At 25.3% G+C, this 105,402-nt stretch overlaps 6 protein-coding genes across 6 annotated transcripts; 2 read left to right on the top strand and 4 right to left on the bottom strand.

Moving 5' to 3' along the window:
• The first annotated feature begins 4,247 nt into the window (after positions 1–4,247).
• LOC145833756 (activin receptor type-2B-like) lies at positions 4,248–16,589 on the top strand. The gene is made up of 13 exons (XM_082940928.1): positions 4,248–4,300; positions 4,421–4,539; positions 4,658–4,815; positions 5,606–5,751; positions 5,973–6,133; positions 6,760–6,945; positions 7,642–7,788; positions 7,888–8,003; positions 10,235–10,394; positions 12,924–13,062; positions 13,635–13,768; positions 14,953–15,168; positions 15,896–16,589. Exons 1-13 carry the CDS (start codon positions 4,276–4,278, stop codon positions 15,962–15,964), a joined length of 1,776 nt encoding a protein of 591 aa, XP_082797054.1. The 5' UTR covers positions 4,248–4,275; the 3' UTR covers positions 15,965–16,589.
• A 9,821-nt stretch (positions 16,590–26,410) lies between these two features.
• LOC145835246 (large ribosomal subunit protein uL14) lies at positions 26,411–30,502 on the bottom strand. The gene is made up of 5 exons (XM_082942810.1): positions 30,460–30,502; positions 28,008–28,091; positions 27,216–27,344; positions 26,923–27,036; positions 26,411–26,552 (listed from the first exon to the last, which is right to left on the bottom strand). Exons 1-5 carry the CDS (start codon positions 30,470–30,472, stop codon positions 26,470–26,472), a joined length of 423 nt encoding a protein of 140 aa, XP_082798936.1. The 5' UTR covers positions 30,473–30,502; the 3' UTR covers positions 26,411–26,469.
• A 10,333-nt stretch (positions 30,503–40,835) lies between these two features.
• LOC145834196 (endoplasmic reticulum-Golgi intermediate compartment protein 1-like) lies at positions 40,836–51,950 on the bottom strand. The gene is made up of 10 exons (XM_082941572.1): positions 51,902–51,950; positions 51,372–51,433; positions 51,069–51,141; positions 50,234–50,325; positions 49,675–49,799; positions 47,646–47,750; positions 45,823–45,886; positions 45,353–45,453; positions 45,071–45,193; positions 40,836–41,485 (listed from the first exon to the last, which is right to left on the bottom strand). Exons 1-10 carry the CDS (start codon positions 51,919–51,921, stop codon positions 41,378–41,380), a joined length of 873 nt encoding a protein of 290 aa, XP_082797698.1. The 5' UTR covers positions 51,922–51,950; the 3' UTR covers positions 40,836–41,377.
• A 1,540-nt stretch (positions 51,951–53,490) lies between these two features.
• Positions 53,491–62,645, top strand: LOC145834274 (metaxin-2-like). The gene is made up of 7 exons (XM_082941662.1): positions 53,491–53,556; positions 57,504–57,551; positions 57,870–57,949; positions 60,474–60,590; positions 60,810–60,938; positions 61,509–61,717; positions 62,066–62,645. The coding sequence occupies exons 1-7, from the start codon at positions 53,517–53,519 to the stop codon at positions 62,223–62,225; spliced, it is 783 nt and encodes a 260-aa protein (XP_082797788.1). The 5' UTR covers positions 53,491–53,516; the 3' UTR covers positions 62,226–62,645.
• Positions 62,646–69,927: 7,282 nt separating this feature from the next.
• Positions 69,928–88,666, bottom strand: LOC145834283 (peroxisomal ATPase PEX6-like). Its single transcript, XM_082941674.1, has 21 exons — positions 88,528–88,666; positions 87,978–88,114; positions 85,813–85,974; positions 81,687–81,886; positions 81,442–81,566; positions 80,971–81,070; positions 80,655–80,792; positions 80,172–80,340; positions 79,978–80,020; positions 79,824–79,920; positions 79,592–79,707; positions 77,595–77,773; positions 76,075–76,313; positions 75,328–75,441; positions 75,162–75,238; positions 73,980–74,115; positions 73,539–73,752; positions 72,640–72,802; positions 70,803–70,931; positions 70,603–70,699; positions 69,928–70,231 (listed from the first exon to the last, which is right to left on the bottom strand). Exons 1-21 carry the CDS (start codon positions 88,629–88,631, stop codon positions 69,971–69,973), a joined length of 3,000 nt encoding a protein of 999 aa, XP_082797800.1. The 5' UTR covers positions 88,632–88,666; the 3' UTR covers positions 69,928–69,970.
• A 213-nt stretch (positions 88,667–88,879) lies between these two features.
• On the bottom strand, positions 88,880–90,323 carry LOC145834065 (ubiquitin-like domain-containing CTD phosphatase 1). Its single transcript, XM_082941397.1, has one exon. It carries the CDS (start codon positions 90,310–90,312, stop codon positions 89,254–89,256), a length of 1,059 nt encoding a protein of 352 aa, XP_082797523.1. The 5' UTR covers positions 90,313–90,323; the 3' UTR covers positions 88,880–89,253.
• Positions 90,324–105,402: the final 15,079 nt, after the last annotated feature.

Raw genomic sequence — 105,402 nt, 5'->3', positions numbered from 1 at the left:
GGCCAAACATTAAAAAAATTTTTCAAGTTTGGCAGTTAGGTCCGAAGAGTAAATGTCCTGACAGCAGATGTTACCGAGTCGTAAGGGATGCAGTGGCTGATTATCTTGTCTTAGTAAAGATGCGTTTCTTTAGTTATGTGGCATCTCACATGCAACCTTTTTTAACTCTATACCAGAGTACCCAGCCTGTTGTTGCTTTTATGCATGAGGACATTTTGTGCTTGGTAATTAAACTGCTATGTATCTTTATGAAAGACGGGGTAGTTTCGAACCTCAGCCTTCCCAAGTTATTCAAGATTGAATTAAATGATCAAGCTTTCCTGAAACCTGCCCTTGATCTTGGTTGTGCAGCAACCAATTTGCTTTCAAATTTAAGGAAAAAAGACCTAGTCGAGGAACGAAAGATCTTAAATTTTAATAAAGAATGTAGAGTATTTATTATAAAAGCCGTTGAAAGTCTCCGAAGCAGAATGGCTATTGGAACTACATTTATTAAAGATATATCATGCCTAAATCCTCATAATCTAGACAAATTAGGAGTTACAGTTCTGGTTAAACGTTTTGTCAGTATTGTCCACACCTTAACGAAACAAAAAATGTGCTCCAACACTGAAGGTGATGAAAGCATCGATCATTTTAGAACTTTGATAAATTGCCCAATTAATGTATTAAAGTTTAAAAGTTTCAAGCGAAGTCAAGATCGTTTGGATCAGTTTTACTTTGAAACATTGGTAGTTTGTACCAAATCTTCTCTCGGAAAACTGCTGCAATCATTGTTTGTTTTGCACAATGGACAGGCGGAGGTGGAACGAGGGTTTAGCATTAATAAAGCTCTGCTTGAAGATAACAAGAAAGAAGAAAGTATTATATCAAGAAGAAGAATTAAATACTACATGTATGCTTACAAACTAGAACCATATCAAGTAAACGTCTCAAAAGATATGCAGATGTCGGTAGCCACCGCAAGATCAAGGTATGTTGTATATTTTAGAGTGTTGTGTTTTGGTGTTAGAGTAATATTTTATAATTAAAATTCGTTTAAGTATACTTTTAATATAGATTTTTTTTATCAGATATCAAGCATTTTTAAAAGAACAAAGGCGTGAAGAAATGGAAGATGAGGAGGAATCAGAGGCAGCAAAATTGGAGATAAAAATAAATGAGTGCCAAAAGAAAAGAAATGAAGCCCACAAGTTGTGGCTTGATTTAGAGAAAAGATTCTCTTCAACAAGTGTAGCGGCAGCAGATGAGAGTGATTTAAATAAAATTAGGGAAATGATTTTAACTGCCAAGAAAATGAAGCGGAATGCAGACCAGATGAAGGAAACCATGACTTCATTAGATGAAGAGGTTGAAGTGCTAATAAAAAAACGGAGAAAATAAATTTTAGTACATAAATTTAAAAAAACAGTATTTGATTAATTCTTGTTTTTATGTTTTAATTGTAAAAGTTCGTTATTGTTTTAAGGTTTGAGTTGTGAAAGTTCCTTATTAATTTAAGGTTTTAATTGTAAAAGTTCCTTATATGTCGTTTCGTTCATTTAGATACATTTATACTAGGAAATTCTAAAAAATTGTGTTCTTTATTGTTTTAAGGTTTCAACTGTAAAAACTTGTTATTGTTTTAAGATTTTAGTTGTGAAAGTTCGTTATTAATTTACGGTTTTAATTTAAAAGTTCCTTATATGTCGTTTGTTTATCTAGATACATTTATGCTAGGATTTGCTAAAAAATTGTTTCTTTTTTCAGACAAGCTGTGTTTATAAGGTAATAATACAAGAATTTTGCTGATAGAGCTGTTTATTACAAACATCAATCATACACAGATGGTTTAAGTAATGTTTTGGAAGTTTGATGATAGAATTCAGCAAAAAACTATTGTTTTTAACGTGTATTAAAGTTGGATTGGAAGTTTTATATAGTTTTAAGTGTTAGATTATGTATTTTAGAATAAGTTTAATTTAAGAGTTTGATTTAGAAAAGTCAGAAAAATTTTGGTAAAAAGTCAGGAAATTCTTCTCAGCTTTTTGAGTGGCAACCATGATCATAGTTTTTTTGATTTTTTTTGTATAAATTTTGTTTCATGTTTACAAAAAAGCTATTCATTTCAAACTGTACTAGCTGAAGATTAAAAACAATTTTATTGTTTTTACAAAACTTATGTTTTGTTTTTTTTTAATCTAATTTTCCTTATAAATTATTTAATATCTTCAAGTGGGCTCTGTGGTAAGTGATTAAGTTTATATAATCACAAAATTCTCTATATATGTATATATAAAAAACACCATTCTTGTGTTAAATAGACTATTATAAAGAAAGATGCTTTACTATTGTTTATGTCTATAAGTATATCATATTGAATAAGTTCAATTATTAAATTGCAATTGGAGATTTGTTCAAATATTGATGTAAAAGAGTAATGGTAACTGGACTAGCAGATAAGGATGTTTGCAAAGAAATTATTATATTAAAAAGTCTTGATAATAAATATATGATGAGACAATTGGTTTTATATAGACATAGGAGGTAGCACATGATGAAACCTACTCAAGACTTCAAATCCTCATACAAATAACTGAAAGAATCTATCAAATTTCAAGTGGTAGAATAATGTGTGGTAAGAGTGGCAAATCAGCTAGAAAGTTTGTTTGGATCAGGAAAACTAAAACTCCTGAAAGGGCAATATTGCCTACTTTTGGAAATTCTGCTGTAAATCAAATTGTAGAATCTACCTGTCACTCATCTTCAAAACATGATCCAGCCAGTTAATCTAATGCTTGCTTAGACTACATAATTTTGAGGCATATTAGCCAAATCTCAGATGAAGCTTATCACCTACAGTTGATAATTGAGTTGGTAAAATAACACATCCTTACTTTACTCTACTTTTAATCATAAATGAATCAAAAAAATTACCATCATATTGTACAGTAGCCTAGGTATTGTGTGGAAAGTCTTCACAACTTTAAAGTAGATTAAAGAGCAGCCAATTGTTAACAATATAGTAAACAGACCTTCTATCAAAACCTTTTTAAATGTTAATAAAACCATTATACGAATGATTTTTTTGTTGTTTGAACTTCTCTTGCAGCTATTCCACAAAGAATTTCATGTCATTAGTGGAGTGTTGAGGTCTAAATCTAAAAAACAACTCAGGCAAAAAAATCCAGCAATTAAAAGTAGCTAAATTTCTCTGTAGGTATAAAAATTGAACTGGTACAATGTTTTATAAAAAGGTTTTTATAACAATTATATGCAATTCTTGTGGTGTTTTACTCTCTTTCCAATTTTTATCTAACATGTCCCTTCATTTTGTTAGGAGGTAGCAACACATTAAAATTTTTTTAATTCAGTTTTTGTTGTTATGTGGCTATTTTCCAAAGGACTCCAGGGTATTGTGTTATTCAATACTTGGTCTCTAAATCAAGAATTAGAGATATAATTTTCTGGAAATGCTTAGAAAGATTGCATTAAGGACAAGAATTTCTTAACTAAATTTGTATCATGCATATTTAACGGGGATCTTTAGATTTCTTCATGAACATCTCACAAATGTACATTTCAGACAGACAATAAGTGATAGCTATTGAAATCTTCACTCAGATTATATATAGAAATGAAAACATATACACTAGTAAGGGTAGCTGTACATTTCTTTCTTTTTTTGTTGTAAACAAAGGGTAGTTATATGTTTGTTGCCATAAAATCCAATTTCCACAGATTTTAGTAATGTATTCATGGCAGCAAAGCCAACACAATGTTTCTTAGTAGATTTACAGTGTTCCGGCTAGTTTAATATTTTAGAAAAACTCAGGATAGTTTAAATCTTTTAGTTTTTTGAAAAACTAAAGTTAGTTTTTTTTTAGAAATATTAATAAGATTTTGTTTCTTTAAAAGTTATGTTTTTTATTCTCATTTAAAATCATCTGTTTGTTAATTTTTTAAATTATTCAAAACTGATTACAAATAACTTTTTTCTAAACTTTTATATAACATATTTAATTAATAAATCAAAAGTTATATATATGATTTCATTTAATTATGGGCTACAAGAACCTAATATTAACTAATAAAAAAATTACCTAGTTTGCTTATTAGAACCTAATAATAGCTTAAAACAAACTAAGAAAGTTATATTACGAGTGTAAGCATTAACTATTTTAAAAGTTTAAATTAGTGATCTATGGGATTCAGCAAAGTTTTAATTAGAAATAAAATTATCAATACAATGTTTTAATTTTAGTATTTTTTATAAAGTCTAACTTGAGTTTTAAAATGAAAAACAAAGTTCTGTTATTGGGTTAGTTCATATTACTTTTTAAATTTTATATTACATATAATTCTTTATTAATATAAAGAGTTTTACTATTACTGTTTTTTTTTTTTTTAAATATTTGAATAAAAATTTTAGTATTTTTAGGAACAGTTCTTTTGTTGTGCTTGGTGCTTGTGCAAGGTGAATTAAAACTGTTAAAGTGCAAAGCTTATAAACAATTTGAAGGACATGGAGTTGAAAAAATTTCTCAGAAAAAATGTCAGGTAAATTAGAACTGTTTGATTTGTTAAATTGACTAAAGATTATTTTAATAATTATAGTCATCTTTTAAGAGATCATATTAGGTAATGTAAAATAAATAAATATTTATAATTTTTAAAGTCTCCCAATCATGACGATGAATGCTCAATTAATTATTGCGAAAATGCTTGTTTCACTTTATTTCAAAAAAATGACACATCAATAAATGAGACTAACCCTGAGATTTATCCAGTAGCCAAAAATTGTTGGCATGGTGAAGATCCTTCATGTGGAAATAAGTTAGTGATTTATCAGTTATGATATTATAAATTTAAAATTTTAGACAAGTAAATATACTTTTTTTTTTAAATGTAATCAAAAAAAAGTGCTTTACTTAATTATATCATTGTAATAGATTTATTGATATAATTTTTTATTGACAGCATAGAAAACACGTTGAAATAAAAACGTTTTTGAATGATTATCAAGATTAAAGATTAAAAAATATATTTTTTAAAGGAATGATTAAAAAACACTTTAGCAAATAGTTTATTTTTATTAGGGTAAATATTATTCAAAAGACATATTTAAGTGACTTAGGATGAACAATATTCTTTAGAGATTTGTAGATTTTTTTAAGTTGTTTAAAAATTAGAAAGTGTACCCTTATATGTCTGACAGTTTAATAACCTAATTCACCTTAATAGCCATTAATTAATATATGTAAATTATTTAAAAAATAGTTTTGTTTCAAATATCAAGTAATTTTTTTAGTTAACAAAAAGGACTTTTTTTACAATAAATCTGTCATTATAGTTAAAAGCTTACGTTGTTAGTTAAATATTTTGTTCTTTTTAGCTTTTGACAGTAATTATTTATTACTTAATATTTGATAATGCTAATTTATTTATTTTTTTTATTCAAAAAACCTAAAGTATCTAATATAACTAAAGAATTTTTTTTGAAAATTAAAAGCTTATATAAGTTAAATGTTTTGTTTAAGCATTTATTAACAACAATTAACTTATTTGTATAAAAAAAAAATATAGAATAAAATCAAGTCTTAAGTAGAAATAAAAATCTTTACAGGACTTATTCTTGCAAGTTGAGTAATCCTCAATCGAAAACATTGTATCATTGTATATGTTGTTCTGATTATTGCAATAATTATTCTCTTACTCATGAAGAAATTCAATTTTATCTTGAACCTAGAAAAATAGTTAATGATAATAAAGGTGAGTTTGTCTTTATTTAACTATTTAAACTTATATGCTTGATTAATCAAATAATTAATTTTTAAATTTATTTTGTTTTAAAAGTTTTTTTGAATAATTCTTTTTTTTTTTGCTTGTGGTTTCTTTCAATTTTTTTTTTCAACTTCTTATATATTTAACAAGATTATGAAAGATTTAAAAACAATAAGTTAACAAAATGTTCACTTAATTTTTAATATCAGATGAAGATCGTCAGCCGTGGTCTAGTAAACAAATAATTTTGTTAACTGTATGTGTTGGAGCCTTTCTTTTCCTTTTAACTTCCCTTGCTATTATCATTACTCAATGCATGCGAAGAAAAAGTTTGAATTCTATACTAAACAGAATGGAAAATTCCAGCATTGTGAGTTAAATCTTTTTTAAATCATCCAAATTCATTTTTATAGTTTGTGAAACTAATGAAGTGTAGAAAAGTTGAGTTGAAAAAGAAATATATTTTAGAATCATTGTAATTAAGTATTGCCATGAGTAAATCCTTATTTCATATTTAAGACAGAACAACTTTTATAATTGTATGTTTTATTCCTAAAGTTATAAATTAGGTTGCAGTTCACATACTTACATTTTAATAATTTTACCTTCTTTTAGATCATTGTTTGACAGTACAATTTTTCTTAATAAAATTATTTATAACTATTCAAAATATAAATTTAAGCGTTTGCTTATAAAGATTGTAGCAAAACAAGTTTACTGAAATATATTAGTAACAAATTTAAACAGTACTATCTTTTTTATTACACTAATACAGTATACTGTATTTCTTGAATTTCATAGCTCCGTTGAAGTGTGTTACCTTGTTTTGTTAGTATAATAAAAGAGAGTACTGTTTGAATTTGTTATTATTAAAATTGCTTATAAAAATTTAATGTTGATATTTTTTTCCAATACTTGATTAACTTGTTTGTATATATGAAATGGCAATTTTTTTACTTCAACAATTTCTGAATGTTTTTTTAATTATATGTTTAGGAGACACCAAAATCTAATGAAACTTCATCTACACCAATGCTTGACATGGACCGTTTGTCCGTGAACAAACTGCAGTTTGATTTTCCACAACTTGCTGAGCTAAAGGCTCGTGGAAGGTTTGGTTGTGTTTGGAGAGCCCATAGACCCGGAAAAGATGATGTTGCTGTCAAAATATTCCTAATGCAGGTAATTTTTTTGTGCCTGTTTAGATATTGTGTTGTACTAAGGTTTTTTATTAAATCTTATAACTAATTATTTGTGTTTATATACTTTGTTATATTTCTGTATTATTATTTTGTTATTTTAACATTAATAAAATATGTAAGTATAACTAAAAATTTTGATCTTAGCTCCTTAACATTAATAACATATATTTTAAATACCAATTAAAGTTGGATATATGAACAGTTTTACTTGTACAAAAAGTATTTTTTAAATTGACTAAACAAGTATATTAAACTTTGTTTAATACTTAATAATGTTTTTTTTTTATAATTTGCCAATAAACTTGAATTGCTCTGAAGATACGCATTTAAGCGTTGAAACAGCTGTAACCAAATTAAAAAGTAGTAGTTTTTATGTATATAATATATTTATATCTGCAATTCGCATAGAGAACTTTGACAAGTGTCAAAAAAAAATATTATATAATTTCTATACGTATGTATTTTTAATTAAAAAACAAATATCTATACATAGCTTGTTTATATTTTCTGTTACTTAAATGTTTATACTTTTTTTAAACTCAGTAGAACCGTGTTATTTATTTAATGAGGATGACTTAACTTCAGCAAGTGTGCTTTTAAAGTTGTTAATATGAAGTATATTTATGCATAAAAAGTTTTGAAATACATCATGAATAGTTGGTTACAATAATTTTAGGACAAAGACTCATGGATGAATGAGCAAGGAATACTAGGAACAAACTTGGTTGATAATCACCCCCACATACTTAAGATGATTGCAGCTGCTACAAGAAATGAAGGTGTTGAAAAGGAATTGTGGCTTATTACTGAGTTTCATGAAAAAGTGAATAGCTTGAATATTATTTTACTACTAATTTATCAAATGAGAATCAAATAAATAAAAGCTCATAAAAGTGTATTTAAAGCTAATGTTTTTCAACAGGGTTCGCTGACCGACTACCTTCGATGCAACACAATGGATCTGCCAACATCACTAAACTTTCTCAAGAGTATGGCTAATGGTTTGGCTTTTTTGCACGAAGATGTCGGCCCTAATAGGTGACTATTGTTTTTTTACTGTTATTGAGTCATATTTATTGCAGAAATTAATAAAAAGTTTGATAGTTTTAAAAGTTTTCTAGCAAGTTGTAATAGTTTTTACAAATAAGTTTTAATTGTAGAATTTAAATAAAATTCAAGTTCTACAAAGTAAATGCATTAAAAGCTATATCATTAATAATGTTTCACGGTTGCCAAAAAACCTGGAAGTGGTGAAATTTTGAAAAATCTTAATTCTGAACAAATATTACTAAAAAACCTGGAATTATGAACAAAAACCACTAAAAAAACCTGGAAAAAATTGAAATTTTAAACAAATTTTACAAGTTAAGTAGTAAAATTTCGATTTGACACAAGAATCTATCGCATGAATTGAATTTTTTTGTAATTATCAAAAAAAAAAATATTAAAAATCACATTTAAAGAAGCTTTAACATATCTTTTCAATGTTATTATACTATTTAACATGATTTTTTACCTTAAACTTACTTTTAAACTAATAATGGACTCTTAAACATGTAACTTTAAAAACCTGGATAAAATTTGCCAAAAAACATGGAAAAACCTGGAATTTGACAACTTAGGCTAAAAAAACCTAGAGTTTAAGAAATTTTGAAAAAAAAAAGCCGTAATTTTGAACAAAATCAATGATAACCTTAAATTTTAAAGAACTTTTTTATTTTAAGTAGTAAAATTTTCATTTATAACAATTTTATTGTCTAAATTTTATTGCGCTGTTTCCCTGCAGAGCAGTTCATCAGACGCTAAAAAAGCTGAAAAACAAAAGTATACAGAGCAATGAATTAGAAAATAAAAGTACATATAAAATTAAATTTAAATTCTGAGTTACCATTAATATTTTGTTTACAGAAGTTGTATTAATTTAAAATAAAATATAGGTAAGTTTAATTTTAGTAATCTATTAACTATAGATTTTATATATTAAGCTTTGAAAAAATGTAAATATTAAGATTTATAGGGGATTTTAAGAAAACAGAAATAATCTTTTTACGAAAAGGTTGTAACTCAAAAACAAAAATATATACACAATACAAACATAAATATAACGGAACAATTAAATTAAATAGAATAAAATAAACTAAGTTATTGCGATTAAAAATAAACTAAAAACATTCCCTAGGGTAATGAGGGCATTGCGTGACCAGTTTATTTCTCTTATAAAGGATTTTTCTTTGGTTGGCGTTTGCTATATACAGTCTTTCTAGGTTACATAGTGAGCACATAAAGTTTGGTTTGAATCTGCTGTTGGTCTGTCTGAGTATTTTCCATTCAATTGTGTATTTTTATTCTTTTTCATACAATTTACATATGTAGTTGGCGAGTTGTATACAGTTGGTGGGCTTCTTCTTGTTGGGATTCGGAAATGATGCTCTATGTTCGTATAATCTGTTTTTGAAAGGTCTTTGGATGGATCCAAATATTTGACATTTTTTCATTTTTCTCAGATGAGACAATTGCTTCGTAGATTACTTTTTCGGATTTATATTTGTTCATGACTGGACATTGCTTTCTGTTTTTGCAGTTGCACAGCTTCGGCTCTGTTGGTGGTTCGAGCAATCTCCTCACCAACGATTGATAACTCTGTCTAGTTCTTGTCTAGTAGTATCTCTGTCTACCAAAAAAGATCTTCATTTGACACAAAAAGTCCATTCGTATAAAATCTATAGATTAAAAAAGTTTGTCAATTTTTTTATTAGAAAATACTTTTATAGAAGCTTTAAGATATCTTTTCAATGTCGTTATACTATTTAACACAGTTTTTTACCTTAAACTTAATTTTAAACTAAAGATAGACCCTAAAACGTATATTTTTTTAAATCTGGTAGAAATTTTTAAAACCTGGTAAAAGTTTGTCAAAATTATTTGGCAACCCTGTCTGTTGTTTAATTATATTTTTACCTAAGTTTATTGAAAAATTGTTTAAAATATTTTTTACAAACTCCTATATTGCTCAAACATTTTAAAATTTATTACACAACAATAATTTCAAGTTTATAGCTTTTTTACATTGACTGTTTATATTGATTACGAGGTATGAATTGCTTTTTTAGAAGCATTTCTATATGAACATTTTCAAAAATAATTCTACGTAGAAAATCAGTTTATGATTTCAATTATTAGTTATTTTATCAAATAAATCATACTTCGTTATTTTATTTATTTTTAGTAAATATATGACATTTTCTCCATTAAACAATTTAATTTGTCAGCGAGATGCATGGATTACACGGAGCAAAGCCATCTATAGCACACAGAGACTTCAAAAGTAAAAATGTTTTAGTTAAATCGGATATGACCGCTTGTATTGCAGATTTTGGGCTTGCCATGAAGTTTGTTTCAGGAGAATCAACTGGAGAAAGTCATGGCCAGGTTTTTAATATATAACGGACTTAAGTATAATATTTAGTTTTAAGATGAACGATTTTTGGCTATAATTTTTCAAAATCTTTTTGTTAGAGGAATCTTATGAACTTTGTTTTTTTTTCATTAATTAGTAGTTTTAAAGTAAAATAATGACAGTTTATTGTAATTCATCTTTTTAAACGTTTATACTTACTAAAAAAAATAAGTATAATCTAAATTATAGAAATGTAAAAAATTAGTTATTTAATATAACCTAGTTTTTTAATACTTAACTTCTTTTAAGATTAGTTTTAATGCACCTGGATATGTTTATGTTTTTAATAAGTTTGATTAGATATAATATTAAAGTGAGTTTTTTCAAGTATTTTTATCAATTTTTCATGACTATGTTATTTTGGAAACAAATACAAAAATAAACCTACGAACTAAAATCAATTACGTTATGAAGCTTAATTTGTGTTAGTAAACTTAATTTAATTAGGCCAATATGACTTCTGTATTGCCTAATTGAAACAAAGTATAGCCTTCATTTTCTATCTTAAATAACTGTAAAAACTACTCTTCTTAGTACACTAATTTGCAATTCAACTTCACTTTCTGTATAATTTTAAATTATACGGAAAGTTATGCTACTGAACACAGTTTTAAACCTTATAGTTAACTTGAAACTAAAAATAAACCCAAAAACGTGTACTTTTATTAAGAACCTGGAAAAATTTCTCAAAACCCAGTGGCAACCCTGTAAACAACTGATCTGAAATAAAAACACATAATTTACAACAGCTGTATTAACAAAAACTCAAATTATAGAAATTAAGCTTTGCTCTTTAAAAAAAATTAGGGTTCAATAAATAGGCCTATAGTACATTATTTTAAAGCCTAATTTAAAAATTTTAAATTTAAATTAAAGTTTTTAAATTTTATTTAAAACCTCCAACGGTTCATTAAATTTTTGACCTTGAGTTCTGGTACAAACTTACACGGCAGACTACTATACTAAAGCTGTAGGTTTATTTTTCGTTCAAAAATTTAAATTAGGAAGTATTATTTTTGTATTTTAAAAATTGTTAATTACTTTTCCCTTTAAACTTAATGGAGTTTATTTAAGAGTTTTTTTTAGTTTAATAAGTCCTACCTAAAAATATTTGTTTTAACTTTTTCTTTTATTTTCATAGTTTATTGATAAAATATTATATTAAACTCCCACTAGAAATAGTTAAAAAGTTTAAAATTGTAAGTTATTTTTTTATGTTAAACTTAGAAGTATGTTTTGATGATATTTCAAAAGTATGCATACTACTACCAAATAATGTTTACATATTAACCAAAACTCTAGTTTATTTATAGATTTCAAAAAAGAACTTAAAAATTAAAAGTTTAACAATATCTTGCTGCACTTGACTTTTTTACATGTATTTATGATGCAGTTCTTAGAGTAGTTGTGTTTTTTATAGACGGTATTAAGTCTTATTCGAAATAATGTAATTGAAGCACAGATTAACGATGACTTGTTTATTTTGTGCAATTTTTACAACTTTTCTGCTACTTTTCCTAATAATCATATTCATAGCGAGTATTTTTTTAAATCTAATGTTTTTTATGATTTTCTTTAATTAATAATAATAATAATAATTTTGTTAGTTTTAAGTTGGATGTTTTTGAATAAGGTTAAGATGCCTTAAAACATTAAATTAAACGAAGTTTGCTAATACTTAATAAACAATATTAAAAAAAAACACAACATACTTTATAAACAAAATAACTACTTAACAATTTAACTTTATTTATTTTATGTTTTACATACTAGAACATTTATTGTGTTGTCAAACTTTTTTTTTAACTCAGAGTTTTTTAATTGAATTTTTTGCTGAGTATATGTTGAATATAAATTGATTTTTTTTAATTCAGGTTTAAATTCTTATGTAATTCTGTTGTGCAGGTTTATAAAAGTTCTTACAAAACGAAGTTAAATGTTTAGTAATCCTTTCGTAGGTATTGTAGGTATATAAAAAAGTATTGAGTTGAATTTTTTTTTAAAAGCAGAATAAGCTTATTTAAAAACTTGAAATTATAAAAATTGAGTAGAAAACTCAATTACTATAACATCTGCACGTATTATTACTCAAAAACTGATGTAACGTGATTTTTTATAAAACATAGAAAAAATATCGTGCTGTAAAGCTTTTTTTTTATAAAATTATGAACTTATCTTGTCAATTTGTTACCGTTATAGTGTATTTAAAATCTTTTTTTTTATTAAGTATTTATTTCATAAAAACACTTATGCTTAATTGTAAAATATTTATTTCATGTGTAAACTTGTGCTTTTCGTTTTTAAGTATAAATGTGAAAAACCTAACAATGATGTATATAAGTATTTAATCCAGTGCGAACACTGACGTTATGTTTAATAATTCGAGTGTTTTTAATAACTGTATGAAGCAACTTAAAATTTTACTATACTCTTATTTCAGCTTAATCTCAATAATTTGTTCTGTCTTACATTTCTAAGCTAAAACATTTGATATGCAATAGGTAGGAACACGGAGGTACATGTCACCTGAAGTTTTAGAAGGAGCCATAAATTTTCAGAGAGATGCATTTCTTCGAATCGACATATACGCGTATGCACTTGTTGCATGGGAAGTACTCACTAGATGCCACGATGTTCCAGGTACTACTTTAGTTATAAAATGAAAAATTTTTATCATACTGTTTGTATTTGTACAATTATTTATAAAAATAATGTATTTTTATAACTGACAATTATTACTGCTTTAACCTTTTATTTTTTCTTGACTTGTTACAAAAAATAAAAGTTTGTAGTATTTAAGTTTTTTTTTTAATAATTAATATAATATTGTATTTATAACTCTTAATAGTTTTTGTTATCCTGCCTTAAAGTAAGCTATTTTTAGTACAATTATATTTACTTAAGTTTTCTATAATTTGTTTAAACATTTTTATAAAATTAAGCATTTACTTTTCTTTAAAATAAAACTGCTTTAAATTTATTCTTAGCATTAGTTTCATAGTCACTTGCTATAAAATTTAATTTCCATAAGTTGTAAATTTTCTAGCCTAGCCTAACATCAAAATTTTAATTTACTTATTATTTATTGTTGCAAGTAACAGAGTTTAGATTTTATGTTATTATTTTATATTTACTATTTTTTGTATATATAACAGAATAAAAATTGTAAACAGTTAGTATATAAGTAAAGTAACAGTAGTATTTTAAACTAGGTGGAGCAACACAAAAATACTTGATGCCTTATGAATTAGAATTCGGAGCTCAACCTAATAATTCATCTTTAACCGAATTTGTCTGTGATCAGAAACAACGTCCTCAAATAAAAAACATATGGCTCACTAACAATGTAAGTTATTTGTTTGATAATATTGCTTTTGTACTTCTCTTTATTGTATCACCGTGGACCACTAACTAAATTTTTTTTAAGTCAATATTTCATTCAAAATATGTTTTCGAATAGCCTAATTTTCATCAAGAAAATTGTTTAAACAGTTTTGTTAATACTAAAAGAGCCAAAAGTTTCATAGTTTTTTAAGTAACTGCTTTTTAAAAGTATACTGCACATTATTTTTCATTAAAAAATGTTTTAAAACTAAGTTTTAATGAAATTATAAAATGAATTAATTTTTAAAATATGTTTGAACTGTTTTTGTGTTTTAATATCTTGTAAATACATAGTAGAATAGTATTATTTATAAAAAAATTAGATATTTATGTTTTTTTACGAACAAAAGTTTGTATGCTTTATAACCTAAACTTAACACCATTTAGATTCCAAAATTAAATTTAACAGCATTAAAGTTTGATTTTTTTATTTTTCAGTCCAACTCAAGCTAGTTTGGAAAACTCAGGCTAGCATAAATTATTTTCCTCAATCAAGCTAATTTTTACAATTTTAATACGAACTTCATTCCTAACATGGTGTACTTTTTTCTTGATATAATGTCCTTTGTTATTACTTTTTTTTAAGTGTACAAGCTTATATAAATATTTTAACTTTCTGTGATTTTGCTACTTTTTTTAAATTTTTCCATAAACTCAGGCTAATTTTTGGTCACTCAAACTGTTTTTTTTGTTTTCAAAAAGTATCATTTAAATAATATTTTAACTATAATACTTTAGTTAAAAGGATTAAAGTTCTATTTAAATTTCAGGTTACAACTATAAAAAGTGAAGTTTTCTGTTTTTAAACTTGTCAAATATACCCTATAGGTTTTTTTTTTGAACATATTTTTTCAATCGATTAATAGCATGTGGAAAAATATATCGAAAAGTTGCAACTTAAAGTCTGAAAACTTTGGTTCTTAAGGCATTTTTTTTTAGTTTAAAGCTTTTTCTTGATTAAAATTAAGGCTATCTAAAATCAGTTTAAAATATATTATAAACGTTTTTTTTTCCCTGTTGTTAGCTGAATCTGGTAAACTGTATGTTACAATTTTGATTAACAACTAAATAATATCACAAGTACCGTTTTTTTTTATCAGCGTAAAATTGAGTTTTATATTCATTCATTTATACTTGTTAAAACAGATAATAGCTGATTGGGTAGAAACCATAAATGAGTGTTGGGATAATGATGCGGAAGCAAGGTTAGCAAGTGGCTGTGTTGAGGAGAGGTTCAGGCAGTTGCTGGTGAGGTGTCAGGTGAATGGTTGTCAGGACAACAACAGTAGTGAAAACGATGATCTCATAATTCAATCATCAGTCAATACGTCATCCCAACACGTCATTGATGTTGCATTTCAAGTAGTTTTTGTTTTTAATAATGAATTTAATCACACATTGATACTTTCTTAGTATCAGCTCAACTGTTATAATCTACTTTTGATAAATTGTTTAAATGATGGTTAGTTTTAGTTTTAACTAGTTAGTAGCTTGATTGTTCATCGAAAATAAGCTTAAAAAATAATTATACCTTACATAATCTTTTCTACATTAGCTGTGTTTAACGTAACCATTAATTGGTGCTTTATTATTTTTGAATTTGTTTTTAAGTACATGTATTTGTTAGTAACCATGATAGTTTAATGTTTTAAACCTTATAAATAAAATAAAGTGCTGAAATAGTTATTTTTGTAAAAACTTTACAAAATGCTTTACTGTAAGTTATGTTTTTTAAACAAACTTACTTTTTTTTGATAAAACAGATAAGCTTTGCTATCATATTTATAAACAACGAATAGAAAAGTTATGTAAATAGTTTTAAAGTTATAGAAGTTTTTTGTTTTCATAAATAATACAGCATTTTATATATAAAATACCTAGTATTTGTTTTTATTTGTTTCTGTGCTTAAATACTAAGTTGATAAAAGTGGTTTCCGCTTTAAGTTTAAATTAGAGGCAAAGAGCTGAAAATTTCGACAATAAATATTTTACAGAAACTATTAAATCCTTAATTTTAAATATTTTACAATTTTTTAAACCAATTAAAATCGATATACCATAGAACAAGCTTAAAGATTTTTTTTTGCAGAATTTGGTCAATTTCAAAAAGAGCGGACGGCAGCAAGGGTGTTGTGAGGAGCAGCAGAAACTCATTTGAACAAATCAATTTGAATGTGGCGTCTCAATGGCTGGCTTCACGCTCCAGTGAGTTCAAATGCTGCCTTATAACAATTGTGTTGGGAAGAAATTTGTTATAAAGAAAGTTGTTCGCAGAGTATAAGAAGCAGCTCTAAACGTCGTACTAGTTTTCTTGCTTTTTAGTTTTAAATCAAGTTGATGCATCAAATAATCAAAACTTGAAATCACAGTTTTAAACCTTTATACCTACATCTTTTTTCTTATTTTTTTTTGAATTAAGTATCAATTTTAATATTTTGCATTAATACAATTAAAAACCATAACTATTTGTTCTTCACAACCGTAATTTTTACCATGAGCTATATTTGTCTATTATCTTTTTATAGATTTTTTATTTTAACAATAGCTATATTTATCTACTCAATGTTTTCAAATAATACAAAAAAAATCATTTTATTTGCATGTTTTTATACAGTTTTGATGTACCTTACATCATTAATGCATGGTAAAAAACACTTTTTTTTGAAAAGTTGATTGGACGATAATTTTTGATTTTAAAAAAAAAAAACATTTTATTTAAAATAAAAAGATATACAATTTAATTTTTACTAAAATCTAATTAGTTAATATTTTGGAATAAAAAATTGCACAGCGTAATAATTTTTTTAGTTGTTTTTATATACACATACAGCTGTAAAACTAATTATGTTTTTTTTTGTCATTTAAATTATGTTTTCTGTACATTTTAAATGAACAAAATTTACCGACTTAAACTCTTCTAAATTACTGCTTTTTTTCATTTAGTTTTTTAATAAATTTAACTTTTACACAATAAAACTTATATTTTATTAGTAAATGTTTACATTTTAAAAGTTTAATAAATGACATGATTTATAAAAAGAAAGTGTTGACAATTCTTTCAAAAGATGTAATCCAACTCACCATGTATATGTTTAAAATTTGAAGTAAATTAACTCAACTAAGCTTATTTTTGCTTAAATTTTTAAAAGGGCTATTTTTTTACTTAACAGAATGTTTATGTGTGATTCAAATTAAGATAACTTTTAGCCTTCTTTGATAAGAAAACATGTTAAAACTATTATTACTCATTTTCTAAAATCTAAATAATCACAAGTAAAAAATTTAAACGTTTTAATTTGTTAAATGCTTAATAACTACCTAAATTTAAAAAAAAAACGTACTTACTAATAAATAGAAAACAAAGTAATTCTTGACTTATTATTAAACCGAGTATTTATACTATTTTGTAAATATTTTTTAATTAAGATTATATAAATTATATTTAATATTAAGATTTTTTCAAGTTGTGAGCAATATTTTTGTACTTGTTGCTTTTAAATTCAAGTTTTACAATGAAACATTTGAAAATAATTTCTTAAGGGTACAATACATCGGTCAAAACTGATAAAAACAGTAAATATATATGTTGTTGATTTACGCAGAATTCTTTTAAAACTTAATAAAAAGCTTTTTAACCTAGTTTTTAAAATACATTATGTGCTTGTTCGCAAGGTACCTGAAACTTTTTTTAAAGTTTTTTTTTTTAGTTTGGTGTGAAGCTCTAAATGCGCTAAATTCATGACTTTCTAGTCACTGATTGTCTAAAAACAAATCTTGTTGCGTGTCCACTGTGGGTTTTAGGTTTTACATTGTTAGGAAAATTGCAAAACATTTTTTTTATGATATAAGTGTTATTGGACAATTAAGTATTTATTATTTTGATAACTGATTTTAAACTCAGCAACATTAATAAAACTAGCTGTTTTTTATCTAGCACACGACTAAATGACACGTGTCAAATTTTAAATTAACAAATTAGATTTAAATTAAAACTTTCTTTGTTGGAAAATATTTTGGTTATACTACTACAGATTGACTTTGTTTTTCTGAGTTATTTTTACTTAAAATTGTAATAGTTTGTTTTAATCAATGAGTTTGTTAAATTATAGAATCATATCTAAAATTAATTTTCGTTACTTCTTTTAACCAACGCATTTTTATTTGATTAAAAAAGTGTGTAATTTGTTTTTAGAAAGATAAACTTTTTAAATAAAAGTCAAAGAGGTATTTTTAAACCAAAAAAAAAAGTAAATTTTAAATAAATAGGACCAAACATTTTGAGCGCTTTTATTTGTCGTTCAATAAACTAGCAATAAAATACAGTATAAAAAACATCTTAAAAGTAAAATTCTCACCCTAATCAATTCCCAATTGATCAAATCCCACCCTATCATTTCCACTAAAATTAATCTTCACTTTTGCACGGGCTTCATTTATTTATCGAAACGTAACTTTTGAACGAGTATCCTATTTTACATGACGGTATTTTTGTAAAAGTCGTCAATTTACCACTAGTCGCCACTTTTGCACAAGTGAAAATTTTGCACAGGTTAATTTAGTGAAACTAAAACAAAACTATATTTAAAGAATTTAAGTCTAACTTAAAATTCATCAACTTAAATAAAAATCAAACAAATCTAAAACTATATTTCAGTTTACATAAACAAACTTTAATTTTTCAGTATAAATTGTTAAAATTGAAACAAGCTGAACCTGGAAAAAATTTATTTTTTTTAATTTAACACTTATTAAAAAATTATAAGTAAAAAAATATTTCAAAAAGTCCTAAAAGATTTCCTTTTAAACTTTATTTCAATTTTTTAAAGATGACTTTTACTTATTTCAAAAAAACAAAATCAAGTAAATAAACGCACAAAAGTACAATTTAGGATTTTTTACAATATATTGTTTATTGAACGACAAATAAAAGCGCTCAAAATATTTAGTCCTGGGACCTGGTTCACGAAAAAACCTTTCGGTTATCTAGTCTCACACTACTTGGATACATTTTAACAGTCTTGTTCAGGACATTGATGTTGTTTTATATTCTTTTAAGTTTAGTTGTACAATATTAAGGGTCTTTAAAAAAAATCATTTTAAAAACTTTCATTTTTGGTAAACTAAAACAACAGTTCGATTTTTTTGTTTTAGGTAGTTTAAGAAAATAATAGTTTTAATACATTTTATTTTAAGAAAAGTGTAAATTATCCTTACAGATTGAAAAATTTGCTTCAGTTTGTATGTTGTTGTACTTTTTACAACTTCATTTAAAACTGTTAGTAGATATTGGTTTTTTAACATAGAAGTACCCTTTAGATTAAAATTACTTCAAAATTATAACTGTTTTCCCTTTGTTGTTTTAAGAAATAATTCTAATAATTACTATTTTGTTACATAATTTCAACCACGATTCCTGTGTAAATACTGTTACACATTCTTATTATAATAACTTTATGTTTTACGAGCTGAACATGTATTGCGAGACAATATTCTTATATGTCCAAATGAAAAAAGAATGCATTGCTTATATGTCAACAGTTAAACTGTCTTGAAAGTTTATAAAGTTATCTTTCTCTCTTTCAAAAAATATGTTGCTTTAACAGCGTATAAGTAATTGTGGATATTTAAATCGGTAGTAAATAGATAATGATAATCGAAAATTGTTTTTACAGTATGTTCTCTGAATCGTGCGTATTTTTTTTTAGTATTTTTTAATTTCTTCCACTTAAAATCATTTTCAATTACCTTTTAGTTATGTTTAGTTCTGTCTAAGTTTTTACATTAATACTTAATTGATTTTTAAACAGGTATTGTTTATTTTTTATACAGTTTTAGTTTAAATATTAATTTTTTATAAATGCATTAACATAAATTTCGTAAACCTAGTTTTATCTTAATTTTTTAAATATCAACTGTGGAAAGCTGGCACTTCTGCAAAAGTGACGACTGGCGCAAAAAAATGGACCTGTGGAAGACTGACGATTCGTGGAAAAGTGACAATTATGCAAATCTGACACTGTGCAAAAATGACTCTCCGTGTAAAAAAGATGCTTTGTAAAAGTGACGTGCATAGTTGATTGGGTCAGAATTGATCGAGTGGAATTTGTACTTAGAGTACTTGTGTGCGAGCTGGGACTGAGTGTGTACCCTTTTTCTTAATTTAAAAAAAAATTCTATTCTAAACAAATCAAAAAAATTAGAAACTAAAGCTTCCATTCAAGATTAGAAGTACAAACGTGAGTAAGATGCGTGAATGGCGTTTACAAAGGTATGCAGCCTCTACATTTAATACATGTTAAGTCAATCAAATGAGGGAGATCCTCTTGAGATCCATTTGGAAGATAATGCTAAACCTCGTGATTTCATACTTCAGCACACGTACTAGTTCAATGAGAAAAGTATGTTGAAATATATCTCATCAGTGAAGAGAAGTTAAGTTCCTTTTGATGAACTTGTAACACAAGGAGAACTTGAACACCAGGAGACAAAAGGGGTCACCTAAAAAATCAATATTAACCTAATTATACTGTTTTTTTAGGCACAAAATTTTTACTGCTAACACCTCTAAAAATAAGAAGCTACCCTGTTAATTTTAATTATTATGAAAAACTTAAATAAGTTAAAAAAAGGAACTATATAAAACTTATAAAGACCACGAACTCGCAGTACAATTCTGTGTTTAAGCTGGACTACAAGTAATTAAATCTATCCAACTAAATTCTTGTCAAAGCGTATTTTAATCAGTTAGTGTTTAAAACTTATTATATGGTGGTTATAATAACATAAAACTACACTGTAATCTATTTACAAATTATTTGTTAATGATTTCAAGTTAAGCTACTATCATTGCCAAATATTGCAGTTAATTGCAGAATATCCTCATACCTATGCCTTAATGAGACTTTTTTAATTTAATCAAATTCTAAGTAATGCAGCAACTCACTTGCATAGATATCAGATTTTGGCTATCATGAGGCAAAGAATTAGATAAAAAATAACTAGTAAAGATGTGATATCTAATAAAGGAGGTGATTATTAATTTTTGAGTTTGGGAAATGCTCATATCTTATTCAAATAGAATGATTCTATTTGAATAAGTTCTACGATTTGAAAATCCGCTCAGCGGTGAAACTTAGTAATTGTTTTTCTCGAAAGTAATAAATTATTAGTTATCAATCTCCCTTGTGGGTAGATTACTGTGCCTTCTTTATTTGTTTTGAACTCAATAGTTAAATGCTCATATCTACTAATTTCGGACAACTTTTGAATACTAGCTAGTCAAATTTACTATTAAAGGCCGCGTGATTTCATAAAAATATCAGAGCGGTTAAAGATTATCTACTTATTTTTGTATTTATACTGGTGTTAGTTTTGTATTAAATGATTATTCCAAATTACATCAATATGTTACATCTTAGCTTGATCATTGAAAATGATCTCATTACTTTTTTTAAACGATGAAAATGTTAACGATGAAACTATAATTAATTAACAAACCATTTTTGTATCCTATAAAAAAAATTATTTGCTGAGAGGTAATAACAAAAAGTTTACATGCTGATATGTTTTCAGTAATGATGGCATATTTTTTTTATTTCAAATCATTTGTGATGTGGAACAACCTTCTAAACAAATTAGTTTCTTGAGAAAATGTTGAACAATTTTGGTCGAAATTAAAAATTAATACGTTTACATAAAGTATGTATAACTAAAACTTAAAAGTAAGTTATTTTGTTCCTGTTTTTTATCAACCATTGATTTAATTTGTAGGATAAAGTGTTAGCAGTTGCCTCTTTGAATGATAAGTCCTTTTGAATATGTGGAATAAATATTTTTTGACCTGTCTATAGTTAATGTGCTTAGGGTTTTAAATTTTATGGTAACTCAAGGCATCTCAACTTTCGAAGTTATTTTACAACTGTCTTCTACTTTTTTAACTTTTACAAGTTATTTCTGGCTAAACAGTTTGAAGAAATGATGAAAAACAACAAAAATATTGAATTTAAAATTGTGCAAAGTAAATGGATAAAATTTCAGAAGTTTGTTATCAAAGAGCACAAATTTACTGGCAAATGTTTGCCTATCAAGGCGGTTTAAAATGGAAAATTTTCTTACCGTGTTAAACTGAGTGATTTTTTTTTATCAATATTGAAGACGATAAATAGGATGAACTTGACAGGATTTTGTCAGGTTACACAAGTGTGCAATAACTAAATTCTGAAAGTCTAGATTTGTGCATCGGGTTGATGTCGGTTCAAGAAAAAAATTCAAATTTCTAAATCAAAATCAAATGAATTTTTATTGTTGCTTGAATTGTGGCATTCTGGTGTGCCAAATGACTCAAAACCTTATTTTTTAGTTTTATGTATAAGTGCCTGATTCAGATTATCTAACGGATTTTTGCATCAAACTCACTAACTAAATTATTGACTTAAGCGGTTCAGAATGTTGGAATCTGATTTAAAACGGAATATGGTGGAACTAAGTTTGCTTTTGTTTGGATTAACAGATCACTGTAAAATGTTATGACGAATTTGCTAATAAGGAGGTGAAAAGACAAGTTTGGCCAGATGTTTGGTATACCCTCTACTCCAAAGCGTAAATAAGTAAAGTTTAAGTGTTAACTTTGTTGTTTATTTTAATTTATAAATGTTTAATTAAATTATGTTTTCATACTCTAAGAAGTGAATTTTTGTATTAGTATTTTTCTTTTTTGTCTCATTAGTGTGTCTTTTAGATTAAGTGGCCCAAAGTTTTGATTCCTCGGTCCAGCGTAGGACAAGAAACTTACAACAACAATACAGGAAGACTTTTTGAAATGTTAATAATTTCGTTGTTCTTACGTAAATTTTGCAATTTGAAACTCACAACTTATTTTTTTATTTTGGTCGCCGCTAAGTTGGACTGGTAACCAAATTAATTATCTAACCTATTACTTATTATTATAATTGCAAGTTTATTGTCCATATGATGGACCTATGCATCAAAACCTAGGTCACTCAAATAGAAAACCACATAACAAAAAACATATAAAATTAAAATTACAATTTTTTTTTTTTTTAATTAAGATAAAATAATATTTTAATATTGTATATATTAAGTTTGTATATTAATATCAAAAACAAAACTTTCAACCACAAACTTATACTTATTTACGCTTTGATGTTAAAGGATCAACATTAAGTAATTAAATGCATTGACTAACAACAACAATGAAAACCTAAAGCCCCAAGCACATTAACAATAGACTGGCCAGATAAATAACCGTTGAAAACATTGAAAAAAGAATCATCATTAATAAAGGAAAATCGCCTTAAAATTGAACTACGGGACTAAGCTAAACCTCAAAATTAAATCAAAGGTTGATAAAAATTACTTATAAATGTTGCTAACAAAATTTTTTTTTTTTTTTTTTCTAGCTTTGATCAAATTTATTCAACTTTTTTGCAATAAACTAATTCATTTGTAAGTTTGTTCCATATTTCAACTAACCGATTAAAAAAATAGAATTATTCCAAGCCTCATTATTGAAATGATGTTTGCATGTAAATGTTTTGCTATTTTCTCTCAGTAAGTAATTAGTTCTATAAGGTTCAAATTGATTGTATATTAAATGTAGTTTCACCGTTAACTAGTTTAAAAAAGTAATGAGGTCAAATTCAAGTTTCCTGTATTCTAAAGATTTAATATTAAGTTTTGTTAGTCTATCAAGGTATGACGTATAAGAATTATTGCAGAGGTTGAAGTTTAATCTGGTATATTTTGTTTGAACATATTCTTAATTTGGTATGTTGTATTCTAAGTCTAACTTGGGACGAATGTATATGAGAAACTAATTTTTAAGAATGTTTATATCCGTAGACCTAAAGCTTTTTAAAACTTGAAAGTATGTAGTTGACGCAACTCGGTAAAGGTAATTAATACGGATATTCCATTTTAAGTTTTCAGCAACAAATGTTTCAAGATCTTTAAATACTTTAGTTAAAGATAAATTTGTGTCGTTTTTTTTTAAGTCAAAAGCAGATGTAGTAGTGTTTTTTTGAGTATTTAGAACTTGACATTTACTAGGGTTTAAGTTTTATTTTTTTTCCTTTTGCCAATTGAAAATTTTATCTAAGGAATTCTGTAAATTTCTGTAAAATCTGTAAATGTGTTTTCGATTGGCTAAATTTTTTTGTGTCATCTGCGAAGAGTTAAATGTTGCTGCTAACATCAACTTCTGAAGCTAAATCATTTATGTAGATAATAAATAGTAGTGGTATAACACTTCTTTGACGGACTGTACTAAAAGTAGGTAAATATTCTGAAATGTATTATTAATTACTACTTTTTAAGTTCTGTTGTTTAGAAACTCGTTGAACAAACTAACTAGACTGCTATAAATTTTGTATTGTGATAATATTTTAATTAATTTAATATGAGAGACAGAGTCAAAAGCTTTTTTGAGATCTGTATAGATTACTTTAGTAGACTTATGGCCTAAAAAAGACACCAACCAAGAGTGTAAGCATTCTAATAATTGAAAACAGGATGTTCAGTAAGGGAGAAATTCAAATTGTTTAGGTGAAATAAATTTATTAAAATAATATATATCAAGTATTTTTATAGAAACTACATATTCAAAGATTCTGCAAAAGCCTTTTGTCAAAGAAATTTGTCTATAATTTAAAAGGTTGTATTTGCTACCTTTTTTGTGTATTAATATGACATATGAAATTTTCAATTTTTTGGCACAGAAGATGTAGCCAGAGAACAGTTAAAGATTAGTGATATTGGAAAAATTATAGAACAATTTGTACATTTAATAAAAAACGAAGGAATATTCTCTGGTGTTCTTGTTATTTTATCTTTTAAATAATTGACAGATTTATTAATTTCATCATAAAAAAATTTGCATTTCTATACAGTCTTTATCAAAATTTTTGTTTTCATCTTCTTTAACAAATACTTTTTGAAAAGCCTTAGGAAAAAAGAGACTTTATCAAAATCAGATACTATATGTAAATTGTTTTCGTCTTGCAATTCAGAAAAGATTTTACATAGCAGTAAAAATTGTTTGCATTCATGTTGTGGAAAAAACTTTTTTATGATCTATTTTAACTGTTTTTTTCATATTCATTTGATTTTTTTTTTGTTTTTCTATATTATCTGATTTACATTGTTTATAATGTTTTAGTTTTTCTCTCGATAGTTTTTTTTATAGTAAAATGATATATTGTTATATTCGATAAGGGCATAAATTGTTTGATTGAAAAGTTTATTGTGTTTATAAATTCGTCATAAGATGCTTTGAAGTTTTTTTGAATTGTTATATATAACTTTCCAACTTATTGCTCACAAAAAAATTATTAGTGTTAAAACAGTTTTCTCTATAATAACCTGTGTAGAGCGATCACAAGATGGCTTTGTACCCTTATCAACACTAATGCTAAACGAAGTAATGCCATGGTCATTAGAATAGGTTAAAGGTATATTTACCGAATGAAATTTAACTATATCCAAACCTATATAATTACATAGCAATAAATCAAGAATGTTATAGTCTTTGTGTAGGTGAACTAAAAAGCTGTGTAAAAATATTATCTGAAAAAAAATATTAAAGCTGATGTGACAGTCATTGTAGGTTGTGCTTGGAATATTCCGGTTTATATTTGGTAAGTTGAAGTCACCAAAAATGGAAAAGGAAAGTTTTTTGGAACAAAGTGTCGGATCAGGTTGATCATATTTGAATCAATTACGATCATGTTTTTTAGTTTAAGTAAATTAACTATTAGTGCGGCGCTATATAGAAATTAAGTCTTGCAAATCAAGAAACGCTACACTTCGTTGTTACACGCTTAGTTGGTCTTATAACCAGATTAAACAACATATCATTTTAGAATAGTAGTGTAACTTACTAAATTTTCGAGTATTTATCTTAATTTCATATTATCTAAATAGATATGGTCTGATAAATACTTTAGTTTGAGCTTTTGGAACTTAATCTTTGTAATAACTGCTATCTTATATATTCTACTACAGACATAATAAAATTTATTCTCATATTTGTTTTTAATCCATTAAGCATTTATACTAACACTTTGCCTTCGAAAGCCAAATTCCTGTTTATAATAAAATCATAATTTTAAATTACCTAAATTTTAAGATACCAAATTTGATTTATAAGTTTTCTTTATATAAACCAACATTAGGGTTGGAAACGGCTCTGATAAATATTAGGACAATTGTTAAACATTTACCTTAATTTATAAATAGTATAAAAATTACAAAGCATTTTTTCTCTTATGCAAGTATCTGATTACTTTATACCCTAAATTTGGTATTTTTATTTCAAAATTATTTGGTGAATATATGTGGTTTAATATATATTTATAATTTGATCAAAATTTAAGTTGTTGCCTGAATTGATCTATAGTAGACTTTTTACACAAGTATAAGAGATATATTTTAATTAATAAATAATAGGCTATTATGGTAGACTGAAATCTTTAAGTATTTTCTTTTAATTGAAAAAAATTGTAGTGTTAAAGAATTTTAAACATACAACATTTTAAATAACAATATTTTAATAGAATTATCAAACATAAAAAAATAAACACTTGAATTATTTCCTAGGATGCGTTTATTAAGCCGATTTAATAAAAATGCAAACAAAAAACATTTTTAAGCAATGCAGCTGGCATTGGAGGAAATCCTTGGCCAACAATCAGCACATTCTTTTGCAACTGGTCCAGTGATTGCAGATCCTGTTAAGATAGATATTAATTAAATTTCAGTATCAAATTCATATGATATCATTAAAGTTGATTATTAATTGTCTCAGTATTTCATTTTTCAGCAATATAATTTATGCCCCGAAAGATGTAAAAATCATCATAGACTTCTTCAATTGAATATATATACTATATACAATTTATTGAGAAAAGTAGAGTTGAAAAATAACAGAACATATGTTATTGAAAAACAATATAATTGTTGTTTGTATCAGCCATAAGTTTGAATTCAATGTAAATTTTCTCAAAAAATAATTTATAAGCCCATTTTGTGGGCTCTGTGGAAGGTTATTTCGTTTATATGATCACGATATTTTCTATATATCTAATACATATTAGTTACCTTTCATTTCTCCTTTGTTGTTCACAATGACCCCAGCATTGTCTTCAAAATAGATAAAGGTGCCCCATTTCCTTCTAAATGACTTGGATTGCCTGATGATGACAGCAGGGTGGACTGAAAGTAAATAATATGAAGTCTCACAAACTACAAATATAATAAACACTAATATACTACTGAAACATTGCTCATATTAAAGTTTGGAATCATGGTATTCATACCCGAAAGATGAAAAGAAGTGTAATCATTGCATTAGTTGTTAACAAAAAAAAAATGTAAATAATAACAATATGTACCTTTTTTACGGAGTTCAGGTTTACCCTTTTTCACTGTTGCAAGTACAAGATCACCAGATGCAGCAGAAGGCAACCTGTTCAGACGCCCTTTAATTCCTTTTACAGAGATGATGTACAAATTTTTGGCACCTGAAATTTTCTATATTTTATATCAAGAATTTGCATACTGCTATGAAAAACTATACCAGTATAACATACATATAAGAACCAACACTTGTTTTTCGTCATTGAGCATCATTTATATAAATTTCATAGGTAAGTATAAAATATAAACTAGTCTGAATATTATTTGAATTATATTTTTTTAACTTCAAGTGACCTGTTTCTATGTTTATAAAAACAGAACAGTAACAAAATATTAACTATAATATATAACTCAGCAATAACATATTTTCAAAAAGCTTACAAATAAACCTAGCAAATTCACCAGATATATAATGATAACATTAACTACAACTTCAGTTCTCAACTGTAAAGAGTTAATGATAAAAATATAGCTTTTATTTCTTTTTAATAAAAAAGATCTTATTTTAAAATTATAGGCTGTAGCAGTCCTTCATACTCTTAGCTAATTAAATGGAAAAAATATTTTGGTGATTAAAACTTTGCTTAATTTAATGGAATAAATGATTAATAGTTGAAAAAAGTTGTTTTAAAAAATATAAATATAATCAGGAAATTAAAAAAGCATTTAAGGCTTATTTCAGTAAATTGAAAAATTTAGCATAAATAACAGATGAAATACATTGTTTGCCAATTTTATGCATCTATAACAACTAACCATTTACTAACCAGTATTGTCTGCACAGTTGACTACAGCTCCTACAGGGAGACCAAGGGTGATGCGGAATTTTCCTCCAACTGCTCCTCCACGTCCTTAATCATGAATATTAATTATTAATTATAGAATTACATTAGCATTTACAAGCTCTGTCTAGAATTTAATTAGCGTGATTACCATTAAGTATTAATATTTTTCAGTATTTACAGCACAATTATTTGTTTAATTATATTTATCTTATTGTTTTATTGTATAAAAATACTTTGTTGAAAATTATTTTAAAAAGTTAATTAAGTGTATTAACACTAAATTATTACTGTTTCAATTTATGTTTTATTCACTAATGTAACATTTGAAAAATTAAAATACTGAGCTGGCTTGTTTATGTTTAAAATTTACAAGTGTAAACAAAAGGTTTATTAATGATCAGGTTTTAGTGAAGTAAAGTACTTAATTTTATTTATACATAATTTAGCTTATACATTTCAGTTTCTATTAAACTAACTGACTAGTTCCCAATTATATTAGTTATGTTCTACAAAGTTTCTTATTAATTAATCTTCAAATGTAATTATATCAATTACAGGAGAAATTGTCAACTGAGTAAAACTAGAGTTTATATATTATTGTTACCACAACCTAAGTGTACTTCAAGCACATATTTTGATATAATATAAAGAATTTTTGAGAGCTTCTACCCTTAAAGAAAAATGGTTATAAAATAAAAAAACTTAGCAAGTAGATCAAAAGTGGTTTAATTAGTCTAATTCTAAGGGTTTAAGAAAAACATCTCGGGTCAGCCTGAGTTTGATTAAAAAATTTAATTCATCTGAGTTATGAGCTTTCTTGAGTCATCTAGGGTGTGTGGCAAGCTGCTTTGTATAATTAACCATACTATTTTAGTAATTAAACCTTACAAGTCACTTTCACATTATAAACTGTCATTACTTAAATTTTAATTTAACTTAGTGCTCAAGAGGAAAGCTTAAGAATTGTTTTTAAGTGGGGATAAATAAAAAATTATTTTAATGTTGTCGTTAATTTGTAAATGGTTAATGTTTTAATTCAAGTACAAGTTTTGGATTGTTTGAATTTATTTTTAAACCCGGTGTCTCTAAGGGCTAAATTTCCCTAGGCCAGAAGTTGATAGGCTAGTACCAACATAAATAGGATAGAGTTCATACTGATGTTAAAGCCATTAAAACATTTTATCACAAATAATTCTGGCTAGAATTTTTTAAATGTGTGGGCTTGTTATAGTTGTATTTTATGCTAATTGGACTACTCAGAGTTTTCAAATGTTTTTGAAAAAAATATTCAGAACTTCCTCCAGGTTTTTCAAAATACACATTATTGGGTCTAAGTTAAGTTTAAGGTAAGAAACTGTGTTAGATAGTACTAAAACATTGGAAAGATACTCTACTTAAACTACTTTAAATAAGATTTTTGATATAAAACAATTTTGATGATGACTAAATGACTCATGAAGATTTTTAGAGTCAAATCAAAATTTTACTACTAAACATGTTAAATTGTTAAAAATTCCAGGCTTTTTTAGGATATTTGGCAACCCTAACAAAGTTTAAACATGAGTTTTTACAATTGGAACTTAAAGTTTGATGATTATAAACATTTACCTGATAATCAAAAAACATTATTTTTGAATCTTGTTATGCAATGTCACTACTGTGAACCTGTACCTAACTTTCTTAAAATTTATGTCAACATAAATGTTATTTAACACTCTATTCCTACTAAAATTCCAATTAAACCATACATAACAACTGCTAAAAAGGGAAAATTTATATGAATCTAATAAGATCACTTGCAAGTTTAACCAAACTGGGTTACATATTCTACTAGAGGCATGACTTCTTTAAAAAAAATTATATATAGCCATCATAAATAAAAGCCATCATAATTAACAAGCAAACAAAAATATTTTTAATTGCCTGTTAAAGATGAAAATACTATTCTACTAAAAATTTCCTGATAAATGATAAAAATTTTGTTGAATTGCTGACACTTAAATTAGTGGTAACATAAAACTAGTTCATCACAAAAAAATTATCAAATTTAAAATTATAAGCTATTGAACTGAAATATGTGATAAACATAGTGGGAAAGCATAAAAAATTGATATGTTAAAAAAATATTATTAAATAATAGTTCAGAAAGAGTAGAATTCTTTTATTAAAATTTAATTTTTGACTGATGATTTTGGCATTGATGACCTATATAACATACAAATATCATTATAGATGTAATCGTATTTTCAACTAAATGAACCATGATAAAATCATGTTAGAGTGTAAGGTAAAGGGTGGGACTGTCTCAAATGAATCTGATGCACAAAATCTACTGTATTGTATTTATTACAAAATTAAAAACATAAAAATGAACTATATTACTTAAAAGATTACTTTCATAACATATCTGAAAATTTAACAATAAAGTACTTACCTCTCTTACTCATTGTGTAGGTTTTAGAAAGAGCTTTGTTGTGTAAAATTTAATGTGCCTAAAGATAATATGGGTTTTTTTATAAAAGGAAATTTCTTTAAAAGACAAATTAGTAACCATTACCACGGCTGGTTTTAAAATAATACTTTTACATAAACTTAAATAAAATCTAGACAGCATTTACTTTGATGTAACTTTTTTTTTTCTAAATAATAATAAAAAAATTAGAACGTTTTCTATGAAAATTAATATTCCAATCAATAAAAACCTTAAAGCCTGTACGCAAAAAACGTTAAATTAACATATTTCTAACATAGTCTTTTTGAAATTTGTTGACTAATTTTTTTTTTTTCAAGTGCTGGCTTGCGTATTTTATTTATGTATACTTTTAATTATAATTTCATTGATAAGTTAAAGAACTAGATATAATTAAATAAATAAAGTATTAAGTTTTTAATAGTTTATTGATCGACTAAAAAAAGATATTCAAAATATTTTGACCTGGGACTTGGTGCACAAAGAACCTTTTGGTTATTGGTTTTGCTAAAAATTCGATAAACCTTACATTCAAACTTTTCTAACTTTTTAACAATTTGTTTTTTAATATTTATATTTAATGAACATAGATAACAAAAAATGTGTCTAGTAAAAAAAAGAAACAAGTCATTATAGTTATATAAAACAAATTACAGACTTTTTAAAAAAAGCTAGTTTTTTTTTTCATTGGCAATCTAAGTTTAAAATATTTCATTTATTATTAAGGTTTACAAAAAAATTTGTTGGTTTTTTTTTTGTCGTTCAATTAACTATAATATAAATTTTTAACATAAAAAACATTTGTTTCCTGTATAAATATAAAGTTACTGACAGTTTATTTATTGACGTTTGTATATATAAACAGAAATATTCTAAGTTAAAGAATGTCCAGTACTGTTTGTTTCTTAATTTTAAAGCTATTTCAATTTAATAAGCCGGAAAAATACATTATATTCATATTAAGCAGTAGACTGAATAATTTGATAAAACAAAAATTTAAACACTTTTATTTTTAAAATATATAAAAGTTGTAGACATAGTATCACAAATACTTTTACTTAATAAAAATTTGTGCCAGCAAAATTTGAATTTCTAAAAGATCAAAATTTCTAAATTAAATTAAGTTTTCTATTTTGAACAAAACATTTTTTTTCTTTATTCTATTTTTATGTAGTAATAAAAAGTTATATATATTTAAAGTAGCTTATTTAAGTTAATCAATAAAACATAAAGTAGCTTTTTAACTAAAATAATTAGTAAAGTAAGTTCTAAATTAAACTTTATCAAAAACAATATACTCTATTGTGTGCCAAAACAATTTTAAATAAAATTAAAAAGTTTAACTGTTAACAAAATTGTGTGTTTAGAAAGGTAATCTCGTTCTATATAAAAATTTTATGAATTCACAAAGAGTTTGAAGTAAATTTATTGCTTTAATTAAACTGTTGTTTCTAAGATTGTACACAATTAATTTGAATATAATTAATTTATTAGCATATTTAGCAAAATTAATACCCTTGCAAAATGTATTTTTTAGATTGGGGGTTTATGCTAGCCTTAAGTTTTATTGTTTAGTAGTTTGAGTTTCACAACTAACAGACAAAAAAAACTCTAGTAATTACAGTTAAAGGTTAAATAATTGTTGTTACAAAACTATTCGTGCAAAAGTTTCACCCGTTAAAATTTTGCATTTTGAAATAATTACATATGAGCATAAATATCAAAAAAGTAGTGTTTTATTTTTTTCTGAAACTTACCCATTAAATACTGCTATATAACCATCAAAAAAATATATAGTATGAAAATAGTTATAATTTTTTAAAATAAATTATGGAAATTGTAAAAAAAAACAAATACTGCAAGTAGACTTTTATATATATGTCCTTGACAACATATTAAAAGGTATCTGTGGTGTGCGACTAGATAATCGAAAGGTGTTTTTTCGTGTACCAAGTCCTAGGATCAGATACTTTGATCGTTTTCTTATGTCTTTCAATAAAATATTATATACATTTTCAACATAAAAAAACTCATCCGCAATATAAACAACAAAACAATTAACATTCTATGACCTAGTTAAAATTAGCTTTAACTAAAGACAATATTTTTTTTTGAATTTTTGTCAAGTTTTGTTTTTGCTTTAAGTTTTAAGCAGTTGCTAAATAAAAATTCACTTTTCATGACTTGGAAATATATTTTTTCAGTTTTATTTAAAAATAATTAAGCTTTTTTAGCAAAACGATTGATTAAACTTCTATTTTTGTTTTTTAACTATCCAACCTAATATTGTGAGTTTAATTATAGTTTTATAATTGAATACAGCTGACATCTTAATACAAACTTACCTTATTTACTTTAAAGTTTAAACTAATAAGAAAGAAACGTCACAAACTAAATTTTAAAGTAGGAAAACTATAATTTAATTTACATTGTTATTTGTTAAGGTAAATTGTTTAAAAGAATAAGTTTCAACAAAACTCTTACTCAACATTTAAAAACTAAAACAAAAACTTAGCTAAATTTAAGAAATAATCTAAGCTTTGTCAAAATTATTAAAAAAAGCTTCATACTTGTCCTGGACAAAGTATTAAACTGTATCCATTGTGTAAGACTCGATAACCCAAAGGTTTTTTTCGTACACGAGGTCCTTGGACCAGTGGTTTGTCTAGGCTTTTTTTCAGTGGGGCTGCACAATTAAAAAATTACGTAACTGTTTAAAATTTCTCAGGTACATAAAAAAGTTTAAATTTTTAACAACTTAAAAATACCTGTATAACAGATTGTAAAATTTTAATTAGTAATCCAGGTCTTTTATTTTTGTTAAAATAGTTTAAATATAAAGCTAAGTCGTGTTATTGTTGACTAGTGAAAATTTGCCTTACATTATGAAGCTAAGGTGTATAACAAAATCTTTTATACATGAAAAACTAAAATAGAAGTGCTAATAAATATTAGTAATAAGAAGAAAAAAATAATTAATCATATCTAAATAAATTAATAAGTCAAACAGTTCCAGTTATAATGATTAAGTTAAAAAAAAAACTAATAACAGACGTGAACAATTATTTTACATCTTGATGAAAAAACCAAAATTACTAAAGTATGATTTTTCTAATGTTAAAAATTAAAAGCAATATTTTATATATAAGTTTATTAAAAAACTCCTAGTTAAAAATAAAACCTGTGGAGTTGTAAAATCATTTTAAAACAATTTATTAGAACACTTTTGATAGGATAACTTTAAATGAAAACTTTTTTATTATTTCAAATGTGCTTCGTTTGTAATTATAAATTTCTATATAAAATTTACTTTTTTTTTCAACAAAATACTTATAAAACTACACCATTTTTACGGAGTTCTTTATAAAAATATAAACTAAATTTTATTGATATCAATAATTTAAAGTATTAATATGAATTTTTTAAAAACTTTAAAAAAAAACAAAACTATAATTAATTTCTTTTTTATTACGTTTATATAGTTTTTTTCAGGATCGAACAGGAAACAGAACAGGAACCAGTCAAAACACGCTCTGAAAAAATCCTTATCAAAATAAAAAAAATCAATTGCAACTTCTAACTTTAAGTAGTTTAAAGTACCATCTTGCGTTTTATTTATACTGTAGACCTCAGTTACGTCTCGAAAAACAAAATCTTTTCAAGCGTGGAAATAACAAAAAATATTTCAACTATAAGCAAGTTTTCTTTTCACAACAAACTACAATTAGTAGCCTTGTGAGAAACATGTTGTTTAGAGTAGTTGAGCTAAATTAATATAATTTTTGTTTAGCTATTACAGTTAGTTTAATTAAAATGATTTTAATAAATCAAAAGAATTAAGCTTGCATTCTTAAACGTTGTAGCATTTATATTCTTGAAATAAATTTTACATAAAATAAATAAAGTATATAAAATATTCCGACTTATCTAAGAGGACGGTGTTGACGACTTTGGGAAACCCTGTATTAGACAAAAATATTACTTTAAAATAGATAAAAATATTACTAGCTTAATAGATAAGTACGACGTGTTTTTTGTTACGTTTGTAGAAAGGTGTGTGTTGTCAACTTATTTTCGGTATATACACAATACTTTAGATTTTGTATTTAAAAAGATTCAATGATCAAAGAATATAGTAGACTGTTATATTTATCTGTAGTATAGATCAGGGTTTCCCAAACTTTTTTTTTAAATTGCCCCTTTCGAAGAAATTAAAAAGGCTATTGCCTCCTCAAACAAAACTACCATTTAAAACACCTAAGACCTTTTTTATGTTTTTGCTCTTCATCTCAACTAGTGTTAGTTTTAAAATTTTAAAATCGCCCCCCCCCTCCTCCCTTTACTAATTACTACCTCCTAACTTACTAAAATCGCCCCTAGGGGACGGTATCGCACACTTAGGGAAACCCTGTTATAGATTAATAAATAATTCGAAAGTTTGTTGAGTATTGTTGAACTATACAGTATAACAAAGTATTATATACAGTAATAACAGAGTAGTGAATGTTTATAAATATATTACTTTTAAGCTTATAACCATTAACATTAATAAATTGTTTAGTTATACTTTGTTATTACTCGAACAAGATAAGCACTAAAAAAAAATTTAGGTTACCTAAAACTAAAAAAATGGTAACTTTAACACTTTTGTTATGTTTTGTTGCTTGTTTAAACCAAGTGTTTCCAGTCACTTCACAGGAATGCCAAGTGATCACCACCATAACTACTAAAAACTGCGGAGAAAACACTGCAATTGGAAACCTACCAAATTCACAAACTGCTAGAGGAAAAAAAAGACCAAAAGGTTTATCTTGTTGAGTTTTGTTTCAAATATTTTATCTAACTTGCTTTTAAATTTTTACATTACTTTTTTTAACAAAGTATTGTATAAAGTATACTAGTCTTTTTTCAAAGCGGTTAAGGTTAATTTTAGAATACAACTTAAAAACTTTAAAAATAACTGATTGTTGAGCATTTTATTAGTGTTATTATTATTATTATTATTATTATTGTTATTATTATTTTTATTTTAAAAGTTTATAAATGACAATCAATCTCATAAATAATGACTTTGGTGAAAAATGTGTCGTCCCAGTTCATTAGATTTATGTAAATCATTGGTAATTACTTTTCCATAAGTAATTTAGATAAAAATTGTTATTAGGCGAAAAAGGATTGCCCGGTCATACAGGAGAAAAAGGAAATCCTGGAATTGTTTTCAATTTAACTTAGATATTTGAACTGCCGCAAAAAGTTACAAACCTACAACATAATAATTTATAACAAGTAAATTTTAAATATTGTTTCCAGTGGTTCAAAAAATCAACTAGATTATACTTAGGCTATGCCCCACTTTTGTATAATATTAAACTTTATAGAATAATTGCTAAACTCTTTACTTGTAGTAAAATACTTTAATATAATATTCATCTACATATATTTTTACAAGTTAAAATTCGTTGTAAAGTGATAACTCAAAACTAGTTTAAATTCATTAACGATAAAAAAACTAACAATAGTTCGTTGTTTTTTTTTGCTTTTTAAATTAAAACTGTAAATAGTGATTTCGCGGATACATCTTTTCAGATATTTAAAAAAATTATTTTGAGTTAATTTTGATAACAATTTAAACTGCGTCACAGTCGTGATGAACCATGTGGCAAACCTGATATCGGGCGCTTCAATAGGAAACTGCATTTACAAGTTCACTAATCAGGGTAATTAAAATCAGGCCAGGTCTGAATGCAAGTCTTATGGGGGCGACCTCATTCATAGGAACCTAGGACCTAATGGTGCAGTTTTTCATGAGTTAGTAAAAAGTCTGAAATTTTGTATTCAACTGGAGTTTTCAAAACTTCTTAAATAAGCTCTATTATATTTTTGTTGAATTAATGATTGTGCGAAATAAATTAATATAATAATAGTTTGATATTTAAGGTTTTGGGTTAAACACCAGCACACTTTTAATGTTTTGTTGTGTATAAGTTCTTTTTTTATGATTGAAAAAATATCGAAAAATACTAGATCTAACGGATTTTTTTCTTAAACGTGTGTAACTATGTTAAAACCATTGTGCTGTTATTTTTAGTTTTTAAAGTAGACCTTAAGGAAAACTACTATTTCAGTAATAAAATAAAACTGGCATTTATTTAAAATTTTTTTATTAATCTCTCATGTACCGAAAAAACAGTAAAATCCGAGCGTTCATCACCTCAAAAATGGACCTGTCCAGACACGCCATATGGATCGCATACAATGACATTGAAAGTGAAAGACAGTGGTCACTGATGAACGGGGAGGTGCATGACGCAGGGGACAGAAACCAGGAAAGTCTTTATTACTGGAAGAGAGGCCAACCTGACAACGCTAATGGTGTTGAGGATTGTGCGCATATTTACCTCAGCAACAACCAGGCTTCGTTGAACGACATCCCTTGTTCCATAACTGCATGGAGCTCGTGGAAGTTTTACGGTCTATGTGAAGTTTGTCATGTGTAGAGGGGATAAATATTTTCAGTGTTTGTATGTTGAACATATTTTTACGTTTGTACATATTTTACTTCGATACCTATATTTCTTATGTTACTTGTTATCTATGTTACATCATTTAATATAGTTTTAAAGAACAATGATTATTTTTTGTAAACAAATCGAAAAAAAGATTGTTTTAGAACTTTAATTTTATCTAATATAAAGTTATTAACTACAATTATTTATTTCATTAAACAAGCATTTACTTAATTTTTATTTTAGTAAACATGCTTTGAAACTATTTAAGAGATATAATTTCTATCAAAATGTTTCAAATCAATAACATTTTTTATTGGTTATTACTTTGTGATTAATATATAAAACTAGTTTGTGTTGCAAATTTTTGTCTGTTTTTAACACTTTTTTTTATTCTGTTTAGTTAAACTAAAAACAATAACAAAATTGACTTTTTTTATATGTCGTTAAACCAAACATTTTAAGCACTTAACTTTTTTTCGTTCAATAAACAATACGAGCTTAAGTTTTTCTAAAAAATTAAAACTTATCTTAATTTTTCGAATAGCTCAAATGAGTACTAACCTTAAATTATTAAAAAAGTTATTTAAAAAGTTTATATATTATTGATTTTGTTTTAAAACATTTTATTAAATTTAATAAATCAGTTATAACATAATTGTATAGCTTGTGAGATATAGAGGTCTGCTACATGAGAACTTTTTTTATTATTAACCTCGTGTAAAGTATTATTAGTTTTAATACTATATTGTATCAATGATAACATTTTAAATACGTTGAATCCTAAGTAGGACCGGCAAAAAGGGATAAAAATGTTTAAGTTTACTTTAAATTAACCAATGGACATGTTTTTTTGTTCACCAAGAACTTAATTACTATTTTAAATTTGCACTTAAATAAAAGTTTTTTTCCATTCCCACTGTTTGAGGATATAGATGTTTTTAACAAAGCTTTAAATTAAAACTAGATTTGGAAAAAAAAAACGACAATATCGACTCTTTTTGAATATTTTAGTATATCGAGGGAGGGGGCAATAACTAGTAAGGCAGCGACAAGTAACTTTCACTAGATATTCTGGACTTTTTAATGAAGAGTAAAAAAAAGGTACGAGGGATAATCGACGAGAGATTTAAAATTTACACTAGGTAGAGTATTTCTGCCGCTCCCTGAATAGAGGTCAATTACTTTTTTATTTTTTGCCAAGGGGGCGATTATGGAAATCAGTTTAAGAAACACTGTTTTGGTAGTACTTTTTTAATATGTTAATGAAACTACTCATATTACGTAACATGTATCCATATGTTAAAGCGTCTACTGTTTTTATGAGTTTTCTGTATAGGTTTTGGTAATATTGATTTATTAAACCACATCATTTGACATATTAAAACAATACTGCTACAGTTATGTTTTAGGGGTGGCTGTCAAATTTGCACGAGAGTACAAAATTACACGAGGGGACAAAATTACACGAGTGCACAAAAATACACGAAAACGTTTTTGCACGCAGACACTTTTGCACAAGGGGATAAAATTGCACGAAGATAAAGTTGCACGAAGATACTTTTGCACGAAGGGTCACTTTTGCACGAAGACTCTTTTGCACGAGCAGACAATTTTGCATGGAGACATTTTTCCACGAGTTATTTTTTTTTGTTTAATTTCAATTTAAATTTAGATTTTAATTTTCTTTTTTTACTATCACTGTTACCTCTAACCCTTACCCTCGTCGGTAAGTTGTATTTACTATTATTATAATTGTTATTATTATTATTGATATTATTATTATTGTTATTATTGTTATTTTTTTTTTGTTATTTCTTTTACCCCTAACCCTTACCCTCGGTCGGTAGCTTTTTTATTTTTATTATTTTTATTAATAATAAATTTTAGAAGTTGTTTATTTATTTTTGTTTTCAATTTCACTGTTACCCCTAACACCTACCATCGGTCAGTAACTTTTTTTTTTTATTATTTAATCTTTTTTTTTTTTCTGTATGTTTTTTTTTTTGGATTTTTTTAATTTTTGTGCAATAAATGTAATCGTGCAAAATAGACCCTTGGTGCAAAACCGTCTTCGTGCAATTTTGTTCCCTCGTGCAAATCTGGCTTCGTGCGAATTTGGCTTGGTACAATTTTGTGCATTTGTGCAATTTTGTATTCGTGCAATTTAGACTCATTCCCATGTTTTAGAGAAGGGTTTTCGAAAATTTTAAAATACATAGCAATAAATAATATATTATAAACTGATGACACTAATAAAAAAAAAAAAAATGTTAAGTTATTCAGTGAAACTGATTTCAAGATATATGTTAAGAAAAAACAACACTTAGTACTTTTAAATTTGTTGTATTATTGACTCGTTATGTTTATGGTGTTAAGTATGTGGTCTTCAAGTACTTAAGCTATAATGACTGTTTTACTTACTTGTAGTTTACAGTACTTACGTTACAATTGTTGATCATACTTAAAGTAACTGATTGCTAAGTTTTGTTTCTAAGTTATAAATTAAACACACTTAAATCAATGTAAAGTACTTTTTATTAATATATCAATAACAACACGCCTGAAAGAAAACTGTTTAAAATACTACACAGGCAAAATATATAATAAGTTTTAGCAATCGTAAAGTTCTATACTAACAGCTTTGAAAAATTATGCTCGCGATTTTATATTCTTGATGCTCGCAACTAGATGCTTGATATTCTTGAGTCAATTTTTGTTAACTTGCTTAGCTACTTCTTTTGAACTTCATATGATGATCTTAAACGCGAAACGATATGTGACTAACGCGTATTTGAAAGATAAAAGTCGATATATACAAATTGGAAAGAAATTAACTCCTTTGGATAAACAATATTGTTTTGAGAAATTTTAAAATTGTTTTGAGACACCGTAGAAAATATTTTTACAAAAAATCCCATATTTATTCACATGTTTTAAAATTATAAAATGAAATGTTGATTTCAGTACAGTGTTACAATATCTAAAGCTATATGTACTTAAATAAGTATTTTTTGATAGTCTATCAAGTTATGAGATTTTTTGAAAAACTGTAGTAAGTTGTTTATCGGCATTTCAAATATTTATATTTCACATCTTTTATTTAAGTTTTAGTTTACATAACAAGTTATAAGAAAACTATAGCTAGTATATATTGCTATGTCAATTAAACTAGTTACATGTTGAAGAAATTGAAATAAAAACATCAAATACGTATTTTTTTAAATTTAAACTAAAAATTAATAAATAAAATTTGTATAACTACTATTATCTTTATATTGTAAAGTTCAGTTTTAAAATAACTTGTAGCACAACTTCAACAAGAATTTAATCCTAAACTTTTAACAAAAGTTTTTTTATTTTAACAAAAGTTTTTTTACTTTTAACAAATTTTTTTTTACTTTTATTTTAACACTTCGCACAAATCGTTTTTAAAATTTTAAACATTATATAACATATGCTTTATAATCATAAAAAAAATCATACTAAATGAAGCCTTGCTACAGTGACCCATTTCCATTAATTTTATTGAATTTTTGTTTTAACAAAATGTGAGATATAAAAGTTAAACTTACATGTTAAGTAGTACCTTTAATTAAAATAAAACTTCGTTTTTATACAAATTAGAACTTATAACCATTCATACAGACTATATTCAAGTATGATGATTTTAAATGTGAAAACACTATAAAAAACTTTGTAAACTACTTCATTTGATATACATAAATATTAAAAAAAAAAATTCAAAATTTTTAGAGAAAGTCATAGATAAACACAACACTTTGGTAATTGATTTTTTATTATTGAAGCATCTTTTTGTAAATTGAAGCATCATACAAAAAAATCAATAAGCATATAATAAAAAACTAAAAGCTTCATGTTGTAATTAAATTTGACTTGAAGCAAAATATAATTGTCATAGATTTAAATTTTTTAATTTACTTGTGATTATATTGATAACAGTCGGTACTAATAACTAATTTAAATGACTTTATAATGTAACAAAATGGATAACTTTACTATGAGAAACTATGATTAAGGCGAGCTTGAACTGATGAATGCAATAAAAATACAAACTTGTTATATATGCAGCGAAGAAAGTACGATCTATAAGAAAAGTTGAACAATTTTCATTTGCTTATAATTTGCACATGTATTGAAACTAGCTATAATTTAAAATATTACAACTGGTGTGTAATTGAAAATAAACGAAACAACAGAAAAATAAGTTCTACTGCATAAAATTATCATTTACAAAACTGCAAAAGTTGTATGTACTACTGCGGTATCCTACTTCTAATATTTTGGTTGTGTAATAAAGTTGTGGCGTTAAAATACAAATATTAGCTTGTAAATATAGTGATAGCTGGATTGATTTAGTTGATTTTTCCTAAAGTCAACTTCTTGTACATTTCAGAAGCGCTGAATATCATGGAATCTATGATACCAGCAACTGTAAATGCTCCACCGATGATTGCACATGCCTGTTTTTATTATTTACTAAGTTTAAGTTATTTATGAATAATACTTACTTAATATGTGTATTTTTCAACTGAACTAAATCAAGTTCATTTGCATTTGTAAATACTAGAGAATAAAGGAATATGAATAGAAAATAAGTAATATGACTGCGCAACTAAACCTAAATACATGTTTTATAGAAATAAGTTAAGTTTTAATACTAAAAAGTATCTAGGAGCAAAGTATATTTATAAACTTTTATGTTTAGTTAAAAAAGAATCAACATATTTTAGCAATTAAAACTTCCAAAATACATTAGAAATCAAAAACATTTTATAATCCGGATTTACTTAAAAAAAATTTGCAGGTCGGAGTCGGAAAAAGTCTTTTGCGATCGGTCGAAAAAAAAAACTAAAAAAGACAGTTGAAAAGTAAAATTCCAACAAAATAATCATTGAACAAGCACCACTGTTTATTTATGTTAATATAAGACTATATTTGTAATATTTCTTTAAAAATGTTGAGTAATATTTTTTACTAATATATGCGTTGCAGACCGAATATGTTTACTTAGTTCTTAAATATTTACTAACTACACCAGATTTAGATACTAAATAGTATACAGCCACTAACAACTAGTTTATTTTTATAAGATACGTCTGCTTTCTTATAAGCATTGAAATATTGACTACTTAAGCGATATATAGAAAATAAAATACAAAAAAAAAAGTATTAAGGAAGTAAGAAAGCTTACTAATTAGTAGGTAAACAATTAAAACATAAAAAAAAACAGTGCAAAATAACTGAGGTCTAAAAATCTTATCAAATTTAACTATAAAATATCAAAATTCAAAATAAACCACAGTACAATGATGATAACAAACTTTTTCAACAATTTAAGACTAAAAACAGCATGTAAATCAATAAAACAAAAAATTAAATCCTCAAGAAGTTAAAAAATGAAAGCTTTAAAAAATATATTATCAAGTTTTTTGTTTGTTGTTTATAAGTTTCACTAAAGAAAAAGACCAACTGAAGGAATAAAAATTGTAAAAATTATACTGATTTGTAACTAAAGGTAATAGTCAAAACAATGAAACTATTATGAAAAAAAATAAATTAATTGCTTTAAAATAAAACTATGTTTATTTCTGATATAAAACTTTAAAAATGGAAGTGCAACTTATTTGTCACATAGCATAAGAGACTATGTAAGTAGGAAGTTTATTTCAGATATGTACTCGGAAAAGAAAAATATGAGAATTTCAAAAATTCAATGACATTTTTTCATGTTTTTGCTTCTAAAGTACAAATTTTCTTGTAAGTACTAAAACAACTGTTAAAGTTTTGACTAAATGATATAATCTATAAAAAAAAACATAATACTAATTTTGTAACTCCGATACTTTTAATATTTTAGTATCTAGTTTACTAGTTTTTGGTGTATGATATACTACAACGTAAAACTTTTAGGGATAAATATTTTTTGAAAAATTTGTGACATTTTTAATGTCATTTTTAAGATAAGGTGACCAAACTGGAAAAGAAAATTTTAATCTAGGTCGAATATAAGTTGTAAATTCGCTTTTTAAATGAAAAACTGTGATTTATAAAGTATTAAGCGTCTGATAACATTTACTGGAAGCATATCAGTAAAATAATTTGTATGGTAATTCCATTTTAGTTTGAAAAAGTGTAAATGCAAAGGTAATTAAAACTTTTAGTGGCTGGTAAATTAGTATCAAGTAATTTAATCTGAAATTGTTAAATTAAGATAAAGTTATAAACAGTGATATTTGAAAAGTATTAGTCAAAAAATTTATCTTATTTTTACTGCTACCTTGAATTAAAATATGCAAAATATTATTTGTTTCAAGTTTTTATATTTATTGAGTACCACAAATAAATTACTTAATTTCATAAAGTTTTACTTATTAAATATTTTACAAGCTTATTTTAAAGATAGTTGCAATTTAGCCAAAGAGCACATCACAATTGTAATATTCTTTAAATAATTATTTTATTAAAATATATACTTATTCATTAGGGGTAGGTGTCAAATTTGCACGAGCAGACAAAATTTTACGAGGGGACTAAATTGCACGAAGATACTCTAGCACGAGCAGACAAAATAGCAAGAAGACACTTTTGCAGGAAGGGATATTTTTGCACGGAGATATTTTTGCATAAGTTGAATTTTTTATTATTCAAATTTTTCAATACTTTTATTAATTTTTTCTTTTAAATTAATTTATTTTATTTATTTTGTTATACTACCGCTGTAACCCCTAACCCTTACCCTCGGTTGGTAACTTATTTTAATTTTAATTATTTGTTTTTTTAAATTTTTACTATCAGTGTTACCCCTAACCCTTACCCTCGGTCGGTAACTGTTTTTCTATTTCTTTTTAACTAATTTATTCTTATATATTCATTTTTCTTAATAATTATTTTTATTTTTACTATCACTGTTACCCTTAACCTTTACCCTCTGTCAGTAACTTTTTTTTTTTTGTTATTTCATTAATTTTTCTTCAAGTTTATTTTTCTGTCTTTTTCAATATTTTAATTTCTTTTTTTTTTTAATCTCGTGCAAAATTGACCCTTGGTGCGAAATTATCTTCGTGCAATTTTGTCTTCGTGCAATTTTGACCCGTTCCCATTCATTAGCATTACTCTCTATTTTAGTTAAAGCTATACTTTATTTTTGTTTGGTTTAAACAAGAATTTTATAACTGAAAGAGTTTAGATAGAAATAGTTTGGTAATATTTTAATTGAAATAGTTCAAAAGGGAATCGACTTGAATTGAAATTGATCGGATGTGAGTTGATTGTATATTGGAGATTATCAAATTTCATATAAAACAAATAAACTACAATTTTTTGACTTACTAGACTACACAAGCTTAGAATAAGAAGTTAAAGATACACATGATTTTTTTTGGTAAGGTTCAACGAATATAAAACAGCATTAGTATGTTATAAATTTGATTATAACAAAAACTTACGTATCAAATAAAAAACAGTAGAAACAAGTAAATTTTTCTACAAAATGTAAAAGCAAATGAAAATAATGGTAGTACAATTAGAAATCTTATTACAAGAGTTTCACAAGTCACAATAAAAATTACAAAGTTAAAATAAAAAAATTCATAATGGAACTAATTCTAAACTTTACATAATCTGCTATTACTATATTTTTTTTTCTTAAAAGTGATACTAGATTTAAATATTAAAAAAAAAAAGTCCTAACCTAAACTACACACTAATACTATTTTAAAAGTACAAAGACAAAATAGCACGAAGCAAAATGTAGTTTTATAGAAATAAAAAGTATACATTGTAGTTAAATAAACTATAAGGATATCTAAATATTAAACTAGCTATCAAATATTTCTTATCTTTATTTTAGATTATTCTGTGTTATTTAAATATTGATAAAAAAGACAGTATAAAATAAGAATATAACAAAATACTGTCTAGAAATATTAGTTTGATAAAAGCAAGTATACATGCTTGTTTATACTTTTAGTTTGGCAAACTCAACAACGGTGTTACTAATAAAATATATAAAATGAAATAAATAAAAAGATATCAATTAATCTCACCATTGTAATAAAATGATAAAATGGCTTTCTCTTTTCTGAATATTTCACAGTTATAGGTGTTAGCTCATATCTAAACCAGATGGCTGGCATTATTCGTTGACCGTGACCATATGCTATATAGTCCTGTATAAGTAAAGTTTACACAGTAAAGAAAAACTAAGTAGTTTGTAAAAAAATACAACTATGTTACTTAGTTTTGTGGTTTATTGGTAGCACTATTTTACACTTCAACATTTCAAATGTGTTTAAAACACTTTTTATTTCTATTAATCTAACCATTACCTTGTAAGCATGAGTATATTGGTACATGTATTTTGTATCACCATCATGGGTGTCATACACGGTTGGCACTATTTTCATCACATAATCGTGTGATGCTACGCCTTTAAAAACAAGATTATTAATAAGCTGTATTTTAAGAAAGAAAAGTATAGGTCTATGATAAATTACGTATTGTAATTCAAACTGAAAATAAATTTACTACCACTTTAAAAGTTAACTTACTAAAAATAACTTTTTGGTTCTTGATAATAGCTTAATATACCTTAATTTAAACATCTATCTATCCAATTTCTGAGTTATACTTGCTTCAAGTATATAAATTAAAAACAAACTAAAAATTTCATATTTAAACAAACTATTTTTTTAAGTTAATATTAAACAAGCTTGATATCAAACTAAATAGAATTCTTTGTTTATAACTAAAACCAAATTATTTGTTAACCGTAATGTAAATCTAATAAACTACTAACTGTTTTTATCTAATGTAGATTGGCCTTCGAGTGCGTTAAATGCAGATTCTTTAACATTTGTCTCCTGTAATAGTTGGAGTTTAATTAAAAGTTAACTATTGTTATTACTTAAAACAGGATTATCAAATAGGTCGAAAATCATAGATGAATAAAAAAATTATTATAAAAAAAGGCTTTCCAGTATAAAATTGGGGAATACCGACCCATTAGTTTAGGAACAGTTGGTTTAAAAGTTTAAACTACCATTTTAGTCAATTAACATTTTCTAACTTTGACAAACACTTAGTGCTACTAAAAAGTATCAGATTTATTTTTTATTTAGATTTTCAAAAAAAAAAACACTTGATAAACTTTTATTTGAATTTAAAGTACAGTTCTTATTCACTTATCCGGACATGTTGGGCAAGATTTTTATGTAAACATGTCCGGATAAGCATTTTTCCGGATAAGTACAAAAATTTTTTTTTTATAATATAAAATAACTGCAGTATATTATGCGATGCATAACAAATAATAAAGGCTCAGCTCCTCTGTTTTTGCTTTAAACTTTAAAAAAAAAATTTTCACTCTAAAATGTTGTACAAAGTCGACCTGCCTATGCTAATCTGCTCTATTACAAAAGAATTTGGCACATTTTTTAAACTATTTTACAAACTTCTAGTTTAATTTCAATGATTAGTGCAACTCGTTTTCTTTTTTTTTATGTCTTGTCTATTTTTAAAACTGTTATACATTAATTTTCTAAAAAACTTAAGAGTTAATCAACTTTCAAAAAAACTTGAAAAGATTAAATAAAAAACTTTAAGTCATACTTTTAATAACATTGCTTAATTTTTTTTTTAAACTGACTTACTTTATATACAAAGGTTTTTTGATAACTAAATCAGCTTCGAACAACGTTTAAATGAAAGCATTAGTAGTATGATCACGTCATAATAATGAACTAGTTTGGAGAATTTAAAAATCATTTAAAATTTTCTTACAAAATGAAGGCCTAAATATTTGTATTACACAAAAATGTTTGTCTTTAATATTGAAAAATTTTTGAATTTTTTCTTGACCGAAACTGTGCGGATAAGTGAGCGTCCGGTTAAGTGAATTAGAACTGTACATAGCTATTTGTATTTGCTTTTAAATTGTGAGTTTTTGCTAAAGTTTATCAAAATACTATCACTATACTAAAATTTATTATCAAAAACATTTATATGCATGAATTTATTGAAAATTTTATTAGAAATTTGTTTACTTTTGTTAAAGCTGACGTCTTGCTTACAAAAGTAAACAAATATTTAAAACTTTATTTAGTGATATAATTTTTCCTTTTTCTGTATATTAGAATTACAAAATCAAAATCAATGTTTAAAAAAAGGCTAATTTGAATATTAATGCAATACGGACTACATCAAAAATTTTCATTAACAATATTTCTTTTAAATATTATGTTTCAAAGTTCAAAAGTCTAATATGATAAGGAAGCAATTGAAACAAAAAATCATGAAAAGATATAAGATCCATTAGTTTATTTAATAAATCTGCTTCTACTTGTTATACATCTTCTATTCTACTTTAATTTGTACTTAGTAAAGAACTAAGTTTACAATAACTTATTGAACTTGTTTTTTGATAATATTACATACAAACTATTTTCTTTTTTGTAAAATAAATCCTTAGTTGATTTTTGGAAAAAAATCTGTCAATTTACATTATATATGACGAACTCACACCGAACTTAAATGCTTCTTTGTAGCCAGTATCATAACAATTACTTCAAAAACAAAAATCTAAACATAGCTTAATAAAACTTATAATGTAGAACATGTTACCAAATATCTATCACCAATTCTAAGCTCTTTTATAGTATGTGTCATATCTGGTTTTTGTGGTTGTTCTCTTGATCCATGAGTGGATATGTGAAAATTTCCTGGCACCTGTAAAATATCAAACTATAGCATTTTCAGCAAATTGTTTTGAAAACAGATACGTAAGTTTACATATAACTTGAATAACAGTTTTTTTAATAAGACAATTATCTAATTTTTAAAAGGTTGTGTACTTGCTATAGCTTGATCGAAAGTATATAATAATAATAACATATATTAAAAAAAGTCAAACAGCATTGAACACATAAAAAAAAAGTTAATTTAGAAATAAATGTAGTTTAGTTTACTACAATATAGCAACAAAAAAAACATGTGTTTTTTTATTTTAATATTTTTAAGGGATAAAAAAAGTTTAAAAAACATGTATTACACTGCTGTTCGACATCCTTAAAATTTCAAAACAACTAAACTCATGGAGTAATTAAAAGGTGTAACTGTATAGAAATATACTTTAGAATTAAGAAAAGTATTTTGCAAAATGATATCATCATGTTAAAAAAATTATAACATTACAACCTATGGTCGTTGGAATAAGTATTGTAAAGTGTACTGAAATTGTACAAAACAGCACTTATACTTTTTGTAAATGATGTTTATAATAAAATATACTTTTGAACTCACTTAGAGGTGTGTTTTATCAGTAGAAAAATAAATAATAAATTTAAACAAATCATATATATTTATTAAACCTTTTTAATAACTTGCATTTACGAGTTAAGAAAATTTCTGAAATAAATTTGAAAAAATCAATCATAAAATTATAACTTTAGAGAAGAAATGAATAATTTTGTTACTTGCATTATATTAAAAAAAGTATAACAATAAGGTACTGTTTAGTAAATGAAACTGAAAAAAAAAACTTTACTTTATTGCATCTAGAGTGTTAATAAAAAAGCTTATTGTCATTTTCAATCTAAATTTTAAAATATTTTTCTGCCTGACTTCAGATATATTTAATCTAGTATATCAAACTTTTTACTTATATTATGATTACATAACTTACAACAAAGTATAATAGTATAAGAATATTAATTAAATGCAAATGCCAGATGTACTGAGACAAATCAAAATAATGCACAAACTTAATTTTCAAAAAAATGTATGAACGAATTCTTCAAATGCAAAGTAATAATAAACTAGTAATTAGAATTTCCATGAGCAATACTAATAAAAAATATTTATAGTAAATTGAATTTATACTTTTCCATTAAATTCACCATTATACTTTTTCTCTTACTTTCAAAAACTACAAAAAAAAACAATCTACATATAGGTTATCTTAGCTTAGAAGTACAAAAACATTGTCAATTATATCAATAAAAACTCTTAGTAAAATAAAACTAAATATTTTAAAACTAAATAAAAGTAGTTTTATTTGATTTTTAATCTTAAAATTTCACTCACAAGATATTTTTTTACTACATACCTTTGGTATTATTTTCCTTCTTAAATTTTTATAAAAGCTATTAACCATATTTTAGCTTTAAATACTTACTTTCAAGTTAACTTTAAGGATACTCACAAAGTAATCTCATAAAAAATATTTGATATACTAATTATAGTTGATAAAACTTAAACTAATTTATTTATTAATATCAGAGTGAAAAAAAAAAAAAATACTTTTACTATATTATTTATTTTTCGCAACAACTTGTTTGGAAAGCGTGAAAAAAACTTAGACCTGTCTTGTTTACATTAAACTAACTTTCTCTTGTTTTACTTTTATTTATTCATTGATGTAAAAACAATGCTACAATTAATTTTAAGTTAAGATATTAATATTATAGGTTTGATTGTTAATTGCTCAAATTAATAAAATAATTTTAATGAACTTTGCATGTTTTTATTCAGACTTTTTATTTAGTGCACTGTAGAGCTCTTTGAGCAAAACGTAATTCGCTAATTAAAGTCTTGAAAAAAATGTTAAGACATAATAAAAAACAATTGTTAGAGACTAGTAAAACTTTCTTACTTTTGCAATTCTGAAGGAAGAAGTAAAAATGCACCCATTGCCTTGATTGATTGGTATTTTGTTTGTGTTTTCAATAAAACCTACTTCATGACGACCCATTGAATCTTGAATATCCAAGCCAATGTCTTTAACATTCAATACATTAAAATAAAAAATATAACATTAGAAAAGAAATATCTATTATTTTTATATCTAGCAAAACTTAGGTACAAAATTTAGTTTTTAATTAAAAAAGTTAACTTATTTCATCAACAAAGTCATTCTGCAAAAATATATCTTTCAAACTAAACTTCTGTAGTTAATATTATACTATTTAAATAGTAAAAATTAGGTTCAGATTAAATAAAGCTTAGGTAAGCACAACTTTTGAGAAAAAAAAGTTCAAATCATTTATTGATATTGCTGTAAACTTAAAAAACACATATTTAACAAATAAAAAGTACCCGTTTTGTTTATGATATTACTTAAACAATTTTAACAAAAGTGTTGTTCAAAAAATTATTCAAGTATGAAAGTAACTAACACAAAATGGCAAAATAAACATAAATTGTCCACTTACATTCACATTTCATTTTAGGAAGCTCAATATTAATCATTACAGGCACTTTGTCTGATCCCTTTTGTGGATCATCTACATAAAGGTGGCTGGTCCTTAAAAAAGATTAAAAAAAATATTGTATTTTGTGTAATAAAATTGGTTTTAAAAGATTTTAGATTGAAAACAAATTTAATTATAAAAGTATAAAATTAAAGTAAAAAAAATAAGTGTATAAAAACTAAAACATTTTAAATAGAATTTGTTTTAAGTTTGTAAATATTAAAGTTAGAATATTCTGCTAAAATTTCAAATATATACTTGCTTCAAGGTTTAAACAATATTAAAAAAAAACAAGTATAGAAGAAATTAAGTTTAGACATGTGTATACCAGGATTTCCTACAATGTGCAATAATTAGTTAGGGAAACATGTAAACAAATAATTATTTATTTAGTAAAGGGGCGATGTCTAATAAAGAGGGAGGCAATTGTGAAAATGAATTTGCAAAGCCCTGTGGCATACTTTTCTTTAGTAATTTATTATTCAATTAAACCCTAGGTTAAACACTTAAATTGAAAATTTATTCCGTGAAAAAAAACAAACAAAATGTATCAATGATATCATTAAACATATACAAATTATATGTAAATTGTGTATATACTAGTGTTAAAGAGTCTACTTTTGAGGAGTAAAAACTAAAAACAAAAAAAAATATATTGTGTTAAAAAGATATTTTGATAGACTTTTATAGTATTATTAAATAATTTAATTAGCATTATTAAATGTATTGAATATTCCAAGTAAGAATTATTGTTATATAATTAAGATAATCTACAAAAAAATCAAACAAGACTTACACTTCAACTGTGAGAAAACTTGCTAGCTCAGAAAAAAGGAGGAAGAAAATAAAAAGACAACATCCTATTGAAACTGAAAACAGTTTTAATTTATTAACAATCAAAAATTATATAAATAAAATTTTTTATTAGTTAATTTTTTTTTATATATGTTATGTGTGCTGTTCTAAAAAATAAAATAAAAACTAATAATCAAAAAAAAAGTATTAAACAAAAATAACTAATACTTGAAATAATTATAACTTTTGTCAGTTTAGCTTCTCTAGTAAATCTTTCACTATATAAAATTTTTTTTAAACTAACTTGCAGCTCCAGTTTTAGTGGGTTGAGTTAAATCTTTTGGTACCTTTCTGTAAATGTCAAATCTAAAAAATATTTCCAAAATTTACTACAATTTGTTTTGAATTTAAAGAAGTAGACAATTAGAACAAACTTTTAAATGATGGAAACCAGGGATAAAGATATTAAACTTTATAATTTGAAAATAGTCTATTTGTGTGTGTATACAAAAAGATAATGGGATCTGTTAATGACAACGACAAAAAAGTGCTCAAAAAGTTTGGTACTAAGACCAAACGCAAGATTATTATAATGGGATTTAATTATTTAAGTACATAATTTGTTTCGAATTTTGCTAATATTTTTTCAAATTTGTTTGAAGTAAGTGAATAACCTACTATTTGTAAAAAACATAAGGTTGAAATTTTTATTCTCTCATTAAAAATATAGTATTTTAACTTAATTACCTATTTTTTTACTTTAAGTTTTAACAAAGTTAAGATAAAAAAAACTTTGCGATTTTTTCAATATTATGATAATAAAAAAGAAACTACCTTCGTATATCAAATCCCATTTTTTTAAACTTTTTTGTTTTCTTAACAGTGAACAATATTTTGAATTTACGTGTCAAGCTTCTATAGTAATAAGCCATGCATTGAAGATGCAAAATGGCTTTTAAGACTTTTTATATGTTGAGCCACCAACTCGGAGACACTATCTATATAAACAGTTAAATCAGCTGTATTTTAGTCTAAAATATTTCATTGTTTGATATATGAAATGATTTGTGTTTAGAAACTCAAAATTATGTTTTTAAAATTTTGGCATCGTTGATTTATATTAACATTTTATAAAAGTTGGCTATTTCATACTTAGATATTTAAATTAACAAAAGCTAAACTTGATGTTTTATTAAGAAAAAAAATTGTTTACTCAAAATTATTCGAAATAAGTTTGTTTTCAAAAAGACAGTTAACTGATAATTACAATAAAGAGATAAGTTTTGTCGTATTAAAGTTTCAAATCTGATTGGTCTAATGTCTTTTAAAAATTACTATATCAAACCTTTATAGTTTAGATTTGTAAGTTGTAAAAGTGACAAAATTAATTTATTGCTCTTGATTTACTGTTTTAAAAATATAAATAAATGTTATGTACTTAGATTTTCTATAATTAATGTTGAATTATTTTTTTTAAACGTTAACTACATAACTTTCTTTATGGGTTATATAAAAAGTAAGTTAACATTTCAAAACAAAAAATCGGGATGTATGTAAAGAAACTTTATCATCAATAGCTTAAATTGTTATTTTATGCACAACAGTTAGAAATATCAAAACTATAAAGAGTATTATTTTAAATCGAAAGTATTATAATTCGTAGCTTTAATCAGTAAATCTGCCAATAGGCGTCATATTAACAACAAAAACAAACATTTTTTTAAAAGTAGACCCAATATAAACAAAGCTTATTTTAATCTGGCGACTCTAAAACTTTGATTAAAAACAAATTAGGAAACAATAGAACTATTGACGCCTTATCAATAATTAATTACGCTTAAAATTAAGTCATATCCAATTGTATATTTGTTCGAACTTTATGATTTTTAATATAATTATATAATTAAAAAAAACTGAGATTTTTGATTTTATGGTCATGTAACTTTTAAAAGTAATTTCTTAAGGTTGGATTTTTCTACACAGTTGTTCTAGTTAGAAGCTTATGCTTATTTTCAAATATGATCTAACTAAAAAAATTGCTTTAAAAAACTGCTCATAAATTTGTAATTAAAAAAAAAATTTAAAGTTAGATTTTACTTAAGTAATAAATTAATTTTACTACGAGTAAGCTTGTTTTCAAAAGATATCGAGTATCGACTTTGTAAACTAACGTAAGCGTAATAAACTAACGTTTATTTACTAATATTTACTTTGTAGAAAAATATTGATAAATATTTGTATAATAAAAAGTGAATAAACAAAAATTAAGACTTAGTAAGAAGTTGCATGAAATTAATAAATACTTAAATTATGTTTAAGTATCCGGTGAGTTAATTTAAGCTCAGTTTCAGTTTCGTATAAGGGACTTTAAATTTAAAAATATATTTATTATTTTTATTCAATGACTTAAAGCTTATATCAATACTATAATCTAATTTATATTGTCAAAATGTCATACATAGATGGGGCTCACTTAATGCAGCTATCAGGTTTAAATTTATTAATTTGTATAAAATATAAATTGTTTCAAAGTCGAAATAAGTCAAACTTTACCCTTGACATTTTACTACATTTCTTTTGTCCTGGACATGACAGGGCATGTATCCTGGTGTATTACTCGATAACTGAAATGTTTTTTTGTACACCAGGTCCTTGGACTAAATATGTGAGCTCTTTTTTTCGTTGAATAAACAATTACAAGAATAAAAAATTTATAGACACTATTACTGCTTTGTAACTTAAATTTTTGTCTAACAAAAACAATGTAAAGGAATGGTCTTGGCTTATAATGTCATTTTTGCAATGCCAACTAAATTTGTATACAAATTTGCTTAACTTTTTTTTTATGGTAGTAAAAGTTATAGAGATTTATAACAATTTTAATAATTTTGATTGTTTGACAGTTGGTGTTATAAAATAAAAACACAACAATTTATAATATTAATATTGTTGTAAGTGAAGTGTGCTTAACTATCCTTTAGAGAGTGCTACCTCTTGTATAGAAAGTGGAGATAAACTTTGTTGTTTTGCTTGTTTGCTTGAAAAACAAACATATTAAAGAACTTCATGTTAAATTAACCTTCTGAAGTTTAAGAATTTTTCACAATACTACATTTAATTTTAAAACTTGATAATTCTATTTTTCAAGCCTTAAAAAACAATTTTTTTTTCCTTGCTTTTTGAAAATTTTGATAACTCATGTACAACTACTTTTTAGTTTAGAATGTATTTACTATTGAGCTTAACCTTTTTTGCTAAGATTTGGATTTAGCTGAATTTTGATTTCAAAAGAGGATTTAATTGAAAAGACTATAAATGTTTTTTTTTAAATAAAACTTATATAGTGTTACTATACTCAGACCAAATCAGGCTATTTTGAACTTTTTCAAGATTTAAAAAAACTTTACATCCCACTGGCTCATTTAAAGCACAAAATATATTTGTTTAGAGGGATTGATAAAGTATGATACCTTTTAATAGTTAAATTTTGGAAAACTAAATAAAATTTACTTGAAAAATTTAAAACAACAAAAATATTTTTTGTTAAACTATGAATATGCTCATATAGATACATTTTAGACTATCTATAATTAAATGATAAGTAAATCCTTGCCAATAAGTTATTCTTATTACTCTTACAGTTTACTTCACGTTAATACCTTCCTGGCGTATTATGTTCCTTCAATTGACATAAAGCAAGTGTCTCATTACTTCCTGTTAGAACCATTGAATTATAAATGTCCTCTTCTTCAATTGAACTTGTAAATAGTGCACACTTTTCTTCTACTTTAGTTATAAGTCTTTCACCAGTAGTGTCACCATTCAAAGGTCACCAACATCATTCAGAGAATTACGAAACTCATTGCTGTGTAGATTTTCATAGCTTTAATGGAAAACTTTTAAATAAATATTGATTTACAAAGGTTGTAAAACCAGAGTATTTGTTATTCTTTTCCAGAATTAGACTCAGTGAACAATCAATTCACACTAAAATTGATTGTATCTTAACTCTCCACCATTACACAACTCCTGTTCCAATATAGCAGATAAGCCCAACTTTGAAATCAGTGTTAAGCATTTGTTATTATCATATAAGAGGAAAAACTCTCTTTGGTTGAGAATTTCTAAGTTCTTTACAAATCTTTTACAAAATATCTCTTCTTTATTCCTCTGTGTTTTCCTCTACTGGGTCAAACTGGGGAACTGGAGAACTTGACTAGCTTGTTTAGGAATGTGAAGCAAATTTGCAGCTTAGGCCCATTTATAATTTCAGCTGCAAATAAATGAAAGATGCTGTGAGGAGTTTTTTAGTTAACTGAAGCATTGCATTAAAAAAATATTGTTGTGAAGAAGTCTATATGCATAAACATTTGATCTTAGCAGCTTTCTTACCTGTTTGACAGTTAATTTTGCTCTTTGTTTTACTTGGAGTCTTTGACTTGATTCTAATTTAGAAGATAGCTAATGAAAAATAACTCTTTATTTAATTTGTTTAGGTTATTTTTTAATAATAATAAATAATAACAGTCTGTAAACATATTAATAGAAGATGAAGTACATTAAAATAAGCTACATATTGTTACACTCAAGCTGTTTTAAGATTTTGAAAATTTATTTTGAGTTGATCCAGTTATAGATAGTTAAGTAATTTAAAATTAACTCATGTTCTTACTATTTTTGTTGTTTAACGGTATTGTTTTCAACAATTATGTTTCAATGTTATTATAGATTGCGCTAGTAAATATAAAAATAATTTTTTTCATAAACTTTTGTAAACACCAAATATGGAAGCATATAACTTAAAGTTCTGCTCTCAGTGATGTAAACAAAATAAAAAATAAAGCATAAGTAAATACAAGCTGAAAACAGTAGTTATCAACATCTTAAAAATTTTGAAATTTACGGATAAAAAAATTGTCAACCAAAGCAAAAAAAAATTTTTATTAAGGTTTAGTTCTCTTTAAACAAGTATTTTTGTTGACTAAATTTATATGACAACAATAGAAGTAAGAAAAACTAAATTCAAGGGTAGGTTGTAAAAGTTTAAACAATTATGTCAAAATGGATTTTACTCATGTTATATGATAAGTTTTGATATATATCTCTAATACATTTTAGTTTATACTTTAAAAGTTGTAAATACAAAAGATTTATAAAAAAAAAATCAAAAAAAAATTAAAATATAAAAACATGATCATATGTAAAAATAAACATATAAATTAAACTAAGAAAAAGCATTAAAAAAATACTAAAAAGATTATCTAAAAATACTCCCTATAGTGGTGTGTACTGGACACTGTGAGACAAGTTCATTTCTCCTATTTAGGATTCTTCTCCAATTAGCAGCATTTATACATAGTCTTTCCAAATTGCATAAGGTGCCTAAAAATTTTGTTTAAAATTGATTTTACTTGCTTGATTATTCTCCATTTGGTTGTTTTAATTTTCATATAGGTTTCATAAATAGTTAACTGGTAGGGTACAGTTACTGAGTTTCTTTTTGTTAGCTTTGGAGAAAGAGGTTATGTATATAGTCTACTCTTAAAAGATCTACGTACATAGCAAATGTGTTTCATATTGTTATTATTCTCATGAGAGTCACTGGTTTTATATATAACATATACTGACTTGCACTTATTGTCAACTAGTTAATGCCTTTATTCTTGCAGATACTGAGATTTGAGTCTGTGGTTGATTTTTCAAAGTAACTTTATGTTGTGTCTGCTAATAATTGTTTTAATACTTGGAGAGCAACTGTATGATACTTTGATGCTATTTCTATAGAAAATTTTGTTGAACTCATTGAATTTGATAAATTGTTTGTCCAGGAGTTTTAAGAACAAAATGCTAAATTTTGTTTTTATAAATTCACAATGGATTGTAGAATACACATTTTCTCTTCCTGTATTTTGTTGTATCATTATCAAGTCCTATTAAGTGTACACTGCTCTTAATAAGTTTTAAACTCACTAATATAATGTTATATAAAGACAATATTGTAATGTATATTATCTTTAATACTACACTTTTAAAATAGCTATTTATTACACTCTCTAAGACTAAATGCTGTAAAGTTGTTGTTTAAGAATTCTCTTTTTAATTAATAAAGACTTACTAAGCTGAGTTCTAAAATAAGAATACTCATAAAAAATATTGACATTTAAAAGAGTCATACTTTAAAGGTCACTATTAAGAACAGAAAGTTATTAAGTAGATATGTTATTTTTAAAACTAACTATAAATATATATTGAATTTTTAAAGGCGGTATAAAAAAAGTTTTATAACTTAAAAAAATTTTTTTGTTAAAGTTATTGCTCAGAAAAATAATAATCTACAAATAATTTTTTTAAACCTTAAAAACAAATTGATATAATCATGTCCAGTAAATAAGTAAAACAAAATCTTTCAATTTTTATACTAAATTGTTTTTTACAGCTTCAGAACCATGGAGCTCTGAGGCTGTTCTTATCAAACCAATGGAAGGTTGTTTTGTTTTGATTTTTACAAGGTGATAAGAAATTGTCTGTTAGCAAACATGTAATAAAAAATTTAAATTTAATAACTCATTAACTATAATTAAATTGCATGGAATTTAAACACACTATAAAACTTTTATTATTGTGTGCCTAATTTTTAAAACAAAATAATCTTTAAAACAATGATTAAAGGTATAATTAATTTATAAGTTTGTTCTATTAAAAGTATAGGTAAATTCTTTAATATTTAATAATATAATATTTTCTTAAAGTTTCAGTCTTTTATAAAACAAAGTTTATATAAACAAATATTTCAATTTTATAGAAAACCAAATACTTCCCTATGAAAGTGCTGTATGTCTCTCAGTTCAAGCCTTCCTACATATGTGTGACCTAAACTTTAAAGTAAGTTGTACTACAATAAACTTTTTTTTTATCATTTGATGTTTTGAACAAACTTTTTTATATTAAAAAAAATAATCAATAAATTACATAACATATGGGGCTCACATACAAGTGTTCACCTTTTGGCTCAACGTTTCCACGTCAGGCGAGAGCAGCATGTCACAAAAAAGCTAAAAAGGTTTATTTTTAATGACAACGTTAAGTCGAAAGGTGAACAGTCATCTATCCAAGAGCACCTCATCAACAACTCTGTTTGTGTTGAGAACTACCTGGATAGTAGGTTCAAAATTCTATCTAGAGCGAGAAACACTTACCATCTCTCAGTTCTAGAATCTTTGTTTATTAGAACTTGTGAGCTGAAAGTTTGCAAACAAAGAGATTTTTACAATTTAAAACTTTATAAACAGCGTGTTTTAGTACTATTGTTGTCGTTTATTGTCGTATTTTTGTAATGTACTTGTTATTTAGTTTTGTTTTAGGTAAAATTTCTACTATCTTAAATGTTTTTGTTTCAACGGTTTTGTTTTTTTATACAAACAACTTCAAGTCAGCTAAGTTTAATTCAACTATAATTTAAACATTTTAAACATGCTTTTACGCTTTATGACGTAACAATTTTTAGCTATGTATTTCAAAATTACTGTTTATAACTAAATTTGCACTATATAAGTATCAGTTTTTAGCAAGTCTATTCTGATGAAGAGCTAAACAAAATTAATTAATAAACCTTTTAAAAATGAGTGACTTATGTTTAAAATTTTTAATTTTGTTTTTTAGTGTAACAAAAAATCATTAAGTGTTATTTTAAAAACATAAAAGTGAAATTAATTTTAACGAAAATTTATAGTTTGTCAGTACTATTATATATATAACAAAGTTTTACAGTTGTGACTAACGAGTTTTGTTAAAAACAAAACCCAGATCTAAGTCCACCAAAGGCTTGTAGTCTGATGATCAAAATGATATGATTAAACCTTAGTGTTAACTTGAGCTTGTCTCATGGCATATATAAGTCTAGGCTTAGGCTCTGTTAGACCTTTGTTAATGTTTTCTATTATATATAACTGGAAAATACTATTAAAAAAAAGTTGAATACATACTTAAAAGCACAACAAGATATTTTTTTAAGTTATACTTTTTAGTGTTATATAGTGTTAATTTTAGTATACAATAGAATTATGCAAAAAAAAAAAACTGCTTTAATGTAACATTAAACGTTTTTTATGAGTGCTGAAATTATTATTTTTGATGATAACTAATTAAAATGTAAAAAATAGTTCCATTTAGTTATTCTAAACTATTATAGTATAGTTTATATCAGGTTATTTTCTGAAAGTTTAATTATTTAATAACTTTTATGGCCCTTCAACCAATGGTTTGGTTATATTTGTTTAAAAACATTTTTTACAAACTTTGTGCTGTCTTAAAAGGATATAATATACATATGCTCTCAGTTCTGCATATAAAAATTACAGTCATTTAAATTAGCATTTAAGTTTTTTTATTGCCAACACCATTTTATTGACTACACAATATTAAAAAGAATTATTGTCCACAATCTTTTACATAATTGTTAACAATAGATTTTTAGTTTTTTGGGTCCCTATAAACACTAGGGTGCATATAAAAACTACATTTTTAAATATTTAGCTCAACAAAATTTCACACGTAAGAAATGTCATTAATGTACTATGCAAACATATTTACAGTCAAACTCTCAATAGTTTTAAATTAAATACAACAAATAAAGGTCTAAGGTAGATGTGGATAATTTTTATAGCCTGCTGACCATATTGAAAAAATAGTCATTTATTGGTTGAACTTGCAATAAAAAGTCTTAAATGGTAATTTTGAAAAAAAGTCTTAAAATATATAAATAAAAAATAACTAATATCTCAAGAAAAAAAATCTTAATGAAATGATGATTTAATAAACACTACTGATACATTTGTAAACACTAAGTTATGAGTACATCTAAATATATCTTTTACATAAATTTTATATATTCTGCACTAGTAGTTTTCTAACTAAAACTAACTGGGTGAATCTGGACAGTACTTTGCCTAGTACTAGTCAATAAGATCAAATTTATGTCATAGTTGGGCCAGGGGTAAATTTTTTTGAATTTTAAGGTTATAAATAAGTTTAGGCTAGTTTACAATGACTCAAGATAGTTTTTTGTTGCTCAGGCTAGTTTTTTTTTTTGCTTTAAAAACAGGGCAACCCTGCAATAAGCTGCTACTAGATTCTATGTTCAATTTCTGTTTAAACTGTATATATATATATAATAAACAATGAACTTCACCGCACGATCAACAACAACAGCATCCGAGACAATACTATGAACGGTTTCGTCCATATTAAGACTCATCAGGCAGGAACTGTTTTTCATATATTTCAACTATATAAATGTTATTTATAAGTTTAGTTACATACTTCTCAATAAATTTTGTTATGATTTTGAAAAATATTAGTTTTATTTTCAAGAGGAAAAACATTTAAAAAATATCAAAACAATTAACAGATTGAACAATTACCAAATGCTGAATTTATATCACCTTCAGGAAAACTACCTGTTATTCAATGTGGCAAATATATTATTTCAGAACCTAATTCTATCATCGACTTTGTTAAAGTTAAAGTGAGAAATTTGCTTTAATTACCATTCAAGTTTTATATTTTTAATTGTCAAAACGTTTTTATAATTGGTTTTTAAACTGTATCAATAACTTTGAAATATATTTACTAATCTAATCAAACATGCAAACATTTATGTACACATAGAATTATATATATATTGTTTTTTATTTGTAATTGTATACTTTTAAAAACTTTCAAAGTAAAATTAAGTAAAATCTAGGGTCACAGATTGGATGATCATCTAACTGACGATGACAAAGCAAAATTGAAAGCTTACATGTCTTTGGTAAACAGCAAATTAACACCTGCTCAAAAATACATAGCGTGGGCGCTTGACGATACTGACGAGGTTCTTTATTAAAACTTTTTATTAGTACTGAAAAAATGTTTACTATTTTTTTCTAATTTGTGAACTTGTCTTAGTAATTTACACTATACACATACAGTTTTTTTACTCAACGCCAATAAAGTTTACCTTTGTTTGATATTTTTCAATATTGTAAGTGCATTTTAATTAATGTTCGAACAAAGCAAACTTTAGATTATAAAATTTTACTTTAAAAGACCTAAAAAAATTTAGAAAACATAATTAAAAATTTTTTTTTGGAGAACCTGTAATGTAAATAAAAATAGTATTAATATTATGAATATAGTAGTGCTGAACTAGTTTCAACGAGTTGACCTTGATGAGTCAATAGCGCTTCGCAAGTAAAAGATCCCTCTGGCTTAAATCTATAAAAAAAAATTTAAATAGTTTTTATGATGATTGTATTTTGAAAATTGCTCAAGTAATTTTGTGGTACATAATTTTATATGTACTAATATAAATTTTTATCTATTTACTATATCAGTGAAGCATTTTTTATTTCAATGAGTACTAAAAGATATTTGATGTATAATATAAGATATTTACAAATAGATAACACGGAAGAGATATGGCAGTGTTTATCCGTGGCCACTCAGTTATTTTCTACCTTACAAGAAGCGCACATCTATGTTGCAACATTTAAAGGCAATAGGTTGGGGAAAAAGTGACAAATCTTTGACTAAAGTTGAAGAAGAAGTTTCTCGTTGTTGCAACGCTTTGTCACAAAAACTGCTTGATAAAAAGTTCTTTTTTGGAAAAAAGTAAGCAAAAATTACAATTTTATATTACAAAATAAATATATTAATACATTTATGTTTGTGAATACTTAACAAAAATAGTTAATAAAGTTTTAATATTATATGATGTTTTTTTACAACAATTTGTATGATAGTAAGTAATATTCTGTTACAAACACATATAATATATCTGGTTTTTTATGTTTAGAATGCAATTATTTATCAAGCTAACAAATTTTTAATATTGTTATAGAAACCAACAAGTATTATTTTATTATAAGTTCAAATGACACTTAATTAATTTTAAGCGTAATTTTGATGATACTTAAAAAGTATAAACTATTGCTAAAACTTTTGAATATTTTACTAAAGGCCAACGGAATTAGATGCTGTTGTTTTTGGACATTTGTACACTATTCTAACCACAACATTGCCAGATAATAGACTGGCTGCTACTGTACAAAAATATCCAAACCTTGTAAAGTTTTGTAGAAACGTTGAAAAAAGTTATTTCGGAACATCAAAAAATTAAAAACTAGTCTACATTTTTTATAGGTTCATTATTTGTTGAACTTCAAATTAAATTTTCATTAAAAAATAGAATAATTGTTTCTTAAGTTTTAAAAACGAAGCTTTATTTTTTTAATGTCATAAAAATATGCATTATATATTTTTCGTTATACTTAGCTAAGTTTTGTTTCTAACACTACATAAAATCGATAAAGTGTAGGTATAAAAATATATACTTTTTGAACTTTTAATTAAGAAAAAAAAAAAGTTTAAAATTTGTTTGAGTAACACTTAAATTACATAAAGAACTGTAGAAATTGTTGTCATGTTATGATACAAACAATAAATTTTTAACTTTTTTTCTACTTTTTTTCTAATATGCTGCAAAAAATAAACTAACTAACCACAGTTAGTGTCACTTGCGTTTCTAAGTTTTTTGCGTCTAAAATTTTTGTCATAAAATCTCTTTTTCATGGTTTGCAATTTAAGAAATGTATAGATTAGTAATTTTTCAAATATATTTAAGCTTCTTTAAATATCAACTTAAGATCTGTTGCAACATCTTTAAACAAAAAAAAAATCTATTTTTTATACCTTTAACTATAGTTTCTAAATTCTGAAACCCTAATTTGAAACATGTTAGTTAAAAACGTATACTAGTTTTAATTGTAAAAGTTCTAAGCGTACAAGGCTAAAATTAAGAAATCGAAATGCATAAAGTTTTAAAATGTGCTAGATAAAAGCGAGTGACTTACACTTTTTTAAGCTTTTATACCTTATTAAGTTTAATATTTGTTTTGATCAAATACATGTATATATATATTTATATAGAGTAGTAGTAATTTGACTTGTGCAGAAGTTATTTTTTAAGATTAGCTACCTAAAATTGTTCAAATTTGTTTGACACGTCATGGTTTGTATTTTTTGTGATTTAAAAATTTTGCTCAAAACTTTATTATTGTTATGATGACACGCTAAAAGCGTAGAAACTATAGTAAACAAATAGAAAGTCTGTTTTATGTTTTAAGGTAACATTATAATAAACAAACTGAAGAGCTTTTCTGTCTAACATAATAGTGAAACAATTGTATTTGTAAAAAGTAGTGTTTTATTAATATGTATATATATAAAATACCTGGAATTTGAGAAATTTTGAATAAAATCTGGAGTTTCAAACAAGATTTAGTAAATTACCAAAACACTAACAAAACATGTGGCAAGTAAGCTAGTTTTTAGTAAGAAGGAAGCTTTCTAGAACGAATTAGTCGACGTATTTTTTAAAAACAGAATGTAGAACTTATTTAAAAAATTAACTGAATAATTTTAGTAGAAAGAATTATTTTTTATTATTAAAAAATTATTTCTAGTAGTTACTAAACATTCACAAGTTGTTAAAAGATGAAATTATGTAAAATATGAGTTTAATTTGCATTATTTTTATTTTTAAAACAAAGATATTTATAATATAAGTTATAAAAAATACATAGAGCAAAACTACTTTATAACAGCTACTAATTATAAACCGATAACTTTTATTTTATAAGGATTTTTTCATTTAATATAGAAAGTTCAATACATAAAACCCCAGACTATATTAATTTTTAATATTTGTAATGATTTACAACTCGATTTTTCAATAAAATTTATTCCGTTTTTCCAGTTAAACGAGATTTTGTTTCACTGTGACATAAAAATAAGTAAGGGACGGTCAACGTGAGACTATATCTTACCCTCTAAGCAGCAACCTCTTGTGTATGACGTATTAAAAACAAACATTAAGTCATTTATGACTCATTATGATCTGTTTTAAAAAATTTACACTCAGTAGCATTTAAAAATTATTATTTCTTAAGATTTGGTTTTTGAGCTCGTAAAAAAGATTGTTTTATACAATTTCTTGATATTAGGTGGTCTGCTGCGATTTAGTTTTCAAAAGAGCATAACAAGTCATATTAGTGAAAGACAATAAAGGCAAAGGAATACAGAAATTAAGGTAACCTTGCTTTTGAAGAATCTTTTATTATTCTAATATATCAAAAATAACTTGTAGCATCTTAAAAATATAACTAACAGAGTAGTAAATAGTTATTATAGTTTATTGTACAAGAAAAAAATACGCTGAAAATATTTGGTCCTAAGACCTGGTGCACAAAAAACCTTTCGGTTATCGAATTACACACCACGGATATCTTTTAAGGTCTTGTCCAGGACTTGGCTTTTTAGAAACATCATAAGAATTAAGAAACGCAAGAAAAAGACAGGCAACAAAATTTTAGAATCTTCTAGCAGAATCTGTGTTGTAAAGTCACGTAACTTCTACCCCTTAGTGGTTTTTTGCAGTTCCTAACTTCCTAAAGCTGATGGATAAGCGAAGTCATTTACGTCCTTAAAATAGTTTTGCTATCAAAACAAAACGTATTGAAAAAAATTATTGACACCACTTGTTTGTAGAAACTTAAACGCTTTGTTGATGATTCCATAAATTAATACGTTCACTATCAAATCAATAGTAACTTCAGAAGCCCCTGGTAAAAATTTAGATCTAGCTAACATACTTGGAAACTACAAAAGTACTGCTAAGTTGTGTGTAACCTCTGCCTTAAATTTAAAGAATCTTAGTAGCTTGTTTTTGTTAATTTCTTCAAGAAATGAAGACATATTTTAAAACAATTTAAAAGTTATCGAGGAGTATAGGAAGTGCCAGACATCAGAAATAAGAATAGTTTTAGAACCGAACTATTGTGAATAAGATTTTATCAAATTGTTTTAATTTAGATTTAAATAAATAGGTAAACTAATGTTAATAATTTATATATTTTTTAAAAGACAAAAATCTGAATACCTGTTTAACATAAATTGTAGAACTATACAATAAAAACTAAAAATTTTTGTTACCATAAAATTTAAAAACAAAGTAAAAAATAAAGTTTTGAAACTTCCTTTAACCTCTTTAAAAATATCAATTATACGAAATATTAGAATTTTATTAGCTCAATTTTGGTAATCGAATTGATTGTATAATATGAGTAGTTGTTTGTTTTTTTACTAAACATACGTAATTAATAAAAAAAAGTCTAAATACATGAAATACAAAAAGCTAGAATGCTTATTTTTTGTGTTGTTTTTATACTATTTACCGCACTAAATAATTTATTATTGCAACTGCAACAAAATTATTAATTTTGAGGATCACCAGATGCACCCTCTACGCTATGGAAATAATATGACCACTAGAAAAATATTTACGGCAAAGACTTTATACTAAACAAATAAGTTTAATAAAAAGTAAAAAAAAAGTATAAATTAATTTAAGTGTAAACTGTGATAATAATTTCATGGTTATGTGTAATTTTTTGATGCAAAGCAAGTAAAATTTATTTTTTTTACAAAAGTATTGCAGCCATCGTAAGTCTATGACGAACAAACCTGGTCTATATCTACAAAAGTTTCACCACATCTGGTGCTATAAGTTACCAAATCCTATTTAAAAGCATTCAAAAAAAATAAACAAAAACTTGTTTACATCGATTTAAAAACATTCATTAAAATTTTAAAAGAGTAAAAAAAAAGTCGTTAAAGAAAAGAACTTAGCAATTTTGATCAATCAACAACATGCTTTATTGACCCAATTAAGTAAAAATATGCCAACATTTGAAGTATAGATTAGTATTTTTTGTAAAATATTTTGATACTTTTTTATGTTAAAAAATATCAGTCACTTTAAAATTTGTAACGATTAACGCTTTCTGGGCAATAGCGTGTTATATCAAATTTAAATCACCTGCTTCATTATCGGTTAATTTTTAATTATCCAAAAAAAAGAAGACATTTTTTTTTTTACAAAGTTATTAAAACTATTTGGTGACACGCTATTAGGAAACGCTCGCAAGGCTAAAATTCAGCAGAGGGTCCTAAGCATAAACGTGCTAGGAAGTCACCCCATTTGCAGGAAAAATATGGGCAAAAAGGTCAGTCGACAATTTTCCCACAGACAGTCAACCAGACCCAACTGAGACTTTAGATGTTGGTCCACCAACATCCATAGCTAACAAGTTTTTAATATTTTTTTCTTTTGGTGTCCTATTTTTGTAGTAAAATATTGTTATAAAAACAAAATCTTAAAATAATTAAAGTTATATAGTTCTTTTTACAGGGTTGCCAAAAAACCTGAAACCCTAGAATTTGACAATTTAGACTAAAACACCTGGAAAATTATGAATTTGTGAAATTAAAAAAAAAACCTGGAATTTTGAACAAAAATCACTAAAAAACCTGGAGTTTTAACAACTTTTAGATGTTAAGTAGTAAAATTTCGATTTGACACAATGAAATATATCATATAGATATTTTTTTAGCATCATCACAATTTTTTTTAAACAGTTTTTAAGAAGCTTAACAGTATCTTTTAAATGTTTGCAGACATTTTAACATAGTTTTTAACCTCGAAATAAACATTAAACTAAAAATAGACCCAAAGATATGTACTTTCGAAAACCTGGAGGAATTTTTGAAAACCTGGAGAAAATTTGACAAAAACATTTAGCAACCCTGTCTTTAGCAATAAGTGGAGACCTTTATTTGTTATATATATTTAAAGACAATAGCTTTGAATAAATGATTTGGCTAATTTTATACTGTTTTCCGTGCAGAAGTATAGTTTACAAAAACCATATATTTAAAAATAGTTTGTTTGTTATCTTTTACTAATTATAGCAGTCAAGGGTTGCCGAACACTCAGAGTACTCAGGGAAATATAAGGTATTCTAAAAGTTTAGAAAAACTCTTCGAGGTTCTGGGAAACTCAGGGTAGTTTTAATTTTTAATAAATACATCAGGGTAGTTTTAAGACTTTCAAAATTTTAGGCTAGTTTTCGTATATACAGAATGATATTTACTTTAATTGGTTTCAATACTTTGTTTTATAACTAATTTTGTTAAAAACTTGATTTTTATTGATGTCGAAAAGATGTTAGTTTTTTTCTAAGGATTTTAAAATTCTCGAGGTGACCTAGGACAGTTTAAGGTCACTCAGAGCAGATTTTTTGACTTTAAGAGTGACAATCCTGAAAAATGTGAATGTTGTTGGTAGTTTGTTTATGATAAATATATTTTTTATATATTCTCACAACTTTACAAAGCTTATTTTGTTAATTTTTCCATTTTGAAGATTCTGTTAGTAGATTTTAAAAATGTTTTATTTATATTTAAGTTTTTTACTTGACTTCAAATATTTATGCCAAGGAAAATAAATAAATTTAATCGTTTAAATAAGAAAAAATTAACTATATTGATGCAGACTTTCGTAAATTTTTATTATTATTCTTATATTTAATTATTTATATTTTTTTTCTGTTAGTAATGTAAATACATACAAATACTAAAATAAAATTAAATTGTTAATTTCAAAATATAAGTTTTACTCACTAGGTCAGTATAAATAAAGCTTGAGCTTTTTAATAGCATAAGCTTAATAATTAATTGAAAATATATTGGTTTTTTTTTTGTAGTATCATGTTTTGCATAGTAGTTTAAAATATAGTGTTTTTTGTATCCATAAAATGTTTTATTTAAATAAAAACATAATTTAAAAACAAAAATTTTACGACCTACAATAACAGCTTTATCAAAATATGGTTTACACAACATAAACATTAAATTACTATTTAGTGCATTTTAATTTTAAAATACTACCACATTATTATTCTATAGTCATTTTTGTTTTACAGTATTAATAATGTCTTCAACAGTCTGGCAATATTTTACTATAAGTTAGGAAGATAACTCAATCGCAGTATGCAATATCTGCGGAGTTAAGATAAAAAGAGGAAGTAGCAAGTCTAAGTTCTATACTACCTACTCCATGCATTTGAAAACTCAACACAACGAGAGTTACAAAAAGTCTCAAAGTAAATCTTTAGACAAAGATAGAAGTTGTACTGCACCCGAACCTCTGAAGAAAAGAAAGCTTGAAGGTATCAGGTAAACTAACCTTGATGATTATAAGCCTATGAAACTCTGGGACATCAAGATTCAAAAGCAATTAAAGCTTATTAAAATATTTGGACTCGGCCGAATCCAGATTTTAAAATTGAGAATCGGACTTGGCCGAATCCTAATTTGAAAATAAGACTCAGATTCGGCCAAATCGAAATTATTGGACTCGGTAGATCACTAGTTTTTATTATTTAGTAACCAATTTACTATTTTGTACTTACTTGTATACCTTGGTTAGCTAGTTATTATTGTCCTATTAATATTTATCTTACACATTTTTACAATTACAACTTAAGCTAAAAAGCTATCAGCAGAGGTTACACTAATACAATTTTAAGAATATTATCTATAAAAAAATCTTACAAATCGTTTTCAACTATTTTTAAAATAATATCTAATGATAAGTATTGATCAAGTTTAAATATAACCACTAAAAGTTTAGGTTTACTAACAAAACAGAAACTCTCATCTGTTTATATATTAATTTTTATGTACAAGTTATTTAACTTGGTTTTTTGATTTAAGTATGAGTTGACATAAACTTATTTTTAGCCTTATTGTTTAAGGCATGAGGGCTATTTAAATAGTTAGCTTTTATAAGTTATTATCCTCGAATAATTAGAAGTAATTTACATGTAAATTTGTTCCCTTTCATAGTAAGTAAAAAAATACTTGTGCTTTTCCAATTAGGTGCTTATAGTCGCCAAGGTTTTATTCATAATTAAAGCGTAAAAAAAAGAACACTAGTTTTTTATTTACAAAGCAACTCATTTCCTGCAAAACCAACCTGTAAAGCTATAACAATTTGTAGCGATAAGTAATTGCTAAATTAAAAAAAGTTAATGGTATTTAAAACTTTTAAGAAACGAATATTAAAAGGAAAACTAAATAGTTTATTTACGGATCAAAAGTATCTAATCCTATAAATTTTACTAAATAAAATTATTAAATTGATAAACTTGAAATATAGAGAGTTTGACAACCAGAATACAAACACATTCTAAGCATTTATTTAGACTAAAAATACTTATTTATTTATTTTGAAGAGTTAAGTTTTAGATATGTTTAAAGTAGTTTTTATGAAAAATATAGTTTTATTTGGCGGAAAGGCAGATGATTGCTAAATAGAAAGTAGCAAAAAAATGTAACAAATAAATTAACTTAATTTTAGCTGCATATAGACTATGATCACATAAATATTAATATAATAAAACATTTATAAAAACAAACAGTTGATTATTTTGCTAGTATGAAATAATTTAAACTAAATTAAAATTATTGTTTAGACGTTAAAACAAACACCAATAAATTAGTAACTCATGTATTAATATCATCATATTAGTAAATACTTTAAAGCTTAGAGAAACAATTACGCACAGTCTCAAAATAAAATAAATATTTAAAGATTTTATGTTTAAAAATTTCAAAGAAAAGCACAATAATAGGTATATCAATGTACTTTCAATATTCAATCAACAAAGTTTTCTTTTATTCTTTAGCAATTATTTTAGTATTCTTAACTACAGCAGTAAAGTATTCTTAACTACAGCACTTATAAACAGTAGTTATCAAAAAACACTAAGTAACAGTACACTTATAAATATTTTAGAACCTAAAACTAATTTGTTTGATTGTGCACAATTAATAAATATACGATAAGTTATGAACAATAATTAAAGTGATTTTTAAGGTAAAAATTAATAAAATCTAACGAGAATTGACTAATAAATATACCTAACTAAGTTCAAAATTAATCACAATATTGAGAATCACTTATGTGTTTTTCATACTTTCATGTATTTGACGGTACCCTGCAAGTTGCTCGCTAGTAACAGAAGGTAGCAGATTTCGAGCAGCCAGCAGCAAGTCTTCTTGCTCAACGAGGCAGTTATCACTTTTTTCACCAACCCGGTCAGATTTTATTTTGCTGATATGCCTTCGAATGGAATTCATGGCTGCATCATTAACAAGAGATCTAAAATCTGCCCCTGTCAAGTTATCTGGGCATTTGTCAATAATATCTTCCAAATCCAACTGTTAAATTTTTCGGTTTTCAATTAAGTGTACTATATCTATTTTATAAACTAACTTTGCCTTTATTTAAAACATTTAAAACAAAATAGTTAATTTTTCTAATTGTATTAGGCTGATTTTAAGTAATGTTTTATGTTTTAAAATATAATTAAAAGTATAATTTATATACTAATACTTAATTTGAAGTAAAACAAGGAACTCTTGATACTAGCCATAGTAAAAAATACTTTAATATTATCCATTCTTATCAAATAAAAACATACTTTTTGTGATAAAACAGAAACTTAGTTTTGTCAACCAATTATTTTAACAGAAAGAGTGACTGCTTTAAAAATATAATTTGACTAGTTATAATATAAGCAATAACTAACAGTAGTAGTTGTTTTTACCCTCCTTAGTTGTGCTTTTAATATTTTTAATCTGTCCGTTTTGTTTTCATTAACTCCAACATAGATTAGTCGATCGAAACTAAGAAGAGAATTAAGTTAGTTCTTAGAATAACTTTTAGTTAGATACAGTTTTTTTTACTTAAATATTTACTGTGTAAAAATTTATAAAGAGTTGAACAAACCGTCCAGGCCTAAGAAGTGACGGGTCAATAAGGTCCGGTCTATTTGAAGCAGCGATTACAAAAACATGTTTGCCCGAATTTTCACTAGAATTAACTCCGTCCAACTCCGCCAGTAACTGAGATACAATCCTGTGGCAAAAAAAAAACTTTTCTATTCAATAAACTATTAGTTCGCAAGTCTTAATAAATAGTAGTTTTAGGAAAGTAAAGTGTATAAGATAAAAATAACAAGGAATGATTGTAAACGAGTTTAAAATATTAATCAGTTTCTAAAGAATTACTTTCAAAAGATTATAAGTCGTTTCTTAAGGTTTAGTAAAAAGTATAAAAAAAGTTTGCTGGAGTATAAAATAGTAAAAAATTTAACAGTTTTGAATAGTAAATCAATTTTGTAAGTACAACACTAAACAAAATTTCTAAAATAAAATCTTATTGATACTAAATGATTTATCAGTTAGTTAAAATATAATTTAGCTTCGAAAAGTACTTTTTTACCTTAATCTCTTTAGCATAAACTTAAGTTTATTTTTTGTAGATCTTATGTTTTTAGTAGACTATTCAGGGTTCGTGTGGTGTGCAAATTTTTTTAATTTAGCCTGATTTTGACCAATTTAGCCTGATATTTTTCAAAGTAGGGAAAATCCCCTTTAGAAGTCATTTTGGGTACCGGGGTGTCTTTAAATAGTAAATTATTAAAACAAAATATTCACAAAAATACGAAGGAAAATATTTTAAAAGAACTACTTTTCAAGAAAATAAATACGTAACAAAGTTGTTTTTCAACACCTATCAATCGCTTACATGTTATTTAAAATACTATTATCACTTGTTTTGAACTTCTTAAACAAAAAAACTAAATTTCAAATTAAGTTTCAATTTGCTAATCAAAAATTTGCTAATTGTCTAAGTGCTATAATAAACTAAAATATAAAAAACAAAGTATAATAAAAATTACTACCAACTCAATCACTTGCAAAATATAATTCTGCTATAAATATATTGATAAAAACTTATATCTTAAAACTAAGTTTTAGTCTTGTGAATATCTCTAATAACTTTAAATAAATAAACAGTAAAATACATGAATAAACTGCTAAGAGTTTTAATCTGAAACGTATTTGGTATAAAGCTTCTAAATTAGAAATTAAAACAGTTAAATCAACTAAGCTCTGAAAAACATAGCTGATGTAAACAAATTTAAACAAACTGTCTAAACTAATTCTACAATTCCAAAATATTGTCAAAAGTATCAAACTTATGTATTAAAGTACATATAATAATATATATTTACAATTACTAATGTACATTTTAAATATTAAGTAAAAAATAAATTTATTCAGGGGCGACTTTTATTGTTCAGCCTAAAAATCTGATTTAATCCTTTTGGAAAACGATGAACTACATACACAGGGCTGCCAAATGTTTTTGGCAAATTTTCTCCAGGTTTTCAAAATTTTCTCAGGGTTTTTAAAAGTACACATTTTTGGGTCTATTTAAGTTTAAAGTTCAGTTTAAGGTAAGAAAATGTGTTAAATAGTATGAAAACATTGAAAAGATACTATTAAGCTTCTTTAAATGTGTTTTTTAACAAAAAAAAAATTTGATGATGACAAATTTTTTTTTTAAATAAAATGATAGATTTTTGTGTCAAATCGAAACTTTACTACTTAATATGTTAAAATTGTTCAAAGTTCCAGAATTTTTAGTGATTTTAGTTCAAAATTCCAAGTTTTTCCAGTTTTTTTTCAAAACTTCTCAAATTCCAGGCATTTTGGCAACTCTGCATACATCAAAGTTGATAAAAAAGACCAAATTTGTTAAACAAGTTAATACGTACCGATCCATAACACCACCAGAATCACCGCTTTTACCACGGTTAGGGGCGAGGGCATCCAGTTCATCGAAAAATACGATGCATGGAGCGGCGCTTCTTGCCAGCTGAAAAACTCGACGTACATTCTCTTCTGACTGACCAACGTACATGTTTATCAATTCCGGTCCTGTCAGTAGAAATTTTTCTCAAAACTTTTTTTTAATTTTTTTAAAATTTTTGATACTGTTCAGTAATAATTGAAAAAAACTTACTATATAATGAGTTAGTTACTTTATAAAAAAAAAAAGAAATACTTAATCGAATAAAAAATAAAGTATTTAAGTATAATCGGAAAAATACATCATATACTACTATTATAATTAGAAATTTCAATAATCAATACAAATTATAACACAACATATTTAACGTAATTAACTTGTAAGCTCGAACACCATGTCAGGGTTGCCAAAGGTTTTTAGTAAACTTCTTCCAGGTTTAAAAAAACAAGTTTTTTGGTCCACTTTTAGTATAAAATTTTACTTAAAATAAAAAAATTGAACAACATTTTTCGGATACTGTAAAGTTACTTTAAACTTGTTTTTTTATTAAAAAAAAAATTAAATGATACAAAAGTTTTTCTATCTTTATGATAGAGTTTTTGTACCTAATCAAAATTTTGTTTTTTTATGCGTAAAAATAGTTTATAATTCCAGGTTTTTTAGTGGTTTTTGTTCAAAACTTAAGATTTTTTTTTAATAAAAAAATTATAAATATTAGCACAACTTTCTATCTAAAGATGTGATTTAAAAAAAAAACTAAGTATTTAACAAGTCTAAGTGTATTAATAAATTAAAAAATATTAAATATTTAATCATGCTCGGCAACCAACCGGAACGCTATCAACTAAATTAAAAATCAGTAACCCTTTACGCTGAGAAAAGTGAGTGAACACTGTGAAGCAACGCATTTTGCCAATAATGTTTTTCCAGTGCCGGGTGGACCGTACAAAAGCAATCCAGATCTGTTCATGTTGCCAGAACACAACTGCGGATAGTCGAGTGGTAATTGAACGGTGTCAAGAATTTCCTGTTTTACTTGCTCCAAGCCACCAATGTCTTCCCATCTCACTGTTGGTATCTAATGATGTTTTACTATGTGTTACATTTTTCATGTAAATTTTAAATGTTTCATTTAATCATAACTTATTTTGAAAAGTATAAGCATGCCAGTATTTAATACACTGACTTTTTAGTTATTATAGAAATGATATTTGTATCAAAATCAATTCTTAAAAGATTTTATTAAAAAAAAAGGTTCAACCTGATTATTAGAAAAGCAAAAAAATTAAACAAAATATTAATTACTTTAGGTACACCGATTGTATTAGATTTTTCTGATTGAGCTGAGTCAAGTGAAGCTTGAAAATCTTCGTTCAAAATTTCAAAACCTGACATACAGATCAGTTGTTCTTCACAAAACCTTATTTTTTTTCCTACAGCGCTACAAAATATTTTTCTAGTTCAAAACAATTGGTAGTAACTTAAAAAAAACCAACAGACTACTATTTCGTCTTATTATTAGTATAAACCCAAAACTTCTAAGTAAAAAGAATACTAAAATTCAAAGGTAAGTTTTTAAATTTTTTAGTCCAACAAATAGAACTAAACTAAAAACAAAAAATTGTTTCAATTCTGAAAACGATAAACAATTTTAACGATATTTTTTTATCAATAAAATTAATATAAGCAGCTAATTCCATTGAAAATAAAAGTAAAATGTTAATATTAATAGGAAAAAAAAGTTGATGAATATAATTAAGCACATGTAAGAATAAAACAAAAATTCATATTTAGTGTTAAAAAAGTCAAGTTTTAAAAATAATCGATGCTGTTTTAAATTTTGCAAACTAAATTAGCTATTTATTAACTTTTTAAATAGTATTCTTAAATCATACTAAAACAAATTTCAACGGCATTTTACTTGCTGATTAGATTTTAAAATCACACATGTTAAAACAGAATCATTATAATATAACTTAATTCAAATATATTAATACTATAAAATTATTGATCAAGAAACTGTAACACAATAATAGCTCATTAAGAAATTAAATAGAGTGGTTTGTAATACATTTATGTTGTGTGGTAAACAAAACAAAAAAGGTTTTTGTGTGAAAATTATAAAAAAACTATTTTCAAAGCTATTGTTCGGTTAATAAAACACTGTTGCTAAGTCGGTTAAAGAATTATAAAAAGTGTATAGATTATTAATTTATAACTTTAATTTTTTAATGAAAGCTGCACAAGTTTTAATCTAAAAATAGCTTCAGTAGTCTTACTTAGCTTAAATTATTTAAAAATATTATTAAGATATTTAAAAAAACAAATATGTACTTATACTTAAATATATTTAGTACTCAGGTAATTGATAGTAAGTAATCTTGTTTTTTCACACATTCATATTCAATTTTAATATTTCCATCAAAATATTAAATACTATATTTTTAATACTTTCTACATAGTTAGATGAATCAATGTAAAACTAACCACTTTTCAATAATTCGTGAATGATTAGATGCCTTAGTTTTTCTTAATAGCTCAGACAAACCACCAAAATTGAAACCCTATTTTTGTGTTGGTATAAAATAAGTTACTTAAAAAATTCAGCTATATATAAAACTTTTCTAAATACATAACCTAAACAAAAACTAACAGCGGTATTTTTAGCAATAGATTCCAAGTTAACTTTTTTTGAAATATTTAAGACTTCTGACATTTTTTTTAGCATTTCAAGCCTTTCATTTTCAGAAAGTTGTTTTATTTCAATCTGTTACAGTAAAATAAAATATATTTTGTTTTGATTTTTACAAATTCATACATACTTTTATTCAATTAAAGATAGGAAAAGCTTAAGTTATTTAATACCAAATTAACTTTTTAGCTAAATAAAGAAAAAAAGTGTTAATTTAGAATTAACACTGTTAATTATAAGCTTTTCGATGACAAAAAAAAAACTACTACTACACAAAATGTAAAACAATAATAAATTTCTTTAAAAGTATGAAAGAAAATTCGTAAACAACATTGATTATAATTCTTAAGATATAACTGTTTATTAGTACTACTAAATAGCTGATGGAACGGTTCTACAACAGATCAAATGTCTTGAAAAAGACCTCATGGTTTAAATATCTTGGTGTTAATTTTGACTAATTAAAATTTAAAAAGTTATGACTATGAAAAGAAAGTTTCAGAATTGTGCAAGCTACGTTTCTATTATTATGAATTAAATAGATAACATGCCTGCTTTTCTTGTAAATGAAAAATTATTATACTTTTAATCAAGTTTGCTACAAGTAGAATTAAGCTTTTGACGTTAATTAAATGTTTTCTGTCTAAAAGAGATATTAAGTAGCAGAAATCGTTTTATGGAAACAATTAGTAATTGTAAACAACGAACCTGGTGAAGCATTAAAGAAGAAATTCCTGATGTCACACTGCTCATTTTTTCAGTTGTTGCAATAACAATAAGAGGAAAGTTGACATCTTGTTCATCCGAGCATTGAGGTTGTGACGTGTTAATGCACTGATGCAACGCCTCCATCATTCTACCTGCTTCCTCGTTGGAAGACTGATGATGCGATTTTACCAAGTTTTCTATCCTCTTCAAAACGAGCACGCACGGTCGATTGTTCATTGCTAATTATTATAATTGAATTACTAGTTATCAAACTGAAAAGTATATAAACATTAAGGTTCTAAGCAAGTAGTTTGGCACATCACGATATATTTTATTGTTAAAAACTGTACTAGCTTATGCACAAACTTTACTAAATGATTAACTTTTATGACATGAAGTGTTGGACTTATTTTAAACAGTCAACAATTTTTTTTCCTGTTTACGCATATAAAAGTTACTGTGCTACATTTTCCTAAAGCCGCCCTTATTTAAACTATCAAAATGACTCAAATATTATATTTGTTGATTCTATAGTGCTTAAACCTCTTAGTAACAACATATAAAAAACGCAGTGTTTAAATAAATTTAAACAAAACATTCCAGAATTTGTTGGAATTTAGTAAAAATTAATGCTCTTTTTATAAACATCAACTTACTAACGAAGTAGATTTTAAAAAATTGACGAAGTTGATCATGCAACAATTTATAAAAGTTACTTATTCGATAATTTTGGAACTTTTTTTTAAGTAGTTCACAAGCCTACTAGTTAAATTTAATTGAATACAAGACTAATATTGAAAAAAAAAAAACGTTTAGTTTATATAAATTACAAAATTTAACTATAGCAGTTAGTTATTTTGCTAAGTGTGTTTCATAAGACTTTTAAAAGTTATTTAACATATTTTTCAATGTATACTACAAGTCACTTTACAATAATTTGATATTAATTAAATGTAAATTATACCTTTTCATCTGATCTACTAATACTTTTAGCAAGAACACACTTTATTTATAATATATTAGAATATTATAACTTAGTATAGGTTATTAAATTTTAAGCTTTACTTTACAAATATTAACATGAAAACATTTTGTATGAAACATACATTGAAAAAAAAAACATCTAAGTTTAGAGATGTATTCAGTAATCAAGAATGTTTCTAAAAAAATATGACAAAAGAACATTTTTTCAACATCAGTAACACTACTCAAAAATTTCAAACCCTTTGCGTTTTAGAAAAAAGAATATTAAAAAAAGATACTTTCTTATGAAAAATAATCATTCATCGTGACTATGTCTGCCTGATGAGTCCTAATAAGGACAAAAATAGATCGTAGAACGCCACATGGACTGTTAGAGACTATCGTACAATGCAGTCTAGTGCTTATAATATATACGTTTTTATATCTAGACCTTTTACAATAAAATAAAGATGTTCATGATCTATTATGATAACATGAAATAATTATTGCATATAAGTATTGGAAGTCAGTTATGAAATTCAAAGTCAAACACAAACCTCTTTCAAAATGAACTTTCAGTTTTGCTTCACCTGCCCCAGGTGAATCACTAACAATGTTGAGACAATCAACTTGCAGTATTTGAAAACCAAGCTGACGACATGATGATTTTATTATTGATTCTTTTCCACTACCGCTTTCACCACATAACAACAAAGTACAAGGATGTTGGAGATCACTGATATAAGGAAAAATAATTATATATTCAATGAAGCAATTTATACATGATGCTAGATTAAAAATCATATGTGAAAATAAAAACATATAAAAAAATGATTAATTACCTGAAGAGAAATAGACTATATATAAAACTAGTTATAACTTATAAGTTATAAAAAAATATTCTAAACTCCATTTAAGTTGTAAATACTGATAATATGAAAATAGTTAAATAATATTTACATAGAACGTTTATTTAACTAATTGCTACAATAAGAAATAGTGACTATAAAGTTTTGATATTAAAACAATTAATAATAATAATAATAATAACTAGCATGAAAGACTGGAATACTTATTTTTAAATAACCTAATTCTTAACTGATGGAAATTACATTAGAAAATTAAATGATATAAACGTACTAATTAAACAATTTTAATCATCAGACTATAGACTAATTTGTAGCTATTTAGTAACTGAAACTCGACTTTGCTTTTTTTTAAATAATAAAATTAGTAATTTTTGAGAAAACTTGCAGTACTTTATGTAATAACTTATTTGATAGTCAGTTTGAAATACTCAACCTTTAGTTAAGTCGAACATTACCAATTTTTCCGCAACGTCAGATAGGCTGTTAACTTAATTAGGATATTTTTACGCGAATTTATAATTAAAAACTAAGTATTGAAAATTAATTTGTAAAACTCGACTATATATCACAATTTTATTGCACATTTCGGATCATCCAAAAAAGTCGTTGTAAGAATAAGTGAATAAACTTCCTTTCACTAAACTTTTTAGCTAACTACCTACTAATAATAAACTTTATTTTTAGATTGAAGACTGAAAACTTTCATTTTAGCAAATAAAAGTACAGTTAAACAACTAAAAAGTTGACGGACGATTTCGGCCTAAAATAACATTTTAAAATACTTAAAAATATGCAATACCTTTAAGTTATATTAAAAAACATTTATATATTTGTTTAATAAGGAAGTTGGTAAAACAGTCAGCAAACTGATAGGTTACTTCAAACTAAATATTTTCTAAACTAGGCATTAGTAGTTTAGAAATCTATCCAACAAATCAAAATAAATTTGAAACTTAAAGAATACCTGATGGGTTTTATGTGAATTCATAACAAATTAAGATAAAATAAATGAAAGGCTCTGAAGTTCTATTAAGTAATGACTTTAAACGAAACGAAAAGCCATTTAAGAAAATATTTTATAAACAAAATTTTTTATAGTTTACTTCCAGAAAAAACACTAATAGATATTATAAAGAAAGATGATTAACAATACAAAATAAGTGAACAACAATGAAAACATATCTACTGAAACTTTAGAAAGAAGCTATGTATATACAAAACAAAAAAATTATTATCTATTTACTTAAAATATTTAAATTACAGGGTTGCCAAAGTTTTTTTGAATATTTCATCCAGGTTTTCATAACTTCTTCAAGGTTTTAAAGAAAAAGTATTTTGTTTATTTTTAGTATAAAATTAAACTTAAGCTAAAAAAATATCTTTTTTTACAAAACAACACTGAAAAGATACTGTAAAGCTACTTTAAAAGTGTTTATAGATGAAAAAGAAAAAAAATATACAAAAATGTTTTATCTTTATGATAATTTTTTGTATCTAATCGAAATTTTGTTAATTTACATGTAAAAATAGTTTAAAGTTTTAGGTTTTCCAGGTAGTGATTTTTGTTCGAAATTCCAGTTCTTTTTTCTCAAAACTTCTCAAATTCCAGGTTTTTTGGTAAACCTGTAATTAAATTTTTATACAAATAAGTTGAACACAAACTTATAATTAAGCTTATCACTTGCTTGATATGTATGTAAGGTGAAAATATTCTTGTTAATTTATTGACATAATTTTCTAGCCCTGGTGGATACTGTACTTTTTCTATTGAAGAGGGAATAAAACTCGAAACATGCTGTTCCTAGTAAAAAAAAGATTGTGAAAATAATAAAAAAATATTGTAATTAAGTTTAAGTAATAAGTATTAGTAATTTTGTCAAGAAAAATTTAACAAGTTTTATTTTTTAAAGCTTTTACTTGGTAGAGACTTGTGTGTTTTGAATCAACTAAGTAACCTTCCGAATTATTTTCGTCTGAAGCGAAACCAACTACTTTAAAATGAATTTCAGTAAACCTATTAAAAATTATTCATAAAATATTTACTTCAAAACATTTGAACATAAAATCTTACATGAACATATTCAATTCCGTTTTCAGATAAAATTCCACATTACCTGAAAATTATTATTGTTTAACTTTTTATATATACATGAAATTAAATATCATTTTATATTTGTATTTTTTATATATAAAATGATATTTAATGAAAAACCTTTAATCTAATTTAAAATGGTTAATAAATATTTTAATCTACGACCCACTGACCTGATACATTAAACGTCAATATATCTCCAACTTTGCATAAAAATGGATGTTGAAAAGCTTGCATAATAATATCATCGATATTTACACTTGATGGCTTCACCATAAGGTTTCTAACAGGACTAACATGGACTTCACGAGCATATATCCATTCATGAGAAGCTTTGGAAATCTTTTTAAAGAGTGACTAATAAAATAAAACAGCAACTAAATCACTTAAAACGAAATAAATTAAGTTAAAATTAAGTTTATAGTAGTGTAAATTATGAATTACTTATTCTATTTAGACTTATTACAGTTTAAGCTTTAACTAACTAAACAAAAAAAAAAGTTTTCTAAAGCACTTTGAATTTTGTTTATTCAAACCTAGTTTATGATTTTAAATCACATTGTATGATTACTTAAATATATCAAAAAATGATATATATGAAATATCTAATTTAAGGTTTTGATTGATTGATTCACTTTTTTTTTTATTGGAATTACCTCAGCAACATAAGATTTTGGATTAAAATATAAACCATTTTGCACTAGATTAAACCACGCATATGAAGTCATCAAGATACTATTACTTGAATCAAATTGACCTATTCCAACCCTCAAAACTCGTCGGTTCTTGACCTTCTATACAAGTACATGCATAATTGTATAACTATTTTTTGTGTATTGATAAATTTTATAAACAATAATTTAACAAATAATAACTTAGATCAATAGAAGAAAAAAATATTCAAATAGAACAAAAAATAATATATAAATAGTGTATCAAAATATTTAAAAAAAATTATTATATGTATACAACCTTCAGCAGTTTAGTTTCACACATGTTTTTATCTTTATGGTGTAAAGAAATTTCGACTAATTCACTATCCTCTACATTAATATGCTTTGCTACGTTTTCACTAATAAAATGTAAGTATATTTAATGCTTCAGAAAATTAAGAAAAAAATAGGTTAAATTTTACTTAACTGTAGTAAATTGATAGGTTTAAGAAAGTAACTGATTTCTTATAGCAATTTAGACATAATAAAACAGCCTAGAACAGTGTTTTCAAAAGTTGGAAATATCGCTATTTTAGGAACGATTTTGGCTATCGGGAGGTGTTAAGTAGTAAGATGGTGAAAAAGTAAAAAAGTAAACTAGTAAAGGGGTGATAACTCAAAATAGGGGTAATTATATTTTTTGAATTCCGTCAAGGGTGGTTATGGAAACGTATTAAGGAAACCCTGGTCTAGATCTAGAAGCTATTTTTTGAACTATTTTAACACTAACCTAATAAAAATTTCATTTATAGATAAACTTGTAATGCTATCACAGCCTTTTAAGTCAATGTTATAAAAACAAGCATCGTCTTCACTATCAGATATCAAACTATTGCTCGACCATACTTCATCTTTCTAAAAATAGGTTTACTAAAAAAAATTATACATTAAAACTTAGTGTTACTTAAAGTTTAAAATATTACAATATAGAAAAGTAAATTCATAATGAATTGAAAATCTAAACTAAAAACTAACTTGATCATTTACTACAACTATTGAAGTCTTTGAAGTACAAATTCCTTGTTTCCAAGGACTACAAAATACAACTTTTAGTTTAGTAAATAAATTAATTAAAAAGTCTGTGTCATCTCCATAAAAAGAGTTCACATCACCAAGAAATGCATCGTCTTGTCGAAACAATAATGGAAAATTAGAAGTATGTGAAAACAGCAATCCTAAATTTTGTAAAACCATTATAAAACTTAAACTAAATTAAGCAACGTCTTGAGCAGGAGTCGACATATTTCAATACAGCAAGCCACACTTAGTAAAAAATTTAATTGATAAGCCATATAATTTTCATTTTGAAAATTTCTATTAAAAGTAGTTCTTTAAAATCGGAACAAATAAATATTTGGAACATAAGTGACCAGTTAATTACAATAAGATACACAAGACACACACTTTTAAAAACACTAAATATATTTCAAGAAACTCTCTTCAGTAATGCTAACAATGCTAACAAAAAATAAGATTTTACACACTTATATAATAACCAAGTAATCATAAAGTAATCAAGAGATAAATAAAAGACAAAAGCAATTAGTAAAAGTTAAAACCAAATAAGTCCATTTTCGTTATAATTAATCTACAGTAAAACCAAACATAAATAAAATGAACAATTCTTATAAAATGTTACGAAAATAAAGAAACAGTATAGTCAAAATCTTTTTGCTTACATAAAACAGGTTTTCTTAGCAAAATACAAATGGCTTCTAATTTAATCGAATCAAAAACATTACTACAAATTTTAATAATTCTAAATCTAAATATATATTATGATTGTTTGCACAAGTTGGATTATTAATTAAATGTTCTGAAATAGATGACCGTTTAGATGCGTTTAAAACCTTAACCGGAATATCATCTTTCTTATCTGACAGGCAAAAATTCTCTACACATTTTGGTATGTGTTCTTTTATTCTCTTCCTTAGATGTCTAGTTGCTAATCCAATATAACTTGCTGTACAACAGCAACTGTACTGGTAGATTAACATACTTTTATTAATTTTGATACTGGATCCTTACCACCTGGTGTTATTAGTGGTTTAGAGGTAAAAACAGTTCTAGGGTTCGCTGCGTAATAAGTATTTCTTACTAATTGTCTAATTTTCTTTTCTAACATCTCTGAGCTTTTATTAATGGATTAAAATAGTATGACAAATTAAATACCAAGGATGACAAATTAACTTTCATAGCAGTTTCTTCATCAGCAGATCTAGATTTCAACACAACTAGTTGTTTGTAAAAACACAAAATCCTAAAAAAAACAATTCCTTATCTACATGTTTGGGAGCAAGCGAAAAATTTATTCCAAGACTTAATGCAAAAATCTCTTGTTCAGTCAACTGTCGATCAGAATAATTTTATTAATAAAAGCTCAGAGATGTTAGAAAAGAAAATTAGACAATTAGTAAGAAATACTTATTACGCAGCGAACCATAGAATTGTTTTTACCTCTAAACCACTAATAACACCAGGTGGTAAGGATCCAGTATCAAAATTAAATAAAAGTATGGTAATCTACCAGTACAGTTGCTGTTGTACAGCAAGTTATATTGGATTAACAACTAGACATCTAAGGAAGAGAATAAAAGAACACATACCAAAATGTGTAGAGAATTTTTGCCTGTCAGATAAGAAAGATGATATTCCGGTTAAGGTTTTAAACGCATCTAAACGGTCATCTATTTCAGAACATTTAATTAATAATCCAACTTGTGCAAACAATTATAATATATATAGATTTAGAATTATTAAAATTTGTAGTAATGTTTTTGATTTGATTAAATTAGAAGCCATATGTATTTTGTTAAGGAAACCTGTTTTATGTAAGCAAAAAGATTTTGACTATACTGTTTCTTTATTTTCGTAACATTTTATAAGAATTGTTCATTTTATTTATGTTTGGTTTTACTGTAGATTAATTATAACGAAAATGGACTTATTTGGTTTTAACTTTTACTAATTGCTTTTGTCTTTTATTTATCTCTTGATTACTTTATGATTACTTGGTCATTATATAAGTGTGTAAAAACTTATTTTTTGTAAGCATTGTACTCTACTGAAGAGAAATGCTTGAAATTAGTTATGTACCGGACTCACAATTTCGGGTCCGGCCGGACCCGGATCCGGACTTTTTTTTCAAATTAGAATCCGGCCGGACCCGAATCCGGACTTTTTTTTTAATAACAATCCGGCCGGAACCGGATCCGGACTTTTTTCTAAATTAGAATCCAGCCGGAACCGGACTTTTTTTCAAATTAGAATCCGGCCGGATCCGGATATCAGACAAATATGGCAATATCCGGCCGGACCCGGATAGTGAGTCCGGTACATCATTAGTATAAACTAGCCTGAGTCAGAATGAGGTTTTTAAAAACTGAAAAAAAAGAACTTTAATCTAATAATAAGTAGAACAGCTAGCCACAAGGTTTACAAAGTTTGGTGTTATTCACAATTAAAAATCTGAAATCAAGTTCTTGAACAAAATACACTAGAAAATTACAAAATATTAAAAACTGGATCAGCTCAAACTCATTCAAAATCTAAAAGAAAACTAGCCCAAAAAAATTCCCAAAAAATTTCAAACTAACAAGGTTGCCACTGTTTAAGTCAATAAAACTAGCTAGAGTGAGTATAAACAAGCCTGAGTCAGAATGAGGTTTTTAAAAACTGAAAAAATTACTTTAATCTAATAATCAGTAGAACAGCTAGCAAAGGTTTACAATTTGGTAGTAAAGTTGTGGACTGATTGTGGTACACTTAACTTATTAGTACTACCCATCATAATTAAATCCTACCTTATTTAATTAACATCTAACAAGTACTAAATTCTAACTGAGACTATGTACTTTCTATAATCAGACACGACAGTTTTGAGTGATGAATCTTTTATATAAAATACAACAAGAAATACTAGCATATACAAAACTTTTAATTACTTTGGTAACACTTTAAAAACTGGAAGCTATTTAAATCTATATCAAAAGACTTAAAACAATAAACTAAAAATAAAATAAAACTTTTAGTAAACAAGAAACTGTAAAACTTTTAATAAACTATTTAACTATAAACCTGGCTTAAATATTTAAACAATTGAACACCTGTTGAATAATTCACTTTTAAAACAAAACACTACTTACAATAAGCATTCACAATAATGTTCAAGATATTTTATTGCTTCAAGCCAAACTAACTAACTGCTTACATATAAACTGCCTGTCATGTTCTGATGTTTTGTTGCATCAGTATTTAGTTTGAAACATTTCGTCATATGATTCTCATTGGCTCGTACATTTAACCGTATTAACTCTAAATATTCTCTGAGCTCAATTTTAAACAATAAATAATGCAAGTATTCATTCTAAAGTTTTCAATTTTACAAAATATGTAAAGAGTTGCAATTCTGAAATGTTTATTTCATAGTTTAAATGTAAACAAATGTAAATTAGTCACGTGTACAAAATGAGCCAATCACAGTAGGTGTTTAATTTTAATCACGAAAATGACTCTTATTAATTTACACAGGGTTTGTTTTTGAAAAAATACTTTTCAGTATGCTCTTTTTTACTAACTAGATCCCGGACCCGGATCCGGACTTTTTTTTCAAATTAGAATCCGGCCAGAACCGGATCAGACTTTTTTTTCAAACTAGAATCCGGCCGGAACCGGATGCGGACTTATTTTTCAAATTAGAATCCGGCCGGATCCGGATATCAGACAAAAATGGCAATATCCGGCCGGACCCGGATAGTGAGTCTGGTACATCACTACTTGAAATATATTTAGTGTTTTTGAAAGTGTGTGTCTTGTGTATCTTATTGTAAATAAACAATTGTCAATGAACACTTAAAAACCAAAAAGATCACAACTGTAATTACTTATTATAAAAAGCTAAATTTAGGTTATTTTGCTTCGGTTGCAACACAAGTCGAACATTTGTGCTTGGTAAGCTGTATTTTTCCAACTCCTGATCTATGATAAAATTTAGCTTAAAATTACAAAAGCTTATGTGAGCTGAATTTTTGAGTTTAAAAATCATTTACATACTTCATGTTTAGTTTGATTAAAGATGATATAATAAACTTTTTTTAATAACCTAATCCAAACTCTTTGTTCTTGGTAATCCATTTTAAAAAGCTTTCATTCGAAGTACTAATAACAACAGTTTCTAAGGGGTTAGGTTCAATAGGTGTAAAGCAGTAATCATTTTCAAGGTTAATGGTGTAATGATTAATGAACTCTTCAGAGCAGTAAATAACTGAAAATGAATATTAATTAAAATCAAAATAAATAAATAAAATATAACTTGTTAACATGGTTAAATATAAGTTTAAACATAATTTATGGTTTTTACTTTCCTAACTAAGAAAAAAAAAATCTAAAAGACTAATTAAAGCTATTTTATTTAATTTAAAGAGATTTAGTTTACATATGTATAAGAGTATGACAAACAAACATTTATATTACATACTTCTTAAGTATTATTTTTTTAAATACTATTATTCTTTAACAATCAACAAACAAGTTCAAACAATTTAAAACAATTGGCTAATCTGTTCAAATAGAAATAAGTTTTCACAGTACAGTTACCTACCCATATAATTGTAAAACATATAGTTAAAACAGTTAAGGTGTTTAATACAAACATGTTAAAACTTGATTTTACTATTATTAATACCAGTATGAATTAAATTTAAAATATAATAACAACAACTTTCAAAATACTCAAGGCCATTGAGAGTAAGACAGTTTATTTTTCACCTTGGTCTTAGTTTTAAGGGCGTAGGGGGGGGGGGGTAAACACCTTTTTTTGGTTTTTGATCTTATTTTATTTAGTTTTTACTAAGCTACAAAATCCTTTTTACAGATTAAAAAAATTCAAAATAATTTTTGAGATATAGCCGGTCAAAGTCAGAGGCAACAATAGGTTCCTTATGGGAGGCGCAAACTAAAACGGCAAAAATAGACTATTTCACTAAAAATCTATCTTCTCCTACATTTTTTAAGATAACTTCCTCAAATTTTTAGGAAATGTTCCTCGATATATTTAGAAAATTCTGTCGGAAGGAATTTTTAAAAAATTAAAAAACAAAAATTTAATTTAAAAAGTAAACAAAAAAAACAGTTTTTTTTTTGTTTTTTTGTTATAAAATTTTTATTTTTTAATTTTTTTTAAAACCTGTTCCTACAGAATTTTCTAAATATTGCAAGGAACATTTCCTGAAAATTTAAGGTAGCTATCTCAAAAAATGTAGGAGAAGATAGATTTTTAGTGATTTCTAGTTATTTGCTGTTTTAGTTTGCGCCCCCCATAAGGATCCTATTGTTGCCTCCGACTTTGACCGGCTATATCTCAAAAGTTATTTTGAATTTTTAAAATCTGTAAAAAGCATCTTGTAGCTTAGTAAAAACTATATAAAATAAGATCAATAACCAAAAAAGGGTGTTTACCCCCCCCCCTATGCCCTTAAATTATTTTACCTAGCTACCAGTTGCTTTTTATTATTTTAAAAAATCAAAAGTAACTTAGAGAACAATACTTTTTTTATAATCTAAACATTTTTTTTAATAAGTATGCTTGGAGAATTTCTTGCAAACTTGGTGTTTAGCATAAACCTAGGAGATTGATTTTTAGTAAAAATCTTTAATGAATTAACTTTTTCATATTATACAAATAAAAGTTATATTCTTAAACTGACTATGTCTAAGTATATCAATAATAAGCTTTTATGAAATATAACAAGTGTCTTATAGTTTATACTTTAAGGTTTAAAATAAGATACAATAATACATTGTGAAAAATTTTTTGGACCCCCTTAGATTTTAGTAAAATACTTTTGAAAAACATAATAATTTGTTTTCCTTCTAATATATGAAATTTTTGCTATCTGTAAAAATTTAATGAAGTAGTCAACTATAAAAATAACTCTAGTGTATTCAAATTTTTATTAGTGTAGAGCAGGACTTCCCAACGGGGATAATATCATCCTTTTAGGTAATATTAGTAAATAAGAGCAATAGCTAGTAAGGCAGTAACAACTAACTTTAAGTAGATATTCTGGGCTTTTAAATGAAGACTTAAAAAAATTCCTGGGGGACAATTGATGGAAAATTAAAAAATATACTAGATATTCTGGGGTATGCCTGCCGATCCTTGAATAGGGGGGAGCGATTATTTTTATTTTCTGCTAAGTGAACAATTATAGAAATGTTTTAATGAAACCCTGCTGTAGAGTGTAAGCTAAAAAAACTAAAATATACTTGTTTTATTGTTTGTTGTTGAAAAACTATCTTTTACTTCATCCACTAAATGAAGTACACAAATCAAATGCTCTTGTCTTGGCTGTATTGAAACTTTGTCTTTCTTGATTAAACCAATTGTCAAAACTCTATTGCTTCTAATTTTAATTAATAAAAATTAAAAATATAATTCTATTTTATCTTTTAATCTAAATTTGTATGAAAAACTCCTATAACATGATTAGTATAGTTTAAAAAAAAAATGGTTATATTTAAAAAAACTAAATTTAGCTGAATTAATTTAACAACTGAGTTTCAAAAACAGTTTTAGTAATATGAAATATACTTATAAAAATACTAACTACTTTTAAGTAAGCTTAAAAGGTAAAAAGGTGGCAAAAAATAGTAAAAAAAAGTAAGAACTATAATATAATGAAGCAAAATACTAATTTAGTTATATTACATTTATAACTGTACAACTTTTGATTGCAAAATATATACTTGTAAGTTTAGCTTAATATTTTAAGAACATAAAAGCACTTGTTTTATAAAGCAAAAAAGAAAAACTCACCTAAAGTTATTAAAAAAGTTATTTGATAATTCAGCATACAGGTGAAGTTTATTCAATAGTGGATTTGTTTGAACTTTCAGACTACACAAACTGTAATCGAACATTGCAAAGCCTTTTTTGATGTTTATAAGCAATATAATATAAATGTTGCTTTAAATTTTTTTATAATTTTTAATAGAAATAAAACTAATTAAAAATAAATTGGAACACTTTAAACAATGTATAAGTATATTTTTTATTCTTTAATATAGAAAACGATTGAAGTAAAACACTTTATATTTTACTTGTTTGTAATTTGTAGTATTAATTTAGAGAATTAGAAACTTATTAAAAACTAATTTTTGAGTGTAAGTGATATTTTATAGCATGACAAACTATTTAACATAAAAGCTTGTAATTTTAAGACCATAAGTTAAGAAAAAATATCAAATAAATAACATATTAAACTTAAATATTGGTTTTACTGCCATAAAAAATTAATAAAAACTTTCTTAATAAAAATCCATATTAAAATATATTATTTCATTTAAATAAGAAAACTAATTGTTATCAATAGATATGCGATCTTTAATATTTTTTGATTTAAAACTATTTAACAAACCAAGTTTCTTAGTTTTTATAATCATTAACAATTTTACTGAAGAAAAAAGTATATATATCAAATTGTAAACTAAAGTTAACATTGTAAAAAAACAGAAATAATGAAAAAACTTAGGTATATAAAATTTATTCTTGCTGATTTTCATTAGAGTTTTTTGAAAATGGATCAGAAGAAGAACTAGGAGCTGAGGATTCACTTTCTTTATTTGAAGAACTGTGTCTTCTTTCATGTCGTCTTTTTCTGTAATTTCTCCAATGTTTGTGTTTTAGTCTAGTAAAACTGTCTAGTTTTGAAATACATTTCAAATAACCTGATAAATTTTTTAATTCGTTGTCAGTATCTTTAGCTACTCTAGAATTTCTGTAAGGTGCAATCTTGAGACCTGTTTGAGGGTTCATAAGAAAATTTCTTCTTAGATCATCAAACATTATAGTATTTTGAGGAGAGTAAAAATCTGGATACTTACCCCACACAACACCTAAGGGTTTTGTGTCAGAAATACCATACTTCTCTGTGTGTACTGTAATCATAGCTCCATGGTCCATATGAAAACAGATTTTATAGTTAGGATTATCAGTCACCCCAAGTTCTTTCATTTTTACATCTATCCATTTCATACTTGTTGCAGACCAAATTCCTATGTCATAGTCTTCATAAGCCTGTGCAAGAAATTCATGAAGATATGGTCTTGAAAGCTGTGAAATATTTTCAGCTGTAGACCTATGATCATATATTGTGTAATCAACATCTAAAACAAGTAGCTTTTTTCCAGCTCTTGGTGGATTTAATTCTTTAATTTTGTAATTTCTAACTCTATTTTCAATTTTTGCTAAATGGGTTTCCATGTTTTCAAGTTTTATTTCTTCGTCTTCATCTCCTATATCAAGATCATTTACTACTTCATTTGCTCCTTCTGGAACAATTTCAATATCTTCTATATCCTCTTCTACAGATCCCATCATCATAATTTTCATCTTAGGTTTAATCTTTAAATCTTTAAGCAAAACATCATCAGCTGGAAATTTTCCTTTTAGTTTTAAGTTTAATAACTTTTGCCTTGATGGTTTCACTCTAGTCTCCTTTTCAATGAGCAGTTTTAAATCTAAAACAGAACTTTCATCAGTCAAGTTTTCAATTAAGTAAGAATTTGAGTTCCATTTTATAGTTGCTGATATTTTAGACATAATAAATGGAAAATTCCTAAAAAATTCTGCAAGTTAGGAATAAAAAATAAGAATAAACTTGAAGTGTAATCTACTTTATTCTTAAGTTTATAAACTAACCAGATATCAAAAGAAATTTCAGAAAAATTGCTAATCCAGCCATGTTGGGAACCTATTTTTGTATTTATAGCCGGATTAGCCTTTGGCCAGATAAGAACTAAACATCCTTTTTCTTTAAAAAAATAGCTTTTTTTATATAACAAAATGCATTAAAAAAAAGACTCAAAATGTTCTCTTAATATTAGTTTTTTTTTTTTCAACAAGCCAAATAATTTAACACAAAAAAATAAACAAAACATTAATTAAGTTTAAAATCAAATTAATGAAAACAAATCACACCATAAATAATTTAACTTATACTATTTTGAATCTAAAATGAAAAGATTAATTTTTGCGGAATCAAATTAAATTAACTGAAACTGGCAGGATAAGCAAGGAACGGATAAGCAAGGATATAGATAACTGAATAATCAAAAGTTTGAGGAATATAAAAAAACATCAGGAAATAAGTAGTTTTTCTTCCATTATAACTTAAGTTAAAAATAATCTTTAAACAAAACAAAAACCGTTTTTGCAACATTACAGTTATTTATTTACTTAATCAAAGTTATTTTAAATTGAATAAAATTAATCTTTTTACTTAAGATATTAACTCACATTTCTTTAAGTTGTCAGCAAGAAAAACACATTTAATAATTATTCAAAAACAAACATCATTTAAGAATATGGTGTACTATTTATATCTTTATTTTTTTATTATATATATTTGGAAATAACTTATTTGCTAGTTAGTATATTGATACAGCTCACTTATACATACAGGGTTTACTGGTAAGCAGAATAACAGAAGTTGTCATAAGTGTAACATTTTTCACAGCTGTTACCTTTGTACTAATTGCAACATTTGCAAAAATTTTTGAAACAATTAAGATTTATAATCCAAAGAACCAAAAGTTGGAAGTAATACGTTTCGAAAGCTGATCATTTCTAACCCTTAATCATTTCTACCCTGATCATTTCTAACCCAATTATTTCTATCCTGATCACCTCTAACCTGACCATTTCTAACCTGATCATTTCTTACCCAATCATTTCTAACCCGATCATACCTAACCCGATCATTTTAAACCCGTCTAACCGTCTAACTTCTAATCCAATCATATCATATGTTTTATTTTTTTGACGAAATAAGAAGACCCTAAATAAAGACAATAACTAAAAAAACCAAAACTTGCCAACATATAAACCAAACAAAGTATTAAGTTTATATAAAAGCAAAAACACTGACTATTGTAGTTAGTTCACTGAAAAATATTGCAAGGAAAATTAGTAATAATTTTTATCTATATTATCCTATATGTATCTATTTTTTGAGATATGATACACAGACTAGTAAAAGCAAAAATGTCCCACATTTTCTATCGGCTTATTACCAACCCAATAATCCCGAAATCAAAACAAAACGCAATTTGTTTTAGCTGTACAATTTTGCTATTAAATTCAATAAAAAATATACTAAAGAACAAGGAAACTGTTGTGTGTTGAAATTTATAAGTCAAAGATAATGTCTTAAATTTTCTGTTTATTTAATTACTGTTGTAATCAATAGACTCTTTGAAAACTTTTAAAAATTCTTCTTTCTAGAGGTTTCTAAAAATTCTGGTTCTTAAAGTAAGCTGGATTAACTTAAATAATCTATTAAAGTTAAATATTCTTTTCAATTACATAGCTAGAATATTTTTAACATTAAGTGTAAAAAAGTTTTTCTTAAGTTAAACATTTACAAATGTAATTATCAGAAATAAAGATCTTCAAATTACAGTATATAAGCTATGCTGTAAGTCTAGCGCAAAGGTTGTACAGTTGTAGACTAATTTATTACTACATTGTAGTCGCTTAGTTTTTATTTTTAGCTTAAAAACTGACACAAATTGTAATAACTTGCAGAGACTAATTTATATAATACAATTAAAACAAATATTAGTCAAACCTGAAAATTTTTGTTTTATTTATTAAAAAATTGAAATTTTCAGATATAACCTTTCTAATTAAAACCTATAAAAAAGTTATGAATTTAACAAATCGAAAAAGCATGTAATGTCAATTAACCGTCTACTTTTTATTTCATTTATAAATAATTTATATAGCTAGACCTAGAACAAAAAAAAATGACACTTGAACAGACTTGTATGTTATTACAACAAGTACAAGGATGATTAAATCTTGTCTAGTTAATCTTCTTAAAAATTTTCAGTTTATATATGATATATGATAAGTATTATCATTTGATTCTTTTTAATTGTTTTAAGTACAACTAAATTAAAATTTATGTTGATATAATAATTATATTTTATTTACTTTATTTAAAAGAGTTAAAAAAGCGTAAGCCCAAACAAAACAACAACAAAAAAACCACTTTATATAAATGAAAGATAAAAAATAATTTTAGTTAAAATAGTTATAATTAAGAGTAAAAGATCGTAAAAACTCTTTTTTATAAAGTTAATGTAATTGTAAAAAATTAGATATATCAAATTAAGTACTATTCAAGTCAAAATTAAAATATTTTGGATATTATACAAAGTTAAGTAAAAGTTTTCAAAAAGAATAACTAGACATAATTTGATAATCCTCAGACTTGTTACATTAATAAACAAATCTGTTCAATTGCTATATCTAAAAATAATGATTTTCCAAAAAATTAAACATAAGTGTTCTAAATCGTTTATTGTTTTTATAATTACATTATCTAAAAAGATTTTGGAAGTTGTGGAACAATTTGTGCAAGCTTAAAGCGGAAACTTACAGACTATAAAATGTTAAGATTAGTCAAATACTATACAACTCTTGTGCTAGACTTAAAACAAAGCTTAAAAACTGTAATATGTAAATCTATGTATCTGAAAATTACAGTAGTAAAAGTTTAACTTTTCTAATTTACTTGTGTTAAAATAACATTCTAACTATCTAATTGACAAAAATATATATCTTTAGTGTAATAAAAACATACTTTAAGAATTACTTAAAGAATTGAACAAAGCATAATTTAAGATTAAAAAAACAATCCAGTAAATCTTATTTAATCTAAAAATTGATTTTGATTTAAGCAGGTTGATATGCAAAAAAAAAAGTAAAGAAAACAATTTGAAATTATAATAAATAAAAATAAAAATGATTATTAAAAATGTATTTAATTAAAGCTATACAATTATCAAGTTTCTGTTAAGACAAAGTAAACAAAATTTTAGTATAAAAACAAATTTGTTAACATTAGTTTGGTTTTGAAATAAACACTAGTTAAAATAAATCTATAAAACAAAAAAAATGTTACTGATTGGGTTAGAAACAATCGGGTTAGATATGGTTGGGTTAGAAAATGTCAGGTTAGATTGAATTAAAAATAATTGGGTTAAAAGTAATCATGTTAGAAATGATTGGGTTAGAAAGGATTGGGTTAGAAGTGATTAGGTTAGATGTGATCAAGCTAGAAATTATTGGGTTAGAAGTGATTAAGTTAGACATGATTGGGTTAGAAATAATGGGCTTAGAAGTAATCCGGTTAAAAATGATTGCAGGTTAGAAATGATAGTAAACCTAATTTTCAGAAAGGAAAATATAAACTAGAATATTTAAATATCTAATTTTAGGTTTGTGATTATAGAAATTACTTAGTAGATAAAAGGTTTAAAATCAAATTAAGTAAAAAACAATAGGTATTTTCATAACTAAAATGGAGTTTTTAAGGTAGTATTTTGTAATATATAAATATTAGGATTATTATAACTGTTTCATAACTAAAATGTAGTTTTTTAAAGTAATATTTTCTAATATATAAATTACAATTATTATAACCATTTTAAATATTTTAGTACTTTCAAGCTTTTTATTTTTGAGCTACAAAATAATTAATAATAATTTCTATTATATAGTTTAGTAATACTAAACTTAATAAAAGAATGTTTACTTTTTTTCTAGTAGTGAATAATTGCATTTTTCTTTTTGTAATTTGTTTTGATTTACTGTATGCTAATATAAGTCTAAATGTAAATATTTTGTATACTTACAAATATTATATAAGTTTGATCAAGCAAATTAAATTGCTATAATTTACTTGACTATACAAATTTATTCTAAATTTAATTAAAATTCAAAAAATATATATACTATTTTGTGGTCTCTACACCAAATAACACAAATTGTGGGGAAATTCTAAAGATTACATTCCCAAATAAGTGGTCTAAATAAAACTAGAAATATCTAAACGCCCACAATTATGATAAATTGAATTGACCAATAATAAAATCTAAAATGAAAAAAAAACTTCTTAAACCTAGTATTACCAATACTTGAATATAAAAACCACAATCTACTATAGCCAGCACACTATCTACTACCTTTCCCCTCCTTTTTTCATTTTTTAAATACTTTTTTTATGAAAGAAACTTGTAAAAGTGTAGTAAACTACTCAAAGTCAAGTTTGCAAGAAATTAATGTCTACAAGTGATAAAATATACATGTTTACAAATTTAAGTTTACTATCAATTCTAACCTAATCATTTCTAATTTGATTATTTCTAATCAAAACATTTCTAGCCCACTTATTTAAAAAAATGATTGGTAAAAATATGACCAATTTTTGATTTTTAATATTGTTGTAATTTTTTACTTAAGGTGTGATATTTTTAAAACTGTTGATTTAAATTTTGAAATACTTTGGAAATGAGCTTTGATCACCCTCAGACTTACTATACCAAATAAACAAGCCATTTAAGTGTCAGTAACTTTTTTGCCCTAGGTTTAATTAGAAATTTATTACTGAAGTAATAATTAAATCGTTATCCAACATAACATGTTTCTGCAGTATGTTTGACATGACTGTTTTATAGGTTTTATTTAGCTAGGTTATACTTAATAATTATTACTTTCCACTAAATAAAAAAAAGTAATCAACTACAATAAAGTTTGTTTAATTCCATTATCTAGTTAGGTATTTGCAGATTGTAGAACAATTTGCAGCAAACTTTAGAACAATTTACAGGTTCATTACTCTTTGAGTCAAAAAAACTGTTCCGATTGACCAAAAACTATCCTGAGTCATCTTGAGTTTTTTTCAAAATCAATAGAAATCAGGTTCTTCAACAAAACTGGTTACAAAATTACAAATATTAAAATTAAATCAACTGATTCTTGTTTATTATCTAGGAATAACTGGAATGGATTTTAATAAATCTTATAACTATCCTGAGATTTTTATTAAAAAACTTAATTGTCCTTTTCATCCTGATATTTTTATAAATTTCTAAATATTCTGAGTTATCCCGAGTGTGTGGCAATCCTGATATAAGATAAGTTTGTTAAAAGTTTGATACTTATAGCTTAAAAAGTTAAGGAGAATATAGAACTTTAATGATTTTTTATATTTTCAAATAAGTTTACATTAAAATTGTTGTAGTCAATACATGTTGAATAGAAACTATTTACAAAAATTATGTTGACTTAAAAATTAAATTAAGTTGTAGATTTAAAAAAAAACTGACTTATAATTTATACTTAAAGTTAAAACTTTAAAATAAAAGCCATTGTTATTTTTGTAAAAATGTAAAAAAAGGCCTTAGTAAAAAACATTTAAGAAGTAAAGATTTACAGTCAAAAAAACAGCTCGTATCTAAAATATCTAAAATAGCTCAAGTTGTGCAAAAAAATTCAAAGAAGCCTGAGTTTTTCTAAAGCTCTTTAAATAGCTTCATTGTGTAGTAAACCAAAACCAAACATCAGTATGAACATAAATGTATAGAATCTGAGACATAAGTAACATCAAGAGCAGACATAAATTTGCACAAGGGGACACTATTGCACAGAGACACTTTTGCACAAAGGGTCACTTTTTCACGCAGGGTCACTTTTGCACAAGTGGACAATTTTGCACTGCAACTCTTTTTCACGAGCGTCACTTTTGCACAGCATCACTTTAGCACTAAGGGTCATTTTTGCACAAGAGTAAAATAGATATAAAGAATAAAAAGTTTAATAAAAAAAATGAAATAAATAAAGTTACCGACCGAGGGTAAGGGTTGGGGGAAACAGTTATAAAAAAAATATATATATACCTTATAAAAATGATTAATCAAAAAAAGCAGGATAATAAAATAATTTATAGAAAATAGATCATAAAAATCAAAAAATTAATAAAATAAAAATTGATCAACCATGGGTAATGGTTAGGGGTAAAAGTGATAGCAAAAAAAAATATTAATTTGATAAAAAAAACTTAATGTTGTTGTGCAAAAGTGACCCTCCGTGCAAAAGTGTCCCCTTGTGCTAAATTGACACTCCTGCAAAAGTGTCCCTTGTGCAAAAGTGACACCATGCAAAAGTGTCCTTGTGCATAAGTGCCCCTTCATGCAAAAGTGTCACCTTGTGCGAAAGTGTCTCCTCCTGCAAAAGTGACACCCACTCGTTTATGTTACAAGGGGTAGAGTTTGAGACTAATGTTTTTTACAAGCGTGAACTTAGCTTGACAGTTTTTTAAATTCTAGAGAACGCTCCTATGACTATAATTTACAAAAAAATCTATTGGATTGAAGTTTGAATTTTTGAGTAGGGCCCATAAGAAAAAATAGACTTTTTTAGGAATTTTCACTTAAATCAGTTTTAAAACATTAAAAAAAGTTCTAATCTTGTATTAATAAATGACCGAAGCTTTTTTTTACCAACTGTTAATATTTTGGTCTTATTTCAAAATTAAGTAGTTCTTAAAATGTTGAAGACTTTGAATGTTTAGTTTTGCTATTAAAAATAATTATATTTAATAAATAGGATAAAAGTTCAGCTCCTTGTTTTCTTACCATGAAAAAATTATCAGTTTGATTTCAAAATAAATTGTCCCCTAGGTGAAAATAAAACAATAATAGATATTATTGTGCCACTTAGTAGTACTAACATCAAAGTTATCCACCAATCAGCCGTTGTAACATTTAAGACCTGTTACAAGACATTTTAGTTACTAATAGTCAAAATTCCGACCAATAATTTCCTCTGATTATTTGCTACAATTAAAACTTTAAAAAAAAATTATTCAGTATTCTCGTACAGTTTTGTCGGTTCGTGCAAATTTGATACCAACCTTTAAAATAATACTACTTCGGAGATAAAACTAGTATGCTCCTACTAATTATTAAGATAAAGCAACAAGATCGTGTTGAATTTTTATTTTACCCGAGTAGCACGTTTAAATTTAAAAGACTACGCCAAAAATTTCTTTTCAAGGAAATGCGCTAATAATTTCTAGCAAAAAGCTGGCGCTAGTACTCAAGCTGCTGCTGACAGAGGCGAAACCAAGTCATTGTATGATAGAATACAAAAAACAAATCGACCTACGAAGAAGTTGACATCACCTCTGAATTTTGTTACTGGAGAAATTCGACTTATTAAAATGAGCAGCAGTGTAGACAGGGCAAACACTTTACCACATGGTAGATTTGCGGCTATGTTTGATCCTGACGGAAAATAGCTATGGAAAAATAGAGTAAAGCTTTATCTGGAAAGGGTCATTAAAAAGCACTATATAGTGACGGCATACCAGTAGATTTGCTCCGTCGATGTAAGTCCTGCACCTGCTTACTAACCAATCCTGTTTTAAATTTGAGTAAAATTTTGGTAAGAAAGTTACGTCCTAAAAAATCCACAAAACTGCGTGGTGCTAATATTAAAGGTATTATAATTTATATCAGCATTTGTGCCTATTAGATAACAAAAGCTGCACTGGTGTTTCTGGTAAAGATTTTGCAACATCTTGCAAAATCATTCTGGTAATCTTTTTCCGCTTACAAAAACTTATTTAAAGATCTATTCCTATGTTGTTTTAGATCTGATCTCTTAACTACTGACATGGTTTTTTCGATGTCAAATCTTTACAAAAATAAGAAAAAAAGAACATGAATTTGTATATTTCTTTTTATCGATCTTATTAATGTATTCAAATTAGTAAGCAAAGAAATGCTTTTACAATTATGTTTGATATTAGATGAATTCAATACCCCTTTAACATTGTAAAGTCTGTCCTTCCCAAATCCCAACACCAAGACAACTGTCAATTATAATGATGAAATTTTTAATTCATTTATGATTAAAAATGGAATGAATCAAGGTTGTTATCTTGCACCAACTATTCTTATGGTTTTCTTTACAGTACAATAAAACTACGTTTTAAGTTTATCAACTATGAGCGTTTAGCTTCATAGAGAATGAACGATGGCTATTTAACTTTGTAATTATAATTTTGACCTCACTATAAGACTAAATAAAAGTTTCCCTAGAACTAAGTCCAAATTAAATGAAGAAATGTATCACCAGCAATCAAGATTAAATTAACTCATTAATGGAAAATAATACTAGTTATGTCTTGGAATTGTTAGTTTAAAAAATATTTTAAATTAACCATGTTTTAGAGTGATTGTTGTTTTTCAAATATCTTTTATATTTACTTGTAACCATCGGCTGCAGTTCTTAGATCGCTTCTGATTGGCTAATAATTCACTTTTTTTATTTTAATTTTATTTTTATGAAAAGTATACTAAAGGTCAGTCTGAGCTTAAAAAAGCTGAGTCAGCAAACTTTTTATAAGCTTTAGATTTTCTTTTTTTTTAATTATACCCTTATCCCTAACTAAGCTTACCCAAACATATTATATTAGAATTTAATAAAAAAATATAGTTTAGATATATGAAATTAGAAATATAATTAAAAAAAAGCTTCTTTTTTTTGCTTACTCAACTTTTTCAGCTTTTTTAGCTTAGACTGATCTTTAAATACATTAGCAATTTTTTATATGTTTGGTAAGGTGGTTTAGTTATAAGGGTGTAGGTGAAAAATTTTGGGTGAGGTGGGTTAGGGATAAAGGTGCTTTTTAAAGTCTGCTGTACTATCTTTTAACCTTTTTTGCAAAATGTTGTGAATAAAAGTATTTCCAAAGCGTTACAAATGTAGCCGACCCGACTATTAAAGAGGATAATCATTCTTTAATAATGGAAAACTTGAGTCTTTTTTGTTGACTTAAAAATTTCAAACCACAACAATATCTTTGTTGTTTGTTCTTAAAAAATATTTTTACTTAGTTTAATAGCTTAATGATACAGCTAAAATAAATTATGTTTTCATCTTGAGTTTGGACTTTGGGTTTATTGGGTTGGTGCAGAGCAAAAGCCAATAAACAAAGCTAGACATTTTATTTTTTCTAATCCTCGCTCTCGCAGCGTACCTCGAAAAGTTAATTTAATTTCAACTAGTTAAATTTTATTAGTGAATTAACTTTTTTTTTTACCTTAATATATTTTTATTTCGGCCATTTTGTTTTTTTGTTTTCGTCTTTAATTAGTGTCTTGTTGGTTAGTCAAAAAAAAAAACATTTTACGATAATCTAAGTTCACTTACTAATAAAAATGCTTTTGTTAAAAACTCCTAAACAAAAACAATCATTATTTTAGTCTTTCTCTTAATATGTAACGAGAACTAAATAAAATTTATAGACCCTTTTGTGGTTTCTTAGTTATCCCAACATATTTTTGATAAAATAATAAAACGTATATTATTTACAGTTTGAAAATGTTAAATAAAAATATATTAATTAGTGAGTGAGTTTAAAATAAAAAACAAAAAAAAATGTCTAAGCAAGCAGACTCTATTCAAAGATAAAAACTGAATAAACCGAAATTGGTCTATATGTTAAAAAATACTAAGTTATATAAAAATTAATTTTACTCACTGAGAAAGTTAGTTTATTAAAAAAAAAAGTATTAGGTAGAAAATACATGTATTTTTTGAGATATGTTAGGAGAACTAAAAAAAAGCCAAAACGTCCCACTTTTCCTATGGGATCTAGTACGACCTAATAAACTGATAGTAAAAAAAAAAAAACTAAATTTATCTTAGGTTTATCATTAAGCTGGTTATTTATGTCAAAAATAGTCTTTACGAACAAATAACACAGAGCTTGTTGTGTTTTGAAATTTCTAAGTTAAGAAAATAGACTGAATTTTCCCCTTATTTTGTAATGATTATGTCTAGTAAAGTGATAAAATGGCTTTTTTTAAAATTTGTCTAAATTTCAAAGGGAATTTTTTTTCAAATATAAAAATTTTAAGTGAGGCCTGTTTTAAAATTTGTAGAAGTTGGCTATGATTTTAAATATTGAAATGACAGGGAAATTTCAGAGTGGTCATTAAGACCTCTAAGCCATCATTTAAATGCAAACAGTGTGTAGCTAATAAAAAATTTTTCTTCACAGTAGTTTACACCATAGTTGTAAATAATCACATTTTTTTTGTTGCCTCAGTATCAAAACATGTTAAAATTTTTATTTGTTAAACCAAAAAATAAAATGATTACTTTTCTTAGGTAATAAATTAGTTTTTGTTGTGTTTACTTAATATTAATAAATTAAAAGTATATTTATAAACTTGTTGTCAGACTTTAAGTTTTAAATAACTTTGCTTTAAAAATCTTGGAAAAACTCTAGAAATGAGTCAAGAATAAGCTAGATTTTTTCTTTAAACTTATATAATTCTGTTTTGGCAAAAACTCCAGAATTTAAAAATGAATATTTTCTGTAAATATCCTCTTACTAATCAGTTTTATAAAATTAAAAAAATAATTAAATTTTGTAAAAAAACTATTTCTATTGTTAAAATATTTCATCTTATATATAATATATATTAATAAAACAAAATAATTAAAGTTAATGATTTAATAAATTTTTATGTATACTTAATACATAGAATATACTTTTATCTTACTAAAAACTTACTTAAATGTAGTTATTGATAAATGCTGCACATTTTTGCAATCAGTTATCTATAAAAATAATGGTGGTTATATTATTGTTTATATAAAGGGTTGCCACAAAATCTGGAACTTTACAATATAGGATAGGAAAACCTGAAAGTTGAGGCATTTTGAAAAAAAAAAAAATAACCTGGAAATTCTGGCATTATAAACAAATTTTACATGTTTTGTAATAAAATTTTGGTTTAACACAAAAAATCTATCATATAAATTAACCACTACCAGGAAAAAGTAGTAAATATTTACTACACTGTTACTTCAAATTTTTTTCTTACTAAGAGTGGCCATTTGACCTAAAATTCTGGAATTTCAAAGTTTGCTTCTTTTTGAAAAATCTGGAAAATCCTTACAACTTTAAACAGCTTTTAAATCTAAAGTAATGGAATTAAGATGAAATAAGAAATGACTATTAAACAAAAAGTTCTACATATTATATATGTACTAACCTGTATTAACATGTTTTAAGTAGCATTGTAATATCTATTCAGTGATTTTATTTTACTAAATTTGTATTTAACTTCATATCTAGTTAATTACAGGGTTTTAAGAAAACATGGAATCCTGGAAAAACCTTGAATTTGAGAAGTTTTGAAAGTTTTGAACAAAAATGACTAAAAACTGGTAAATTAAACAACTTTTACAAATTAAGTAGTTAAATTTTGATTTGACACTAAAAACCTATAATATATATAAATTTTTTTCTTCATCAAATTTTTTATTAAAAACTACATTTAAAGAAGCTACATTTAAAGAAGCTTTAAAATATCTTTTCAATGTTTTTATACTGTTTAACACAGTTTTTTACCTTAAACTTGATTTTAACCTTTAAATAGACCCTAAAATGTGTAATTTAAAAAAACCTGGAAGAGAATTTGAAAACCTGAATAAAATTTGCCAAAAAATAGAGCAAAAATACGAAAAAAAAACAGTTTTAACAACTATTAAAAACCTTTTAAAAAATATAAAAAACCTCTGGCCACCCTGCTTAATTTATTTCAAAAACTGATAGTAGCTTTTTAATAAAAGTATGAAACTAACTAAAAGTCAGTTTTTATAAAATATAAAACTTCCAATTAACCTATGATGTCATTTTTATTGAATTTTTCAATACAATCCTATGAATAGTAATATTTTCTTCTATAATTTTTTTAATGTAAAAGTTCAACTAAAAGTATATTTTTTTGTTTTCTGCGCTAGATCCTTCAAAGGATTGTCAAAAAACTTAGAAGTACATAGATTTGACAATTTAGGTAAAAAAACCTGAGAAATTTTGAAAAAAACTTGTAATTTTGAACAAAAATGACTTAAAAACCTGTAAAAACTTTATATTTAAAGTAACGGAACTTGGACTATATGGAAAATCTATTATGTAAAATTTTTTTTTTGTTATAAAACACATTTAAAGTAGCATTACAGTATCCTTTCAATACTTGAAACCATTTAAAACCTTAAATTCAATTTTATACTAAAAGTAGGCCAAAAAACTTGTACTATCAAAAACCTGGAAAAAATATAGAAAACCTGGAAAAATAGATTTAAAAAATCTGTGGCAACATTGCAACATTGCTTTAAATTAAAAAAAAAACCTCAAATTAAATAGAAAAACTTATTGAAAAATGTTTTCAATGCACACTGGGTTATTAGTACAACTGTGTTTAGTTTTTTGAGATTAGTTTATAACTCATACTGATTTTTTTTTTCTCAAAGAGTAGTAACTATTGTATTAAACAATTTTTTTAATAAATTTTGATCACAGGGTGACCATTTATCCTGAAAAATCTGGAATAACCTGGAATTTGAAAAATAGGGCAAAAAATTCCTAGAAAGCTTGAATTTTGAACTTCTCCATATCAAATAGTTAATTACTAGATACTAGATATCAGAGTTGCCATAAAACCTGAAATTAGAAAGTTGAGCTAAAAAAAAAAAGGAATTTTCAACAATTTTTACATAAATTATAAAACATATAGTTGGAAGAAAAAATCTATTATATAAAAATTCTTGTGGCATTAGTGGCATTATAAGAATTTTAATTATTATACAAACATTTAAAGTATTAATACATTACAGTGTGCTTTCAATACTCTTATACTATTTTAAACAGTTTTTTACAGGGTTGGTACAAGGTCAGGAAAAGTCAGGAAAAACTAAAAAAAAATGACAAAAGTCAGGGAAAAAAAGGGGTTTTTGAAAAAAAGTCAAGAAAAGTCAAGAAATTTGACAAAATTAAAAAAAAGTCAGATTTTGTCAGTTTAAATCATAAAATTCCTTATTTTCCAAAGCCTTCAAATGGTAAAAGCTTACTTAAAATTCTTTTAAGTCAGAAAAAAATGCAAAATTCTCCTATAAATTAACAAAATTATTTAATTTCCAATGCCTTCATCTGGTATAAATTAATAAAATATCCTTTATAAAACTGCAAAATTTTTCTATGAATATATCAAACAAGTACCCTACTCAAACAAGCAGTTTTTGTAAGCTTTTATTATTGATGATCTGTAGCAAGGACGTGTCCATAGTGAAACTGTGATATATACACAAAAGTTTGTCTACTATAATTTTAGAATCAAAGTGTTTTTTCTTGAAGTAAATAATTGAGTTCTTTATAATTAAGCAGTTTTTTAGTATTTTATCTGACAAATTGACGTGTATACTTAACCTCAACTTTTACAAAGTTGTTTAAATTTGTAAAATAACTTTTAAGAGAGGTATTAATCATACACAGATGGTTCAATTGATGTAATGGAAGTTTGATGACTGAATTCAGCAAAAAAAAACTGTATTAAAATTAGATTGAAGGCTTTATACAATTTCAAGTGTTAGATTATGTTCTTTAGAATAAGTTTAAGTCAGAAAAATTTTAGTAAAAAGTTTGGAAAAGCCAGGAAATTTTTCTGAGCTAGATCTATGGCAACCTTGTTTTTACCATAAGTTTTATTTTGTACAAAAAATATATAAGAAAACATGGACTTATAAAAATCATGAAGAAAATTTGAAAAATAAGAAGAAATTAAAAAAAACCATTGGCCACCATGTGTTTGCTAATTTTGCTTAAAAATTTTGTTCATCTAGTACTTTGTTGTTTATAAAATTATACTTAAAAAAATTAAGTAATGACTTAATGTCTATAATCTCTACATAGTCTTTGTACATTTTGTAACTTTTTTTTAACACTGCATTGTTTTTTATAAAAGTTTATATCGCTTACTATAATTATAAATTTATACTGGTAGCAAGCTGAACATTTATTTTTAAATAAACTTTAATTAAATTTAGAAAAAGTGTGTGTACCTTTACTTTTAATTTAGATAAGGTTTGCCATTCTAAGCCAATACCTAAAATTTGTAAGTTTAGAGCAAAAATACCTGTAATTGTAATACTTAAGAAAAAAATAAGTCTGAATAATTTTATTATGTAAAACAATGACTTAATATAAATAAGTATAATATACAATTAAAACTTTATATATTACTCAGATTTTTTGTAATGAACAGCGTTGCCACACACTCAGGCTAACTCAGGCTAGTTTGAAAATTTACAAGAATTAGGCTGACTTAGCCTATTAGTTCAAGCAACTTAGACTAAATTGAGCTAGCTAACTGCAAAATTTTTTGAAAATTTTGTGATAATTTTATAGACCATAGGTAAGTTTGAATTGGTTCATTTTTAAATATTCAGTTTGCAGTACTTTTTGTTGTGCTATTTAATTTTTGTTAATTTAACTGTGCGTATCCTATACATTACGCAAACTTTTCTGCTTTGTTGGTAGCTCTGCTCAAGCATAGCAACTGAAAAGTTTGAGCACAACAAATAGCTGAAAAAATATATTCACTGTAAATCAATGGAAATTGAAAAAAAAGATTTGAAAATAAATTGAGCTTTTCTATAACAGTTTTTTTATATGTTAATTTGATTTCAGCACAAAGTAGTGTTTGTAACAGGATTGCCACTCACTCAGGAAAGCTTAAGACATTTGAAAGTTTTGAAAATCCTAGGATGACTCAGGATAACTCCAAACAACTCAGAATACTTTTTAATATAAATTCAGACTTACTCACAATGGTTTTTTTTAATAAAAAGCTCAATATATTTTTTCTTTTAATAAAAGGCTCAGGATAGTGTGAAGATGTTTGAAAAATCTTTTTTGCAAATATTTTTCTAGATTTTGAATGAGATTTAGTTGTTCAAGCTTCAATTTTGATTCTTTATAAC

This window comes from Thalia democratica, chromosome 4 (genome assembly GCF_965202585.1).
Source record: "Thalia democratica chromosome 4, ktThaDemo2.hap1.1, whole genome shotgun sequence".
In the NCBI taxonomy this organism is placed as follows: domain Eukaryota; kingdom Metazoa; phylum Chordata; class Thaliacea; order Salpida; family Salpidae; genus Thalia; species Thalia democratica.
Note: the sequence above shows the minus strand (reverse complement) of the source record. Positions and strands in the feature narration are given on the sequence as shown.

Coding starts and splice junctions, on each gene's coding strand:
- LOC145834274 (XM_082941662.1), top strand. CDS start 53,517: ATGTCATACATAGATGGGGCTCACTTAATGCAGCTATCAG. Junction 60,591..60,809: donor TCGACTTTGTTAAAGTTAAA/GTGAGAAATTTG, acceptor AGTAAAATCTAG/GGTCACAGATTGGATGATCA. Junction 61,718..62,065: donor AAGTTCTTTTTTGGAAAAAA/GTAAGCAAAAAT, acceptor ATTTTACTAAAG/GCCAACGGAATTAGATGCTG.
- LOC145834065 (XM_082941397.1), bottom strand. CDS start 90,312: ATGTCTAAAATATCAGCAACTATAAAATGGAACTCAAATTCTTACTTA.
- LOC145834196 (XM_082941572.1), bottom strand. CDS start 51,921: ATGGGATTTGATATACGAAG. Junction 45,454..45,822: donor ATCTACATTAGATAAAAACA/GTTAGTAGTTTA, acceptor TTGTTTTTAAAG/GCGTAGCATCACACGATTAT. Junction 45,194..45,352: donor AATATACTCATGCTTACAAG/GTAATGGTTAGA, acceptor TTACTTATACAG/GACTATATAGCATATGGTCA.
- LOC145834283 (XM_082941674.1), bottom strand. CDS start 88,631: ATGTTCGATTACAGTTTGTGTAGTCTGAAAGTTCAAACAAATCCACTA. Junction 81,887..85,812: donor GAACAAAGAGTTTGGATTAG/GTTATTAAAAAA, acceptor TACAAAATTTAG/GATTGCTGTTTTCACATACT. Junction 79,921..79,977: donor ACGGAATTGAATATGTTCAT/GTAAGATTTTAT, acceptor AATTTTTAATAG/GTTTACTGAAATTCATTTTA.
- LOC145835246 (XM_082942810.1), bottom strand. Junction 27,037..27,215: donor ACCTGAACTCCGTAAAAAAG/GTACATATTGTT, acceptor ATTTACTTTCAG/TCCACCCTGCTGTCATCATC. Junction 26,553..26,922: donor CAACAAAGGAGAAATGAAAG/GTAACTAATATG, acceptor CTATCTTAACAG/GATCTGCAATCACTGGACCA.
- LOC145833756 (XM_082940928.1), top strand. CDS start 4,276: ATGAAAAACAAAGTTCTGTTATTGG. Junction 10,395..12,923: donor CTGGAGAAAGTCATGGCCAG/GTTTTTAATATA, acceptor GATATGCAATAG/GTAGGAACACGGAGGTACAT. Junction 13,769..14,952: donor ACATATGGCTCACTAACAAT/GTAAGTTATTTG, acceptor TTGTTAAAACAG/ATAATAGCTGATTGGGTAGA.